Here is a 144,179-nt window from a genome sequence, read left to right on the forward strand (position 1 = left end):
ACAACGGCAGAGGTGTCACTCCCTTTCTCTCACTGGGCCGGCCCATTAATATATGCATATTGAGCGGGGCAGGGGGCATGAGCAAAAGTGGCCTTGCTTGTTCTCAGGTGTTTCACCAGTGTAAACTAATCTGTACATTTGTTTACCCCCCACCCCCTTTTTTAAATAAAAGTTCGCCGAAGCAATGTTTTGCAGAAAGGCAATATGCAAATGTGGGCCCCTTTTTTTTTCTTTTTTAGCGTGCCTGGGCCAATTTTTAATCCCAATTCAACCCTGGGAGAAGCCCCTTTAAAGCCGAAACTGAAAAGCTTTGTTAGAGATAAAGGAGGCCTTCCTCCCCATGTGGCAGACTGACTAAGAATCTGTCCATGAACAAAGCCATTTTCAAGAAGCTGCTCTGGTTGCTTACCCAAAAGTGCCAACCAGCTGAAGGTTGTTACTTCTGTCCCTGCCTCTGCATCTTCAGTTTGTTCAGCTGTTTTAGAAACACCATTATGCCATGACTGCAAAGTATGTATACATGGCCCTCTACTTCAGGGACTCTGTTGCCATATTATATTGGCCCTAAAGGAGCAGGGTTACATTCACCTGGTTTAAGTTCCAGAACAGTGCGGAAGTTGGAGATGGTTTGCAAAATGTCCTCTGTAAATGGTGAGCAATCCTGAGGCCCAGCAGGAGAAAACAGTCTGTTACAAACCCTATTTGCGCTGTTTACCGATTTGTAAAGGGAAGTGCTGTTCTTGTTTTGGATACACACTTTGAGAACTATAATAACATGTGTACCACCTAAAAGAGAGCACCGAGTCAGTTTTATCACCTTTACCCACTGCACCATGGTAATAATGTTGATTTTCCTTCTTAATATTGTTTTCTGCAGTTACGAGTAAACCATTGTGTATTTAAGATTGTCAATATTGTGAGTCTACGGACCATTGTTCTTATATACTACAATACATTTGAGGACATGGTAAGCATTAGTCAACCACAGAACAATGGACAAGTCTCTCCCTGTGAGAGCTATCTAATTGATGATAGGATTCGGAAAATGTTTTGTCAGGCTTTCAGCAGGTCAGTCAGAAGCATGTACTTGGCTTTGTGGAACATTCCTTGCTGAAGTGCTCAAACCCACTGACCTGCACCCAAATGAATCCACTTGTTCACCTACCTTAAGAAAGCCTCTCTGAGCCTGGCCTTTACCCCAGACAAAGAAATGCCGATACTTTAAGGCTTAATCAATTCTTGTTTGGGGTAAGAGAATATCAGTAGGTTGATTGTTGGACTGACACCATGCTTGTTCTGCAGGCTCTTCTCAGTCTACTACAAAAATACACATGTTGTGTTGTTACTATGTGTCTATATTACGTATCTTTAATTGGATTGTTCTTTAAAACCTGTGAATCTAAAGTATCCAGCCACTGGTCGGCGTATTGTCCATGTCATCCATGTGAACCCTCATGTCTTGGCATTGGACATGGATCGGTGGGTCTTATGACAAACACTAGGGAATTGGCTTTTGCTCTATCTTGGAACAGCTTTCATTTGAAAGATTTACTTCAAACTCGTTTACAGACATGGCATGTCACATCTACAAGTACTTGCTTTACCATGGGAGTTTGGCTGCCAGAAACAGAATCAGCCTTGTCAGATAAATGTGGGGTGTTCAAAAAGACAGCAGATGGTTTGTTTGTGGACAATTAAGGCATCCTTCAGGGGCTCCAGGTCTCAAGAGAATACCTGCAAAGAGTGGAAGCCACAATCATAAACGTTAGAAACATCAGGACAAGGGCACAATGTTGACAAAGCATGACTACCTCACACATCCTCATATCATAACTTGGGGAAAATATTTTCCCCTAGCCGCTGTGTGGCTAAAATCCTCCTTCTCTTTCCATTGAGACAGGAAGGTGATGTGGCCTAACAGACATGGTTGTCAACTTTGTGTTTATGTTTGGGTTTTTATAAAGCGCATGGCTGCCTGAGGGCTTCCCCGCGCTGGTGAGTGCTGAACTGGGTTACAGTGCCTACTAATGCATTAAATGAGGGAACAACCAGGTCTTGCGTTTTTTCTAAAGGTGAGTTCATCTTGTAGTGATCTGAGGCTGAGTGGGAGACCGTTCCACAACTCGGGTACCAAGTGTGCAAATGATCTTCCTCTCCATCTTTTGACTCTGGTTGTGCTGAAGAGATGTAGTTGAGAGGATCTTAAGAGTCTGGCTGGAACATATGAAAGTACCAGATTTCTGAGCTTCACTGGACCTTTGTTCTTTATGGCCCTGTGTGCAATACAAAGTGATTTGAACTTGATTCTTGCCTCAATCGGCAACCAGCTGAGCTGTTTAAAGGAGTCTCTTAGTGGACGTTACTTGGAACATTTAGCAAGAGCCTAGCGGCCACATATTGCACTACCTGAAGTCTCTTTATTACATACTTAGGTGGGCCCACATAAAGAGAGTTGCCTTTGGAAATGGCAACCCAGGAACTGCACTACAAAGCCCCCTGCAGCCACCTGCAAAAAGGTAGGTTAAATGTCCATGGCTGATGGCAAAAGTGTGGGTGGCCTGACCTGGGCATTGTGGCCACTTGAAAGAGCCGACGTCGGTCTCTTTTTGTCATGCAACATTAAAATACAGCTCGACCCGGCATTAGCTAAACTCAGTTTGGTGAAATGATAGCCCACAAATGCAATGAGAAGTGTAATACTTCCCTAAAGGTGCAGGGACTTCTGCTTTCCTTTGCCATATATATGCTTCAGGGAATTATTGATTAGGTAGTTGCTACTGCCCTCTAGGCCTTTGAGCCCCACAAAAGAATAGGGCTGGGGAAGACATAATCAATGATGAGCACGACCTCTTGCTCGAAGGCAAATACGTTAGATTGTCCCGATGCAGGAAGCCATTGCCTACATTACAGACCGGATCAGGCTTCGGGAGCAAAAGGAAGTGGAAGTGGGTCATTTCTATTGCCTTTATGTTTCCTGTAAAAGACTCTCTAGCTCTTCAACATATTTTTCTTAAGGAAAGGAAATTGGAAAAAAAGCGTGTGTAACGTTATCAACCCATAGAAATTCTCAAGTGTGGAAACAATAATGCACATTTATCCAAACGCTATTTAGAAAAATTAGATTTTAATTTATTTTCTATATATCAATATCTCTTTGTTTCACAGCAAACAAACAGCAAGGACCCAGGAAAACTTGGTTTTATTAAAGATCATCTACTAGCTCTAGCTCTGTTTTTTTTAGTGGTTTTAAACAGTTTTTACCACTGAACCTGAGATCTTTATTAGTCTGACTGAATTGTAAGCATCCATTCAGATATTCTGACGCATTTTCATGATCTGCTTTGATTCTTACATTTATAACACTAATCTTAATTTTACCTCTACTGTGATTAATTCTTGAAATATCCTGCAAAGTCATGGCTGCTGCATTTTGATTTAATTACAATGCCCTAATGCTCTTTGGAGGTGCAACCAAGAGGTGGGTCACCATAACGTTGTGGTTAGATGCCAGACTATCAGATATAAAAATACATTATCACATAAATATTGTATCCTAAATATTGTTTATAAAAATATTGACCCTATTGGTAAAGATTTTCTATTAACTATGTAAAGACTGCATTTTTGTAGACAGTATTTAGGACAAAATACTTAAATCAGCTGATATTCGGTCAACACTAGTGTGGTACCCCATAGTCTAGTTTGTCTCCAATAATGACCTCGCTTTACTGGCTCCACCCTCACATTTTAACAGGTGCTGGCTGTTCTCAAAAGATGAAGATTATAATTTGTGGATGGACCTCTGCCGTCAATTTACTAGACTTTGACATATTTCAAACACAGTAGACCCGAAACATTTTACCTTGGCATGAGGCATCATTTTAAATCTAAATTGAAAATGCCCCAAATGCTGTGACTTTCAAAGTTATATTTTAATTGTAACATTGTGGCACTCCTACAATATCTTTAATAAAAAGAGACTATTAGATATAGACCTATAATTACTTAGTTTAGAGCCACATAATACATATATTTTTGTGAGTATGGATACTCAAGCTCTTTTTAATTTAGCCGCTACGTACCTTGATTGTAAAGATCAATTGAAAAAGTTCCCCAAAAAGGTACTAGCTGAATATTGCAGTTTTTTTCCAAACTTCTGGGACATGTCTTTGCTAACCATGGTTATCACCTTGTACATTTACAAATCCCTGATAAAATAGATCTTGTTTGCTGGCTCTTTAAGGGTTACCTATGTTTCCACCATCTCTATTTCTATGATCTAGATTGGCATATATGACCTGTACAAATTTAGTAGCCTTTTTTCTGAAGTGTTCTTAAACGATTTGGAACCATATTGTTTTGTATTCATGACTATTGTTTGGATGAAAAGAGGGAGAACATTATTGGAAGGATACCTCAACTTGCCCGAGAATAACTTTTGCAACAGAGAAGAGGCTTTCCGCTGAAGACTTATGTGGAACCTATTTCCTGACTGTAAATGAAGAAATACCTTTATTTTTTTATTTTTAAAGGACACTTATCCACAGAAATGTGTGGCATGCTTTATCATCAAGTCATTGCCTGGTACATCTAGTATTACTGGGTGAGCTCAACTTCACTCTTGGAGAAAGAACTTTGATGTTAGCGCTATGGATTCATGAGGGAATCTTGAGAATAGTTCCAATAACCTACAGGTGGACCTCTTTAAAATGTATAATTCGGGCACCTTTGGCGATTTAAAAATGGCTAAATGTGTAGGGGTGATTAAAGAGGGGGTGAAGGTTTAGGAGGAAGTTATTGATTCCTACATCCACCAACAATATGTTTCAGCCAGTTAAGTTCTGCTCTACGGATCACCTAGCTTTCATAAGGATCATGCCGATCACTTAGCTATGTTCTTGTTGAGATTTTTGAAAAGTATAAGATTTTCACAACTAATCATATGTGAACAACTTGCAGTCTTTACATGAACACACAATCTACATCACCATTGAGATTTGTGTGTTACATCTCAGGAAGCCAGGGAATTACCAAGCAACTGAATCTGTGGAAATGGGTGACATACATCATTTTTGCCTGCATACCTTGTGCCAATATTCTTTTTTGCACCAGTTGTATGTCAACGTGATTTCCTGCACACACTATAAAAATCAGTGCAAAGTTCAATGTGTTCATCAGATTGTGATGAAGATGAGGAATTCACCTGGTTGAATCCCTTAAAGCTCCTTCTACATGTAGTTGCTATCGTGTATATACTCACTCTTGCTTGGTGTTAGCAGAACTTGAATTTCACATCAAGTCATGCCACTAGTTTTGCCTACGTCCCATCTAAATATATAGGTCTAAAAGCAGCAGACTTATATGAACATGATTGTCATAATATGCACCAACATAAATGTTAATGAGAAATGTAACCAAAACGTAATCAATTTACATACTTCGGAATTGGGCCAAATGGGTCCCATAGGCTGATACAGGCAGGCCAGATCCACACGTCACACACTGAAGGGGAGAGAAAAGACAAGCCCACGACTATTGTTGAATCACTCATAGTTTTTAAGTCATTCAGTTTTTAGGTCGAGCCTAGGCAGTGCGCAGGCGCTGTCTGCAAGACATGGTGTATTCAGTAAAAGGACTTTGATCCCGCCTGCTGTTTACTATAGGTTGAATCAAGTGTCCCTCTTCTTTGCTGCCTCCTAAGTGGTTCATGCAAATGATACCTCACTTCCATTGTTATCTGAAAATCAACAGTCAAGTACAGTTTACTTATGCTGTCATTATTTATCTTTTGTGTGGCAAACTCTTTTTTGGTTTCTTGCTTCGTCTCATTTTCTTTTGTACTCTTTCTGCCCCTGTTCGCTTTACTTCCTCTACGCATCCAGACTATGGTACTTTGTTTGCAGGCATTCTGTATTTCTCACACCGTTCATGGAGGCTGGGTTAAGTGTGATTCACTTTTTCCCCATTTTTGTGTTTCTGTGAATTTTTAAATAATATTTTGCCTTGGAAAAAGCATTTATACGCTATGATCTAGCACGCATTCAGCAGTCTCCCCAGGACACAAACAGGGACTGACTTGAGTGCTCCCAATCATCGTGCACTCAGTAGGCATCCACTTCTGTTCTCCCTTGTTGTTTTATATTCCCGCTGACGGAGAGCACCCCTGCTGCCCATCTCTGCGGCCAGATCAGTAGAACGGCACTGGAAATGCCGCAGGGAGCCCTGGAAGGTGGGTATCATGCTCAGGCTACTTGTTTTCCACTTGTTATAAAAAATGTTCCTCCCTCTTTTGAGCACAAACACCCTGGGACCTTCGTGAATAAAAATACACACCACAAGCGGATAGCATAAGTAGGGCCTGTCCGGAGAGGAATGCTCCCTAGAGGGCACCTTCTCTCTCTTTCTCTCTCTCTTAAACCTTGCTCTCTGGCACATTTTCTTTCAGTCACTAATTCTTATCCTCTCGCTCTTTCATGTTCTCTCTTACTTTAACAACATATTTTCTCACTTCCTCTTTCTCTAATTTACCTCTCTCCTCCTCCGCCTTTCCCTGTAATTTGCTTTTAAAATATTGTTTTATTTTTATCGTCTATTCCGGTCATTGCACATTCTTTTTTTTTGTCCGGCGTACAACTTGCTCGCATGATCAGCGCCATTGGTCGCTGCATCTTCCAACTGGGAGTTTGGTTGCTTCTGCAGGTGAGTGAGTGAAGACATGAATGTATGTATGTATGCAAACCTACAGCGGGCAATACCATACTACATGCCAATAGCTCGCATCCCCACTCTCTTAAGAACATCATACCCTACAGGGAACAACTAAGAGCCAAAAGAATATGTGGCTCTACTGAACAATACAAGATAGCAGAAAATGTGATACGCGTCAGACTTAAGAAAAGAGGGTACCAACGACCAGTCTTAGAGTTGGCAAGAAATAAGGCTAGTGAAGTTAGAAGAACAGACCTATCATTCAGACAGGACAAATCCAATACAAAGGATGTGCAGGTAAACAGATTCATTTCAACATACAATCCACACCACAAAGATCTGAGAAAGGCCCTCAACACACATTGGCATCTGATAAGAAGGGATCATATTATAGGAGGAGATGTCACCACTAGGTCCGATATAACATACTGTAGACCACCCACATTGGGCAATAAACTGGTGAAAACATACATATAAACGCAGCAAAAAAGGCTAAAACCTAGCAATGGTTTTAAAAAATGCACCAAGTGCAAGGATTGTCAACAGGGTAAGAGTGTAACCGAGATTAGAACTTACTTTGGAGAACGGTTAATTATCTCAAAACCACTGAATTGTAAATCGGAATTTAGGGTTTACCTGTTGGAATGCCCATGCCCAAAGGGATACATTGGGAGCACCAAGCTAGAAGCTCACAAGCGTATTTTGCAGCATTTACATGCAGTCAAGAATGCGGATACTACGTATCCAGTGGCCAGGCACTATGGAGCAGCATAACAGTGATTCCTCTATGCTAACGTACAGTGTTCTAGATCAGGTGGAGAAATCCATTAGAGGAGGAGACAGGGGAAAAAGCCCTCAGACAATTGAGTGTAGGTACATCCTTAGGATGGGTACCAAAGAGCCAAATGGCATCAATATTGATGAGGTGAATGTATACCTTTCTCTAAACCTGTGTCTGTATTTAACACAATATTTCCCCGCTGTAACCAAAAGTTATGTAAGTTTCCCGTTTATCCTGTCTTTACTACTTCGTACTAAAACTGAACCTGATTTAATTGTTTTAATTGTGTTTACAGTCCTTACGGCAAGACAATAATATATTTGTTCATCTCTTCTTTAGGTTGTTCAACACAAACACCGTGAGAATACAAGAGAGCTAAGATATCTTTCTTTTTCCTTTTATTTTTTGCAATTTTTGCTCTATTTAACATGATATCATTTAAGTCCTTAATTTTTTGCTCTGATGAGTGTAGGCCCAATGGTGCGATATTCACCGAAATGACCTAAATAATTTTGAGATGATGGAGGCTTCTCTCTCTTTTCCATGCACATGGTATATTGATGTGCCCAATATGGCTGTTTAGTGATTATGATTAGGTTTATATTATTTAAGTGACTCAGACTAAGCCAAATGGGGCTCTATTCTTTTGCTAGTTATGCATTTTTTGCACATCTATAAATTCACACAGATGTTGATAACTTTCGAAAGCTGACATATTTTATTATGAACTCTGTTTTTTATTAGCTTGCTTAAAGGCATGTATTTTTGAACTTGTTTGTGCAACAAAACTAGTTTCAACTATTTCTTATAAGATGGCTGACACTTTATTGGAATTGTCGAAACAGATAGCGAAGGCGCTTTCTATGTTTCTTATTTGGAAAACTTTATTTATTGTTTACTGTTGTGACCAAAAAAACGTTGTGAAAAAGGCTGTTACAGCCAAAACGCGTAGACGTTTGTTTGTCTGTCTACACGCCATCTTTTGATTATGAATAAATACTTTTGCCGTTCCAAGGGAGTGCCGTCTTCTCCAGCAGTCTTTTTGGGCGCTGTGAGATATATATATGTCGACTACTTTCTGCAAGAGCACGTCATCAACTTATCTATCTACTTAAGAGACACTAGCGACTTCCTTTTCAAAATCAAAAACATCCCGTGGTCACCAAACTGTGTCCTGATGTCTCTTGACATAACTTCACTCTACACCAGCATACGTCATCCAGATGGACTAAATGCATGCCATGAATTCTTGGCTAAGAGACCTATCCATTGTTACAAACACAATGAACTCATCATGTTTCTCATTTAGTGGTGCCTACAACATAACTTTTTTATGTTCAACAACAAGACATACCAACAACTCAGGGGTGTGGCCATGTGGGCTTGCTTCTCCCCCAGCTACGAATGTCTCTATGTGGGCTGGTGGGAGGAGCGGGTCCTCAGGGTCACACACTCAGAAGCTTGGTCCAATAACATCCTCTGTTGGCTACGCTATATAGACGATATATTTGTTGTCTGGAAGGGTTCCATTGACAGTGCAAAGACATTCATCAATGAGATCAATTGTAATGACTATAATTTGGAGTTCAATGCCACCATAAGCACAGTATCAGTGGAATTTCTGGATGTAAAACTATATGTCTCTGATAACACACTACAGTCCACCCTCCATAGAAAAACCACTGCAGGGAACTCCACCCTACACGCCACCAGCTTCCAACCGAAACACCTGATAGCAAGCATTCCTAATGGGGAAATGCTGCGCTTGCGCAGAAAATGCAGCAATACTAAAGACATAACCAAGTGCCAATTGGAGTCTCACATGAGATTCAGGGCCAGGGGGTACACTGAAAAGACTATCACGGCAGCGGTTACCAAAGCTAACTCATTTCCCAGAGAGGCGCTATTACAGGGCACATGCACTGACATTACTAACAACACGGATACTCAACCAGAGCTGACCCCTGAGAGCTGGGTAACCACGCGCCTAATTATCACTCACAACACCGAGGCACGTGCACTCAAATCCATTTTCAACAAACACTGGGGCATTATAAAGACTGGTTCCACACTAGGACCCATGGTTGCCCCTAGGCCTGACATCATCTATAGGAGAGCCAGTTCCATGCATGATACTGTAGTTAGAAACAGCCCTGAAATAACTAACACCACAAATTGGTTATCGGGTGTCAAAGGGTTTTTCAAGTGCAGCAGCTGCAGGGCCACCCAAATCACGGCGGAGTTCAGGAACAAACCCATAGTGATCTAACAAAAACTCACTTGCAGAATGGAATTCGCAGTTTACATTCTTACCTACACCTACGTATCTTGCAGCACATTAGAGCAATTGTCAACAGTGACCCAGCATATCCTGTTGTCAGGCACTTTAAAGAAACACATCATAAGAACTTGGACCACCTTAAATACTGCATAGTTGATTGCATCCCACCACTCAGAAGTGGGGGAAATAGAGAGAAATTGTTAAGACAACTGGAGTCCAAATAAATAATTGAACTCAACACCAAGGCACCGGCTGGACTGCATCTTAGTGAAGACCTTTACAACTTCCTGTAAAAGGAAGTTACCACAGTTGCATTTACACACTTTCGCCCATTTGACTTCTAAAAGTCGGCTGACTTTAGTTGGTTGTCCAGTTTTTAACCCACTGCATTTCTTATTCTCACGATTAGGAACACTGTTTTAACACACTGCACCAGGCTCGCCAGCTCTGGGAGCAACTTTAGGGTTTAGTACTCGCATGTCACGGCACCTCAACACTTTCCCTGTCCTACTTCACTTATTTCCAATTTTATTCATTGTGACCCCTTTTTTTAGTAGATTAACGTACTCATATTTTATGGGCATTTAATGAACAACACACAGCACACGCAGACTTTGACATGCTACATATGACTCTTATAACACTTAGGCCCACTTGAGTACGTGTACTTGGCATACATAGCAACATGACTTTGAATGCGCTCGTGCAAAATAGTTAACCGCATGGGCACTAACACGTATAGGCTGCAATAGATGCGCTTTATTAAATGTTCCCCAGTCAGTGATGATGGCATACCTGGTTCCTTGTATTTTACCCGTGCCACATGGCATCCACAGTTGTTTTCAGGAACATATACTCGAGTTATCTCACCTAATTATAGAACTAGTTTCTATCACTGATACATCTTGGGAGACTTTCATAACGCCGTTCTCCACACATTGACAATACCTCTATCTTTGTCCACACTTGCTTACCTCTTAACACACTGCACATCTCTGGAGTTACAGAATGCTGGGCCATCTGCACTGTTATATAGAGCACTAGTCTTGTTTCTATGTCTGCCACTGAAGTTTGCTTGACATTTTTGCGCCTAGTCATCGGCTGATGACATGATGCTTTACTGCATGCTGCAAAATTGCCAAATTTTTGCCATGTCACAATAAACATAGAAAAGTCACTAATAGATAGTATAAAAACAATGTCCGTTTTCAAAGCGTGCTATGTGATCAAGACCACAGGCTTGTGGTCAAAATGCGTCATCCTGACATGCTAAAGCAATAAACTGATTTATTGTATCTTCAAATGGAGTCTGTGCCCTTGTTTGGCCCGCTGCGGTCGTTCACTGGGATTCTGGATATATATATATCTATATTCACTGAAAACACCATAGGTTTCAGGGGCGTTATAGTTAGCTGGACTTTTCACTCGTACAAAACCATTGATATTCCCCCATTATAGTTAGTTCAGCTAACTATAACTCGCGCGCCCGCAATGCACTGCTGATGACGTCACATATTACATCACTCATGACATGGTCAGTGACATCACTCATGACATCACTGATGACATCTCAAATGACATCACTGATGACATCAATGATGACATCATCCAGGGAATGTGTGTTTTTCTGAAAATTACATATGTTTTATATATGTATATCTCAAGGTCGATGGAAGAATAAATGGGCATATAAGTGTCTAAATGGATGATTTGTTTTTGAAAAATTGATTGTATAACTGACTGATTAAGTGTATCTTAGTGAATACATGGTTTAGTGAGTAATGTTTAAATATGTAAATATCTGTATCAGTCTCTCACTTTGCGTATAAGTGGCTGCATGGGTTGGTGAGTAGCTACGAGTGTCTATATAGGTTATTAGTTGGTTTTTTGAGTATCAGTATGAGTGTCTGAGTGTCTGTATGGTTCGGTGGGGGGTATTACGTAGTGCATAGGTGCATGAATGAGTGACTCACTGTTTGTATGTGTTGAAGACAGCATGTGTGCAGGACTGTATGGGTGGATGAGTGTGTGCATGGGTGTGTTAGTGAGTGAATGACTGTCTCAATAGTGTCTTTATGAGTAACTACATATGTTTTAAACTAGTATATGTGACTATTGGTGTATATAAGTGAGTATATGTGAGAGTGAGAGATTGAAAGAGTTCCTGTATGAATAAGTATGTGTTTCTATAAGTGATTGTTTAAAAGACTAAGTATGTGTAAGTTTCTGTAAAAGTAAGTGTGGTGGTGTATGTATAACTGTATATGCAAGTAAATGGATGTTTGATTCTTTATTAGCATGAGTGACTATGTGTGTGAGTAACTCTATGGATAAGTGGTGTTGTGTAACAGGATGTATAGGTGTATGAGTACATATGATGAGTGAGTACATGTATGAGTGACTGTATAGGACTGTTGGTGAATGAGTGGATGTGTATGTGGATCTTAGAATTACTGAATAGGTCATTGTAACTGGTATTGGTATGTCCATTGTTTTGAAAATTTTAGTTTCTATTTTTGAATGTGTGTATCAAAGGTTATATTAGGGTGAGAGGAGGTCTGCCACTCTATCACAAGGATGATGTCATCAGTGATGTCATGAGTGATGTCATGAGTGATGTCACTGACCATGTCATGAGTGATGTAATATGTGACGTCATCAGCAGTGCATTGCGGGCGCGCGAGTTATAGTTAGCTGAACTAACTCTAACGGGGGAATTTCAATGGTTTTGTACGAGTGAAAAGTCCAGCTGACTATAACGCCCCTGAAACCTATGGTTTTTTCCGTGAATTTCTAAGGTTTTTTAAATGCTAATTCCTAACTATAACGTGCCTGAAACCTATGGTTTTTTTCAGTGAATTTCAAAGGTTTTTTAAATGCTAATTTCTAACTATGCCTACAGAGATAGGACATGTGAAAAAAGAAGAAAAAACGCACAGAAAGAAAAAAAAATGCAGAAAGAAGCAACAGAAGTCCTCAAATACGAAAAAAAGTGCAGGAAGAAGGATAACGTGCAGAAAGAACAAACAGAAGAGCAGAAAGAAGCCTTGTCGCAAAATCATCCTGTACCCTCAACTTTTTCAGACGGATACTGGTGGTAACTGAGTCTGCCTAACCAGTCCTAGAGCCAGTGCTATGTTAAAAGACACTCAGAATACAGTGAAAACACCTACATACACTAGGGAACACTATGCGTTGGGGTCCCCCTGTGATTAGCATGACCTCCTCTGTAAGCCCCTGGTATATAATATGGCAGGGCATTAAAACTACCTCTTAAAACGCGCCACAGGGCGTGTTTGCACACGTCACGTCCCCTCCCTCCCCCACTATGTAAACACGCCCTGTGGCCGTTTTAAGTTGGGAGATTAAGTCCCCTTGAATCCTGAGGGGCCCTAGGGGCAAAATAGCCCACTAGGTACGTCCAGTAAGCGCCATTGCAGAGAGGTGTAAAAAGGGGCATGGCCTGCACCACCTGTCTGCAACGCAGAGCAGTGGCGCTTACTGGAAGCACCTGATGGACTAGTTGGCCCCCAGGGTCCCTCAGGATTGTAAGGGAATTATTTCCCCAACTAAAAACGCGCCACAGGGCATGTTTGCACACGTCACCTCAGGCCCCGTCCCCTCCATTCACCACTGTGTAAACGCGCCCTGTGGCCGTTCTAAGTTGAGAGATTAAGTCCCCTTGAATCCTAAGGGTCCCTAGGGTCAAACTAGCCCACTAGGTACCTCCAGTAAGCGCCACAGAGCTGCGTTGCATAGAGGTGTAAAAAGGGGCATGGCCTCAGAACACCTGTTTGCAACGCAGCTCCCTGGCGCATACTGGAGATACTTGTTGGGCTAGTTGGCCCTCAGGGACCTTCAGTATTGAAGGGGAATTGATTCCCCAACTTACAACTGGCCAGGGGGCGCGTTTGCCGAGTGCTGCAAGGAGAGGGTGTGGCCTCCGGCGCGATGCCGGTCTTTTATTTATTTATTTTTTTTAAGAAGGAGGGCTGTGTGGCCCCCCTTCTTTTTCTAATTTATTGGCCCTGGGGACCCCATCCCCCAGGGCCTGCACCCCAATTTGTTTTGTTGAAAAAAATTAATTTGGAAGGGGGCCGCGTGCCCCCCTCCCAAGGCCTTAATCGGCCCCGGGGACCCCAACCCCCGGGTAATGGCCTTTAAAAAAAAAAAATGATTTAGGAGGGGGGCTGCGTTGCCCCCCTCCTCAGGCCACTTATGGCCCCGGGGACCCTATTCCCCAGGGCCGGCCTTTGTTTTTTATTATTTTAAAAATATATATATTTATAGAAACACCTAGGACATGCTGGACAAACCGTATGTACCTATCACCATGACGATTTGCGTGATATTCATTAAAAGGGGACTATGCATACAATGAATCCACATGGAATGTATTACAGCGCTAGTGAAGCTCTGACGTGTCTGATGCCCTACCGTGCCTAGTCCCGGCGCCCCCGCTGGTGGGTACTCTCCAAGTGGACACCCTTGTCGTTTATTTATACAAACATGGGTAGCTATTGATGGGCACATTTAATACACACGCACACCAAGCCATTCAAAGGGGATTCGACAAAAATTCGACCAAACTATGCAAGACACCCCCCTCACGGTTAATAAAAGACACATCCACCGCCGGATGTGTAATACTTTTTATTTTACTCTCTGGAAAGAAGACAAACCTAACTTGAGAGTCACAGCGTGCTCCTGGCTGAGCCCAATGCTTTGTTACACCCACCAGTACCTGCCGAGTGCCACACACCTCTGTGTTGTATTCCACCAGCTAGTGCGTATGCTATGACACTCTCTAGCCCATGTGCACTGTAACACCACCCCGTGAATATGTCATGCCACACTTGCCTTCGCACGGGTTATATTGCCCCATCTAACGTGCCTTCCTCGATGCCTATGTTATAACGCACAGCGCTATGCCATACATATTACAATCTGGGATCCATATCTTTGTCACAGTGCATTTGCAACGTTACACTCCGCAGCACATATTTTATATTACAACTTTAGAGACTAGTTAGGTTACACAACACTGCCCTGTGCATATTACACTCCAATAAAACTAAATCCGGCTCACCGTCAGACCCTTGCCCTCCAAAGATTTTTAAACTGGCCTTCCCAGCAATTGAGGAAGAAATACTAGCCCTGATGAACTCCTCGTTGGAATCAGGAAAAGTTCCACCTCGACTAAAAGAAGCCAGAGTTATCCCCCTCCTTAAAAATACTGGGGCCGACGTTTCCAACATGAAAAACTTTAGACCCATATCGCAGTTGCCATTCCTAGCTAAGATACTGGAGCAATATGTTCTCCAAACCCTCTCTGGATTCATGGAGACCCACAGCGTGCTTGAGGATAGGCAAGCCGGTTTCAGGGCCCATCACAGTACAGAACTGGTGATGCTGTCCGTCCTAGATGAAATCAGGACCAAAGCAGATAACAAAAAACCCTGTGTCCTAGTCCTCCTTGACCTGTTGGCAGCGTTCGACACGGTCAATCACTCACAACTCCTGGACAGAATAAGAGACATCGGCATTGGAGGGTCGATCCTCCAATGGATTGAATCATTTTTATCAGACCGTACCCACAAAATTCAGATGGGGGACCTGACGTCAGAGAGGGGGTCTATCCCCTGTGGTGTTCCTCAAGGATCGGCTCTATCCCCCCTTCTGTTTAACATCTACCTTGGTCCCCTGATCAAGAAGCTCGCCTCGATGAACTGCCAAGTTTTTAACTATGCGGACGACACACAAATTATTGTCCAAATAGATAACAGCACGCAAGCACACGATCGGGTAAAAAACATCTTGAGATTCGTGGTCAGGTGGATGACCACTAACTCACTCAAGATCAACCCAGATAAAACGGAGGTGCTTGCTATCACAAATAACAGCAACCCTTGGAACTCTCAATTCTGGCCCAACGAGCTGGGGGCGATCCCCGCCCCAGCAGCTATGGTAAAAAGCCTGGGAATTAAAATCGACGCTAATCTCTCCCTGTCAAACCAGATCACCTCCGTCTTCGGGACCTGCGTGAGCTTACTTAGGCGATTAAGAAGACTCTCTCCCATCCTCTCCTTCTCATCAATGAGAACTGTTGTGTCTGCCCTGATCCTGGCCCGGCTTGATTACGGTAACGCACTGTATATCGGCCTACCAACTTCACTATTGCACAGACTACAGGTGATCATGAACGATGCAGCCAGATTGATCTTTAAACTACCCAGACACAATCGAGCCTCGCCCTTACTTCAACAACTACACTGGCTACCCATCAAGCAGAGGGCCAAATTCAAAGGCCTCTGCATTACACACAAAGCCCTGTTTGGGCAAGCCCCCAAATATATCAAGGAACGCCTGACAACCTACACCCCCTGTCGTACTCTTAGGTCTTCCACGGAGGGCCTTTTAAAATGTCCTCACTTCCATTACTCCACGAAAGGGGGCCGAGCCTTTTCCACTCTCATGCCTCAAATCTGGAACAAACTGCGAAGTGAATTGCGCTCTGAAAGCGGTCTCCTAGCCTTCAGGAGAAAACTAAAAACTCTCTTATTCACGGAAGCCTGGGCCTAAATGCCTACTCGTGATACTCTCGCCCCCTGGTATTTCCGTAGTTCTGCTCGCAGCGCTTAGAGACCTGATGGTATTAAGCGCTTTACAAATTCAAATTAACAATAACAATAACAATAACAAGGCGCATATCGCATAGCACGCGCTAGTGCCTGTGCTATCTCGCGCTCTCCAATGAATCTGTCATTGCACACAATGTATTACATATTATATTTCACGCCCCGGTTCATCTTATATCACACTTTTTGGTGCATAGTTTATACCATATACTATATCTAGTTTTCATTTTCAATCGGGCTCTCAGGACTATGTTCTATATAACACTGCGTCCACCTACCCTTTTCACGGGCATTACATTTTGCGATGGGTGGTGGAGGGTCAGGGGGTGTTTCTGCCAAATGAGCCCGGAGTCACAGTCACAACCGTCCTCTTCTTCCTGAATAAAAGTGAGATTATGCTGCATACTTGTTCATATTTTAAGTAGTTCGCACAAACACACATTTTAAAAACAATAAAGTTCCTAATACCCACCTTCTCTGAACAGTTAGCTTGCTGCCCCATCCACCTCTGCTGTCTGAATCCATGGACTAGCCTCCTCCCTCCTGCCATGCATGGTCTGATGTGCTGCCACTGCCTTCCATTTAGCATGATGTACCAGTCCACTCCTCTTGCCCTCCATTTCCCAATTCTATGGCCCATCATTGACCTCCTGCTTAGCCTCTGAGCTTAGTTTGCTGCCCCTATTCTCCTTCCCTCTGCCCTCCGAAGTCTTTGTGCATGCCCCTGCTCCATCCTTTTTGCCCACCATGTTCCATGGACCTGCCACTCCTATCTACTCTGAGTGTTCTGTTGAGCTGCCACTCCCCTCCCACCTGCCTAGAATTGTCAGATTACTGTTACCTGTCCCTGCCACCTCCCTCCACCCTGCCTGTCCACATGCCATGCCCCTATCCCCTTCCTCCTGTCCTCCATGGTCCATTTTACTGCCACACCCTTCTGCCCTCCCTGGTCTGTTGTGCTGCAACTGCTCCTCCTGCCTGCCCCACGCGGTCTGTTGTGAGGCCCCTTCCCCTGAACTCTCTTGCCTGTGCCCAGTTCCTGACCCTCCCTTCTATCCTCCATGGTCCTTTGTGCATGCCCCTGCACCCTCCTTCTTGCCCATCATAGTCATTGTGCTGCCACTAACCCTCCCGCTTGCCATGCATGGTCTTCTGTGCTGCCATGGCCCCTCCCACCTTCCCTGTGTGGTCAGCTAGCTGCCCCTGACCGCCTCCCACCTTCACTCCATGGTCTGTGTGTATGCCATCATAGTCTCACTGTTGCTCTCCATGGTGTGTCTTCTTTCTAGTGCCCATCCTGCCTGACCTCCATGGTCATCTTGCTGCTCCTGCCCTGCCCCCTTGCCCCAGCCCTCTGTTTCCATGTGCAGACCCCTATTCCCTCCCTCTTGGCTTGTCTGTTCCATTGTAATGCCCCTGATCCGTCCCTCCTGCCCTTTATGGTCTGTTATGCTGCAGCTTTCTCTCCTGTCTGTCCATTATGGTCAGCTAGCTACCATTGCCTCTTTCCCCTCTGTTCTCTGTTGTCCATGTGCATGGTCCTGTCCCCTCCCTATTGCTTTCTATGGATTGTTGTGCTGCACTCCCGTCCCGCATGCCCTGTGTGGTGTATTGTGCTGCTGCAAACCCTGATGCCTGCCCTGTAGGGTCAGTTTGGTGCACCTCTCCATGTCCCTCCTGCCCTCTGTTTTCCGAGTCCATGTCCCTACCCCAATTCCTCCTGCCTTCCATGATCCAATGTACCATACTTGCGAACATTTTGAACTTGGTAAGAGGGAGATTTTTAAAAAAAATGGGGTATTGATTTTCCCCTTTGAGTTACATTGAAAAAGAGGAGATTGTAGACAGGAGACAGATCAAATAAAGGCCATTTGAGCTTAAAAACAGTGGACGTTTCCTGGCTGAAACGGGTCTGTTGGCATGTATGGTTGTACTACCACTGCCTCTTCCTTCTGCCCACAATGGTCTATATATTGCCACAGCCTCTCTTGCCAGTCCTGTATTGTTGGTTTGTTGCCCCTGCCCCCCTTTCCACTGCCCTCCATAGTCTGTTGTGCTGCCACTGCCCTTCCTGCCTGCCCAGTGTGGTCAAATTGTTGCATCTGCACTCTCCTACCTGCCTTCAATTTTCAGAGTCCATGCCCCTGGCCTCTGCCTCTCAACAGTATCCCAATGAACAACTAGATTGCTAATATTCTATATTTATTACAAAAGTGTGGAACGCCTGACGTCATCTTGATGTAATCAAAACTGTAATACCTAGAGCATTTCCTTTAGAAATTACATATATGAGAGGGTTTTATTTGCATCAAAATTATGGTTAGTGCTCTAAAAAACTAAAATGAGGACATATTTTCTGAGTTCTCAAATAGCGACAAAGAACTTTTAAATTATTTGTAATCTTTATGTTTTTTTATCCAGTTGACCACTTGAATAAATGTTGCACCTAGGGGAGAGGATGTGGTGTTACTTGCAGACTTTGCAACTGGGGAACCAGGTTGGAGTTTCTGCTTCAGCTCAACATTTTGTGATTCTGGTCAAATCACTTAATCTCCCCATGGCTACAACCAAAATGAATTTGATCTTGTGTGATGTAACCAATGCTCATGTAAAGCACTCCAATACCTGACTAGTCTGCACTATATAAAGCTGCAAATACACAAAAAATAAGTGTTTTGCACACTTCTGTCATTGGGCTATACTTGGGCTACATCTGGGTGATATTTGGGCTCTTTTGTCTCTGGTGGCCATCTGGGGAGATTTATTTGTTATGAAGTTTCCTAATTTCCTCATTTACTGCAGTCTCCTCAGTGGGAATACTTTCAGTTTTTTATTTTGGTTCCATCAAGAAGGCATTCAGATGTGTCACACATTTGCCATAAATTCTAAATGTTAGCACTCTAGTTGCTCATTAGATCACTGTAGTAAAACTACTGCTCACCAGGGAAGTCTGCTGCTGGTATTCAAAGTGCATGTTTCAGTCTGCATGTCAGAATCTTTTTATGAAATAGAAGAGGATTTGAGAAGTCAAAATGTGCCCTAATTTTTCTTTCTGCAGCACTAATCATATTTTCTATGGCAAAATGAACCCCCTCATTTTGTTCCTTTGTAAATTAAATGTTTTAAGTGTTACCACTTTATTCCAATCAAGATGGCTTCAGGTGTGCCATACTTTTGTCATAAGTAAGACTGTTAGCGCTCTAGTTGTTCGTTAGAACACTCTGGGACATTCTGGCATTGGGCTATACTTGGGCTACATCTGGGTGATATTTGGGCTACATTTGGGCTCTTTTGTCTCTGGTGGCCATTTTGGGAGACTTATTTGTTATGTTTCCTAATTTCCTCATTTACTACAGTCTCCTCAGTAGGAAATACTTTCAGTTTCTTACTTTGATTCCATCAAGAAGGCATTCAGATGTGTCACACATTTGCCATAAATTCAGAATGTTAGCTCTCTAGTTGCTTATTAGATCACTGTAGTAAAGCTACTGCTCACCAGGGAAGTCTGCTGCTGGTATTGAAAGTGCATGTTTCAGTCTGCATGTCAGAAGTTTTTAATGAAATAGAAGAGGACTTGAGAAGTCACTCAAAATGTGACCTCATTTTTCTTTCTGCAGCACTGATCATACTTTCTATGGCAAAATGAACTCCCTCATTTTGTTCCTTTTTAAATGAAATGTTTTAAGAGTTACCACTATATTCCAACCAAGATGGCTTCAGGTGTGCCATACGTTTGTCATAAGTAGGACTGTTAGCGCTCTAGTTGTTCTTTAGAACACTCTGGGAAGCTGCAGTAGAACACAAAGGAATCAATTCTATGTCAGGACCGGAGGCTCCGATTATGCTTCTCATTCTTTGCTTTATTCAAACAGCAGCCAATAAAAGACATATTTTTTTATTCCAAACTACAAATCCCATGAGTCCAATGCATCAGGATACCATAGAGACTATCACAATATAAGGTCTCGTCGAGGCAGACACCTCCTCTTTCTTTGCTGCTCCCTCAGCCAGTTAAGTGCCTCTCCCTTACTGCTTTTCGTATGATTGTAGTGTATGGGTTGACGCGCACTGTGCTTGATAATTGGTGTTATCTTATTAATTATACGCTTATTTGATATTTATCTGCTGGTGTAAGTTTTGTCAAAAGCGCATTTGGTCTTACTTGCTAGACGAGGCGGTATCACTCGTCTTCCGTTTATTCTGTGTCCGCTTCGAGTTTCCTCACTCGCGTGTGGGTTCTTTCTTCAGCGGTGAGTGCTTCGGCCTCTCCGGCAGGGCGCTCTGCGCCCTTAGCCTGTCTACAAGTGGAGCGGGAGTAAATGGGGCCCTGAGGACGGCGCGTCTCTGCTCGCGCGCGTCCTCTTTCCATGATTACGGTCGGCCGTTTCCGCGCATGTGCGGCGGCCATTTTTCGAGTGTTTGTGTATCGGACTGCAACTCGGAGCGTGAAACGCTCGTAATTCAAACGTTTAAGCCCGTATTGTGCCCCAGCTGACGCCCGAAGCGGAAATTGTGCTCAGGGCTGTACAATATTTGCATAGGCTCTGCCGAGAGAGGTAGCAGGCCCTCCCTCCACTATTAAAATCAATTATTGTGGCACTTGTGCCTGGCCTGCTTGGGGTTGTCCCTCTCCCCCTGATTTATTCCTCCCTGCGCACCTTTGTAGTGCTATCAGGTTATTGCTATCCTCATGGCTGATTATGCCTATGAGGAGGAATATTATGAGTCTGAACCTGCGGGTTCATTTGAGCAAGAGCTCGTTGATGCCTTAGATGCTGGAGTTCAGCATTCTGTCAGCTCGGCGCTGGTGAGAGCGATTGCGCCCCTTAAACGGCATCTAAATGACTATGCGCACCAGCAAGGCTGGCTCCCGGCCACGACTAGTCATCCCAAATCGACTGGCAAGAAGACTTCTAATCCTCATTCAGAGGATTTTGCTAGACTGCCTAAGGCCTTAGCGAATGATCACGCTTATTTGGCGCATTCTGCCCAGAATGAGTCTTCTCACGAAGACAAGGGAGATTCCTCGGCGCTCAGTGAGTCCGATCAGGAAGAACGCATTCTCCATACTAAAAAGGCTCGGAAGGAGCATCATGTGGAACCCACGCCACAGCCTAAACACCTGACCTTCGACCCGTCAGATATCATCCACCCCAATTCTTCGGCATGGACCCCCTTGCAGGAAGTAGCGGACTACCTCCAGTCAAACCTTCGTCGGTACAGTTGGGGGGTCGCCTTCAATTTTTCCTGCATGTTTGGCAAACGCTCTCGCAGGATCCCTGGATCCTGAAGACGGTACAGGGTTACAAATTGGAAATGTACAACACCCCTGTCCAACATCCCCCTCCCCATCCCATCCATTTTTCCCAACTCGATCAGAGTTTTATCACAGGCGAAATACACTCTCTTTTACAGAAAGGGGCGATTGTCGAGTCTCAGTGCCATCCCCACGGTTTCCTCAGCAACATGTTCCTGGTCGAGAAAAAAGGGGGCGGGCACAGATTGGTTCTGAACCTCAAAGAGTTCAATGGATGGATCGTTTACCGCCACTTCAAAATGGAGGGCATCCATCTTCTGCGCGATCTGCTGCAGGAAGGCGATTGGATGGTCCGTCTGGACCTGAAAGACGCCTACCTGGCCGTACCCATTTACGCTCCTCATCGCCGTTTTCTTCAGTTTCTGTGGCAAGGCGTCTGTTACGAATACGCTGTTCTTCCTTTCGGACTTTCGTCAGCACCATGGTGCTTCACGAAACTCCTGCGTCCAGTCATGGAGTCACTGCGGTCCCGCGGTGTGAGGCTGATCGTCTATCTGGACGACGTCATTATCATGGCACAATGTCCGCGTCTATTGATGACTCGTCTGGAGTGGTCCATTCTTCTTCTTCAAAACCTGGGTTTCATTGTGAATTTTCAGAAATCAGTTCTGGTACCCACGCAATCTATAGAGTTTCTGGGCTTTCAGGTGGATTCTCGCACCTGCCAGCTTCTCCTTCCCGCATCCAAGATCAAAACGATCAAGAGAGAATTGAGATTGATCATGAACAATCGGATTGTGGTCCGTAGCCCGGTTAGTGGGCTTGTTGGCCTCCTCGATTCAGGCCATTTTTCCGGGACCCCTTCACTACCGAGCTCTCCAACGATTAAAGATTCAGCATCTCCGCAAAGGCCTCAGCTATACCGATCAGATCCCTCTTTCAGAGGAAGCGAGGTGGGAAATGTTGTGGTGGCTCGACCACATGGAATCGTGGAATGGCAGAGCCATTTTCGGGTCCAATCCAGAGGTAGTGATCGAGTCAGACGCCAGCCGTTGGGGCTGGTGAGCCTGCTGCGGTCCGATCTCGATGGGGGGTCGGTGGTTGCCGGAAGAACTCTCTCTTCACATCAATTGTCTGGAGTTGCTAGCGGGATCGTTCGCAATTCGCAGTCTCTCTCCGCAGAAGATGAACTGCTGCATTCTTCTAAGGATGGACAACATATCGGCAGTCCGGTATGTGAACAAACTAGGAGGTACTCGATCTCGCATCCTGGCGGAGATTGCCAAAGATTTTTGGCATTACTGTCTTCAGTTCAATCTGTCAATAGTAGCAGAATACCTTCCGGGCCGGAAGAACGAGGTGGCCGACGGGCATTCCCGGTACCTACAGGATTACAGCGATTGGCGGTTACATCCTCGAGTCTTCCGGATGCTGAACCTCCTTTGGGGTCCGTGTCAGTTGGACCTGTTCGCGTCACGGCTGAACAAGCAACTTCCGGATTTCTACAGCTGGCGCCCGGATCCGGAGGCACTAGCCTCGGATGCGTTTCTTCAAACCTGGCCACCAGTCCTTTGTTATGCCTTCCCGCTTCTTGTCATGATTTCCAGGGTGCTGGCTCAAGCCAGACGCCAGCGGACGGAGATGGTGTTGGTTACACCTTTGTGGAGGGCACAAGCTTGGTTCCCGATAGTTCTGGAAATGTCCTGTGGGACACCAGTTCTCCTACCTCAGAGATGGAACCTGTTTCTGGACCCTCTCAATGCCCCTCATCCGTTAGTGATCTCAGGTCAGTTACTTCTGGTGGCGTGGCGAGTTTCAGGGATAGATGGAAGGTCCCGGGCCTTTCGGCAGACGCTTCCAACTTCATCAAGCCGGCATGGTCAGATAATACCCATAAGCGGTATTCATCAGCATGGAACAGGTGGTGTAGCTGGTGTATTCAACGGGACGTCGATCCCACTACAGCTAATGTCTCCATGGTCATGAATTTCCTTGCTTCATTGGCGTCCTCTGGGTTTGCATACAGGACGGTAAACAATTTTAGATCCGCTATTTCCGCTGGACATGCTCCTTTGGAGGGTAAGCCGGTGGGAGAACATCCTCTAGTGTGTAAACTGCTTAGGGGTATCCGGATGGTCAAACCCCCGTGTCCGAAATACTCTTTTTTGTGGGATGTGACGGTGGTGCTCCGCTTTTTGGAATCTTGGCCACCAAACGAGCACCTGTCACGGAAGCAGCTTTCCGCCAAGCTGGCGATGTTATTATGTTTGGTCTCGTGCAAGAGAGTTTCTGATATCAGAGCTTTAGATCTGGCAGGGCGTAGGTTCTCCCCAGAAGGGGTAACTTTCTCTATCTCCAGACGAACCAAAACCAATTCCACTTCAGTGTCTTATCCGGCTTTTCTGGATAATCCCAAATTATGTGTGGTGCAATGTGTCAAAGCGTACGAGGTGAGTACAGCTAGTTTCCGTTCTGACATGCAGGGTCAACTGTTGATTGCATTGCAAAAGCCTTTTCGCCCTGTGTCGTCAGCTACTTTGGCGCGATGGGTGCGTTGGCTCATGAATGAAGCAGGCATTGATGTGTCTCAGTTTGGTGCGCATTCTGTGCGGGGCGCAATGGCGTCTAAATCTTTTTCCTTAGGTGTGACCCTATCCGACATCATGAGCACGGCGGATTGGTCAAATGAGTCTACCTTTAAATCGTTTTATTATAAACCTATAGTGGATATCACATCAGTGGTGGTGGCTGGGCTTTAAACAAGCATAATCGGAGCCTCCGGTCCTGACATAGAATTAAAAATTTGCGAACATTCGTGACAAGAATTTTCAATTCTATTAAGGACAACGGAGGCGAGGATTATCCCACCTGGAGTGACAGTCTCTGCCCTTGTTGGATGTACTGAGAGAATGTCAGACTTCATTCTCACATGACTGAGAAAGATAATGTGAATTTACAGAAAATATGCTCTCAGTTTAGCTTATAGATCACCTTCCAAACCTCTGTGGGAAAAGCATGAGAAAATAGATTTCTCTCAAACATGATTCATGATATCACAGCAGAAGGCTTTTTCACATGGTAAAATCACCTTAGAACACACCACAATTCCTAAAATGAGTATGGTACCATCAACAAATGATTTATAATGTAACTAAAGTCTTAAAACCTTCTATTAACTGCAATGCTTTTTAATGAGGCGCTATCATGTATATTGGTCCCAAGATGGCTGCCAACAGTTCTTGGATGAAGTGCTGACAGCCAATCAGATCTCACGATGAGATGTGTGGTTAGGCTCCGCTCAGATATATATGGGATTTTACTTTTGATTTTCTCAGGAACTACTGAACGGATTTACACCATTTAAGCAAAAGGCACGAGTCAGAACTGAGGACTACCTCTTTGCCAAATTTGGTGTAATTCCGTTCAGCACTTCGGGCTGTACCTTCGACTAAAGGTCCTATGGGAAAATGCATGGGGAAAACGCGTTTTGGGACCCCCCTTTTTTCTCAGCCCCCGCTTGACGAATCACACCGAGACTTTCAGGGTAGGAGCTCAGCGGAACGCCCCATTAGTTTCGAAAATTTCACGAAGATAAGTCAACGGGCGACAAAGTTATTCAAAATCGAATTTTCAGATTTCCTATGGGAACTCGGTCCTAACTATAACTATCTACTGGCGACCGCCAGTAGATAATATATATATATATATACACATATATATATATTTTCGCAAACCTCGGTAGTATGGGGCTTTGCTGCGCGGCGGTCCGTGGCGGAATCCGGAATCCCTTAATAACGCCATACCATTGAAGCGATAATTCACTGGCAAAGTGAGCCAAACCTTAAAGAACTAACCCTGGAGGGTATGATATCCACCCCAAGATCAGCTCCTCATACAAGAATCCAGAGGAGAGCCATTATCGAGGCAGAAGATCTTACAGCCTCATTCCACCAAAACCTAGAGATGAAAATGCGCCCAAATTATTTGGAAAAGCAGAGGAGGCAATGGATATATGAACAGAGGGCTAATCAAAGAAGGAAATGGAAGACCTCCACCCGATTGCAGCAACAGAGGCACAAAACACATTAGCCAGGGCAGTCAACCAAAATGGAGGTCCAAATAGACCTACAACGAGCGATAGCACAACGCTTTGCGAATCAAAGTGCTAGGATGGAAACCATGGAAGCAAACATCCTCAGCAAACTGGCTGAAAGCAAGTACACTTGCGCATGTGCAGAAATCATCAATAAATGGGCACGGCTCCCCGACATACTAGGGAAGATAGCCACGATATTGAAGGGCAAGTGGAGAATACTGCAAGATGCAGGGAAAACCACCAGCACAACCACACCGAGTTCTACTTCAGTGGACCCAGGCGAAACAGACGAGCCCCACTCAAGCCTGGAGATAAGGTCAGACTTTAAGGGCAACACCCCACAGGAACCCCAGAGCTCCAGCACCCACATGCGGGCCAGAACAGGCGAAGGGAAAGCGGCCACAAAGCCCTGCCAAAGCTCCGAAGAACGGCTTGGCTCAGCTTTGCAAGAAGTAAAGCTATCTTTGAAGTGGATGACAGAGGTGAAAGTGATCAAAGGCCATTGCGTGTTTTTTCACCTATTTTTTTCAATTTTGTGTGGTACCCTAACTGATTATTTTTTCACACCACAAATTAGTTGTCAATTCAATGTTTAGTATTGTCTAAATTACATGTGTACACACTGCATGTAATATATATCATGTATGTGTTGTTATTTGTTGTGGTCTATGGAAATAGATTAATAGCCTATAATGCAAATCAATAAGATTGCACAAATCAAAAAATTTGGATTTTGAATTTCCTTTGACACTAAAAGAATAAATAAATTAGTTTATTTTCAATCCCAATGGGATTCTATAAAATCTTATATAGTCACGTTTAACAAACAGTTTAACCACTTTGTGCATTAGAACTCATTTAAGAAAAGTTCAAAAATAGATTTTAAGTGACTTCTTTTTGCATTTTCGGTTTATAATTGAAGGAGGAATATAATAACAGCTTTTTCTGATTCCTTAAATATTTTTAACTCCCTGTACATGAAAACGCTGGCAAGGCATGTAAAATACTTGGTAACCTACCAGTAAGTAGGGGTACTACTGGGCTGGCCCATTCTGATAGTCATAAAATGGTTTGCACTTTATTTTGCTATTAAAAAGTCTCTGAGTCCTTAAATCAAAATACGAAGCGTACTTCAATAGGGAAATTTTATGTAAGCTGTTTTTTAGATTATTTATTAAAGTTAGTTTCATATATTTCGTTTTAACTGGCATCCTATCTAACGGAAGTGTTGTGCAAGGTTATTATCAAGTGCTGCATCAGATCGGTTACTAACGAGTGAACAATGTAGAGAAGGCTTGGTGATGATTGAGATATGAAGAGTAAAGCATATATATGCAAACTTATTTAAGTACAATTATGGTAGTTGACACTTTGCAAAAATTTATAAAGCTCATCTACTTGTAGTGGGCAGACTTTTTCTGACTACCCAAACCACACCGCCTATGCCCATTTGTTGCTCCAGGATGTTAGTATGCTAAAGATATTGGAGCAGGAATTGGCAAAGAACATGTTGCACCCTGCCATGGAATACCAGTTGCTGTTCGATAGGGCAGCTAGAATATTGCTGGGGCTGGTGGTGATCAGGGCAGGCATACAGCGGTCTTGCTGGAGAACATTTCAGTCGGGCGATTGTGGGGCTTGAAGGAGGGAAGGGGGTGAGGGCTGCTGAGAGGCACTAGTTCCCACTCCCTTCCACATTCCCGTTTTCCTGACCAGCCCTTTATTTAGTTTTTTTAAAGTGAAGGAAAGTTATTTGCATAGCTGTCAGTAGTAAAAAAAACTGTTTTGAGGTGTTGCAGCATTCCACGTCCATGCATATGAATGTTGATAACGCACTTACTGTTATATACTATATATACATACTTACATTTAAGGACTGGGCTTATGGTGGGAGGTTGAAGGTCGAGTTAGGCCTCACTTGAGTGAGTTGAGTTATTTATTTATTTGAATTGCGTAAGGAAGAGCGTGCCCATGATGTGATTTGGAATACATTGATTTCCATGGAAGAGTTCCGAGTAGTCGAAAGAGTTAGAACTTTGAGGGAGCACATTGGAGGGCAAGACATGGCTTCTCGCGGTGAGAGGATGATGTTTAGTTGATCTCATGGAACGAAGGGGGGTGTTCAAAGCCACTACTCGTTGGGAGAGATAGAAGGGAATGACTCTGAATGGCTTCGTAGGCCAGGCTTGGAAGACTCTTGTAATTCACCCTATGTGTGGCTGATGGCTCACTACTTTGTGTGGGTTTCCTGGGGCGGGGGGCAGACCTTGTGTGCTGTATGCCATGCCAGAGTGGTCACCACAGTAAACAAATACTTAATTATTTCATACAGCAGTTCTGTGAATCGTCTGAACTTGTTTAAAAACCTTTGTTAATCTTTAAATTGTTAGTTTGTGGTCAGGTGGCTGACTGTGGTGAAAATTCTACTTGAACAATTATAAATGGTTATACTTGAACAGTTATGATGTGGTTGAAACTGGATACATTTGCATCCTATCAGTTGTTTCTTGTGTATTATTGTACATATGATAAATACAATATGTATAAATGTATCAAATAAAGAATGTATGTAATTAAGAAGGGATTTTGTACATTGCTTCATGAGTAGGTTTATAAGGGTCGGTGCAGTTGGACAGAGATCATAATAATGTATATGGGATCACCTCGAGTCTCTGTACATTGTAAGTTCTTGCCTTGTTTGCTGTTTTTACGTGTATACTGTGATTTTCTTTGTGCTTTTTTAACTGCAAATTTACTAAACTGTGTTCAGTATACAAGTTTGTCAAAGTTTGCTCTTCACAAACATAAACAAGCATTTGCAGTGCAATAGGTCTCGCATTTGCGAGACTTTGAGTTACTGGCATTGTAAATTACAAACCTTTCATCTGTGTTGGTTTTGAAAACAGATAAATAAAAGGCATTGTCATTTACAATGCCAATAGCTTAAAGTTTCGCAAATGCGAGACCTATTGCATTGCAAACGCTTGTATTACTATCATTCATGAAATTTAGAAATATTTATCCTATATGAAATCGCTAGTTAAATATACAATGCAGTTTCTAAAATACTATTCAATAGCCTTCATGGAAGAGTTAAATGTAGCACATGCTGTAAGATGCAATCTCTGACAAGAAGCAGTACAGAACGCTGCAGCTGTTAAATAAATAAACTGTCAGCGAAAATATGACATTCTTTGCTTCCATTTATTTCCACAATCGCTCTTTTTTTTATACCCAAACACTATTTGAAGAGAAGCGGTATGTTGCTCAGCTCTGGTCCCTGTAATGTTCTTGTCCTTTGACAGATCCCTGTGATGTTCTCGTCTTTTGTGAATGGCTCTCTCCTACCAGACCTCGAAAGCCACTTCCTTGCAAGGAGCTTTACGGACTGAGCTTCCAGCAATGACCCGACGCTCAACGTTAACGGAGTCGGAATTCTAACCGTTTGCGCAAGCGTACAATGACACGCATGCGCCCTCGTGGGGGAGCACAAACACATGGGAAGCTCAAAAAGATGCAATAGCGGCTAGCGTGTTACTGGGGCAGTTGTTCCGGCGCAAGTGTTGGTCTCTTCCGGCACAACAAGGTGTCTTCGGATCAAATGATTCTACTTTTCGGTGAGGATTATTTTTTTCTAACCAACTACAAGGCATTTCTAGGGAGTTACACCCTCATAGACCTCTTAGTTACGCCTCTTAGAGTGTGAATTACTTTGAAACCAGCCTGCTAGTTACTCCACATCGTGTGAGCATGTTGTAACAGTAAAACCAGAAGAAACCAGGCAGAAATTAACTGATGTTTTTAGCTATTCTGTTGATAAATGAGAGGTAAAACTCACGTGCAGAGAACATTCCTCTTGGCTGTGGCTCTTTAGCATGCATATTGTAGGCTCTTTGCTTCCGGAGAAGGTTTAACGCTCTTTAATAGGCGAGTTTTCAATGTTATCTTAGAGGGAAGTTGGTTAATGCAGTTTCTTTATTATTGGTAGTTATGGGATATTCTCTAGTTACCAGGTTTGCTGAAAATTCCATACCGCATCTAAAACGTTCGTTGCCAGGCACGTGCTTCCCATTAGTTCATATCAATTTGAATAAACAACCTGTTATAATAAATGTAAAATAAAATCCCAGGAGCGGAGTAATGTATAGGGTGAACTACTAGAAGGGTTGCTATCTTGGTCTGTTTCGTTAGAACTCTGTGTTGTATATCCATGTGTAAAAGAATGTTATGTTCATTGGTTATCGGTTGCCAGAAGATCCACATTCAAGCTGCTTTTTATCACCCACAAAGCAATACATGGAACAGGACCACTTTTCATCAGGAATAAAATCATCAAATACATTCAACATAGGAATCTCCCTGCTTCAGATTGGCACCTCGCCCCAAAATCCCTACTGTACAAGAAAAAAACATAGTTGGTGCTTCCTTTGCTGTTCAAGCAGCCAAACTACGGAACTCATTACCACTAAACATAAGATCCGCGGATAACTATCCTATCTTCAGAAGACTGCTTAAGAGTTGGCTCTTTCCTGCATAACCACTATATTCAAACGTACAGCATATCCCTGTGTATATAAACATGTAATTTAGATGAAATATATGTATATATGTGTATATCTTTGTATAAATATGTATCATACTTATCTTTTAAATATATAGATATGCTTTTGGTCTGCTAAACAACTATACATATCACTTATGGTTAAATAGAGATTATTCTATGCTTAACCTGTATATAGGTCACTGAATAGTTTTCATATAAGTTATTTGATTAGATATATATGGTTATTGTTTATCGCAATATGTAAATATGTAAATTGGGGAGAGGAGTTGGCCTAACGGCTAGGGCGCTTGACCTCGGACCTGGGGGAACTGGGCTCGAGTCTCGGTAACGACGCTAAACATCCTGTGATTCTGGGCAAATCACTTAATCTCCCCGTGCCTAACAAAAAAATGAATGTGTGTCCTCATGTAACGTAACTGGTGCTATGTAAAGCGCTCTGATACCTGATTGTATTCGGGTCAAGTTCGCGCTATATAAAACTCTGCAAAAAAAAACCATATATATATATATATATATAATTATTTTAGCTAAAATTGCTTCACTATTGAAATGTTGAAAAAAATATTTTACAAAATTGACAAAATACATAAATTAGCATAAAGTACAGCAACACTTAAGAGTTAATTTATGAAATATAACTTAAATCTTGATAAATTACCTAACTTATACATGCCTACCCTATATGTACTTATACACCTATATATTTATTACTTTATCCCTACTGTAAAAAAGAACTTTTGAGTCTTTCTGATGCATCACCCTATGCTTCACCCTATACCTCTTTCAATATATCCTCTACCTCCAATCTCTGACTCATCCCACATCTCATTCTACTACTGTGGTCTCCAAAAGAACCCTTTCTGGGCTCTTCCCACCTTGGATCACCCCAAACCTCATTTTACTACTGTGATCTCCCAAACAACCCTTTCTAAGTTCTTCACTCATGTATCCATCCGCAAACCAATTTTTCTACTATGATCACTCTAATTCATTTCTAGAGACTCTTCCCTCCTCCATTTTTCCTTTTCCCATCCCAAACCGCCTTTTACTACTATGATCTCCCAATAAACACTTTCTAGACTCTTCCCTCTTCTATCCATCCATTACCCTTTTCAATCCAACTAACAGAATCACATGTCCACCGCTCAAATTAACTCCTATTTCCCTATACTAATTCACCACTAATCCTTTTTGGGTTCCGAAGTAGTGTGGAACTTGCCAAAAAGTGCTTCAACCCCTCGTCAGTGGTAGTAAGTGCTATATAAATACAGTTATAATTCCAATATGTAATTGGTTGTGAGTGTCCTGCAGTTTACTGAGCATTCACAGCTGAAACGTCCTAGGGAATGGTCGTGCTTCTTCTTGGTGAATAAACTATGCTTTTAGATTTCACACCACTCCGTGTTTCGAGTCCTATGAATTTTTTTTTAGTAAGTTATCACCAGGGACGTTAAGTCGTTGGTTCACCAGGAACTACTGCAACTCACATTATAAGTTATGTTATCATAATAAAGGCTAGAAATGGAAACTGTCAAAGCTGACGATGTGTAGCTAGATGACTACTATTATCAACTGCTAACTAGTAGTAAGCTACACTCTCTTCTGGGCTACCATTCTTGCGAATATTAAGTTCCCACATAGTTTACAAATTGCAACAGACAAATTGATCATGTTGAACTTTGTAAACGTAAGTTGTCTTCCTCCATAAAATTTGGTATACCCTTTTCTTCTTTCGGAGGTCCCTCATGAACCCGCATAGTCTCAAAGTATTGGGATGTGGCTTACCTTATGAAAATGCTGGAACCACCAGTGTTAGCAACATGGCATTTATAAAGCTAAACATTGTACAGTCAGAAGTGTCAACAGTAGGCAATGAGATGGTCTAACCAGCAAGGTGCTGTAGTACAATTCTATAAAAGAGTTTCTCTAGTCTAGAGGCCTATACAGCTGTTAAATTTGTGTCCTTTGTTGTGCTGTGTAATGTTCTTCTTTTCATGGTGTAGACACTATTTAGATGAAGACTGTAATGCCTTATGAACTCAAACTGTAACACTTTGTGACCCTAAAGCTCATTTAAGGAGTTTAATAGATTTCTTATATTTTCTTCACAGTACTGAACAAAGCCCTCCCTGTCTTCGGTCTTCGTTTACTTCCAATTCATGGCGCACATCACAATAAATCAGTATTTACAGCAGGTACTAGTTATCTATTCCAAAGTGGTTTCTAAATATGCTAATGTATCCTTACTGCACACTACATGTCCAAAATCTATTTAACAGCGAATCCACATTGCCTATTTTTGCCTTCATCCACCCTGAATGTTGTCATTTGTTGTATGTATTGCTTTGAGGACTCCAAGGAATGTAGATACAGGCAGATGGTAAAACGTAGTGCAAAGTACGAGATAAATCTAGAGATATGAAGATCAGGAGTGTTTTGGAACATAGCTGTTTGACTATGGTCAGGCTTTAAAAATAATTCTTATACTAATTGGTAGTCAGTGGAGGGTCTGCAAAAAAAACGGGTTAGGGTACCTTTTAATAGACCTGCTATCAGCCATGCAACACCGTTTTCTACCAATAAAGAATGCAGTACTGTTTTTGTTGAGATGAAACGAAAGTGGTGCTATACAGATTGAGTGTGTTGACAACTGAAATATGTAGTTGAGGGTTGATCAGGGGTTAGATTCTGGTTTGAAATTTTAGCTGACAAAAATGTGCTCCCTACTTAGACATTTAACTAGAGTTTTTGGCCAATCTCGATGTCCAAGTTTTGTACCGATTTAGAAAGGTGCATTGTCTTCTAATTAAAGTTCCAATGTTATTATATCAAGCAGTCTGAACCCCAAATGTCAATTACACCTCCGTTTTGCTAGGGTTTCATTTTGAAGGTTGTTTGACAACCCTCACCTGATAAAGGCCAGATATGCATTTTTTTGTGGCTTGGTTTAAATCCACTTAGTAGGTTAAGTATTTCTGCTACAGTAAGGTATTGGGTAGGTCTAAAGGGGTTATTACCGTATATTTGTGCGATTAGACTGCAGATAATCCACAGTACTGGATCCATAAAGTGTCGGAGGATAACATTTTAAAATTATTTAGCTCTGGTTGGATGAGAAAGCGTTTTCTCCCGTAGATTCATGAATAGGTTCTGTGAGCCGTGAAGTCTTTGCATGAAGTCCCACACCTGCCAGTGATTAGGACTTGCAAATGTCAAAATTGAATCTTCAAATCTTGTGATATGTAAAACAGACTTGCTTAAATTGGGTACAAAGGTGCAACCTGTTTCTGAAACATATGCAGTTTCTATAGGCTGACTACTTGAAGGACACTCTCTACTACATCGTGAGCTGAAAGTGAGTGTTTTTAAAAGTATAAAGAGAAGTGGTTTGCTAAATTTATAGAGGCTAATTTGAAAGAGCAGCTTTCTCCAACACACAAATTTCACTTAGTGGAACTTAATGGTTTAGAAAAAGAATGATGAAAAAAGTCATGATTGTAAAAGAGGAGGAGCACGATACTGTGGGGCGGGTGCAATCAATTGTGCAAACATTTTTTAACCTGCAGCAAGTAACATGCACAACTTGCCAATGGTGCTTAGGCAAGGAGAGCACTGGCACAATTTCTTGGACTCTTCCAATTTGCTAAAGTATCTGGCAGAAATGCACAGCATTGCATATTGTATGTAACAACAAGATATGAAAACAGAAATAAGGAGTGTACTCTGCATTGTCCTGTATGAAAAATTCTACAAAAAATGATGATCAAGAAAAGGATATGGTGATGTACTACATGAGGTGCACAGCCGTTGTCTGGGGTACTCAATTAAAAAAAAAAAAAATGTAATTCTCCAACTACTTTTATACCTATCAAGAAGTAATTTTGTGTTTTTTCTGTCACCTGTGTTTAGTTTTTGTATTCTCTCAGGTTTTGAGTTTTTTTTTTTGTTTTGTTTTTACTTTTTGTTATGTTGTGGATGAAAACAAAAAAACACCAAAATACCCAATAAAGGTTGTTTCCATAATCGCCTCTTCTTCTTAAGTGTATAAGTTCTTCTATCATATTTTCTTTCAAAAAGGCCTAACACCCTGACATGCCTAACAATATGTTGTGCAAGTCTCTGTACAGCAGATTGTGGTGCTGTAGAAGCTGGGCACATAGCCCACTATGCACAGCCTTTTGAAAGTCCCAAGTCAAATTGGAAAATTTGGTGCAGATTGGTCTACGGGATTTAAAAGTTATTAGTAATCCAAATCAAAAAGTGCCATTTTTGTATAACACTCATTCTGGCCTTCAATGCAGATACGTAAATGCTCCTTCTATAATATAGAGTTTGAATTTTTTGACTGTATGATGGATACTTTCAGTGGTAACCAGGAAGCATGTAGGAAAAATGCAAGTTCCCTTTCCTTTTGTGGGAGTACATTTAGAGTGTAGGGACATTCTCACTGAAATATGTTGTGTGGCTAAAAATGAAAGAAACATCTCTGATTTTGCAAAGAGGGCATACTTTACAGGTGACCACTGGGCTTTATGATAGAGGTCGAAAGAGGTGGATGGAAAAGGAAAAGAAGTCTGAATGGAGGTCAGGGAAAGAATGAAGCTCATCTCTTCTATTGCAGAACAGAATGAAGGAGAATGTGACTGGGAACTCATCAAGCCTCAAAGGAGAAGGCACATGTTGTCTTTTTATGCTTTCTCTCTCTCTTAACTAGAGGATCATGACAGAGTAACTTTCCTCCTCTATTCTCAGAACACAGCTAGCAGCTGCCTTTTGACTGTATCCCTGCCTTTAGCCCTGTACATCAGTCAGCTTCCTTTTGTGTAGGCTCATGCAATACAAATACTTCATACATATGTACATTTCTCCTGAAGCAGATGCTTATGAAAAGTTTGTATTGGACTGATTGACACATACATGGATGATCACAAATCATTGGTCTACAAAATCTCTGCGACGTGTTCAAATCTGATGTTTCCTGTTTGAAGGAATAAATATACATCAATTGTGGTTTGAGGAGATTACATTGATTTGAATAAAATCAAATTATTTATAATCTAGCGCTAGACCCAAGATTAGAACCCTAGTTTCCAAAGTCAGTAGCTTAACCACTAGACCTCATTTCAGGTAGACACTACCCCCCCCCCATAATAGGTTGGGCAGTTTACTTTTTAAACTCTGTCCTGTGTGTTTGGTTGACAGTCAAAATCACTTGTTGCAGGGTTTATGCAGAATAGCTAGCTATGGAGTGCACACGCGCAGAGCCTCAAACACTTTTGAATTTATGTCATCACTACTCGGGCAAGGGCCTAGCTTTCTTGTATAGTCCTCCACTGTATTTAAGTGCTGTATTATTAATGAAACTACTTCATTGAAAAATATTTTTCTCTCAAGGTACTTGAAGCAATTGAAAGCAAAGATGGACTGTTTTGTGCAGAACTTGTGTCCTTTAAACATCCTCATGTTGCCAATCCGAGGCTTCAGGTAAAAATCTTATTTTGGGAATACTGCATGAATCTATGTTCATCAGGCAAAGATGTGGCAAAAATGCATCTTTAACTGTGCTCTTTAGAATGAAGAAGCTGATGATCTATGTTTAATATTCAAAATGTTCACATGATATGAGACATTCCAGTGCTGTTTTTATTATGCATAAATGTGTTCCCACTTTTACTTGCTGTATTAAAAAGTGAGGAGACAAGTCTCAGAGTTATACAACAAACAACCAGGAAGGTTCAGTTTGAGGTTTTTGGAGTTGCAATAAATCATTTGAGTGAACTTCGGTAAGCTTCCCTATTAACCACTTATTATTGAATTATTTTCAAAGTGACCAGGCAGCCAGGAACTGAAAACCTAGATCAATAAGGCTGAAGAAGTGCTATGTCACATATTCATAGCCTTACATGGTCAGTTTGCTGTCCCTGCCCCTCCTACCTGCCTTCTGTTTTCCGTGTACTGGCACTTTCCCCACTTGCATGCCCTCTAAGGTCACCTTGCTAAACTGCCCTCCCGGTACACTTGTTGCCCCTCTCGACTACCATTTGCTGTTCATGTGCTTCAACCCCCCCCCCCCCCCCCACCACCACCACCATCACCCTCCCAGCTGCCCGTGGTTATCTTGCTACCACTGCCCCGCCAGTCTGCCCTCTGTTGTCCATTAGTGACACAATTTTGTGAATTTCCTGGAAACATGAAAATGTCTGCATAAATCAGGCAAGTGAAACCGTTCTATGAAATGGTGAACCACCTTACATGCCTCAACTGAGAGTGAGTAACTGGCTGTTGCTGATAACCTAAGCAACCTCCTTCCTACTGTCTGCAAATTTAGATTACATTTTCGCAAAACTCCGCTCTCTATTTTTTTTTATTCGTCGACTGTTGAATTGACCTTTTTGTCATAGCATCTTTGGTCAGTGGTGAGGAACGATTGATTACTGTTTCTTATGGTCATGTCTCTTTGCAGTGAATTGTGCTAATTCTTTTGGCTAATATAACCTTGAGGCTTGGAGGTCTTGCTGTCATACCACGCCTGTTTCTCTACTGTTACCTCATTGATCATTGCATTGCTTGTCTGATGTAGAAAGCATTGTTGTACATCTGCTCTCTCCTTTCCCCCATGCCCTCCCATTCTGTTTGTCCTGACATTGAGTACATTTTCAAATATACCTGTAAGTGCTCGGTTGCAGCAGGAAGACCGATGTTGTACATCGTTTGCCCCGTTCTTCACAGTGTATTCTCTGCTCAAATTAAAAAATAACATGCATCATACCATGTTTTTTTAAAACATTGTAAATTGTACATTCATCAGTACATTGTACCTCCTAATACAGACACCCCCCCCCCCATCCCGTCTTGCTCCATAATTCCTGGTGTCTAATGAAGCACAAGGTGATAATGTCCCACTGCTCAGCTGACAAAAAGATGGGTGTCACTGGAAAGATGAGAGTCACTGATTTCCGGCGACACCCCTCTTGATCACCATTTAAGTAAAGAATGGAGAGTGGAACTCATTTCAGCCTGCTCCTTGGGAAACCAGCAAGTAATTTCCAGAGTGTCCGTTCTGCAGCTGATATGACTGGGTCTGTGTGACAGTGTGTCACACACAACTTGACCGGTGTGGAAAAGACTTCTGCTCCATTCAAAGAGGTTCTGTAACTGAGTGGATAGGCATGAGCAGCACCGGAGCTGCAAAAAGCAGCCATTTTGTAGGTGATGGGTGTACTGACATTACCTCACCGTCAACATGGCCCTATGAGTTGTGATGTAGGTGGGGAGGTCATGTCAATTGAATTTATATTCTCTAAATGAGAGAAACCGGGAGCTTTTTAAGCAGGTCCTGCACACATACTCCCAACCGAGGACTAGGTATAATCGATCGGTGTGCAGTTCCTAAGTGTAAGTGGTAGTGTTCAGGTCCTATTTTAATACCACATTGCACTCACTACACTACTTATTCCACATACCCACACGCACCAAATGGCTTCACCAAAAAATGTCTGCCAAAGACACCCTTCGCGGGTGCCTGTCGGGCATTGCAGCGCCTACCCGACGAGGAGCAGGCCCATATGATGAAGCATGACATCCTTCGGGGTGTTTGAGGGCACTTTTCTTACAGAACTGAACACTCCCACTTGAACTTAGGAACTGCACACCGATCGATTATACCTAATTGAATTTATATAACACTTACTATCATACACCAGGCATTGAAGCGCTTTACGTTGAGTAGCACGCTACTCCAGAACCCAAGGTTGGCTGTTAAATCAGGGGTTATTGCGATTAGTCCTGTGCACTCAAGAAAAAATGTCATGCATTTACTCCAGTTTTTGATTGATTATATTAATACCGGTGTGATCATTAGTGGATCTCTGTTCAGGTGAATGGTTGGTGAGATAGATAGGCCAGTGGAAAGTAGGTAATGTCAGGTCACAGGGATAAGGTTTTAACCTCTTCGCTGCGGCGCAAATTCCGCCGCAGTGCTGACATTCCATTCCTGGGCGTGGTCATGACGTCTCCCGGCCGTCGTCCGCACACGCCCATCGTGACTCATGACGTCCGGGAGACGTCATGAGCATGGAAGAGGTTAAAGCGGAGAGGTTGTGAGTTAAAGCGGCCATCCAGTGGAGAGAATCAAAACTGTTTTCTACCATTTCGTGCATCTCTAACAGTTGCCGACAGTAGGCATTCCAGAATGTTCCTTTGATGTCTACTTGCTTTTTGAGATCTAGTGTGACATCTTTCACCAGATAGACCCTTTACAGAAGGCCTCTCAGCATTATTGAGCCCTAGAGTGAGTGTGTTGAACCTTGTTTTCTAAAACCTCACAATCCAGCCGTCATCATCAGAATTATTATACTTTACAGCAAGGATGATTTTCGGCTGCTGAGCCAGTGGTATGCCTTTTAAAGCCTGATCTTTGGATTCACATGTATCATCGCACATCTGTAGATTTGTCCTTGAAAATTTTTGTTTGTTTCTGTTGTATTTCTAATTATACTTGTGTGTAAAAGCCTGTAATACCGATGTAATCCTCTCTCTACTTTCTGCCACCATTTTCCCTTTAAGTAACTTTACTATCAAATAATGAATCATATTTTCATTTCATAAGATCATTGGTATTCGGGTACATCATTACACATAACTTTAGCATCTTGATATTCAGGTTTATACCTTTCCACATAAGAACACTTGCTAAGATAGCTTCTCTCTGATTAAACATTGTTTTTACCCAAGCCACTGCTTCTACAACCTATTGCACTATATTTTAGATTCTCACAGTGACATTCCGACCTTACAGCCAAATCCTGGGTATATAATCTACATGATTGTTTCTGCGGCACATTGTCATGAACATTGGATCGCCTGGTGGGTACTGAGTTCAAAATTAGAATCTAAAGTGGTGTATTATTGACTCCTCAGCCATCCAAACAAAGTATTTATTTTCGTTTTTTATTCAAATCCGCTCCAAAATTGTATTTTCTGATAAATTGTGTCCATAGCTTATATAGTTGTATGTACAGTAACCGCACCAGTAAGATAATCTTGTCACCAGTTTTAATTGAAGACTCCTTAAAATACTGTTAGCAGTTCTTTGAACAGATGTGTATACAGTCAAAGACTTTATAGACGAGAGATAAATCCGACACATGTTTTGTCTAAGCGTGAAGGGCTTTGGCTCCACTGATATTTTGGGAGCCAGGAGAATATATTTTGATTGGGCAGAAGCTGTGTGCTTCCATTAAAAAAGTGCTTACTATCCACGCGGCTGTGATTGTTTTGTTTTTTAACCAGCTGCCTGAGCTTGAATTTTCAGAAGCACTCACAATATATTGTTATGCTATTAAAGTGTCTTTGGTAACTGGATAATTTGCAGTATTTTTCTCTGGAAGCAGCACAAATGGGAGGAGGGCCCCCATTAATCTACATACATTTTTAGGTCTGGTTTGACAGTGCTAGTCCCTTGGACCGTATGTGATTAACAATAAAGAGGCATCGGAATCCTACTGAAAGCGGTGTTTAGGTGCTGGTCATATGTTCCCCTGGAGTACAGGATTCGATTGGGTCCACTTAGTGTGCTTCTACTAAAAAAGACTGCATGTATTGCACTTTTTGGCTTGTTGTAAAGTTTATACTCTATGCAGAAGTACTGAGTTGGTTATGGTGGCAAGCTAGTGATCATAGCTACTGGCCTAATATGTTTTTTTATGAAACGTTATGATAAAGGCACTAGGCATGACGTATTTATTGTAAAATGCATATGTATAAGTTGATAAATATTAATGTGTGAATTTTTATTACTGAATGTTAAAGCCTACATATAGGTATATTGCTCCATGTAATTTCGCAGATTACCATTATAGGCGGGGGTTTAACATTGACCACCCACTCTGACAAATCCTCGGAGGTTTCACTGTGACTATTCTTATTAGGACTGTTCAGAGGGGTTGTATTTTGTTTGGCCAACTGTATTTTTCTACGAAGTGATAATTTTATAACTATGCATGATGGTCGATAGTATAGTTTGTGTGTGCTCTTGAATAGACTGGTGTTGGGTAAAGTGTAAAGCCAATGTAAAAGGGTAAAGGCTTCGATGATGGGTCTTCCCATTTCATTGTGAAAAGCATACTAGATTTCATAGGTTTGATGTGTTTATTATGTAATGCTATAGCAAAGCCAGACCTACTTATTGTGAAAAACATGTATTAAAGAAAATAGACTTTTAAGGAATGATTGTTATTACGCTGTGCTAAAGCCTCTATCAGGTAGTTTATTACAAGGAATTTCAAAGAAAACTTTAGTAGGCATGGGTTGTGGTGCTGATCTGCCAAACAAACTGTGGGGTACATGTTACGCGCTACAATAATCCTTATTAGGCTGTCTTAGGAGACATAGTATTTTGCTTTGCCACCCGTAATTTTGTACGATTTGTACTTTTATGGCTGTATGCCTTGTGAAAAACTTGTGCTCAGTACAATGGGCTTTAATGGTTATGGTGACAAGCCAATGATAAAGGCTATATGTCTGATTGTTAATTATGAAAAGTTATGCTAAAGGTAAGAGGCCTGATTATATTGATTTTGAAAAGCATATGTTCAAGTCAATAGGCATTCCAGGGTCTATTGTTATTACACTGAACTAAAGCCTACTTACAGATTTTTTTGGTTACATGGGATCTAATAGAAATACCTTGATAGGCAATGGTTTTAATGTTGGTTACCCTCTCTGGGAAACCACAAGCATAGAAGATTTGCACAGTGACAATCTTTGTTAAGCGCCGTTAGGAGAGATACTATTTTGCTTTGCCAACTGTAATTTTCTCTACAATTGCAATTTTGCGATAGTGTGCTGATTGTTGCCTTGTGGGAAAGCTTGTGCTGACTACAGTAGGTCTGAGTTGGTTGTGGTAACAAGCCAGTGATTATAGCTTTAGGCTTGATTGATGTGCAGGGAAATGGTATGCCCTATGCTATAGGTTTGGCCTGTTTATTGTGAAAAGTTATTACAAAGACTGTAGCTCTGGCTTATTTAATGTGAAAAGTATTTGGTAAAGCCATTAGGCCTCTAACAGTGAAAGTTGTTGCATTATGATACAGGCCATAGGGAGGTACTTGGTTGCATGTAATTTCAAATATTACCATGGTAGGCAAGGGTTATGGTGGGAGTAACTTGAGTAACTTAAGTTTATTGACAGATTGAAAATACACATTTCATCATCAAAGCATAAAACAAGCAGCAAATCTACATCTTTTAAAATCAAGAACAATTAAATAAATAAAACCCAATAGTTCATCACTACATGAGTAAAACACTAAAACGTTTTTAAAAGACCTAGATAAGTGGACCCAGTGCACATAAAAGCTTCAAAGTCAAGCTAATTGATTGTTCCTAATAAGCCAATCCGCATACAGGGATTTAGATACAGCTACCACAATTGCAGTCAAAGAATTGCTTTTGCAGATCCTAAAGGCATATATTCGATTAGTTAGGTCCAAAGCTGACATACGAGCTCAATCAACCTGGCTCTGGGTTTGGCCTATTTGGGCCAAAAAAAACAACAGATGTTCCTTTCTTTCGTCAGGAAGCATACATATTTGACACAGAGTGAATCGGGCTTTACAGAGTCCCATGATCAAGTGTATGCAGCAATTTGTGAGAGTCCCATACCTAAACTGTAAAAAACAATGAACGATCATCACAGGTCGGATGTGATTTAGAAAGTCCTCTGCCCTAGGTGACAGATTTGTGCACATAAAAATGTATTGTAAGGCTCCCTGTTCAGTTGGACAATTCATGTTGAGGAGCATTTCACTCCCAATATCTAGATTAGACCACCGTACCAGCAGCGGCTGGGATAGATGATGGGTCTTCCCAGAAGTTGGCTAGGCCTAGCTCTTCTTGGAACTTTATAGTTTAATGAGATCAATAAGTCTCACTCTATAGAGACTTAGCTCTTCACTGGCACAAATACATACTCAGTAAAGTAGCGGCCTTAGGGCAACCAGCTCAGAGACTGGGTTAAGATCATGGTCCAGTGCTAAAGGTACCAAGGGTGTCCCCCCTTCCTAGACAGTAAAGGCTCTTATAAAGTTGTTTTTATTAGTACAAAGAATTTTTGTATGGCAATAGCTCCATAATTCAGCAACATATAATACCTCACCCCTTGCTTGGGTCTTGTTGATCTCCATTGCAGGAAGAACCCAGGAACCACTAGGTCTTTTTAGCTAACCTGAGAATTGTCCCTGCTGGATGATTTAACAGATATGAGCTTTTGAGGATCCGTAGGGCTCAAGAGGCAGAGATCGACAGACGTATCCCCAAATAATCAAAGTCTCTGACCCTTTCTAGTACTTCCCTTCCCAGATTTACAGTGCCCTTTCATCCTTTTCTTACTGTAATAAGTTATCTACTTTGTTTTCGAAGCAATAATTTCAAGATCATGCTCAGAACAAAACAGATTGAATTTGTCTATTAGATTTTGGAGACCCAGCCTAGTTTTAGCCAATAAAAGGGTATCATCTGCAAAAAAAAAAAAAGTCAGAACTTTGTCTTGCAAGAGTATGGGAATCATTAGCACAACTAGTCAAAAACTTGACAAAATTGTTGATTTTTAAAAAAAAAAAAAAAAAAGAGGAAAAGAGTAGGAGCCAAAACACAGCCATGTGGCACACCCTTGTCTACAGAAATTGGCTGGGATAGCTCTACTTTCTCGCAACATTCTCCTCGTGGAGGCGCATAATATTCATCAAATTACAGGGACTTCCCATCTCAGATAGGACCTCTCCTAATTTCTTCCTAGGTACCCCCCACCCCCCCCTTCCCCCCACCAAAATCGACCTGTCTTCAGCTTAGCCGTCATGAAGCGAAAGACCCGGTCAATCGAACTGGGACCGCAATACAGATGGTGACCGGGAGGGTGCTACGGGCGTTTGTGCCTGCTTTGCTCGCCCTTGGGGCACTTTGGTATTATAGAAGGGGGCGCAGGCACTTGTGCGTCCCCTTCTATATTACCGATAGGGCTGCTGCACAAAGCACCAGCGCTAGCAACAGAGGGTGTTCCCTCATTTGCATAGGGGTGTGCCCTATGCAAATGAAGGAATTCCTTTGACTCCGCGCCCGCGCCATATTACAGACACGGTTGCAGAGTCTAAGAAGCCCTCAGGAGGCGCACTGACAGTGCGCCATTTAAAAGGTGGCGCTCTGTCAGTGCGCCTCCTGACAGCAGTCCTCCGCAGTGGGTAAAGGGGGTCCCATGAATCTCTAAACCCCTTTGAAATTGCAGGTGGGTGCCACCTGCACTATGAAAACACGGAGCGGCTGCTCCGTTTTTTCACATGAAGGCACTGCCCTAGGGCAGCGCAAGTTCGCAGCTGCCCTGGGGGCAGCGCATACACCGTAATGGAGCGCATTAACATTGTTTGTGCCCGGCGCACCTTTTGAAAGGTGCACCGGGCGCAAACAGTGATCATGTGTAATATAGCCTCTGGTCCTGAATCTAAATCCTGACTGGAGATCAGACAGGATATGATTTTTGTTGATCCAATCCAAAAGTCTCTCCAGGACTTGTTTGCAGAAAACCTTTTGCAGGTTATCCAAAAGGCTAATTGGACGGTAGTTAATTGGGGTGCTTGGGCTTCCCTTCGTGAAGACGGGGACCATCTCTGCCCCTTTCCAAGTAGTGAGCATCACTGTTATGCTACAGTGGCGTTTGTGACAGTATTAATGTAGGGGATCCATATATTAGGGTCAGATTAAAAAGGGTCTGCTGGGATCTGATCTAGTCAAGGTGCCTTCCCTTGTAGTGTAGTTCCTATATTCCTGATAGGCTCTGCGCATTGGAATAATATACACTATAATTTTGACATAGGACGGAGGTCAGTATGTCTCTATCGAGTACATTAAACTTAATTACTTGTGTGTGCCAGCTAACTCAGAGGTCACTAGAAACTTCTCGAATATACAAGAAGGGATTAATTTCTGACAACCGCATAAACATGACAACTTTGTTTCCCTTAGAGTCGGAACAATCTCAGAACCGTGGAAACAATAGATAACAGTTTCACTCAGTCAATCGTGCATGCTTCATTTCTACAGAGTTGCACAGAAATAGAGAGACGGGCATTTCAATAAAAAGGGGTTTATTGAACAGTCTTATTTCTCATGCAAGAGATATGAACTGCTACAATCGTAAGACAGGATGCGAAGTACAATACGACAGAGTTAGTTGTAAGATAAAATAATACTGCAATAGCATGGTTTGTAGCTATGACATATATTCATAAAATACATACATAAATAACATAGGCTAAAATGTGAATACTCATCTGATGCTTCTAAATAGTTCTACCCTAGTGTAGTACAAGAAGTAGGTGCTGTTTTCTAAAGTATAGCTAGCTATAGTTTTAGTTTTGCCAAGAGTTGCCAAAAGTTTCTCTAAGTTCTAGTCTGCTCCATACCTTAGAATGTGTGAGGTTGGAATCTCTTTCCGGGATTTGATATCTAACACCCCGCAAGGGGAGTCAGAAACACTGGAACTGGATTATGTGCGAGGAGGATGACAGCGTCTGGTCAGTGCATCAGGCGGGAACTCGATCTCCTTCCGAACTTGCTGTGGCGAACTGCAAGTAGGCAGTCGAACTGGACCGTACCGGAACCATGGTTTGCCAGGGCAAGTGCAGGTATATTTATACCTTGAAAGTGTTTAGGAATGCCCTGTATTGACGTAAAAAAACAGGCATCGGAACGTCATGAATGAACCCCTAAGGAATAGATGTTCATGCATAATAAATGAGTTCTTGGAGAAATCAATATCCAAACAAGGGAAATTCCTAAAGGCTTAAGAGTCTGGTTTTCTAAGAACTCGTTGTGACGTGGATTGACGGATGTAGGAGACCATGATTGTATTTGGTTAGCATGGACAATGCCTAAATAAGGGCTGGATCTTCTATGCCTAAATAAGGGCAATATGAATTGTACCTATATACGGAATCTAAATCTACACACAACACCCACTCCAGTTTCGTATGAACGACATTACTAAATTCCAAACATACTAAACATATCAAAAAGAGAGTATCGCATGATTAGCTAAAACATATCTAAAAACATATGTCCTAAAAATGCATTACAAAACCATTGCTATGCATAAGGTGCTGTACATATTAAAAGCAATATTTCATTCTAAGCATATGTGTGTATTGGAAATGCTAAATAGAATGAACCAGAAATATATACACATGATGAAATAGCTCGTTGACACAGAAGAATAGGGGCAAAACCATTTCATTATCAGGTTAACACAAATCAATTGTTGATGTGACAAGGTGGCAAAATGTCCCTCGAAGATTTTCAAAGAATTCTGTTCTCTATGAATAGTTCTACTATAAGCAGATTACTGTGCCAAAAAATGAAAAAATAAAAATTTGGAAAAAAAAATTAATCATTGGACAAAAGTTCCACAGTTAGTCCCTTGTCTGAAAAGAATGAAGGCCAAATTCAGAGTCTCATCGGAACACTGTGTGCCTGAATCAAAAGTCACTGTGTGGGCCTGGAGAAAACATGAAATCTTCTAATCCTGTAGACAAAAAGTTGTCTACCGTTGTAGATGAAAGTTGGAATACCTTGTTTAGAAGATTAACTGCACATAGATGAGAACTATGGCCTTCAGCATTGGTTGCATCAGCAATGTTCGAATCAAATGTTACCTGCGTGCCTGATGTTTCTTCTCGTAACTCAGCAGTAGCAATTTGCGCCTGTGAGATCTCAATGAATGCCGTCATCAGGATTGGTAGCCGCTGGGGACAACACAGAGCATGGGCTGTTACCGGGTCCAGCAGAGTATCGATATCCGTAGGCATGACAGATGGGAGTGTTAGACAGATGTCTAGCACACATTCTTCACCGCAGAGCAGGCAACGTAGAACAGGTAAGATGCAATCTTGCCAGATTGGTCTAAATGACAGAAACCATGTGGTGTTTAATTCTCGTAGACGAGGTAAACCCAAAATTTGGACGATGCGCTCACGACACTATATCTCCAATAGAGCTCTCTCTATGGTGCCTGGAGTGACGCTGGTGATTTGGCTTGCCATATCGTAGCAGTAGGAGCAAAAATAGGATCCCTGCAACGAGTGCTAAAAGGAGCGGCAGTCCGCCAAACACAGAGTGCATGAAGTTTGGAAATATGCTGAGGACTGCTTGAAAAGGTGCTAACAGTCCTGCACATACGTTCTTAAATACATGTATAATACCGCTCGTATCAGACATAGTTAAGATACGACCTAACATTTCTGAGAAATGTACAGGGCAGTTTGTATACAAAAGGGTATGTATCTCGGCAGAAGTCCTTGCGACTTGTAGATCATAGGTTTCTCTGGCCGAGGTTAGTGGCACTGTTTTCTGTAAAAGAATGGCTTTAATTCTGCTTAGAGTATCAATTCGTAAAGAAGAGATGTTCAGTGAAGGCCATAAAGGGGACTCCCTGACTGTGTCTATTTGTGGAAACAAGACTTGCATACAGCAAGTGACCCTGGATGTAACCGTAACTAGATATGGAATACCTGGCAACATCCCACAGCAGTTGTGATCATTCAACATAATGTAACTCCCATTAGAAAGTTGGCCAAAAATTGGTTTAATCACTGCAGCCGGTGAACCTTGCAGGTGACAGGATAAGTTTGTAGTGGAACCATCACAGGCCCCGTGTAAGTTAATACCCTGACAAAGGAGAGAACTGCTTAGTGCGTGTTCACAGTTTTCACTGCTAAGAGACACTTCACGTTCCCCACTCCAACATCTATATGTGTAAGGTAATTCCCAGGATGTCTTGATGTATTCTTTACCCAACCTTTCATATTTGCCTACTGTTATATATTTTAGGCAATACTGAAAATGGAAAGTTGTAACAGGCAGAGTAATTTTACCATGTATGATCCACTCAGTAGCTGGTTTTTCTGCCACTGTGAATGGTAATTTTTCCAGTTTCTCACTGCTCAGCATAGTGTAGTCTTCTCCCCTTTGTGCCAATCTGATATGTTTATCAGTGAGATTGAATTCTGAAAACAGTGACGTAGTGTTGATTAAACGCCAAGGCACATAGCCTGCACGCAAGTTTTGTAGCGTCCAGCCCAATAGCATGATAGAACGTAGCTGAGACTGACCATGTTGCAACATGACCAAGTCCTGTTCCATGATGTCTATGACAGAAGACACAATGCTGTCTAATGAATATATTCTGGACGACAGTCGTTAACCCATTGTCTACTACAGAGAGAGTTTTCTCTAAATGAATACAATCCATTTCTCGTATTCGTTCTGCAGTCTCTGCTCAGGTAACCTTCCATGCTTCATTATAAGCAGCGTAGATACTGGCATATATGAAACGTTTTTGACGCATTATTGTTGGTCCTAGCAAGAATTCCCTAAGGTCTGCTCCTTCTTGAAGTAAAGTTAAGTGTTATTTTACATCCTTCAGTGTAGCTTTCTGTAGCCAATCAAGGCAAAGTTTCCCTACACTGTATGTTGTTACTACCCCTGGATGCTGTCTTTGAACATAGCGTGGGTCTGGCCTATTGATAGTGAAACCCTGTGTTTTGTTCAGGAATCGATCTTGATAGTTATTCGTGTTTGTGGGCCAGAGCAACCATTTTTTCCTTTCTGGATCTGATCTGTTGTGATGCAAAATATTACGTATGGCGACCTCCCCCCATGTAGTGCTATTACTTGCAGGTATAGGTATGGTCGGTGTGTTCATGTCTTTGATCTTGGCTAATCCAAGGCTAGACGTTTGTTGGACAGTGTCATTCAAAAACATAATTTGATCAGGGATGATACAGGCTCTAAACAAAGCTTCTACCCCCTGTACTTGCCAATCTTTTGTACCCCAGACAGATTTTGTCTCAATGTTGTCTTTCCAAAAGTCAAAACCCTGTCTAGACAGTTGGGCAATAAAGGCTGCAGAATAAATCTGTTTCATATTGGTTAACATAGATTTTAAGTTCCTGTCTTGTTCACATTTTTAAAGGAAAACGTTTCTGGATTAGACAAATTGAAGCCTGAAAAATATGGAAACTTCATTGCAAAAGTTTTTGAACTACCCTTTGGAGGTGTAGGACAATGTTCCCATTGGTTATACATAAATACATTTCTAGGTGTTCCTGATTTATGCAAGAAATGATGACCATAGTGGTTATAACAATACATTTGTTCATAGTCTGATGAACCTTCTAAATATTCATGATTTGCGAATACTGTAGACATCTCTAGATCAGACATCATGTTATTAACAGTCTCGAAGTCCCAATCATCATAAAAGGGACTAGAGGTAATAAAGTCACTTAATGAAATCTTAAATAAGTTTGAAATCTTCAAAAGCTCTGACAGACCAAAAATGTCATATTCAGTTCTGTCCCAAACTATATCATCTGGTATAGGAACGGCTGTGATGTTCACTGCTGACAAGTCTCTTGCTTCACGATGGGATGATTTGTGTGGCTGAAGAAGTAAGTTCACTCTTTTTCTTGCTGTGTCCATTTGAATATATCTTCCATTTATCAGCATACCCAGAGTTATTACCAGAGCTAACCATAGTAGAAAGAAGAATATTCCCAAAACAATCCATGGTGAAACCAGATAAGTCTTTTTCAAGAGATGAAAAAAATCTGTTGCTTGTTCTTCGAAAGTTCTTTGTGCTGGCGTTGTTTCAGGTTTGCTGGGATCCTCAGAAAACGTATCAAAGTTCATGAAATAGCCAGAGGCAGTTCTGTCACTGGTTGGAATTGTATCAGGATTTGTTGAATTCGCTGGAACCATTTGATCACTTGTTACTTCGTTGTAGACTGGTGTATCAGGACGAACTGTTATTTCGATTTCAAGAGGGACAAGTTCCATAGCTTTGTTACTTAGTCCTTTATTTCTCACTGTAGAAGGTGATGAGTCTCTTAGTTTGAACTTCTTGGATTGTAGCCAGAGGAGTGCATCTGCTACATTGGCGGAGTCCACTTGGCCTACTGCTTAGTATCGGCCGCATAGTGTGGTTTGATCAGGTCGATGGACACAAATCTTTTCTCCTTTTTACCAGCAAGGGGCGGCAAAAGTACTGTTCTTGATCTGTGGATTGCTAGGACAAGTACTGGTTGTCTGTAAGAAGGCCCAGATTCCTTCTTGTCCGATCTTTTCTCTGACTAGATCACCAAGCTTTGGAATCCAGACAGGCCTTGCTGGGACGGCCGTTTTTTCCCCAGTGATGGTTGGCTTCAGGAGCACGTTGCTTTGTTTCATTCTTAGTTCATTTAAGTCCTGCAAAACAGCCAAACGATCTTTGATATCAAATTTCTTATTTTCCATCACTGTGCCTTGCATATCGAGGTCCGGTACCAACATTCTAGTTCCAAATAGAACTTCATATGGAGTGACACCCCCTAGAGAACTTCTTGGCAAGTTGTTAAGTGCGCGCTGGACCACATAAAGGTGTTTGACCCACCCATCACCCGAACCTAATACCTTAGCTGTTATAGACTGCTTTATGTCCCTGTTTTTTCTTTCCACAACAGAATTTCCCTCCGGATGGAATGGAGAAGAATACTGTAATGCTACGCCCAAACTGGCCATGGCTTCTTTGTAAGTTCAAGAGCTAAACGCAGGACCCTGGTCAGAATGTAGTGTGCCAATTGCGTATGTGCCGATAAAGACTCGCAAATCTTTTATAACAGTTCGAGCGTCAGCCGAGCGCTGAGGCCACAGCCATAGGAACCTGGATTTAGTGCTCATGGGATTGCATTTGTCCGAGAGGATGCCTGCACGTAGATAGTCTAATACTCTCTAATAATGGTGCCTGAACTGGGCTGGCTATGTTGTAGTCAGGTATCTGGTGGCGTTCTGTACTGCGATCTCTTTGCAGTCTATGCAGTTATTGATGAAGATATGAATCAGTGTATTCATTCCTGGCCACCAGTACATCTCTTTTAGTTCTAAAATTGTTTTAGAGATCCTCCGATGTGTCAGACCCTCTCCCAGATGTGCTTCGTAAATCAAAGCCGCTCTTCATTCCATGTTTGGTATCACCCTATCCCCCACTCCAGGGATTCGACCAAACTGAACATTGTTCGCATCAATTATATATGAGTGGACATTTCTTAGGTAACGCTGCACCGCCGCTTTTGCTTGAAGCATTGACAGCCAGCATTATTTCACTGTCTATTTTCGTTTTTGAACGAGTGATTGCAGCTACGGAAGCCGTTTGCACACCCTTCGTGGCTTCATCAGCCACTGAATTCCCTTCAATGTGAACGCCATCATGTTGATGACTCAGCGTGTGTATCACGTGAGTGTTTTGTAGTCCGTTTCGCAACTGAACTACTTGTTCCCAAAGCGTTTTATGCTTGATTGTGCCACCTTTTGCATCTTTGAAACCATTTTGAAGCCAATTCTGTAAATATTCATTGTAAGATTGAACACAGTAAAAAGAATCGCACACTATGAGTGTGGGGAATTCACGATCCGTGTTTTCAAGTGCCATCTTGAATGCTTGTAGTTCAGCTCGCTGAGCTGTACAATCTCCTAGAGATTGCGTTTTTGTGACCATTGGTCTGAATTTGTCATCGCGCATACAACCTTTAACGATCGCGCATGCTGCACTGTAAGCTTGTTTACTCACCGTAGCGGGTTGTGCAGATCCGTCAGTATAAATTATAAATTCGTACTGATCAAGCGGGAGAATTTCAGTAGGTAGAGGACATTCGTGTTCGTATTGCAGGAATGCTTGTGTTTTTAAGTAAGGATCAAAAACATATTCAACATCAGTTGCTGCAAGAGAATTAACCCATTGTATCCATCTTGGATGTAAAGCCTTTGCATTCGGAATGCTAGCTTTAGTAACTGCCTCTAAGGCTGGTACAGGGGGGAGGACCATAATGCGCTTCCCCTGTGCTAGGGCTCTTTCATTTGCTACAGCGGTTTGAACTGCTGTCAGAATCTTTTCTGTAGAAGTGAATTTCATTTTTGCATGTGTATACAAGTGTGATTTGTATGCAATTGGTACTTTTTCACCTTCGTTAAAAGTTAAGTAGGTGAATCCGAATTGACCTGGAACGATTCAGATCACTAAGTTGCGTACGTTTACGCGTGTTTGTAAGTGTTTTGTTGCTAACATGTCTGTTTGAAGTGAACGCAGAATTTCTGTGTCTTCTTGTGTCCAAGTTGTGGCTTTGAAATCAGGTTTGATTAATTCGTAGAGAGGTTTAACCCTCTCTGTGTAGTTTAGAATGTATGTTCTTCCAAAATTCAGGAAACCTAGAATCGAATAGTTTTTCAGCGTTTTTGGAGGTTGGAGCAGCGCACACTTTTCTAAAAAGTTGGCTGCCGGGCTTTTGCCTTCACTTGAAAGTTCATATCCTAGGAAAAGGACGTTGAGATGGGCAATTCTGGACTTTTTAAAGTTGAATTTGTAACCCTCAGAGGCGAAGCCCAATATAATGGTGTTCACCCTGTTCAAGTGTCTGTCCAGGTCATCGTCTGTCAGATATATATCATCGACATATGACAATGCGTCGTCATCATAAATTTGTAGTAACTCTGTTACTCTTGCTGAGAATAACCCCGAGCTGTTTTTGAACCCCTGTGGGAGTCGACAAAATTGACTATGTGTCCCCATTAATGAGAAAGCGGTCAAATTTCTACTTTCAGGTACAATATTTTGGCAAAATAAACCATTTGAAATGTCTAATGTGGTTTTGTACTTTTTACGCACAATGTTATTCATTAATGCTGTACTGTGTGCATTTTGCACTGCAAATGTTTTACAACAAGAGTTTAGGTGTCTGTAATCCAAAACTAGACGATATTGTATTGTCTGGTTTGGAGACAGGAAACAAAGGATTGTTCATTGATGAGGTGCATGTTTCAATCACCCCCTGGTATTCAAGTTGATCTAAGATCTCCCTGACTTGTTGTTTAGCTTCTTGCTTAACCGGGTACTGCCTTTGTGCAGTTGGTTAATTTTTTTTTTTTTTTTAAACTGGATTTTGTGGTGAGGTAAGTCCTCATCCCATCCTACATGATTCTATATAATGCTGGGGCCTGGGCCACTGTCCATTTCCTGGCATAAGTATTTTTTAAGTGTACTGGAACATCGTTGGAGAAGGCTGGCATAATGATGTCTTTGCCATGTGGGCACTCCCTGAGAAATTCTGGTGGCCAGTCTTGTTCTGCTTGAAGTATATCATAACTCTTTGAAAGTCGCTCCCAAAAGAATGCTTTCACTTTTCTTGGTATGTCTCCCTCCATCCGGAGTGTTATTTCATATAACCTATGCGGTGAACTAACCCTGGTGTCTGCAGTTTTAACTTGAATGTCTTCATTCAGGTCCACTGTCTCCAGAAGCCCCTTCGGGTTCTGACGAGCTACTGTAACTTCTGCTGCACTGTCCAACATTGTCTGAGCCCAATCTTCGTTCTTGAGCTGTGTTCTCAGAATCCTTCAGACCTGCTGCCTTCTTCTTAGAGAATTGAGGTTTTGGTTTGTTTTTCTGAACGTGTTGATCCTTTTTTGGCTTTACGCGTTCTTTGTTCTCTGACCGTCCTCTTCTTTTGGATGTCTGTGATGATATCTGAAAGGTACGAGAGGAACGTGTATCAGTATCTTGATACCTGTCAGGTTCTTTCAAATTATCCCTATTCCTGAGGTTATACCTCCTTTCAGAGGGCTACTTTTGAGGAGACCTACCTCAGGATTGAGAATCCTTCTCTTTTGAATGTTTTTTGTTATTTTCCCACTTCTTTTTAGAAGAGGTAGGATTGTTTTTAGGAAAGACCGTATCAGGACTTTCAGACAGTTTTGGTTTGACTGGTTTCCCTCCCAAACTGTCTCGTCCTAATTCTTCATAGGATTTTTCTATTATTCTGGCTAGTTCTTGTGGTGGTTCTGTTAAATCAAATCCGCTTAATTTCTGGCGGATTGTCACTGATGCTGCTTCTCCTTTAATATTAGATAATATTACTGTTGAGACCTGGTCGAAATTTTTCAGTAACTTCATACCTAAATTCAGAGCAGGCTCTGCCCCGTATTCGTTTTGAATTTGTTTCAGGACATCAGGTATTACCGCCATAGATGGAACACCATGTGTTTTTGTGTAGATTGCAGCAAAGACTGTGCCCCAAGTGGTGCAGTCTTCCAGATGTGGTGTGATCCCCATTGGTAAACAGATTGTTGGAATTCTGTGTTTCTCATAAGGGCTAGTATTAGGAAATACTGCTTCGATTTGAGTAATTTTTTGAGATATCCAGAATTGAATTTGTTCACGTATTGTGGGCGTTTTACCCATGACTGCGTGCAAAGTCTGTGGAGTGATTTTTAGCGCATTCCCCTGGTGAGAGATTTGTCCTGGAATGGCTATTGTTGGCTGGACTGTGAAAGTCCGCATGATATATTGAACTAATTGTCTGTAGATTTTGATCAACTCCTTGAGTTGAGCAAGTAATTCTACGTCTGACATTTCTTCAATGTTAGGATGAGGTGTGTGTAGCCAGCTAAAATCGGCCATGTTGCTCCTGGTCTACCTAGTGGACCAAGCCTGGTAATGTGATTGTAATGTTTTAGGGCGCCTTTAAACCAGAGATCATGCTCCTGGTATGTGAGTGGAATTTCAATATCCTCGAAAGGGATATATTCCTCAGGTGGTTCATCTTCTTTGTAGAAGTGAAACGTTTTAGTTGCTGGATTTGATTCTGGGAATACTATCCATGAATAGAATACCTCTGTCTGGTGAGATTCATGTGCGTTTATCACAAAAACTGCCCTACCACCTCTTGGTGTTAGGCCATGTTTTCTACGTTTTAGAGTGATGGCTCTCCTTAAATTTGGAGCGATGATTTTCGCATTTTCATCGAAACCTGTAAAATCAAAAGCTGTTGCGACTTCGTCGGGTACAGCTCCACCAGTATCGGTGTTTGTGCCGATTTCGGTCATTGTTTAATGAAAGTTTCAGAGCAAGTTTCAAGGGAACAAAGATAAGGTGCACAATATTTTGGAACACTATATCCTTCAACGTTGAATAAACCAAACAGCTAATACATATGATTTTGTCCTACTCAGCTATGGCGGATATTATCCCTACCCACTCCAGACGTCTTATAGAGTATTATGAGTAGGGGTCTCTGAGAAAAGCACTACTGAGTTACTTCAGTATCTAGAGTTAAGTTTGTGCCTTACTAAACCGTTGGGTACCATGTAGTGTAGTTCCTATATCCCTGATAGGCTCTGCGCATTGGAATAATATACACTATAGTTTTGACATAGGACTGAGGTCAGTATGTCTCTACCGAGTACATTAAACTTAATTACTTGTGTGTGCCAGCTCACTCACAGGTCACTAGAAACTTCTCGAATATACAAGAAGGGATTAGTTTCTGAAAACCGCATAAACATGAAAACTTTGTTTTCCTTAGAGTCGGAACAATCTCAGAACCGTGGAAACAATAGATAACAGTTTCACTCAGTCAATCGTGCATCCTTCGTTTCTACAGAGTTGCACAGAAATAGAGAGACGGGCGTTTCAATAAAAAGGGGTTTATTGAACAGTCTTATTTCTCATGCAAGAGATATGAACTGCTACAATCGTATGACAGGATGCGAAGTACAATACGTACAGAGTTTGCAGTATGATAAAATAATACTGCAATAGCATGGTTTGTAGCTCTGACATATATTCATAAAATAAATACATAAATAACACAGGCTAAAATGTGAATACTCATCTGATGCTTCTAAATAGTTCTACCCCAGTGTACCTAACCTAAGTGTAGTACAAGGTAAGAAGTAGGTGCTGTTTTCTAAAGTATAGCTAGCTATAGTTTTGCCAAGAGTTGCCAAAAGTTTCTCTAAGTTCTAGTCTGCTCCATACCATAGAATATGTGAATCTCTTTCCAGGACTCGATATCTAACACCCCGCAAGGGGAGTCAGAAACACTGGAGCTGGATTCTCTGCGAGGAGGATGACCGCGTCTGGTCAGTGGATCAGGCTGGAACTCGATCTCCTTCCGACCTTGCTGTGGCGAACCGCAAGTAGGCAGTCGAACTGGACCGTACCGGAACCGTGGTTTGCCAGGGCAAGTGCAGGTATATTTATACCTTGAAGGTGTTTAGGGATGCCTGTATTGACGTAAAAGTCTGGCATCGGAGTGTCATGAATTAACCCCTAAGGAATAGATGTTCATGCATAATAAATGAGTTCTTGGAGAAATCAATATCCAAGCAAGGGAAATTCCAAAAGGCTTAAGAGTCTGGTTTTCCAAGAACTCGTTGTGACGTGGATTGACGGATGTAGGAAACCATGCCTGTATTTGGTTAGCATGGAAAATGCCTAAATAAGGGCTGGATCTCCTATGCCTAAATAAGGGCAATATGAATTGTACCTATATATGGTCATAAATCGGGGAAACCTATATACGGAATCTAAATCTACACACAACACCCTCACTTCAGTGATGCTACCACGTAAGCAGTCTCGGCTAAGTAAAAGGTAAGGGAGTGGAGAGCTGCCTCTTTACTGGGGGATGAAACATTTGTTTCATGTGGGCAGGAGTAAAGATTCTCAAAACGGGCAACCTACTAACAGGGCAAAATAGACGTCTCAGCTGGCTTCCCTAAAAACCCACCACTTACACTTACTAATTGCCAAAATTTCTTTAGGTCATTATTAGAGAAGGTGTTTAAAAGGTCATACCATTGATTATACTCGCTTGCCTTATTTCGAGCCGTTATTGTGCCCTACAAGCCCTTATCTCCTGGCCAGCTTCTTTCATTTTTGCTTGAAGGAGATTTCTCTTAGCTTCTCTACAACGCTTTGTAAACCACCCGTTAGTGGGATCCCTTACAGAGACCCTTGTGAACTCTTTGAGAAAAAAATCTTTAAGCCCGTCAACAGTGCTCAGCAACAATCATTTAGTTCCCCCAGTTGTCTGATATAAACTCCATGTGCGAAACAACTGAGTACATATCTGAAAGAATCATGGGAGAGGAACGCATCGCCTCCCACCTCCTATTCCTTTGATTGTTTGTGACCTCTAATTGTTGATCCTGCGGCTGAAAGAGGGTAAAATGTGGAGACAAACTCCTTAATAGTTAATACTAGAGGATTATGGTCGATCTCGTCCCTCTCAGACACGGTCATATCTTCAGTCAGTCTCCATAGTTTAACATCTTGGATGATATCCATAAAGCTTACATATAGCATCAGAAGGAGAGCAACCATTGCATGCTCACAGGTCTTGGGCTAGGGTAAGGTGCACCACTTGGAGAGCAGCCCTTGTAAGGTTTCTCTTCACTAGAGAAGTTAGTTCAGGCATTCCCCGCACTGAGTCCTCCTCATATCACAAGTCCTGAGTTATACCTTTGGGTTCATATGTGCGATTAAAGTCACCTGCCACGATGACGTAACAGGACTCTGAGTGTCAGACACAGATCTCATAACAGGTGGAGCAAAAATTATTCTTGCCAATTGCCAAAACTCCAATTATATATGTTGATTTACAAAAGAGAACTGGCCTTAGAGAAGGATATTTGGTCATCCTGGTGGAGGGATACAAAAACTCTTGAAACCGCTTCTGTGTACATTCACAGTCACCCATGTTTCCTGGAAGAGACAGATCGCATGGTTGTCAATGAATAGTCCTCATGCAAGTTTGTCTAGCTTGTGCTTCATCCCAGCAATGTTCCAACTAACAACAGCTGTGGAATTGGGCACTAGACTAACAGAGGAGGTACAATTTCTGGGTAGCAACAGTTGCTGCTGTACAATAATCATAGGTTGGGCGTTGTCCTCAAAAGATGGCTGGGCTAAAACAGCTTGTAGTTGTGCACTATCCGCTATGGATTCTAGAGCATAATCAGGAAGTGCCGATGCTCGAGGTCTAGAAAGATGGGTGAGAGGGTTAGACTGAGCTGGCCTTACACGTTACAGTACTAGAATAGAAGCTCCATGGACAGAAAGGGACAAGGTAGCTATAAAACAATGTTCTGCATGCAGTCAGTCCTTCTCATTAAGGGTCGAAGGGGCAGGGTTATGGTTAACTCTATTGCTGCATTTGATCAATGATCGAGATGAATGAGTCCGGGGCTCAGACCCTGGCTGCAGATGGCGGTAAAAAAAACAATTGTAGAAGAGATATGTCAGAACAGGGTTTACTAAGGGAATAGCGATTGACCAGTAAAATCCGCGTAATGGCAGGAGACCTGAAAATAAAAATCGCACAATTGCCCAAATAACTTTTTGCCAAGAGTCCAACCCATCCCACCCTTCAAACCATCAAGATGTCATGCATGTATGAGTATGGGAAGTGGGCGCTAGTATGTAACTATTGGGGGACCTTATTTCTGAGTTGGGCAAATCGTTTCCACAGGGCCATGAGGAACAAGTGAGAGCAGGTTTGGAGGCTACCCTTTTAAGACCAAGTTTAGTTCACATAGTTTTGCTTCAATTGCACTCAGCTGCTCATAGAATGGCTTTAGTTTAACTTCCATACTATCGAGGACTTTTACACACAAAGCTCCCATTACATCTTTGAGGCTGACTTCGTCACAGCCAACACAATCCCTGCTAGAGCTATTTGGTGTTGAGGGTGAATGCTTGGATTTGGCACACACTTAAATCATCTTTCTTTTCGTTGCCTGGCCATTGGCTGTGGAACTTGTCATTTTCAGTTGTGGCTCCAAAAGCAATAGAAATAATAGCACTGGGAAAATGAATGGAGGGGCTTGTTCCCAGAGTAATATCTGTGGCTGTGCTTCCCTTTTCAGTGTCTGTTAGAATGGAAGGGGCATGGTGCACAGGAGAGGAAGAAGTAGGAATACAATCGCACTGTGATTATTCTTGTTAGGCCCTATTGATAGGGGCTGTCTATTGTTCTGCCAACTGTAAATGTGTATATATTTGTAATTGTATAAATGTATGCCTAATGATTGCCAGCTTCTGCGAACTTCTGTAAGCCTAAGTGCTATATAGTGTCAAGCTACCGGCAAAGTGTAGAGACCTTATCAGTTCAGAGGGAAAAATTCCTTTTTATAGTTCCTCTTTTATTTCTTTTCTTCTCCTTTTTTTATTTGAATGTTACCTAAGAGGATACTACAGCTCGCGGGCAGTGCTAACAGGTTGATTGCCGCTCATTCCCTCTGCAGATTGCTGGACTCTATGTGGCCACTTCCTCTAAACCAGGAGATCATTATGGAATGCTGTTGTGCATAGTGTAACATTATTTTACAATTCCAAGATGGCCAACACATTGATTGGTTCTAAATATGGTGGTTATACTTAAACTTTGAAACAATGATAGACAATTTACAATACCTTTCCAGGATGAACACCCACTGCTATGTTTTATTTTGTTATTGCAAACATATGCCCACTTTGTTTAAAAGGCAACATGTTTTCCTTTTTCTACTTCTATTCTTTTGATTTATCGTGCACATTTTGTTGAGTTTGTGTGTGTTTTATTGCGATTGTTTTTGAGAGTGAATGGAAATATGAGTCTGTGGATTGATGAATCAATGTATGAGTGCAAAAATAAGTGACAGTGTGCGTGTATGCTCACCTATTGAGTGTCTACATCCATCAGTAACACAAAAGCCACTTTCATTCATAGGCCAGACTTATTGGATTGACAATGCTTGTCTGCTTTGGGCTGTATGCAAGTGAGTTCTCACGCTCACTTCTGCTTTGTATTCTAGCTTTCAAATCCAGAGTATAAATGTCAGCAACTTTTGGAAGTCCCTTTTGACGAAATATTTGCAGCTCACCTAAGGTAAGGAAACAAATCAAGTTCAGCAACATTCTGGATTATGATGCATTTTGAGGCATTATTGACTAACTTTAAAACTGAGTTTTTTTTTATTTTGAGCTTTAAAAAAGAACCATTGTTTTTGTGTGGATCACTGACTGATGATACATATTTCTCTCTGCCTCAAATTAGATTTAATTATTTTTTGTCATCACTTTCACATTCCAGTCTTTATGAATTCTAGACCTAAACCCTAAAACTGGTGGTCATCTGCCTGCCCAGGGCAAGAGCTGCTGTGTAACCTGAAAACTATGGTCTTAAGCACCAATGATCACCTTTGGCTAAGAGAAAAACAGATAGTGGGCCTGATGCCATTTTCTTTAAAGGCTGGGGAGAGTGTCTTCTTTTCCACACAAATTGCGGATTTTCTATGGCCTCTGTCTGTCTTGCTTGGATTGCCAGATTTATTGTTTGGTACTTCTAACTTATTTACCACAGACACAATTTGTGACATATTCTAGACTGAAGCTGCTGAAGCCTCCGTGGTAATGTATTGCTTTGAAGTCAGAAAAGCCTCTGCCAAATTAATGAAGATGGTTGATTGGGCACTAGCTGCATCCTTTAGCAATAGTGGTCTTTTCTTTATAGAATGCACCTTATCAACTTCTGTTATCATGATACAAAAATTTAAAACACCAGCTTCAATTGGATAAAAGCAATTGCCTCTAAATAAACCGGTATCCGACCTGTGTATATAGAAAGTTTAATACAGTAAAAAATTAGTAGACCCAAAAGCCATTATCACTACAGGACAAAAACGTATTTGTGCAGAGCTAGTGACAATTTGTACTAACTGAAATCATTGCACAGACAGCAAAACAGAGATGGGACAAGTATGGCCCAAAGCATGGACTGCTATGCTCTGCAATAGTGTTTTTTTCACTCCACATTACCACCTGCACAGAGGATACTCTCGCAGATGCAAAGTCATGTATCCACTGGGACATATTCCTGAGGCTGTAGGGGCCGACTGTGTGTGCATGTGTCTGACTGTTAAGATGCCCCATGTCAATGCCTTTAAACACACATCCAAAACTCAACTGTCTCTAGCTGCTCGAGAACCTTACTCAGTGCTACGCTGAAAAGCGTGAAAGCCTTAGTGAACACTACTGAGTTTTGTTCATGTGCTGGCCTCTAGAGAAGCACAAAGACCTCTTAACTCTCTTAAGAAGGGACTGAGAAAATTCAGCTTGGTGATGAATTATTTTGAGAATGCCATCTTATTCAGTAAATAGATGTTACCTTTGGCTTTTGAGAAAATTGGAGTAGAATGAGAAGGAGACTAACAACCATATTCGGATATGCTTTAGATAAATTGTTTAAAACCCCTTTCCACTTATCCAGTTAAGAATCCTCTTACAATTCCTGTCTTGACTCCGAAAGGAAAATTGCTATCGGCAGGCACTCTGCAGTTTATATTTCCATGTGCTGCAAGGTCAGTTAGTAGTTGTAAATATTTTAACCTGCTCCTTTGAAAAACCAGAGCATCACAGAGAAGAGCAGAAATGTAGCTTCCTTTGGTCTCCCACTTTGAGCCTTTGTAGACATAACCTTGTTTGTTTGTTTAACTATAAAATCATGACATCATTTTGCTATACCCTTATGTTTTGCTTGCACAGAAGAACCTTCATTAGGTTATTTAGTTATGTTATCAAAGTTTGTAACTGAATTATGAGTGTTTAAGGGAATTTTTGTCACTTTCTGTTCCGGTATCGACCTCTGTTCTGTTTCCTGTCATTGAGGAGTCAAAGCAATGTATGAATGATTGTTTCATCAAAGTCTGAAGATCTTCTATTGTCTCTTCAGATCTAGAGGTGGTGAGTGACCAAAGGGGTCATATGTAGTTGATAACCTACAAGAACTGTAAGATATGGGGGTCTATAGTTGGCAGTGGTATGCACCCTGTCCAAGTAAGGACCCTTCCTTCCAGTAAGCATAGGGGAGTTACACACCCAAGATAACCCCTGCTCACCCTCTTTGGTAGCTTGGCACGAACAGTCAGGCCTATCTCAAAGACAACGTGTAAAGCATTTGCTCATAGAGTATCCAGTAACACAGTGAAAACACTACAAATGGATACCAGACCAGTTTAGAAAAATACCAATTTTTATCTAAACCAAACAAGACCAAAATGACAAAAATCCAACATACAGAAGTAGAAATATCACTTTTTAAAGGTTTAAGCAATTCTGTCCAAACAACTCTATGGATGCTGAAACCAAGTCCTGGGCACACGTTTAAAGCAGTGGTTCAAAGTGTCAATGCACAAATTACAGTACTTAATATGAAAGAAGTAACAAAGGTTGACACCAGTAGATTCTTGTAGTTGGTAATATTTATACAAGTCTTGTAGTATTTGAGAATAAGAGCACCAGTCGACACGTTTTTCGTCACCTGGGTGTTAACCCGTGACTCTTCGGGGCTGCCTGTAGAGTAGCAAGGGTAGATCCTTGGCCCCATCATTTGTGAATCCAAGGAAAGAACAACGGGCGGGTGCGTCTGTGTTCAAAGGGTCCTGAACGAAGCAGGAGGTAGGTCCTGGGATCCGTCTTGCTCTCCGAATGCGGAGAGCAAGATGGATCCCAGGACCAACCTCCTGAATTCACAAATGATGGGGCCAAGGAGCTACCCTTCCTCCCCTACTCACTACCCTCGTGGCTACTCCACCTTCATTTATTAATCACCGACCTCGGCCGGGTTGGTATTCTAACCGGTCCAGTCACGGGTTACCACCCAGGTGACGAAACGCGTGTCGGCTGGTGCTCGTGTTCTAAAATACTACAAGACTTGTATAAATATTGCCAACTACAAGAATCTACTGGTGTCGGCCTTTGTTAATTCTTTCATATTAAGTACTGTAATTTGTGCATTGACACTTTGAACCACTGCTTTGAACGTGTGCCCAGGACTTGGTTTCAATTTTCTGTGTTGGTTCACACCCACATGTTCACAGGGGTTATCTGGGTTTCCCCTTGACCTGGTAGCACCGTAACCGCTTATTTTCCTCATACTCCACCGTTAACCAGCTTGAGCGCCATTCTTCCTGCACATTCAAAACCCTTCGCAGACCCAATAACTCTATGGATGCGTTGATTTTAGCACAAAGTACCTTTGATGCGTAAAAATCCAAGTCGAATAACCGCCACAAAGGAGAGAGGCATTAGAAAACTCAAGCGATGCATTGATTCTTGAGTCCTAAGGGAATTTAGGCATCTGTTCTCCTGCACCCAGGAGAAGTATTACATTGATTCCTTTCAGCAAGGAGAAGCATTGTTTCGAATTCTGAAAGTGGTTCCTTTCTGCGATGCGCTGGAAACTTAGCACCCAGGCACGAAGCGTGGAATATCCGGACGTACTGAGGTCGATCCAGCGATACAGTTGATGCGTCGATTGTTTCAGCCATAGGCAGGTGATGCGTTGATTCCTTCAGCCGCACGGCAGGGCCTGAGTCGGAGTCGGAGCGGGGGTCTCGGGCATCAGAGATGGTGCTCTGGACTTAGGCTGCAGCGGTTCTTCCAGCAGTGAACAAGCCCTGCGTTGTTTCTTCGGCCGCTGTGCGGTGATGCGTTGGTTTTTCAACCGCACAGCGAACTTGTGGCGGGAAAACCGGTGCTAAAGTGCGATGCGTGGATTATCTGCTCTTGAAACAGCAAAACCAATTCCAAAGGCCCAGAACAGGAGTTTGCATCATTTGGCGGGTCAGAACTTCCAGCAGATGAAGTCTTTGACTTCCAACAGGAAGCAGGCACACACAAGTCCTTGGAGAACTTTGGAAAGCAGGATTCAAGAAAGCACAGTCCACTTTTTTCACTGCTTACAGACAGAAGCTGCAACTGCAGGCCGACCCAGCAAAGCAACACAACAAAGGGGCAGTACTCCTCCTGACAGCTTTTGAGCTCTTCTTCTTGGCAGAGTCCTCTGTCCGGAGTGTACTAAAAATGTGGGGTTCCAGGTCCAATACTTATACCCCTTTTGGCCTTTGAAGTATTCATACTTCAGGGTATAGTCTTTGTAGTGCTCAGATCCTGCCTTTCCCTGTCCTAGCTCCAGACACATTATAGGGGTTGGAGACAGCATTGTGTGAGGACAGGGATAGTCCTATTCAGGTGTCCGTGACAACTCCTCCCACCACTATCTCAGAAAGGCCCATCAGCCTGGTGATGGGCAATCAGGATATGCAGGGCACACCTCTGCTCCTTTTGTGTGACAGTCTAGAGTGAGTGAACAAACAGTGAACTGTTAGTCTAAACTAAACATGGATTCCAAAGGCAGGCAGAGGCACAGGATGATAAAGCAAGAAAATGCCCCCATCCTAAAAGTGGCATTTTTAAACACACAATTTAAAAACCACCTTCACAGAAAGCTCAATTTTTAAATCCAGAGTTCAGAGAACCCAAACTCCAAAGCTCTATCTCTACCTAATTGAAAAAAATTACACTTGTGAGGTTACAAGGCAGTTCAAGTGATAACCTATGGGAGAGACAGTCCTTGCAGTAGTGAAAAAACGAAATTGGCAGTATTTCCCTATCAGGAAATGTAAATCATACCAGTACATGTCCTACCTTTCACATACACTACACCCTGTCACTGGGCTGCCTTGGGCATACCTTGGGCCTACCTTGGGGTGCCTTTCATGTAGAGAAAGGGATGGTTTGATCCTGGCAGGTGGGTGCACTTGCCAGGTCGACATGGCAGTTTAAAACTGTACTTGCAGACATTGCAGTGGCAGCAGGCCTGAGCCAGGTTTGCAGGGCTGCTCATGTGGGTGGCATAGTCGATCTGCAGGCCCACTAGTAGCATTTGATTTACAGGCCCTGGGCGCACACATGCTTTTTACAAGGTTCTTACCGATAAATCAAACATGCTAATCATGGATTACCAAACATAATCACAATTTACTCAGGGAGCATTTGCACTTAAGCACTGATCAGCAGTGGTAAAGTGCCCAGTGTTCAAAAACTAGCAAACAGGAAGTCCAGTATACAGCCAAAAATACAGGAGGCAGAAGTACAAAAGGAGAGGGGAAATCACGCCATGGATGCCAGGTCTAACAAACACTTTTATTAACAGCGTCTTACTGCAGACAAAGGGTTGTCAGTTTCCTCAGAAAAATCTTGCTTCCTCGTGTATGTTGTGTGACCGATCTACAATCCCATTCTTGCTGTTTCTATTGCTACAATTGTGTCTCCCAAGGCCTCAAAGAATAAAGTTCACAAGTACATGTCCATCTTTCATAAGGAATCCTAACCCATAATTGTCCAAATAGTTGCGTCACTAATTCACAAGTACCCATAAAATATTCTGCTGTGCCAAGAAACTGGTAGGTGATGCACTTCCCTATGCACCCACTAAAGGCATCATTAGTAATGGCACTCCAGAGTATGGATTGACACTCACAAGTTGCAGTGGTCAAAAAGTTAAAGGAAACCATCTCTGGTCTCCAAAGTTAAAGCTGTGCTTCTCACCTGTTTAGAGCCAGCCACGAATTTTCAGGCTTTGAAATATCATGAGCGTTTTCACTGGCACTGCAGTGCTCCCAACATCCCACCCTTTTAGTGTCCATCATGTACTGAATCTTTTTTTCGTTTAGTCAATCTTTTAATGACATTAAAGAAATAGCCTTGCCCTGCATCGGAGGTTATGGCAGTCAGTGTCTATTCCACTAGAGCAAAAGTAGCAACTGTGGCTTGCTAGTGTCCTGATCTACAACTCCTGCAAATCTACCTTGATTATTCGGCACCTAGTTTGTAAGCTTTATAATCTGGATTCTAGAGTATGTGCTCGGTCGCCATTCTGCTTTTTTGTAAATATGTACTTTAAGTGCTCTATTTTTGCTTACGTGTTTGTCCCGTGTTAGTACTTGCTTATTATATTTTTCATAATTTGCTTGGCTCCTCCTTTTTCATATAATCAAAGCCATCCCATGGGTTTGCTGGGGCACAGATTGTTTCCTTTAATTAAGCGACAGAAAAAGAAAGCACTTAAGGCATAGCAATGGAGTAAGTGTATGTGTGAGATGTATAGATTCACAGATACCACTGGTGCAAGTAAAGTTTCCAGTCTCAGTTTGAGGATCCTATCAGTCGGTAGTATGAAGCATCCTATTTAGTTGAATTATGATACTGAGGGGATTATTTCTCCCTTTTTATTGCACACTACCTTTTGAAAAATACTTTAAACTTTGGTCATTCATAAGTCATGACTGAAATACTTGAAGACTTTAGTGAAGTGTTAGGATTTAAGGCATATTCTGGAGGCTCGGATCAGATGCACATCTGGGATAGGGAAGATTTATTTTTAGGTCTGTAGAAATGGAGTGATATATTCTCACCCAAAGGCATTTCCTTGAAGAAACATAAGCTATGAATTTAGGGAAACATTGAGCTTATTCTTGCTACTCTTTTGATCCACTTTGGAAAAACTTCCATCCTTCTTACCAGAGATAATTTAGTTAGTGACTCAACATCTGAAGGGGTAAAGAGGTTTCCAGCCCCCCAATTTCTTTTTCTCATCTTTTCCATCAAGCATGCAAGTTGCACTGGCTTTATCATTGGTGTTGTGAACTATCTCAGTTGTCTTAAAAGTCCCATATTCATCCTAAATGATCATTACCAACTGTATACCTGGTTTGATGCATATTGGTGTGTAACTTATACAGTGTTTATATTGAAGTGTTTTTCGAGATCATGCTGATGTTTAATTTTTAGACCTGTAATGTACGGCTGCAATTCACAGTATGACAATATGATTTGTTTTATCCAGAAATGTTATTATTGTATTGATATCTCCACCACTTTCTTTTTCAGGTGTACATATGCTGTTGCAAACCATGATTTTATAGAGGCATACAAATTCCAGACAGTAGTAGTCCAATATCCTTTTCTTCAGTGTTTGTCGTGAAACAAAATACTATATTTTATTTGTTTTGGTATTTTTCTTTTTATTTACAAAGTTGAACACCATTCGTATCAGAAGGTGCTTAATTGCATTTCAAGTTTGACTTCAGCTGGACAAACCTCAAATAGTAAAATCTCTACCGTGGTGATTTCGGGCATTGTATTGCAAAGATTTAGAACTGCATTTATTTCAGTTTTTGTTATTAAACTGATTGAATGTGAGATTGTCTTGCTTTAGAAATTCAGTAGGAGGATTCCAATCTTCAACTCGCCCTAAACAAAGCAGTGTAGTGGAAGGTATGCAATGAGTATGCTTAGATCTCATACTCCTGTTTAGCAATTTGCCATTCCATTCCATGAGATTGAAGACTGACTGCTTTGGAAAATTGTGATATTGGTTGAATAACTGTCTACTAAAGACCTCTTTTTGGTTAGTTGGCCAATAGTCTCTCCAGAGGCTAACACTCCTGAGGCAACTTGGGGGCAGGAGGAATAGAACATGGCCAATAAGTGTGTGGTTTTCTATCTTATTTATTCTTAGGCCACACAGTGATTGTCCCGGTTTCTGTTACTGCCTCTCTGATGCCAAGCATTTTCCTTTCGCACAGCATAACAGACAGGGTTGTGCTCCAAGGTGAAAGCTCTGCCTTTGAGCAAGAAGTCTGCTCACCTCTAGCCACTGAAAACATTTGTTGGGTAGGCCTTTTGAGGCACTATGTACATGCTCTGTTTCCTGATCCATCTTTCATTCAGTCACTGCATGGTACCGCCACAAAAATAAATCGAACACTGGTGGAATTCAGCACCTCGGTATGCTTTTATTGATCTAATCGTCTTGTAGACCAGTGAATTTTAATGTGCTGCACTTCTGTGTAAGTAAATGCAGTGCTGTTTAAATACTTTTCTTTATTCTGGGTGTGTGTGGGAATTTATCTAATAGTTGACTAATACTTTTTCTATAGGAAACTTATTTTAATTCATAGACAAACAGAATGATTGATGATTAGATGGTCCTCCACCGTGATCCTTAACTAATGACTGTACAAAACACTTGGTTTAGGACTCTTCCATTATAATGGATAGGTAAAGTAGTTAGATGTGATGCTCTTGGTAAAAGGCCCAATGCTGGTGCATGAAACCACACTCCAGATGCCTGAAACTTTTGGACTATTTAAAATATTGTTAACAATTACTTTTTTGTCACAATTACTGCATAAGAATGACAACTGAAGTGGCCTGCATCGCACAAGACTCATTAAAAAACACATCTCTAACTGCTTGTGCAAATGACTGGTCTGGACATTGACTACCTAGTATGTTGAACTGAAGACCTTCAAACAGCCTTTAAGACCTACAGTTTTGCTTCTGTCTAAATGTTTTTTTAATTGTTGTCTATTCAGACACTGCAGTGTGTAGACACTGTCTTGGATATAACCATTACTCCTGAGAAGGAGCCCACAGTGGCCTTCTACATACACATACATGTTTGTCTAGAATCACTGTAAAAACAAGTTGACGGTGTCCTTATGCTAACGTAATGAGTATCCTTGTATAGCATGAAAGTCTATCTTCACATAGTCAATAGACATCTTAAATGTATCCAATAATATAGTTTTGCTTCAGTCAACCAAATTCTTAATTGTAGTGTATTCAGAAACTGCAATCTACCGTCATTGTGAAAAAGATTTTAGACTGCAAGTTCTCTCCAGTCTCAATTCCAGGCAGTGAATGCCTGTCATACTCTGTCAACTCTCCCATACATATACATTCTCAGGACTGCTGGTCTACCACCCACCAGGATCAGCTGAAGAGTTTGCACATAACATCCCAGATGTACTGGCAGCCCACAGTCTCCAGGCAACGAAATGTACACAACTGGGCAACTTAAATATCCATGTTGAGGACTTGGCAAGTACTCAGGCTGCTAGTTTTGTGCAGGCCCTGTCAAAGCTCCATTTATCTCAGATGGTTAGCTCCCTAACGCATAACAAGGGTCATAGCTTGGACCCAATTTTCACAAACATACTTAACATGGTTGTAGAACCCCCCCCTCTGCCAGTTGGATGGACTGACCACTACTTTGTTTTTTTCCATATCGAAAGTAGGGGCACCTACACCCAAAATTACGATCTCCAATACATCTCTACAATGGTGCAAACTGGATACTGCCAGTTGGAAGCGAGCCTTGTGTGAGTCGATTCCGAGCCTAACAGAGGAAAAAGAGGTCTCTACAGCCTATGTGGGATTTAAAAATTGGATCACTAATGCCCTTGACAAAATTATCCCACTAAAAACTAGCAAGAAAATGCAATGGTGGTGATAAAATCCATTGGTTCTCTCAGGAACTAAGACAACTAAAAAAAAGAATGTGAAAGAAAGTGGAGAGCCAATTATGATGACACGTGTAAACAGGTTTACAAAGTGTCCTTAAAAAAATATCTGCATGCCATCAGAAGAGCCCGAGTGAATGACCTGGCAGAGAGGATTAAGCAATTCTCAATTTCTTCAAAATAAATCTATAATATTGTAAACATCCTTCTAAAACCTGCTTTACCAAAAGTTGGTTCTCTTCCATCTATAGAGCGATGTGAATTACTTGCAAATCACTTTCTTTGGAAAAGCGAGGATCATCTGTGATGATCTACTGGGCTCGACAGACCAAAATTACAGGATTCATGGTTGGCCCACAACTAATAACATCAAAGCTGAACTCTCTGCGTTTCCTCAATTGGTGCAAAATAGGAAGTCATTTGTGTGGCAAGGTCAGTCAAGCCAGTCTCACCACTTGGCCCTTCCCCCACAAATATCCTATTGAAAGGGGGAGAAGTGATGTTCTCTCCCTTGACAGATATATATAATCGGTCCTTAAACAGTCCCAAGTAGAAAAGGTGACTGGCTGGTGCTTTGGCCTTCTAAGAGCCCTAAGAAAGACACTCAAGTGGTTCCCGATAGAACCACATAGAATTGTGATTCAAGGACTGATTCTTTCTTGCCTCGACTATGACAACTCTCTTTACCTGGGCAACCCAGTTTTGGTTGTCCAAAAACTTGAAATTATTCAGAACACTGCAGCACGAATACACTTAGGTATCCTGAAAATCCAGTTAGCACGGTCAGTGCTTAAAACTTTCCACTTGGTGCCCGTAAGATGCAGAATACAATTCAAGATACTCTATACGACATATGGAGCAAAACACAAAGTGAGCCCACATGTTCTTCATCACCTCCCACCGGAACAATAGAGCTCTCAGGTCTAACATTCTTGACCAATCGAGGTTCCCAGAATCAAGAGAGGCAAAAGTGGAGGTCACGTCTTCACATACCTTGCACCTGAACTCTGGAATTCCCTGCTAATTAGCCTGGGACTGGAGGACAACTTTGTGTATTTCTAAAAGAAACTGAAAACGTACGTATTCCTTTAACCATTCTTATTCCCTTACTCGAACTATGACTGTTAGCGTAGGGAAGCCCGATGTTGGGTAGCCATGTGCTTTACAAATCGTGTGAATAGACTAGGAACTTAGCCTTTACTCCTGAGAGAGAACCCACAGTGGCCTATTATATAAGGATACACACATGCCTAGAATCACAGTAGTAAAAAGAGCCTACTTTGTCCTAGCTTCACTTGATGAATGTTATTGTACAGTATGAAAGTCAAACTTCATGCAGTTAGTAGGCATGTTAAATATTTGCAATAATATTGAAGCTTGTTAGCAAAACATGTCACTATTGATACGCAACCTGAAATGTTGGCTTTAAATGCAATCATTTTTAATGAATAATGATTTGTGGTTATACAGATTGTCAGGCTGTAGTGATGTAATGTTTCATGAAATATTTTCCTTAGCAAAATACATCTTTCCTCAAAGCATTTCAAGCGCACAAAGAGGAGAATTGGTAAGTCAACATTTCTTCATGAAGATGAGGTTAGCCTCTTTATTCTATTTGCATAACATTTTTCAAATATTGTTTTGTTTCTGTTTAAGTCACCCACTTATTCTATCATCTGTTATAAGTAAAAGTCGTGGATATTCTAAATTAGCATGGAGCTAACACCATTTGAATATAAAACTCATACGGCCAAATCGCCAAAACCTTAGAAGTACAGCATACAAGAAAATGACCATAGGGTTAGAGTAATTCTACCTTCATTTGATGTAAAGACCCTTAAACTGGATTGGAAATAAAGGCTAATGAGGTGATTAAACATTGAAGTGTCCATATACACTGTCTATAGTATATGCAACCTCTTCTCTTGCAACAGCATTTAGCCACCATTGCCAGAGCAATACATCGAGCATAACTGTGTTACTGTATTGCAACAGAGACTCAAACACAGGAGTCCCAGGCTCTGTCCTTTACTGGGCTACCTTTTTCCTCTAACAGAGCAGTCATGACTCCTCCATTGCCTTCATGACTGTAGCGTTGCCCCATACCCCTATAAATTATAACTTCTACCCTGTAGGGTATTGATTCTATGAGTACAGTCCCCAACACACTAAAGGCTTAGGCATCAATAAGCACAGATGCAAATAACATCAAATACTCTCACTAGTCAGATATGCAACTCATTACAGTGTCTTTAACTGCTTTGGCAAAAGCCCCAAGCATTCATGGCAGACTAGTCTGCATGTGCTTCTCTCTTGTCACATGTGTAGGCTAAGTCCTACATTTGCTTGCCCGTTATTGTTACAGTTTTAGCACTGCGGTGAGCACTGTTTATGCCCCGCCCCTATGATGACAATACCTTTCCTCTATGAGTGGCTGTGGCGACCGCTTTGAGACAAGGTTCGTGTGATTAAATCAGTGACGCTGGTCTGTGCATTGGCACTTGTCTTAGGCAGCAGTGATCTTCTTGGTTAGTTATACACAGGTGCTCAGCTTGCGCAGTTGCGGCCTCCAGGAGACCAGAACAGTCATATTCTGAGGCCCCAGAAACATGCAAGAGAATCAAAGCATCTGAAAAACAAAGAATGCCTGCCCGTTTTTGTGTTGCAATCTAACCTTTAAGCCTTATAACCCCTCCTCTTTGAGAGCAGGGTTTTTTTTGTAATATAAAAGTATGTAGAAAACAGTTTTCACCAACCTCTGCTCAAAATCTATGAGCCAGAGACTTTGATCTAGAGCAAGTGTGGCACTCCCTTATCACCATAGAGCAGAACTATAGAAGGTTGAAGTGCGGCAGTGGACCCTGTGCAGTAATTGTAGGACCATTTCTGGCAGTCGCCCAAGAATCTAAAACTTAAATTTTGAGTGACCAATGCCCATCAAGCTGAAGCTAAGGACTAGCATATAGCCTAATGAAGACCTCTCCAGAGCCATAGATGATTGTACCCAGTATGAACAACTCATGCGCATAATAAGCACCTAAGCAAATAATAGAACACCCAGTGTGTGGCATAGAAATGAAGTTAACACAAATATTATTATTGTTATAAGCCATTGTAATTAGAAAAACATCTGTGTGCTGTATCCTCTCCCAGTCTAAACCATAGAAATAAAACAAAAACTAGTTTTCCAAAATGAATGAGCCCATGTTGCAGATATCTAAGGGAAACATTAAGAGTTTCCAGTTTTGAACCAGTCATGCATAATAAGCTGGAAGTTGAGGACTTCCGTCATGGATTCTACAAACATGTTAAGGAAGAATACAGAGGCACCTTTATCGGGTTTGTCAGTACTCAACTATGTTCAAGTAAACATTTATAAACCTGCATGGACTCTTACGCAGTCAGAATAAATGTATGTTTTTTTTTTACTTCACAGGGCTTTGCCAATTTTGTATGCTGTCACACTGGACCTTCGAATATTTGCAAATAGTGTAAGTAAGTGACAGTGTAATGCTTTACTTGTGTTTTTAAACAGAATTTGGTGGGGATGCCAAATCCCAAGGAAACCACTGTGTAAAACTCCAAAAATCTTTTCCCTCCCTTTACCCAAGAGTAACTATTTTAAGACAAGCTTCATTTTTTCCATCAGTGGAACAAGAAGTACCGTGAAATTCAAGCTATTTCTGTTTCTTGGAATCACACATGCTTCCACCAGCCTAAATTTACATATTTCATTTCGATTTTCACCAAAGTCAGGAAATATTTTTATAAACATTCTGTTGTAGTGCTACCTAGAGTCATTGCTCCCCAGTCAAAAGATGAAGTCTGTGTTTTTAGTAGACAATACATAGAGAGGACTTTATCTTTAAAATGTTGACTCTGGTGGACCTGCTCCGGGCATACCAACTACCTCTGCCTTCAACTTCCCATTAGATTGCCTTTTTCAACTATTTGTTGGATCAATCGGGTGCTGATTCCTTGCATCCTAAAAAAGAGCATTCACCGAGCACTATCCTCCACAAGGAAATTAACTCATTAAATTGCATTGCTGTGGCTTCACAAATGTGTTTCTTCAAATATTTACCATTTACAAAAACCAAGCTAAATTTATTTGCTCTCACGTGAGAATATGTGCAGTGTTCCCTATAAACTTTTGGGGTTAGTAAATGCTGCAGCGAATTTGTGACAACATTTATGACTCCTATAGTAGTTGGGCCTTTTTGCCTAATTTTCATAACTTTGAGCAGGCATGACTTTTTCATTAATAACAATTTTTAGTACCCATTACGGGGAATATGTATGTATATATGGTGTGTGTGTGTGTATATAAATATATATTTGTGAGTAGTATCCAAAACTTTAGAGCTGTAGACTTGGTGAAAGGTCTATAATCCTGCTGATACTGAAAGTTTTGCAGACCTAAAAAGATTAACACGAGCTGTGCTGTTGTTGACAGAGTCCTTATGTTGTGTTACTATCATTTCTGTTGCACACCTTATCCGTTTGTATTGTACCCCAGTCTTACCGAAGTCAAGGTGGTGCTCTGTAGTGCCATGCACTTTCCTGCAGAGCATATTAAAATGAATTTTATTTGCTTCAAATTCAGTGAGTGGTCAAATTCCCAACCATGCCCAAAATTCGAATAGTTCATTGTTCAGCTGAAGAAGTTTAACCAGACATCCTTATTCCTTTGGCTGCTAATGCCAGAGGTCATGTTTATTGGGGCCAGCATCAACCTTTTATTCTGTTAGATACTAAACTCTATTATGACAGCCACCATCCTTGGCACAATATAAAAAGTTTGCTCCTGGTGACTATCAATGATCTAAACTAAGAATAAGAATTTCACTTTCTCTCTTGAATGCTTGATATGTAGTAGGTTATTCCTTTCTGATAGATCAACGTCTTTTTGGATCCTGTACCTTCTTGTGCTACTTGGTGAAACACTGTCACCAGTTGATCGGATGATTATAACTGACGTGCAAAAACGAGTGGCAGTGAGGCGATCCATCACTGGAGACGGTAGGTAGTGTATAGGCACATGTCAAGAATTGAGGCAAAAATTGCACGTACCCCTCTGTCAAAATATATTCTATGAAAACACACCCGACTGATGGTGGTGCTTTACCCAATAATGACAGTAGAAATAAGGTCTGCTAGAAATTAGGCAGATGAATGTGATATTTGTGTGCAGCTCTAGTATAGTGGATGAGTTAATAAAGACATCTCCTTCTGGGACGCATCCTGGTGGCCTTTGGAGCTGGGTACACTACCAAAGCCAGTGCAAAAGCAAAAAACCTGGGTGTTATTTTTGACATCAAATTATGTTTATCTGCCCAATAAACACTGTAACCTCCGCAAGTTTTCATATGCTGAGGGTTCTCAAGAAAAATCTTCTGTTCATCCCGTTTGAGCTTCCGAAAATGGTGACGATGGCCCTCATCTTCTCAAAGTTAGACTACTGCAATGCCCTTTACTTGGGTGCCACTAAATACGTGATAAAGAAACTTCAGTCCCTACAAAATGATGCAGCAAGAACTCTATTGAAGGTCCCCAATTTTAAACCCATTTCTCACTTAATGCATGACCATCACTGGTTGCCGGTGGAGAAGAGGATCTCTTTTAAGGCACTGTGTATAATACACAAGGCTCTTTATAGAGCCAGTCCGTCCTTCTTTCAGGATCAGTTCTCTTGGTACACTCCCAGCAGACACCTCAGATCAAGCTCCGCACGAATGGTCGTGGTCCCAAGAATCAGCAAAGCAAAATGGGGTGGAAGAATGATTCAGTTCTGTGATGGTAAGTTATGGAATTCCCTACCCGTTGCACTATGCTCCCAACCGATCTTGCAGCAATTTAGGAGACAGCTGAAGACCTGGCTATTTTTACAATAGGTAACTGACCTATGCTAAAGGTGATGGCCATCCTTGTTTAGATCCTGGTTTTGATCTCCTCAGTGCTAAGACACCTTCGGGTATTGAGCGCTATATAAAACCGTCTCATTCATTCACTCATTAATTCAATATCATTGCTGCTGCACTTTAATGTGCACACCCACCTAGCATTTGATGTTGCACCTTTGATCAGGCTCACCTTGTCTGATGGTCCTATGTTGTTGCCATGCGTGACCACAAATACAGATGTCCCATGCATTCCAAAGCTTTAAAGACTATTTTGGATGTATGTGTTGTCAGCATACATTTGGAAGTTCACCTGGTATAGTAGAAAGAGCTGAACAAAGATATATACATGCATAAATATTGAAAGGAAGGCAGGAAAGGGAAGATCCTGGAAGACATGCTCCAGAGTCCTTGCAGAACTTATACATTATTGAAAGTAGAGAAGTCTCCTGATCAGTCCAAGCAAGGATGGAGTGCATGTAAAAAGTTTTGGGGGAAAGAATTTAGGAGCAAATGATCAGGTTTAACCAGAGGGAATGATGAAAATCCTTAGAGTAGTCTTTTGATTTTTATTGCTGAATTGGGAAAGCTAGCTGTAAAGGAGGTTTTATGTGGTAAGGAATATTCAGCAATTAAAGTTACAAATTTAAGTGATTATCCACTAGCCGACTAAACTTCCACTAGTTCACTCTTAGCGTGTGTTTCCATACAGGGAGAAGAACATGCTGGTTAGACAATGATTTACACGTAAAATATTTTGTTGCACGATAAGAAATTTAGACTCCAGTGTAAAAAATGCAATGCTTGTTCAAACTTCCTTTAGCTGTCCTTGGCTGTTGTATGCTGAGCAGCCTGTGCTTTCGGCTGTTTTTGTGTCCTTCTGTTTCTGAACATTTAGCACATGTTTGAATATTGTTTTGTGTCATAAGGGCTTGAATTAGGTCGAAGTGGGTAATAAATTCAAAGTTGTTCCGAACAGGGGTCCCCCAACTATGATTTGCCTGGTGCCTTGTGGAATGCCTTCAGATTGCATTGAGATATCAATAACCATGTCCAAACTGATGGTTCCCTCATAAAGAAGATGTTTTACAACTTCTAGGCTCTACTATTACCGGTATATGGCAACATAATGCATTATTAATTTCCAGCAGAGTTCTCTTTGATCAGGTGCTTTTAGGTGTGGTGTTGGCCAAGATAATAGATTCTAATAAAGTTATATGTATAATATTGTTGTTGTAGTCACTTTATTCGATATGTATAATATACTAAAAGCGAGTTTGTCAGCCCATTTCATCCATTGGCATGTTACTATGTAATTCACACACATTCCAGCGTACAGCATTGGCAGATTTTGGCTAACTTCACTCTGAGTAACAGCGTTCTTCCCCTTCACAAGGAGAACATTTCTACACAAAATAATTCTCTTAAGTGAAAGGTAAAGAAATGCCAACGTGGGCTTTGAGACCAACAAAATAGTTTTGCTTTTAGCCAATGGTGTTTCTTTTTCTTTTGAGAATGACGAGGGTCCGGCAGCTTCCCCAACAGTAAAGGTTTGCAACATGACAAAACAAAACCATCATTGACAAAGCCAAAAGACTGGTGCCCAATGCCAGACCTCTTGACTTTGCCAATGCTTATTGCAAGATGTGGTGTGCACTTCTTAGAATATTACAGTTAGTTGTGCTAGAAGTAAATAATCAGGACTTGATAATTGGTTGTCAAGTCTAAATGTTGTCTTATTTCTCACTAGGCTGATCAGCAGTTAGTAAAGAAAGGAAAAGGCAAACTTGGGGATATGTTGGAAAAGGCGGCTGAAATCCTAATGAGTTGCTTTAGAGTCTGTGCCAGTGACACGTGAGTAATTTCTATTTTTCCTGTATTTTATTGTTTGCATAACCACAGTTTCTTTATAATCATTGTGAGACTCTTTTTAGGGGAAAACCCGTACACTTTCTTCTATGCAGTAGAACTGAAACTGATACTGTGCCTGTCTGAGAAATAAATACACTATTTAAAAATGTTCACATATTCAACAAGCATTTACAATGCAATGGTCTCTGCATTGTTAAAGTTAGAGCTATTGGCATTGCTCATGACATTATTTTTGTTTATGTTTTTGTTTTTAAAACATTTAAACAAACGGCATTGTTATTTACAATGTCAATAGCTTAATCACTCTCAAATGCGAGACCTATTGCATTTGCACCCACACACAGAGCCACACACACAAAGCCACCCACACACACAGAGCCACCCACACAGAGTCATCTATATACATACACACACAACAAAAACAAAGGTTAAGGAGCGAGAAAATAAATCAATTTTAAGAGAAAACAAACTTATTAAAACTATACAAAGTCATTCATTTTCGAATTTTTAAAACCGATGTAAACAAGAAGTCAAACGATTCTTAGCCCCTCATAGTAACTAAAGGCATTTTGGAATTCAATGAATATCAATATTTAGTTGTTATAGACTCAATGGGGTATAAGTTAGGAGGCAAGGTTTACCATAGCGTAAACAATAATGCACAGCAGAGTTTACCCTTTTCTTACTTTTATCTGCGATTTTCAGGGAGTTTTTTTCCCCCAAATCAAGCACCTTTGCAAATAACTTTAGAGGAGTGAGCAGAAAATCAAATACAGTTTTATAACCAGTGTAATTACATTTTGTAATGAAATTCAGGAGGAGCAGGAGTTATCATATGTACGGTTAAGGTATTTTAAACAAGGACATTTCAAGAAGGGTTTATAGTAGTTGACTTGGTAAGCACCCGCGCTAAAAGTAATCTGCGTGGCCCGAGAAGCAGATATATTCTTGAAGCATTGGATCTAAAAGTGAAGTGTTTCCTTTGCTTCCAACTGGTCAGAGCCCACCGGTGATAGCCTGAATATTTGAAACATGGTTAGGATGGTGAATACTGAGGCATACTGTCCGCACACGCCGACCTGCAGGACTCCAGCGGTTCAGAGGGGTTCATGCTCGCCAGACAGGTGTCAGCCCTACGACTCCACCGTGGTGGGGCTGAACCCAGAGAAGAGCCTCACGGGGAGGTTTTATTTCAGACTGGAATTATTTGTACTATTTCATTGAGGTACCTGGCATGTCTTTATTTGGATTATGGGTGTGTCACGCGAAGGAAAAGTTTTTCCTGGTCCTTGAAAGACACTTGGGGGTGGGGGGCCTCTGTACCTGGGGTGCAGGGAAGGAACAAGGAAGGGTTGAAGGTGAGGGCCTGCATCACTTATCAGAAGTGGGGGTGCTCTCTAATTCTACCCCCTCTCCCCTGTTGGGGGGTAGTGGGGGTGTACCCACAGTGAGAGACCACTCTCGTCTCTCTTCTCCAGGAAGGCCCTCTGCGGTGGTCCGCTGGCTGGAGGCGCTCTCTTAACGGAGGTGACGGTAATGTGTGACCTCTCAGGGGTGGGAGCCGGAGTGTACATTACCCCTGGGGGGGGAACTCTCCAGGAAGTCGCGGAATGACAGCGAGATCAGGTGTTGTCAGGTGTAGGCTCTTCAGTGGACCCTGACGGGGAGGGGGGGGAGGTGTGAAGAGTGTAAGGAGTTGGCTCCAGGGCTCTCAGGCTGGAGGTCCTGTCATCCCCCGGCCTGCCAGGCTCCCCTCTCCCCACGGCACTGAGGAGGGTCCCGCCGCTGCCACCCTGGGTACCGCACCTTGTCACTCCGTCCACCAGTGGGTCGTGGGGGTGCACTTCACCTCACCCGGTGCTGCCGATGCACCGGGGGCGTTGGAACACCAGGTCGCCGTCCCGCGCGTACTGGCCCTCTCTGAGGGAGGCCTTCTGCGTTAACTGACGTTAACTGACTACCGGCAGTTGTCAAGAGTTTGGACAAACAAACGCCTCACCAGGGTTGGACCGTAACTCGGAAGAGCTGTGCAGTGCGGGAAGGAGGTGTGAAATCCACTCGTGCAGGCAAGGGCTGGCCTTTCGCACAAGCGGGGGGGGGGATCACGCACATGGCGCCCGATCTGCAAAGCCTCCAGGGAAGCATGGCGGCCATTTGTAAACGATGGGGACTACAATGCAGGGTGATATGCAGCGGCAGACCTATTTTGTGTTATTACTGAACTCTAAATTTTAATCATCCTCTTCTAAACCCTACAAGCTTCAGTGGCTACAGAAAAATCTTTCGGTACTGTTATAAAAGTATACTTTACAGGGTTTAAAAAATAGTACTGGGACACCAGATTTGAGTCTCGGCGTCGGCTCACCATCATGTGATTCTGGGCCAAATCTCTTAATCCTGACGCGGAGATGGGAGGACGAGCACCAGCTGGGCCGTGTACGGGGTACCATGGTGGACGGGGATGATGCCATGAACACCACCATCTTTCTCCGAGGTCAAGCAGAAATGCCTCGGAGAAACGCAGCGTCATTTTCGGATTCTGGGGCGTGTTTTTCTTTCTCTCCTCTTCCCATTGGCTGGAATGTTTACATTCCAGAGGAGAGAAAGAAACTAAAAAACACGCCCCCGAATCCGAAAAAGATGGGGCTTAAATGGACAGACGACCCTCTCCTCCAATGGCTGGCCTCCGTTTAGGAAGCCAGCCAATGGATAAGAGGGCGGGTTCAAGCCCCACTACTGAAAAACGTTAAATCTCGCCAAGCTAGACCGCGCAAGCGCAGCCTTCGCTAGCCGAGACCTAAAAAGGTGCAACTGCAAAATGTATAAAATGTTCATGGAATTGCTCCCATTGCAAGTTTGCTGAGAAACCACTTTGGCTCAGTCTTGTTCTGGGAAAATAACTAAAATATGTATTAAAAGCAGGATACTAGGGCAAGCAGAAATAAACATTTAGTGGTTTATTAAAAACTCAGATAATAAGAATAGTTTAAAAATAAGAAAACATGTTGAAGTGCGAGTTCAACAGGGAATAGATGTACTAGAGATCATGTAGTCTTCTGTGCTTTGCAAGGCTTCCTAAAAAAAAAAAAAACGGAGACAGAAAAGCTCATTGTAAAATGATAACAATAATGGATGTTTATGAATCTATTATCAAATGTAAAGTACCAAGTAGCAAACCCAGGGTTGGCCCCAAAATAAGATTACTGATACCTAGATCTTGAAAGCTGAAGATTTTAAAAATTAAATATTTATTTCTATATTTACATTGTTGGTGAAGTCAACATTTGCCTTCGATCATTTTCAGGATTTGGGGATGAAATTATTCAGTTATTGTCTCACCAACGCAAGTTTTGCTGCATATGTTTTTTGAAGTAGTGTCAGTTATTTTGGATATGTTTCAAACTTCTACTTGACCCAGACATTACTTTGAACTGTCACATTTGCCTTACTTTTTCTAATTTGCGTTTCTTCTCTATCACTAATCATAAGACCTCCAAATGCTCTTCTAATCTGATATATTTCATGCATAAGAAAAAAATCCTTTGTCTGGCTGAGTTAGACTTTCAGAGAGTCGCCTGTCATGCTGGGGGCGGGTTAAGAAAGCATTGATGTATTTTACCATTTACTTATCCAGCCACATCACCTGGTAGTGTGTCTCCAATATATTTTCTTTCAAATGCTCAATCAGTTGTGCCTTCATATTTTCTTGTTTTTCCTAATGTTGAGCTCGTTATTTTTTTGGTATGAGCAGTAGTGTTTTATTTTTTCCTTATCGATTTGGTCTGAGAAATATCTTGGAAAGAGCCTATCTTTGTACTTATAATCAGTGAATGTTGCTTTTTTACTTGCCATCTGCTAGCCAATTTAGCAAGGTGGCTACGGGAGAAAGGATGGAAAATGAGAGACTGCTAAGTGGAAGGTTAGATTGTTCCTTAATTACAATACAACGTGGTCATTCTAATAATTGTTGTTCCATTAAAACAACTCAAAGGTGACCACCTGCAAGATCATTCATATCTGCATATTTCCTGTTGGCTCTGCCTGTGACCAAGTTGTGAACTTCCATTCTGTGTCACACTATTCTATTTATATGGCCAAAAACAGACTGTGCTACCAGTTTCCATTGTGACCATAGCTTTTCCTCCAGCTGTTTTAATTAGTACTGGAGATATGTGTACCAGCTGTTGTGTCTCAGTCTTGATATCAAAGTTTTTCTGATGGATACGTATAATCCTAGATTCCCGACCTTTTGAATAATCCACGGGTGTCATACTGGATCTGAAAAGTTTCAGAGCAGGTCTCCTGTGTGCTGGTATGATCATGTGGATCTGCCCCAATGTCGCTCCACTTTAGAAATGACAAGTGGAGCTACGTATAAGTGCCTCCCCTCTGCACGCTGATAGCAGTTCCTTTCTTTCCGTGCCTTCAGACGTGTATCAGGAGCCTTTCCCTTGTCCTTGACCATACATTTTGTCAACAAATTATCCCATGAGCAAGGAAAATGTCTCACCCTAAAACCACAGGGACTGTCACAAATTGTGATGGACCTGCACGAAGTCTGTTTATGATGCCTCTGCAGCCATGATTCCAATGCATGTGGTAACTGCTCCCAGATGAACCTGAAAGCTGTACGAGAACACAAAGACAAACTCTATCTCCCCAAACATAAGAATTCCAAACAATGGTTCTGTTCCACAGTTGTCCCAGCAGCTTGTCCTTGTTTGGGTAATTCAAAGAAGAAACATTAGAAATCAAAACTCAAAACCTCTCTCCCCCACTATCAAACTCCAGAGAGGTTGTGAGGGCATCAACGGGCCTCTTTGTTGCACTCCTGATTTCCATCTGAGCCATTTCCATCTTTGGTCCCGACTCTGACTTTCCATGTCCATCGGCGACAAGCCAGCAAGTAGATGCCTTTAGAGAGGCTATGCTGCAGCACTTTATGGGTTCTCTGGTGCACCTTCAGGTGCCAAGAAACACAGGGGCCTCCAGTCGGACTTCCGCCGGTGGGTCTGCCCTCTGCACTGTCTTTACCCCTTGGATCCACTCTGGCTGTAACACTGACTTTGGTGCCTGCTTCGGCTCTGGCGCCATCTCCTGCGCCAGTCCCACTTGCATCGACGCTAGATGAACATGTACAGCCTACAGTGCTATCTAACTCCGAACTAGTTCCGCCACAACCTCGACCGAAGTTGTACCAGGCGCCGACCGGCTCGCAACATCTTGCAATCCTGCTGATTCTGATTCTTTGCCCTTACCGCATGCTAGGACTCAGACTCTCTACATCACTTTATTGCGCAGACTGAAACCGACAACTATGATGACTGGGATGATTATGTTCCCCCAATATGATGAGGACAACTGGTATAAAAAGTTTCTGGATGCCATTGATCCCTGCACCTCGGCCGAGGTTCCTTCTACAGAGTAAAGCATCTCTATCACTGGCAGCTTAAGTATTAGACCTTCAATTGCCACCCATGGAACTTAAAGCCAATGTATTGACCAAAGCCTTGCAACCTTGTCAGGCCCCCATTGAACTACTGTTACCATACAACAAAGCACTTACTGATACCTTTTTGGATACTTGGGCCAAGCCCTGTTCAGAGTCGCCCATTAATTCACCGGTTGCCCATCACCATTGCCCTGCGCCTGGTTACCCTACCATCCTAACTCAACATCCCACTCCGGAGAGTCTGTTGGTTCAAACATCTGTCATCGGGGACAAACCGAATGCTTTTCCTACCACTCATCCCAATTGCGAGTCCAAACAAATAGAGATTTTTAGCAAAATAATTTTCTCCTCCTCGAGTCTTGCTGTAAGATTGGGTAATTCCAGCTGTCTCCTTGGTCGTTATCCCCATTCCATTCCCTTTTGTTAGGGATGTGATCTTACTGGCTGTTCCAGATGACCTTCGACTGTCTCTCACACAGATGATTCAGGATGACCACAATGCAGCAAATTTAGTAGTACGCCCAGGACTGGACACGAGTGATTGCTTATGGCGTGCAGTAGGCACCATTGTGGCTCTTCACCTCACTTCTGGATGAGGTACACTGGGTTTTCCAGGGACATCCAGACTTCTTTACTGGACATGCCTATTAACAGAACTCACCTTTTTCGATGCATAGCTGACTCGTGCTTGGAGCACTCTAAAGAGAGCCGAGCTAAGGCACCTTCCTTGGGCCTGTCTGCTTCTGCAAGGCAATCCCACCAGCAGTTTCGCCCTTTTCATGACTAAGACAGAGTATTTCCTGTCCTTTAACACCTCCTCCAGCACACCAGGCTTTTAAGCATTTTCATGGCAGAGGTTGCAGCTCCCAGAGACCACGAGGACAGCAGAGACTGCCTGTGGCTCAGTCCCCCACCCTTCCTGTGACCGCTACCATGAAACCACATTAGTGTGTCTTTGCCGGCACACAGCCACCATGTCGGAGGCAGTATCCGATATTTCTTCCAGGGGTGGCAAGCCATTATGATGGACAAGTGGGTCCTTCAAAATATCCTCCCGGGCTGTGCTCTTACCTTCTTTTCTACCCCACCTCACCTTCCACTTCCTTCAGGGTGGCTGGCAAAGGACCATCTGTCTGTCTTCAGGAAGGAAGTCCAGGCCCTTTTGGGCAAAAAAGGCCACATGGAAGGATATACGGCCTCAGAAGTAGGAACTGTGTGCTACTTCTGCTACTTCTTTGTGCCGATGAAGGCCAGAGGCCTTCATCTTGTTTTGGATCTTTACCCTCTCAACCCCTTCATGCAGAAGTATAAATTCAAGATGCCCACGGTAGCCCAGGTCCTGTCTTCCCAGGAGACAAGGTGGTTGTGTTGGCCCTGCAGGATGCTTAGTTGCACATCACCATCCTGCAGGCCCACAGGTATTGCCTGTGGTTCTTGTTGGGCCAGGTGCATTTTCAGGTTGCACTTTTCCCCTTATGCCTCACCAGTGTCTCTAGGCTGTTCACGAAAGTGATTGTGGTGGTTAGAGCACATCTACAGAGGCTGTGGTACCATTCCTTCCCTACCTCAACTGCTGACTGTTGAAGGAATGCTCAACTCGGGTTGTTGTTGACCACCACCAGACACAGGCGAACCCCCTAGCTTTGTTGGGGTTTACTAGCAATTAACAGAAGTCATACCTTAATCATTTGCATACACTCATTTCATCTGAGCCATTCTGGATATGGTAGGATTCCTTGCCTTTTCTCGTAACAGAAAGCACACTCCATTCTAGGTAAGATTCCGATGTTTCAGCCTCTGTCCCGGATCTCCGTGCGGATGACTTTGAGGGTGCTAGGATTGTTGGCATCCTACCGGTGTGGCAGGCCATATGGCACAAGCGGGCCTAGCAGTGGGACCTAAATTCTAGTGGGCATAATATCAGGGAAATCTTTCAGATTGCATCCTGATTACAGAGGAGATTGCAAAAGATCCGCAGTGGTGGCTACTAACCACATTTAGGTCTACAGTAAACCCCTCTCCTTGCCCCCCCATTCAGAGCTGACAGTGGTCATGGTGCATCACTGCTGGGATCGGGAGGCTCTCTCGGAGAGGTGAAGATCAGAGGGCACTGGTCACCGGCAGAAACTTGACAACTCATCAACTTGTTGGAGTTGAGGGTGAGTCATGAGGCACTGAAGGCTTTCCTGCCCATCATCAAAGGAAGGCTGGTGCAGGTTCTCACGGGCAGCACCACCACCATGTGGTAATGCAACAAGTAATGCGTAATGAGGTCCTGGATGGACCCTGTGCCGAAAGGCCTTGCACCTCTGGAAGTGGCTAGACTGCCAAGGGATTACTCTAATGGTGAATGACCTGTTGGGATATTTTAACCCCTTCGACGCGCATGACGGAACGGTTCCGTCATGCACGTCGGTTGCGCTGTGCGCATGACGGAACCGTTCCGTCATGGCCCCGCCCGCGCACGGAACCTTCAGCGTGGCGCGGAAATCCGCGCCGCGCTGAAGGGGTTAATGCCAGGGCAGGCGAACCCAGCCCCAGGCGCCTCGTGGATTACAAAGGCCTTGCATCCAGAGGTGTCGCAGGCAATTTTCCAGCGATGGAGTCACAAAGACCACCCTCTAAAGAATGGTGACTGCAACACATCTTCCCAGGGTGTTTTTGCATTTGAAATCACCAAGCTCGAATGCCTTGGTGCCCCCAGTTTCATCATACACAAAAAACAACTAATCCAAAACACTCCTGCCATACTGCTCCTCCTTCAGCTCCCCAGAGAATGCATGACACTAGTCCTGCAAGCACTCCAGTGTTCAAGGCACTGTGCATTGACCACTGAACCTCCCAAAGAAAATAGACCTCTATACCTACAAATTAGATTAAAGCAATGCAAACAAAATAGTACTCTGTACTCCGGGCGAGAAAAAAATGAATCTTCCTACTGTTAACATAACCCTTAGCGGTCATAGAGGTGCTTGTAGTTCAAATAGGCTGCACATTAATTCTCTTAAACTACTTTGCCCTCATTCCCTCACATAAGACAAAACCACTACAGGTCAAGTCTATTGTCTATTTCCCAGTACTGAACCAGTCCACAGCAACAAACCATCATCATTGGAACAGGCATGTAATAACTGAAGAGATCTACCACTAATGGCTGGCCTCTTTGGGACTGCAACTTATTCCACCACTGCAAGTCCCAATTAAGTACATTTTATGATTGCTTCTTGACATCTCACAATGGCATCTATATAGGGGATGAATATAACTAAGTCCATCCCAGCTAATCTCTTGACCATCTCCCCTTCAACGTCTGCCTTCACAGGGCCATAAACTTGAACAACATTTTCAGAATGAAGAACTCTGTGCGGCAAGAAGCGTAGTGGACTGTAATCATAAGATTAATGGATCTGCAGAGTCAATCAAATATGTCAGCTTACCGAAACTCAATAACTGCACTCCTACCTCTCACACTTTGATGCTTCAGACTGCTACGTGCTGCGTCCTTGTTAAAATGAAGATTGTCTCATAGACAGGTCACGTAGAACAAGTTGTAGGTTTATTGGTTAAGTCACAAAGTCCATGTAATGCTCATATAAAGCCCCACCAGGAGCAGCCTCCCTGCTGCTCAGCCCATCTCTTCCAACTGCCATCTCCTCCAATCCCACACACTCAACATTCCAAGTGACATCATTCATGGCTGAGCAGCAAGGGACAGAACAGAAATAAGGAAGATGCACCAACCAACAACAATAGGTTATAGCAGTCCTGTAACACCATAATCTCACCTCTGTGGTCATCACGCACGACATAGAAACACTTCCTACACTGGATCAAAACAAAGACAACACCCTTCCAGCCACATACTTTTTAAGGTGTAGCATGGTAGTCATTTAGGCATGTGCTTTAGTGCTCCATATAGGAGTAGTTAGCACCATATCAATGTTCACATGCTGAAGCAGGAGCATAGAGCACTGAAAGCTGGCACAGCTAACAGCCACACAAGGTGCTCTGGTCAGTGAGCACCAAGAGGAAGAATACATGTCCTCTCAGTCCAACTTCCTTGCTCGAGCAGCTGCTCCCGCCCAACAGTTGTCATGGAACTCCTGTAGGATCTGCCCCGCATCACAGAAGATGGCAGCTGTCACCAGTCTAGAAGGTTACTGGTCGTCAAGCACAGCCTAGCACGAAATATAGACTCATCTTTGTAAATTGGACCTCCTCATCGGGACCCTGGCATAGATGTCATTATGCCCCACCTGCATGTTCACCAGCAGACCCTCTCACCCCCTATGCCTCCCATTCTGTCGCTTTGTGGGTTTAAGGCTCCTAAGATTCATAACCATCTTCACCCAGCAGGTCAGCACAGGTAAGTATTCCAGAGTGTGAGCTATAAGAAGCCAGATAAGTGCAATGAGGTGGAGGATTATGCTGTGCATTGTGCATGGCCAGTGGAGCTCCTAGGTTGCTGCTATGTTTAGCCTGGTTTGTGGCACCCCTACTAATATAGGTTATGGGTGTCGGCTCAGAAGTATGTCCTTATTCTCTCTCCAGCATACACATCAACCATTTAGAATAGGTTGAACTAAATCTGCTACACCTACATCCACACATAATTGCCTCCTATGTGAAAAGCCTTCTTAAGATTAAAATTAAACAATCGTGCAACGCATCAGGACGAAACAAACAGCACAATCTTTTGGCACACACACACTTACTGTACTTCATAGGTTCATGACTGGATATAGATGGCTGCTATTTAATATGAACCAACGCTAAACGGCACCAAACAATATTTATTGACAATCTTTTCTCCAGCAGGACCATAGAAATAGTGCAATGGTTCTGTACAAATGCTCCTCACATAAAGTGGCATTGTTCATTATGTACTGATCATATGGTAGTATGCAATTTGAGATATGATAGTGGGCTATATTATTGGATGTTCTTAGGACTCTGGAAGAACTGCTGTGCATGATCCACAGATTAATGTGTCTTGGCATTCTAACCTTTCTTGCCAACAAAATCAAATTTGCTGACAGTATACTGACCACCTGGATTAGCACAACCTTTTTTAGTTACAAGCCATCAAATGGGTGAAGGTCCGAATTTGAAATTTCCTAGCTTCCGTAATGGAACGTTTCAATTCTATTAAGGACACGGAGGCGAGGATTCTGCTTTCAATTCCTTCACTTTTATTCACAGCAGCCATTTTCAACATTCTAAACAAAAGTACAAATCCCATGAATCAATGGAAAACAGGAAACCAACCATCCATCCAATCAGCATGTAAGGACCCCTTCATAGCCCCTTGAAGACTCTCCTTCCCCCTCTTTCTTCATGTGACATCTGCCAAAATCCCTCCAGCCTAGTCTTCTTTAGTCGACTCAGCCCATGTGGAACAAAGGAAATTGTTGAGTTCAAATCCTCCCTATCAACTTAACAAAACTACTGAACAAACTATCTAAGATAGTGTTCATAACATCCACATGATTATAACTTAAAACCCTAATTTGTAACACTTTCTGAACATGAGTTGCTTACTCTAAAATTTACAACGTGTTCCCTCCATATACAGGGTTCTCAATACTGAGTGGGACAAGTGATCTTTGCCCTGTGGGCGGGATAATCCTTGCCTCCGTCTCCTTATTAGAATTGAAACTTTCCATTACAGAAGCTAGGAATTTTTCATTCTATATCAGGCCAGAGGCGAGGATTATGCTTGTTCAAAGCTTGTCAACCACCAGAGCCACCACGATGTCAAGTGGCTTAAAATAAAATCGTTTGAACATAGTCTGATGACCAATCAGCTACATTTAGGTTGTCCTCAAAGCGTGCCTCCAAGGTGAACGCTTTGGATGCCATCGCTCCCCTGGTGAAGTGTGCACCAAACACCTTTGTATTATTGCCAGATTACTGCATTGCCCATGGAACCCATCTCGCTATGATAGGGGGAGGAAACTCCCTTGTGAGACTTTCTGATGGCCTTCAGGAGTTGGCGTTCTCCTGCAGGACAACGTTCCTCTGTCATGGCTTTGAAGACCTTTATACATCGAACCACACATAGTTTGGGAGAACACTAGTATGAGACAACCCTGGAGTTAGTCTTCGTTCGTCTAGAGATTTGGAAGGTAACCCCATCAGTGGTAAAGATTCTGCCTGTGATGTCAAGAGCTCTGACATCCGATATGCGTATGAGTATATTGGTTCAGGGGGTAGCGATAGTCGAATGCCTTTGAAAAATGTTCAAACTAGCGGATGTTCACCTACCAAATATCCTTCAATCAAGGAATGCCCTGCTGAAAGAGCTGTCAGATGGTGTTGACAGATCTGTATGCCAGACCCTCAGAAGGGGGTGAGGCCAGGAAATTCAGGATATGGACACTTCCTGTCCTCTCATGCGATCCAGGTGGCTCTAGTGACACCAACCCATCCATCTGGACCAGGCTGAACGATATTGTTTAATGGTACAGGCCACCCATGCCTTTGAGAGTAAGTCTGCAGCCTGGCTCATAAGTCCCAGGACTTTCCATCGACCCCGGTAATCCTCCATGCCATAAGCCGTAGAAAACCTTCCAAAGCCAGCTGGTGAAGATTGCCTGAAGGATCTTTGAGGAACCCCGGAAAAAAGAGTAGATGGTTTGAAAAATCCTAAGAAATTTCCAGTAGGGGGTCACCACCACTACGTCTGTTTGTTGTCTCCGGACCTGGCCCGATAGTCTCATAATCTTGGAGAACGGGGGTAAAGGGGAGCCTTTTGCCAAATCCTATAGAGCATAGAGATCTGACCTCCAGCTGAAATATCTGTCCAGTTGGTGATCCAGTGGGAAAACAAACAGAGCCACTGTGAAGGGACCCATCTGGATTGTAGTACTTGAAACATAGATTGGTCCATACTCCAAAGGCTGAGATCTTGGAGGTATTGTGACTGACAGTCTGCTTTTGGGTTGGCTGAACCTGGGAGGTGTTTTGCCATGACCGAGATTTGATTCTTGAGGCAGTATTTCCAGAAACTTTGGGCTAGGTCTGAAAAGGGCTTGGATTTGGTATCCCCTATATGGTTGATGTAACGAACCGCCACTACATTATCCATTTTGAGGAGAACGCAACATTGAGCCTTCTCCTTGGTCTAGCATTTCACTGCGAAGGACCCACCAGTAACTCCAGGCAGTTGGTGTGGCGAGCTTGTTATTGATCGGACCATTTTCCACGGGTGGAGAATTTCCAACACCTCACCTGAGACGGGCATAGAACCTAATATTACTCCATGATGAAGCCCTGGATTGGAGCAGGTTGATTGTTGGCCATAGATGATCTCAGGGTGTCTGGACGTTGGTCCATGAGGACAAGGTCGTCCCGGTATATTATAAGGCATATACCCTGTGCTCAGAGGTGTTCCCCACGGACTTCAGGACCTTGGTAAAGTACCAAGGAGCGGCGGTAAGCCCAAAGTGAAGCTCCGTGATCTTGAACGTCTGTTGGCTCCAGAAAAACTGCAGTAAACTCTGGTGTGGTGGGTAAATCAGCGCTGTTAGGTATGCATCTTTGCAATCCAGACGCACCAGCCAATCGTTTGGACAGAGAAGATCCTGTAAAAGATGGATGCCCTCCATCTTGAAGTGGCGGAAGACCAGCCACTCGTTGAATTCCCTGAGGGTTATGGCTGGTCATTGATCACCGTCCTGTTTCTCTACCAGGAATAGGTTGCTGCTGAACTCCCTCAGGTGAGGAGTCAAAGGGGCGATAGCTCCCTTGGAAAGGAGGTTGGTCACCTCTGCATCTATCAGTGCAGCAGCCTACTGGTAGAACCTCATAGGAAGGAGTTGAACCGGAGACCCATAGAATTCTATGCGAAATCCCTGAATTGTTTGAAGGACCCATGCATCAGACGTCACCATCCTCCGGATGTGGGCAAAATCTGCCCCATAATCTTACATGGGGAAAAGGGAGAACACTCGCTGTGCGAGGAGCCTTGCGAGTTTCCTCCTCTGGGACTGCCTCTGGAGCTTTGGTGGCAAAGGGCATCCTCTAGAGAGGTAGAAGCCCCAAATCTGGTCTGATCCTGCCACTGTCCTTGTTTTGGAGGTTTGACCTCTGGAAGGACCTTGGTGTTGTAAACGGCCGGCTGAATACTCCCTACCACAGCCAGCCCCGGTAAAAACACGTGAGTTGATGATCTTGGTGATTGATGACTGGGCTTTGTCCAGTGAGTTAAATGTGGCTACAAATTTACTCCATTCCCTTTTGAAGGGATCACCAAAAAGTCCTCCTTCAGCCCCATGTCCAGCCTCCAAGGTGGCCAAATCCCCCCCAATTTGGGGTTGATCTGAATCAGGAGTGGCCTGTGTCTCTCCGCGGAGAGGGTGCAATTAGCGTTACCCAGGAATATGATGGCCTGGTGGGCCCATCCCGATAAGGTGTCCGGGGAGATGAGTGAATCTGAGGCTTTGGCATCCTCTGCCATGTCCAGATTTTAGTCAGAGGGCCAGCTAGGTAAAGCAGTTTGTTGGTCAGTCCCATTTTTGGGATCCTTGAATATTTGACTAGGAAGGTAGCAATTTGAGGGTTGATTTCGGGGTAAGGGCCTCTTTGCCCTCCAGGGATGGACGGGGGCATTCCGCCCTCGGGCTGTTGCATACCTCTTTATCCAGGGGCTTGGGGGCCTCCCTGCCACGTATGTGGCCACCTCCTCTGCTGGTGCCCAGTTCGATAAGTGTGGATGCAGCAGATCATCTAGGTTCAACATCTCTGACCCCTGAGAGTGGGTATCATTGCTGTCAGAGGGCGACATGGGGTCTGAAGACTGGTGCCAGGGCATGTCTTGTTCGATATCTCCGTCGGAGTCGATGGGAGAGCCTTCACCATCTAGTGGTTCTGGAGAGGTGGGGGAGCTCGCCCCGGGTTCAAGACCTTCTTGTCAGGTACCCGTGCCAAGGGAAGGGAGGACAGTTCCAACCCAAGGGGGTGGCCTGGTCTAGAAATGCACGTTTGAGTCTGTCGGAGGTATCATGGTCGGCTCCGGGATCGCGGGCACGCTTCCCTCTGGGCTAAGGGTGTGCTGCGTCTGACAGCCGTGGTGGTAGAGGGGTCGAGGGCCTATGTGGTTCTTCCAGCTGGTTGAGGGGTTTAAGACCTCTTTCTACCATTTTAAGGAGTTTCTGCTCCAAGGGCACCACTGATTGGGAGACTGCTTTATGGATAGAGGCATCAGTCACCTCACACAAATTGTCATTGATGGGGAGGTATGACACACATTCCTCCTCCATAGGAGTCCTGCGTCTCCATAGGGGTGATTGTCACTGGGGAGTTTCCAGGTAAGTATAGCCCATGGGCTGAGTAAGGGCAGAGCCTGGGGTACACAACATGCCCTTTGTAAATTGATAGAGCAACTGTGGACTTGTGGTACTGGGAGTGCCTGGGTCCTTGTCCCCAACAGAAAGAGACACTCTAGGAGCACTTACGCCAGTTTCCCCGCTGTCATCAGGATGCTGGGCATCTCCAATACAGGCCCTTTGCTGGGGCGTCAAAGTATATCCAAGCAGGACTTGCCGAATTTGGATACCAACCCAGGTGTCTGTGCGTAAGACTCCAGGCGAGTGGGGTAAACAATTGTGACACAGCTGGTCGCACTGCTCTGAAGGATGGGAAACCACCTGGGGCAAGCGCACCAGGCGTGCATCATCGATGCACCTCAGTGTGAGGATGCGCTAAGAATCGTGCAGACACCCTCTAGCGGTTGGAAGACCGCACTACGCCAAAGTACCTAATAGGAATGCAGAGGGCCTAATAAGCCTTAGGGGCTGCATAAGGAGTTCTGAGGCATTCCCGCGGCCGTGCAGCGCATGTAAATAAGAATGCAGAATACAATGGCAAAATCTGGAAAAAAGCGCAATCTGAAGGCCGCAGGCACTAATCTGCAGGCTGCTGGAGCAGCAAAGACCGAGGTGAAAGGAGAGTCAACAAGGGACTATGAAGGGTCTGTTACATGCTGATTGGATGGACAGATGGTTTCCTGTTTCCCATTGATTCATGGGATCGTAGTTTTCTTTATAATGTATAAAATGGCTGCTGTGAATAAAGTGAAAGCATGATCCTCGCCTCAGGTCCTGATATAGGATAATTTTTTTGACTTGCTGTACATAAAGGTAACATGCTCGCATAGACCTCTAAATATTATTGTTTGTGCCAAATAAATGCTGAAAATATTGGCAACAGTTGCCCTCTAACACCATGGAACCTCTTTTGCGCTCACCCTCTCACCAATGGGGAAATGGCAAAACTTAACGTTTCTGACTGTTCCTGTAATATAAGGCACTATGGTAAAGTGTACTAAAAGGTACTGTATTTAGTTGTGTTTATGACCCTTGCATCAGATACCCTCTAACAGTGTGGAACCTCCCTTGCGCTCACTCTCTCTCACTCATGGGGAAATGACAAATGTAAGTTTCTGACTGTTTCCATAATATAAGGCACATTGGTAAAGTGTACACAAAGATTCTGTATTTAGTAGTAGTTATGACCCTTGAGTATTGAATAAAGTATTCTCTACTATACATTATAAGGATATTACAAGTTGCCAAGAAGTTCCTTCAGTAAGCTCAGAATTCTGAAGGAGGTGACTTGAAATATCCATTTAATGTACTTCAGAGAGTATTTCATTGATCATCAACCAGTAGCCTTTCCAAAAAAGCTTAAATCATTGATCTCTTATGGTCCACTTTCGAAATACTTGGAATTGCGAGCTGAGAGGGGCACATGAGGCAAATAATCCACTGCTGAATGGCGGAGAGAGCTACTGTTGGAACTCGCCTTGAGAGGTCTGGTCCTGGGGCACCACATCTCCAGAGAATTTCATCTACGTGGGTAAATGTGTAGTTCCTGAAGAGTACTGGATAGTGGGTAAAACGAAATGTGGTTAGAGACTACTGATATATGCTGCAAATGGATTGACACCATTAAAATTGGGATGCTTTACTGTTAGAAGTTATGCAGCTGTGCAGTATCACCACATAATTGTAAATTACAAAATCACTGTATGCGCCTAAGAAACTGTACTGTTTGTTCTGAATGTTATTATCAAAATATCAATGAAAAATTAATCCTTGATCTCTTGCGTTTTTCGTATAGAATAGTTGTTGTTGATGTAGACAAGTAGAGTAAAAGCCGAACGCTATGGCCCAATATTTAGCACATTAATATGCAGCTACTACTTTGCTGCAAAAAACAGAGCAGTTTAATGTGAGTCACTTCGAAAAGCACTGATTAATGTGGGTTTTCTCAATTGTTTTTAGTACTGTATGCTGTTTATTTTATAAAAAATGTGAAATATGTATAAATTTTGACAGTCTTATTTTTTTCTTCTTACAGTCGAGCTGGCATTGACGACTCCAAAAAGTGGGGAATGTTGTTTCTGGTGAATCAGCTGTTCAAGATTTACTTTAAGGTGTGACCCTGTCCTGAGTGACTGTTTCTTCTTTTTCACACATTTATTGTACTTTTTGACTTCTTAAACACCGCGCTTAAACGCCAACATTCCTCTTCTTGCAGATCAATAAGCTTCACTTGTGCAAACCTTTAATTAGAGCTATTGATAGCTCAAATTTGAAAGATGATTACACTATGGCACAGAGATTGACATTCAAGTATTATGTTGGACGGAAGGCTATGTTTGACAGCGATTTCAAACAAGGTATGTGAACTAGGCAAACACTCTGTAAACCTTTTGGTTTCAAATACGTGATAGGGTGCTGTTCTCTTGAGAATAGGTGGCACAGTCCATATTCCAAATTCAAAAGGGCACAGCCTCTAGCACACACACTTTTATGTTTATGCAAAACTAAAATTGCCTCTGAGTTATTAGCAATCTCGGAGTGAGTTGAAAAATAGAACTATCAACAGCTTCTTGCCGTCTTCTTGCATGATATTTAGGAGTTGCCTTGAATTGTTTTGCTTCAGCCCCATTATGTGTTGCAATACAGCAACTTTATGTATCACAGTGGTCATAGGGGCTTCTTAGGGTCTTTTGCACACTTACTAGCTCATAAGTTCGCTTTTTGTCTGTAAACTAATCCAGCCACTTAGGTGAGGTTGCTCAGCTTAATCATTGTAGCTTTGTTTTTGGGCACACAATGTCGGAAAATCATTTAAAAACCCTTGAACATAGTGTACTTTTTTAATGCTGTCATGGATTGCTCAGTGTCGTTCATGGTTTTATGTGTTAGGCATACATTTTACTGATATACCAGTAGTCTTCAACATGTTTCTTTTTACATCAAGCCTAATATACAGAGAATATCTGTTTGTGGCATGCCAATTGCTTACCATTGGTTGGCTTTCCATGCCACTCCATTTGCATGTATTATCAAGGATGTTGTGCTGAGTGCAAAAAAAGTATTGCGAAAGCCTATAGATCGCAAAAGGCATTACCAATTGGCTTTGCCTATGCTTGTTTTTTCATTTGTGTCTATTTAATTTCATGGCAAGTACATCAACCAGTCATTTTATTTCTTGGATTCTTTTGTGGGTTTGAAGTCCAAAATGTGGCCTTCAGTTTTTTACACAGAACTCTTTTGAAATACTGAAGGCAATGTATGAATCTTTGTTAAAAACTGGGCAGAGGGCAAGAGGAAGGAATACAGTCATTCTTCAGAAACTACATTTAACTTTCTCACCAGTTATAATACAGCATCTAATATCAATGGTTGTGCAGTTGGTAAGAAACCCGGTTTTCACAAAATTGACAAAAAAACATTTGAGGCATGAGCAGTCTGTGTGTTTTTTTTAGTGTCTGTGCACTGCTGTAGCTACGCTGTAACACAAAACCCACATGTTCCCAATTACAAGATTTATTCACGAAATGCATTGTCTTGGGTACAGTATAAATAAATTCAAGCTAATTTATTAGTTCAGAGCCCAACATGTGAAATAATTGAACAGCTTCGAGTCTTTGTACCCAAATTGCATATATTCCAGGGATTGAAGCAAAACAAAGACAAATCAAATTTTCATTGTAAACAGCTAATGTGTATTTGTTCTGCAAATTTGCTATCCATTTAATTGGTCCAAGTCGTTAATTATTGTCCTGGCAGGCAATCCGCCTGCGATACCGCAGAGTTGTCCAATAACGATTGCTTCGGAGGGCTTCCGATATCTCGGGATTTATGTGACCCTGGATTCGAGATTGCGCTTTACTCGTAATTTGGACCTGCCCCTGCAGCGCCTCAAAACAGATGTGGCACGTTGGAGATCCCTCCCTCTTTCCATGCTGGGACGGGCTGTCCTCTTCAAGATGATGGCCCTCCCGCGTTTCTTGTATGCTCTCCAGAACACCCTGGATCCGGTTCCAATCTCCTACTTTAAGGAAATTGAAAGTCTCCAGAGAAGTCTCCTCTGGGACGGTAGACCCCGGATCGCATACACAAAGCGGACCCTGCATTGGTACGATGGGGAATTGGTCTCCCCGACCTTAAAAAATACTATTGGGCATCTCAGCTGGCGGCGATCAATCACGGGATATACTGCAGCCCGGATGATCCCGGGTACGCTATGGATAGGTGGTTGCTTCCGGGGGGCAACTATACTAGGGCTCTCTACGCCAAGCCCGGCAGGTTCCCATTGACTGGCCCCACAGCACACGCAGTCCAGGTGTGGCACATAGTCAATAAACATCTGGGATGGGACGGTAAGCTCACTCTGGCCACGCCGTTATTGAACTCTGAGAAGTTAGGGAGCCTCTGGAAATCCAAGGGCTTTGATAAGTGGGATCTTATTGGGATCACACGAATCAAAGATGTGTGGGGGAAGGACACGGTTTTGCCGTTTGCATCCCTGAAAAAACAGTATAGCATGATGGACACTGAATATTATCGGTATCTCCAGATTCGCCACGCGTTACTGGCGCAGGTCCCTAGGGATGATACACTGCCAGAGGCTTACCCGCTGGAGACCAGGGTGCTGGACGGGCACATTACAGAGAAGACTATCTCCCTTATTTACAGGAAGTTAATCAACAATATGGAGGACCCCCTGCAGCTTCTTAAGAGCAAGTGGAACAGTGAAGGCCTGGAATTGGACGATGAAGACTGGCAAGAAGCGGTCTCCTCCCCGAGGGTGGTAGCAGCCCAAGCCAGGCTTAGATTAGTGCAGCTAAAAATATTGCATAGGACTTATGTAACGGGCCCCGGGCTGGTGTGCCTGGGGTGGGCGGAGAGCGGAGAGTGTAGACGGGGGTGTGGGGACACTGGAACCTTCATGCACATACTGTGGATAGAGGCGTATTGGAGGGACATGCATCGTACCATGCGGGGCAGTATTAGGGGTTGATATGCAGCCAGAGGCGCGACGGTGCTTGCTGAGTGTCTGGGAACTGACTGACCTCAACGCATGCACTAAGCAGTGGGCTACACTGGCGTTCATGATTGCAAAGAGAAACATCGCGCAGTTGTGGGGTGCAGTCCAGCCGCCCCTTTTGGAGAGGTGGAAGGAGGATTTAGATTGGTGCATGTTTAGGGAAAAGTCAGTGTGCCAGGGGATGCCCCGGGAAGTGGAGTAGGGTGTGCGGAGCCTGGAACCATTATAGAGGGGATGCGTGTTCCCCACCTAGCCAGCAAGCGGAAGACGAGGCTTGTGGAACCCCCTAGCCGCAAAGAAACATTGCTTGTACAATATATTGGAATGAGAAATTGTTGCGGATAGAAAATGAAGTCGCCTGCTAAGATGTAATTGATGTATCTCAGTCGAACTGATTTAATAAAAAGAATTTACAAAAAAAAAATTTGCTATCCATTTTTACTTGTGCATGAACTTAGCTGCCAAGTGTGCCCAGTAATGTGGCACCTTTAAACCAGTTTTAATTTTTTACACAGCAAAACTATACTTTCTTTTCACATTCTATTAAAGGGCTTAAAATTCAGCTGGCAAGATGAAAATATTTTGGATAACACCCAGGATTTACTTAAACCGTTACAGATGTATTCCATTTAACATCAGTTCTAATATAATATAGTGCTCCTCCACTGACCACATTAGTGCACTTCACATCTGAACAGTTTCAAAGCATTTATGTGAATAGAACATAATGCTCACATCATATGCAATAAACTGGAAGCAAGGGATTAAAATCAGCGTTGGTGATGGAGTAGACAGGAGGCACTCTTATGTCAGATAATACCAAAAAGAGCTTTCAAATGAGTTCTGAAGAACATCGGCATTGATTCGGTTCTTAAATCAGCACACGTAGACTTCCGTAGAGCAGTTGCCGCTCTGGACAACGATTGATTTTGGACTCGACCTGGGCACTTCTGAACAGAGTTTCTGCTAACGAGTCCTCTTTCTTGACCCCAGATAGTGAGAAGATTTGGTAGGTATGTGGACTTATTTAGTTGCATAGGCTTTATTAACTCAGTGACCCTATTTACTCGTTTCAATGGACCACCACCATAAGCTACTACTTTTTAGAGTGAGAATAAGAAACAAAAGATCACAGAAGACATTTCAGGAAAGATTTTCCAGTGGCACCAGAACGAGAAGTGGAAATTATCCACACAGTACACCCCTACTTTTAAGTCAGTTTTTCAAATTGAGTCCACTAGCAAAGACAAAGGAGCTAAGCAAACCTCTTGAAAAGTAGGGTGGTCTCTGGGACATCACCAACAGACATTCTACAGCTACTGATTGAAAGCTATTCTGACTTTATCCGTTTCCTTCATGTTCAGCGGATCCAATGTAGGGTTGGGGGGTAAAGATGGAGGGAGATGGAGAATGGCAGCTTTTGTTTCCAGCTATGAGAAAAATCACTGCAAATGAGTGGTTTCTAGATCCCATTTCCTTAACTCCTCCTAATAGTTCTGGAATAGCCTTAATCTTTAGTAGGAAGATCTTTCATTAAAATCTGTGCCAACACCTAAAACAACTCCTAAAAATCTCCTCCTCGGATGTAGATAGTAGGCTTGTTTAGTTGAGAAATGCAGGCCAACTGTTCTACAAAAGATATATAAGGTGTTTTCTTTCACATACTCATGAGCAAATCAGTTGCCTACGATCCAGGCGTGGTAGAAAGCTAGTGCTCCAAGTACTGAGTTCATGTCTTCAGCTTAAAGTCCACTTCCTGAGCAGGCATTCAGTACTGAGGCGACTCGGATCCAAGAATTGTTCAAGAGTCTTCCTTGCTCAACAACCCCTAGTGACCTGACTTTTGTATGCAGGTAATGTGGTTTTATATGGATCTGGACCTGACCAACTAAAGTCCATCCTTTTCTCAGTTGCTACCTGCAGTTGAAACCAAAGCTTTGCTGGTACACTCTTGTGACCTCACTAATCCCTACCAAGGTCTTTGATGTCAAAAGAAAATACCAAAGCTCATACAGAAGTCCAAAAACTTGAAATGCATTGAAATTAAAGAATTGTCTTTTGCAAAGTTGAAGTTGTATTTCATGTGACTTATTCTTTCCACAGTTATTTACACTCCTTGATCAGGACCTAATATCCAGTAAGGACAGGCAGCCCACACATGTTTCATCATAAAGACTTTTTCAAGGCTCCAAAGCTTCCCAATAATGTGCTAAAAGTATGGGGTGAAAGTAAATAGTGGTTACTCTGTTCCTGCAATATATTTGGGGTGGTCCCCCTACCATCTCAGGCTTATCAAGGTCCTTTGCTGCTCTGTTTACTTCACTGCATACTTTTAAAGGTATTATTGGGAAACGTCTAAGCCTTGAAAAAGTTTTTATGACGCAACACTTGTCGACTGCTTGTCTGTACTGGATATTCCATCCTGATCAAGGAATGTGAATAACTTTGGAAAAAATAAATCACATGCAATACAACTTCAACTTTGCAAAAGAAAATTCTTTCCTTTGAATGCATTTCATGCTTTTAGGCTTCCATGTGTGCTTCAGTATTTTCTTTTGATATTTTCATGCCAACCAGGGCTTCCCTGCTTTTGGCTATCGCACTCCAGGTAGCAGGGTGGGTATACCAGGAGAGCACTGATTCAGAATCTTGTTTGCTGTTCATATTGACCTTCCTAAATATTTTGTGCGACTTGAGATGTGTGAAGACTTTGGCATAGCCATCATCATTTTCTGCAAGTTCTTTGATGGTTTTGTCTAAAATTCTTTTTCTCCCCTATTATTTCAACCCTGGATAAAACCACCTACTATTTAGCTACCTTAGTAATAACATATGTAAGAGTTTAATCAACTCTCTCAAGTACCTGTTATAATTATAGCATCAAAAACATGACGACTACCTCAGTCCAATCCAAGGCGACCATTACCACCTCCCATGAGACAGCCTCACCCCAGACCTTCTGAAGGACTTGCAGCTCTTTGTTATTAAAGTATGTTCAGTAACATCTCACTGGCCCATTGACCTAAAATTGTGGGGATGACATGCCAGTTAACTCCACTCTAAAGCCTTCTCTCCCTATCATAAACAGAACAGCTTATAACTGCCTTTAAATGTACAGGGTCCAGGTCAGTCCACTGACTGCTAAACTCTTAAAGGACTTTTTTGCCCATTATGACTGCAAACTTGAAAACATACATTAACCTATTTTCATTTTTGCGGGCCTGAATACACCCTAGGCTAACCAATGTAATTTAAACAAGTGTTTTCTGATCAGTAGATTGCTGTTCTGTGTTAAGCTGCTGTAAAGGGCTTGCACAACTCAGTTGTATGAATACATAATGATAACCAATATCCTCTGTACGAAATATGCTTCATTTTGAACTGGGCACAATAAAGAGTCATTGTTGGTCGCTGTTATCAAAGATTTGAAGTGCATTTCTGATGAAGATATCATTGTGTTAGTCCTTTCACCACTGTTAAATGTTTCCCCCTCGTTTACCATGACATTCATCAGCAGCATCTCATTGAGCTATGCATGCAATGAACATAGTTGCTTTGAATTCAGTTCTTACTGTTAGTATACAGGATTTCCCATAACTATTTAATTTCATAAACCTAATGTGTAGAATCTCTAGCATCTCTGTGCTTTCCGAGTTGTTTCAGATTTAATTCAGTTTTATCACTACCTGATTTGGAGCTTGGGTCCGTTCCTCTTCAATTATGTAGGCAACTTGCAAATTGTCATTAGGCTAAATCCAAACTTACATATTGATAGTCACGTTTGGCTTCTGTTTAATAGCCATTCATGACTGGATTAACAAAACTGTATAAATTAAAACCTGCTAAACTGAAATCTTGTTTTTCACGATACAAATGTAATGTCACCAGAGATCCCTCTGCTTTCTTGTTCTCCATGTTCTTGATGTTCTTTTCTTCCATCAGATACAGATGGGTTGAAGGCACTTAATCAGTTTATGCAGCTTCTTCCTGGATGACAAGCTGCTCTTCTTACAGATAGAAGCCCCCAACTTTTTAAATTCATGAAAGGCGTGAATACCTTGGCTATTTATGCTGTAGTATTCTCTGTACTTTTCCTAATCTGCTTCTCTGCTACGGGAAAAATATTCTTTAGTGTACATTGAAAAAGGGTAGGGCGGCTGCCTCCCTCACATAGTTTTCTTTGCCTTCATGTCTGTACTAGAGCTGGGGCAGCATGAGTGACAGATTCTGAGGTAACCGATGCTTCGCACAATGGCATAATGACTGAATTTCGCCTACTACTTGGTTGGAAAATACTAATGTAGTATTATTGATATATTTATCATGGAACGATTAAGACACAGAAGAGCATTTAAAACTCTGATCAATAGATACTTTATTAACGTGCTTACTGTTCAAGTCTTATGCTAGCTTTCCACTTATTGTCTTAGGTATCCATCATGTCTTCATTAGCTTTATTCTTCGTGCTTCCCACTACATGTTGTGCATCTGCTGCCTTCAAGTACAAAAATAGCAAGCAAAATCTTGTTAATAATTACATTTTTGTTTCAAATGTTGGTATACTTCTCTTCTTACTTTACTTTAAAGGAATCTAGTGTTAGGTTTGTAAAATTGCAACTTGTTTCTCTTCCACGCCTATTTTCTGTTTTAATTGCAACACATATCGTGATCCTGACCCCTGAAATTCACATTGACATGGACCCCACCTTCGAAGCCCTGAAATTAGAGTGTATTTTAATAAAGTTTTGACCACTGATATGTTCGCAAAAAAAAGCAACAAGCAAAACAGTAAACCCACTGTTTGAATTTGACCATTGGAGTCCAGCAGGACGAGGCACACCCCACTAACTGTAATTCTTCATTCACAGACTGTGGAGAGAAAACTTAATACAAATGAGTTCTTGAAAAGTGTGATTTAAAGGAGTTTTCTCAAATCGGAGGCATATTGACTTAGCTGTAGGTAGGGGATGTAGACCTTCTACACCTGCAGACAACACATCCTCAGAGAGTGGCTGTGGTGTTCAATTAGGCAAAATGTTTTAGAAGCATCAAATGCAGAGAAGGTGAACTATGGATCCTATCTGAGATACAGTTGTTGTGCCAACTTTTTCTATCATGTTGGAAGATTTTATACAATGTGGTTTAACCAGAGCAAACATTTTGTAGTTTCTTTAAATGGTACTATGATCACAGATTGTGTAAGCCTGTTTTACTTACGTTGTTTTGCTAAAATTGTTTTTGTTACCACATAGCTGAAGAATATTTGACGTTTGCTTTTGAGCACTGCCACCGCTCAAGTCAAAAGAACAAAAGGATGATTCTCATTTACTTGCTTCCAGTGAAAATGTTGTTGGTGAGTTAAGACATTGATAGCGTGCCTTGTTAAAAACCATTATTCTACTCCTTTTTTTTGGCATTTTGCATAATACAGAATGTGATAGTTAGGAGTTCTTAATGTCCATGTATAGTAATTTATATTTTCCTTTTTAACACTTTTATGGTTAAGAATGTTTTTTTATTAATGGGCTTTTGCTTATTTTTCTTCATTTGGTTTAATCAGTTGCTTTTACTGATTTTTCATAATAGTCTGAAAATAATTTTATAGAAGTGGAGCAATTTGTGTCAGCCTTACTCAGTAAGAGAACAGTGGCAAATTTGAAACTGTGAAAGGTAGTCTTCTACTGTGTGGAAGCAGCCACGAATGGACCCCAGGATCCTTATAGGAACAATCATGGTATATTTCAACACGTTTTCCAGTACTTTGGCAAAGCAAGATTGGTTATAACTACATGAAAAATTATATTTTGGGTAGAAATTGTTAAATGTTAATGATCCTTCTCCTGTATATGTTCCATGAAACCAACATTGCAGCCATAAGCGGCAAAGAAAGCATTGATCACAAATAGTATTTCCCATTGTAAAATGTACCTGATTACAGTAATTGTGTTTTACTCATAAAGGGGATCCTCATTGTAAGGTGCCAGAATGCTGTACATAGAACAGCAATATGGCCTAAAGAATCCTGTAAAATGGTATTCACCAAAAACAATACAGTCGTAAGGCAAAATGACTGGACTAACCAGAACACATTATAGTAGCACATCAAGGATGATGGAATGTGGTTTTACTGAATGCCAGAGTGGCTCATGAACTTCAAGATTTTAGTGACAATGTGAAGGCCTCCTAGAGCTTTTACTTTGAAAACGTTTAAAGTTATTTTGATCACATGGAAGTTAATATGCAAGTCTTGTATTAAAAAATGACTTGGGGACCTAAGAGCTCAATGGCAATGGAGGAAGATTTATGTCCTCAAAAGCACACATTATACAAATTCAACTCAACATGGAAAGAATTTTAATATTTGTATGATTAAGCCACTGCTTATACGTTCTTTGTTTTGTTCATGAGTGGTCTTCTGGGTGACCCCGCTTCTACCTTGTGTTTGAGGTGTGTTTGTCCTTTAATAGTACATTGTCTTGTCTGTTTTCTTGAGTTATATATATGTGTGGGGAGACCCATGTTTGAGGCAAAAGGGAGAAACCACAAGCAGGTGCAGGTCCTTGTGGTTATTTGCTTAACTTTAAATAGAGCTGTCTTCAAAAGCTAAATGTAAATATGCAAATTATCTCTTAAGTGTAAAGTATTAGTGCTTAACTCGTTTGACCTGTATCCAACAAGGTTTGAGTAAAATCTTGATTTTTCTCTTTCTTGGTAAATTATTAAAAAGAAAGCCAGACAGGAGCAAAATCTTTCTTTACCAATCTGACTCAATATTCCTTCTAATGTTTGAACCAGTTCCCCAAACCTGTCTACATACCAGTATATGTTTTCTATTTGATATTCTCAAAAACTATCAACTGGATAATACCAAGCCAAGCAAAGGGTCCAAGAAATGGACTTAGCTCTATCTTTATTGTCAAGTTTGGTGGAGAGTTGAGATTGTTGTTTTATTGTTATTATTTTATACACCTCATTATTATGCCTGTTATAGGGTATTGGTTTTTAAGTTCTTCTCATCTTGGTTTACTTTCTCATCTACTTGTAGTATTTTATTCACCGTACGGCGCTTTGATGTAGAGAGGAAGAGAAACTCATCAAATAAAGTATATAGTAAATAATTATGTCCAACAGCGCTTTGGTAAAGAGTCCAGTAGGATTTTGAATGGAAGACGGTCCTTTTGGTATCTCCTTCCCCCTTCTCTACCTGATGACAGAGCTCCCTAGCCAACTATCCTCCACGGACCAATCCACACAAAACATTTTAGGAGCAGTATTCATTGCACATATGTGCTTTTTGTTCCACTGTGTGAAGGATTGTCATACAGTGTCAAAGCAGCAAAGCTATCAGCTGTAAAAATATGCTTTTCGTATAATAGGCTAACTTCATTATAAATAAAAGGGGAGAGAGAGAGAGAGAGAGAGAGATAGAGAGAGAGAGAATGAGAATGAATTAGCTTGTTACTAAGTAAGTAAATAGAATTGTGCATATAAGGATATAAACTAAGAGAGAGCATACTTGCGACTGGATTAATACTTAACTCATTGACTGTCCTATTGACTTGGGCGTATGCCATGCCTGCATGCCTTAAATGTCATAGAAGTGTTCCAGATATGTTTGCACTAAAACAGACTTAAATCCCAGTGTACTAGTACCTCCTCAGTAAAATAGCGTACCACAAATACATGTACAATTTTGGTAAGTTCAAACACTGCATGAAGAAACAGTGGCTTATTGGACCTAGAACTGCTACTGTATTTATCACGGATGCATGTCATGTTGAGGCAGAAAGTAATCCCAAGATACAGAATAGAAGGGCTTTTTTTTGTAAATCTTTTTGTTAACATACATCGGCATCTTAGATTCAATACAGAGGAAGTAGCAAAATCTTACATCATGGATACAATAAGTGAGAACAATAATAGTAGTACATCATAAGGAAAAACAACGGGGAGGGGGTAATCATCATAGTTGACATTACAAGGTGGTTGGCATATATCCCCACGGTAGGAGTTCCACAAGCCCCATATGCAAATCAGTTTTTTAGGGCAGCCCCTAGCCACATACACGGCCTTTTTCCTGTGCATGCACCAGTCAAGGTCTTTTTCCCAGTCCTCCACTATGGGTAGGTGGGATGCGCCCCATAACTGAGCAATATTCCTTTTGGCGAGCATTAGACCCAGAGTGACCCATTGCGTCAGAGAAACATTCAAGTCGGTCGGATCCCAAACATTCAGGAGGCACCTGCGGGCTTCAGGGTGGAGGTGTGTGGTTAGTACTGCATTGAGGGTGTCATGTATTTTCTGCCTTTAGGGACGAATAAGGTAAAATTCCCAAACAATGTGCATAAGTGTTCCCACTTGGCCGCATCCCCTTGTACAAAACTCCCCCCCCCCGGCCCCCCCCTCCACCCCCCGTCGGCTCTTCCCATCTGCACCAGCCGGGGTCCTGTCATGTATATCTATGAAGGATTTTGAGTTGTACCAGTCTAAGTTGCGCTGGAATAGCAACGACTCTTGGAGAAGAGATTGCCTCCTGCCATTCTTCGTCATCCATCTCGATACCATCCCCCATCCATCTTTCCCGCATAGAAGGGCTTTTTAATGTCAAGTTTTGGAATGTTTTGCAGGGGTTTTTAGGGAGCCTTAAAATAAAGGTTGTCTATCTTAGTTGGTCAGTTTTGTTGTTGTACAAGCCATGCTCTGTTAAGTCCTCGATGTATAGCTAGTATTAATCCAGTGCTATAAAGAAGCCCCGTCTGAATCTCTGATAAAGCAATAAATAGGGCATTAAACCAGGTATCTGAGTGGCCCTCCACTTCTGTCCTTCGCCAGCTAAAGAAAAAAATACTTTACCCCCCTGCCTGTCTCACATCGGAGCTGCAAAGCTACATAACCGAAAGTACCCTTCGTGACATGGAGACAAAATAACACAGTGGATACTGTTGTTTACCATTGTGTCCTAGAGTTTAAGATAGCATTTCATTGCACTAGAACAAGCACTTTATTACGTCTTACTTTTAAACTTACCATTGCCAAGTGTTTAGGTCTTATGGGCTAGACAAAAGGCGCTAAGTCAACTGTTTATTACATAGTTGGAATCCTGTCTTCCTGGACAAAACCGAAAACTGTTTCCCATATTTTATGTTGCACTCTTAATTAATCTGGCCATGCCTCTTTTGGAAGTTCCTTAAATATGCTCCTTTGACCACACCCATGTTATTTTTTTCTAGAGGTGTTTTTTTTTTTTTTTAGCACTCATTCCACTGGAGTCCCATTCATCCCTTTTCTTCTCACCTAAAGCTCTGAAGCTCTTTGTCACAAACTGGGTCTAAACTGCATCCAGCGGAGGTTGGGAGGCACAGCGGTAGTGTGGCACTAAAAGGGGTTACATATGACAGTACCTGGACCTTACTGGAGAGGGGAAAAAGATGACAACATTAAGTGAGTTAATCTTCAGCCTGATACAGCAGGCGAGTAAACTATAAGTAATTGAGAGAGTGCAGTTGTATCAAGTTAAACAATAAAGACGTTTAAATTAGAGAAATGTTGGTTTCTGGGAGAATGGCGTTGCCAACGTAACTAGAGTATATCTGTGTGTGTACTCACTTTCATGGTAGTAAAGCACTGTACATATGCAAAACGACTGCAACTACTGCTTCCTGAGGCTGATATAAAAAAAACGTACTTGCTCACGTTCAGAGAATAATTTGTGAGCTGAACTTTAACATCATGGAAAGAGAGGTTAAATACTCACAAATAATAGTTTCAATACACACTTTGTGCAAACCTAAGTAGGCAGCCCCTCTCATATCAGGGTAAGGTAGATTTTAATATTTGTGTCCGTTTTTTTCATTTATGCATGTTTAGTACATGAAATTGGCTGAGGACTAATAATGGGAAGTAGTGTCTAGTGGTCAACATTCACAAACTTTACTCTAATTTTGTATTGTCTAATTGTACCTTTTATAGTTGAGTGTAACAAAGGCAAGTATTAAAAGTAGATTATCAAGGAAAGTGATTGCAGAAATGAATTGACCAAATGATAAAGCATGAATGTCTACTTTTGTTTACCATTCCAGGGTCACATGCCAGCCATTCAGCTCTTGAAAAAGTATGACCTCATGCAGTTTTCGGAAGTAACCAAAGCTGTGAGGTAGTGTGGAATTAACTTCCATGCACGCATGTGTGAAATGAATACTATTGATTTGTGCCCCAAATCCTCTGACTACCTCTTCTGTGTTTAAACCCCAAACAGTGAAGGCAACTTGCTGTTATTGAATGATGCTCTAACAAAACACGAAACCTTTTTCATTCGCTGTGGTATTTTCCTTATCCTCGAGAAGCTGAAAATAATCACTTACAGGAACCTTTTCAAGAAAGTGTAAGTCCTTACATTTATATCCGAGGACAAAATCTGTAGTTCTTTTGTAACCGAAAAGCTAATATTTCCTAGTTTCTCTTTATTTCTCATTTTCTTTGCTTAGGTATGTGCACCCAGATATGCTTGCTCTTTCGTGTTTTGGTGCCTGAATCCTCACTTGATCTTGCATGTATTTACCCATCAGGTCACATGAACTGTGACCAGCGGCAACATTTATTTTCAAGCCCAAATCAGTGGCTATGATTTTTGCAAAGTCTGACTCTTGAGAGTCTGTAAATCTTGGAGCCGTATTTCTGCATACAGTTGGCAGTGCTGTCAAGTTTCCTGATTTCATAAATGGCTAAAAATAAAATACAATTGAAAAAGCATTGCTGGGTCATGTCATCCATAGTGCTATGGGTAAAGGAAGCAGAGGAGGAGGGTAATCTAATTGGATGTTCCTATTAGAAAAGTAATTTACATGAATATTATGGTCAATAGTATATTCTTAGTTTACATTCTTGGCATTCTGATTTCAAATGTTGAGACTGCATTTGCGAACTACATGATGATAATCAATGTCAGCTCTCCTTGGAGGCTGTCTGTATATACACTACGATTTATTTTGTTTTTGTGATGTAATTTGGGAAAATAGTATGGGTGAGTGCAAGGGAAACCTGGGGAGGAGGAAATAAGGGACTCAAATAAACATGGAAGGATACCGTCAGGCAAATGATTAACATATTTAACTTTGTAAGTGATGTGAGTTTGATCAATGTGCTTTGTTAAATTCAGTGTTGTTTATCTCTTTTGCCTGAAGTAAAGTATTGTTAAAACGAAAAAGCATTGCTGCTTCTGAAGTATAAATGACATTCGGCGGGGGTGGGGGTTGGTGTCAACCTTGTCTCACCATAGTAAATTTAATAACTCAACATCGCTGGTGATTTGGTAGCCAAGAAGACAAGGTAGAATTAAACTGAAGAAATGCATAAATGTAAAAGTTACACGGTGGCCGGTGCTTTTAGTAACAGGATTTAAACAACACTTAATCCACACTTTGAATAAAAAATATTTGTTTATACAACCTAAATCACTATTTTAGTAGAGTTCTTAATCAAGACAGTTTTCTTGTGGATCCTTGATATGTAATTTGACAGAATCGAGAATGACCATGATACTAATTAAGAATTGGTCAGGTACTGTGTGTATTTCTCTAGACATGTAAAAGCTGGCTACAGTAGCAAAAAGGAAACCAGTGTTTTTGCTCTTATGTCACCATTGCAGCACCTCTTTAGCTCGGAAGTACAGTAATGCAAGCTGTTTGTGAGCCCATGAAGTGATAGCAACGGGATCCATAGACCCCTGTCGACTATATCTATCTATAAATGCATTGTAAAAAGTAATTGTGTTATGACTAGTCCATGCACTGCGTTGTAAGTAGCCTGCCCGGTGTTTCTACTAAAGCTGTGAACATTCCATAGCCTGTACATTCACTCCAACATATCTGCTCTTTCCTGTTCCCTCAACTCAAGCCTGCATTTTGCTGGTGGTCAAATGGTAATCAGTCAATGATCATCTCTTGCTTCAAACAATCGTTGCTAACTCATCAACCCAAAAATGGCTAATTGGTGATTTTAGCAATATGCACATACACAGCTCTTTTGCACCAAGCACTGTATCGTCAGTACATATTATTTTCAATAAGTCTTTATCGAAACCTGGAGTGTAGGAAAAATAAACATTCATCTAAATACAGCAGAAATATTTGTTTTTGAGACTCAATTTTAAATCCACAGATATTTCTATCCCGTAGCCACAATGACTAATTAGCTAGAGCAACAGTATGTCAAGCAGGGCAGCATTGACAGATGTCCATATCTGTTAACCATGGAGTGAGTTGAATTTTTTTTCTGAAAGCTTGACATTTAGTTGTGACACAGCAGTATGTGTGATGCAATGTGTTTAGCTCCAAACCTAACCCCCAATCTGGTGCCTCATAGATAATCCTAATGACTATCGGAGGTCTTACCATATTTCTAGCAATACATGTTCCCATTAATGTGCATCTTGGACTACTGTAAAATGCCCTTACTATTTGAAATTAAGAATATGATTCAACCTTACCTTGATCCTGTTTGATTTTCTCACTAGGAATCCAATCACAAGAATAATGACAAATATATTAAGGAGAATTATGATTCAACCTCGGCTATGTTCATGTAGTTAAAAGCAAGCCTGGTTGTTTTTGCCTTTTTCCCCCTTCCTCACTTTGTATTAGCACATTTACGTAGCTTCCAACAAACTCCAAATTAGCTACAACTGTCTTAAACTTTTGTTATATGTGACCTCGCTGCTGCAAGAAAAATTGTATGAAGCCAGGCGGTATGTGGAAGAAGTTTATGAAGAACCTTCTGGGCATGACCACCAATGTACCGCCGTAATGACGGACACTTTGTTGGATGCCATGTCAGAATCTAAGTATGTTTTTGCTGCGTGTGATTTTAAACTCCATCTGGATCTGCCAATCTTTTCTCGTGTCACATATATTATTGACAGCGTAAATAAGTGAAAGAACACGCACTACATTCTTCAAAGCTTCCCTAAATAGTCAATTTATAGTGTGCTAAAAAAGGTCTCCCTCTCTGATCAAACGGTGTATTCTTAAATCATAATGTAGCGTCCCCTGTTGGGGTCCGTCCCCTCTAGCAGTGCACTGCCAGACATTCAGGAGCGCATTTACAACACACTAAAGTGATATCGCCTGGCGAAGGGCTTCTGCCCGAAATGCATCGAGATGGAGGAATGTAGCTAACAGTTTGGTCTGATATATATGATTGTTGAAGCAATGTGATTTTGAGAAATTTAAATAGAAGATGGTGGATAACAAATAAACATCGCCTAACAATAACTTAGAGTACTCATTGTCTGAATTTATGTTGAATGATACGATAGTTGAACAACCCCGGGACGACGGGGCTACGTAGTGCTAGAGGGGACGGGGGATGCTACATTGTGACATATATTATTGACCACATGGGGGTCCTCAGGCCGAAGCAATATGTTTAGGAGGCCATTCGCAATAAGTAGAAAATTCAAGTGTTCAGCTTTGTGATGGATATGATGATTTGGTCTCTTCCTCAATATCGTGAAGAGATTATAGTACACAATTTACTCATTAACTTGCCAGACTCTTAGTTTTTTGTTTAAAAAAAAAATCACATTAGGTTCTGTTATACACTGCAATTACCATTATGTGTGGTATTGTATCCATCTCTGATAGGTTGGCTTAATTTGAAACCGCTTGCAGCAAAAGGAGGTAACAGGTTAGCACCCAATGTAAGGGGGAAGTGCCCGTCCCACATTGCTTCTTAGTGCACTTCAGTTTTGAACATATTGAAACAACACTGCTTGGAAGCCAAATTGAAAACAACTACATGGAGATGAAAAAATTTCCGGCGAAGAATACCCATTGCTCTATTAAAATATTACCCAAGTTAAAAAACATATTGGCGTAAGATCATTGCATCCGTGATTATACTTGCCTATTATTCTGTATTCCAAATCACTTAGCCATATGTTGTCCTCTGGCTCCCCTCTAATTTGTAATTCCCATCCTAGTTCAACCCAAGGTATATTTTATACAGTCCTGAACTACTTTCAACCCTAGGTTTCTAAGATAAAGGATTGCATTGTGGGAAGGGGCAAACCTCATGGTGCCACAATGCATTGTCCCCCTCTTCTGAAACATCATCAAAAACTTGTCCAGTTGATTCACCTCTCCCAGTACCACCATTTTATTTTCTGACACTGGCTGTTGACTGAGTGACACCCTCTAGAAGAGAATTAAGCCTTCAGACTGCTTTATTGATGCAGCGCTGTGGTTAGTTCACTTTTCAAATCCGGATATATATTATGTAATGATTCAGACCATCCTCAGTGCATGCCTATCACACTGGTGATTCATTGGTCACAACATCATTTAAACAGGCAATCTCTATGCCACTGTTAGAAATAGGCCTTTTTGTATCCTAATTATCCTTCCACAGCAGGGCTGCCCATTACCAGGTAGATCCATAGAGGGGATAATAAAGCAGCACCAGTCATATTTGGACATACGTAGCATACTTGACATGTTTTAGTGCAAGAATGTGTTTAACCTCTTATTCATATATAACTTCTTTCTTTTTTCTTTGCAGATACTTGATACTAAAAACTCACCAGTTATCTCTTGATGCCTTCTTGATTGCCTTGAAATTCATGCAGGTCGAGGATGTGGATATTGATGAGGTCCAGTGCATCATAGCCAATCTTATATACATGGTACTGGTTTATTTAATTTGTTTCCATCTATTTTGGAGGGTGGAGGGTTAAATCAATTGATTGGATATTTTGAGAAAAATCCTCGTAGGTGATGAATGCCCTCGTAATATGGTTTGCCAACAATAATTATGAGATCCATGCTCCTGGGCAAAAAAGAAGAAAATGAAAACATTAGCTATTAGAAAAGGGGCATACAAGGCAAAAAATATTTTCAAGGAGTAAGTAAACATTGTCTGAAGGAGGAGAACTCGTCCCAGGAAGCAGATCAGCTGCCCTCTTGATTCTCTGCTCCACAACTGGTTAGTAAAGTCACTTGTTTGGTGCTGTTCTTCAGAGTAACTTAAATAAGTACACTTCAGTTGAAGCTCCAGATTAAACTGTGTGTCTGAGGCAAGTGTCCAAATGTCAGTGTTCAGATGATTGCTGCCGTTTGTGTTTGACAGCTTTTGGACGTTACCCATAAAAGCAGTTTTACGTTCAACAGTGCTTTGACTCTACAGTCCTAATGGCCTTAATATGATGTTGATTTTACAAAGCTATTTCAGATAGCTTAGGTTTGATTAGCCAGGGGTGCATGTATTGTAGCCTGAGTTCATGGGGATAGTGCTAAATATAGTTATTGGAGCATTTCATTTCTTCCCTGGATGCATTTTGATTATTCAAGAGGTTCTCGATAGTGTCTCTGGCTTTGGCGGAAAGCCAGTATAGTAGATTTAGACTTGGAATATGGAGGCTGAGACTCCTGGACTTTTGTATTCCCTTTACTAGTTTTCCTTGTGCAACCTGGAGCTTGAAGACACTCCATTTTGACAAGCCAATGTACAGTAAGTTGGCGCCGTTGTGTCAGGAGATGATCGTAATTTCTGTGATTCCTCCTCTTGTGTTGTAGCCCTCTAGAGGGACGAGAGGTTGAATATGCTAAATTAGAAACTTAGATAAGTTGAAGTGCATGGGTCATATCTGGCAACTGAGTTATTGTTGAATCTAAAAGTGAGCGAGCGAGTATGGAAGGAAGTATAATGGTGATTAATTTGTTGCTAAAGAACAGAAGTACTATTTTGAGCATTTAAGTTTTAGGCAGTCTACTGTTATCCAACATTTGATAACAAACAGGCAGGTTTTAGTGCTTGGTGGTGTTTTTTGCTATTTATACGTAACAGATAGATGTGTACTCAGAAGGGTAGTGCACAGGAGGTGAAGCAGCAGATGGTGTCTAGAAGGGTGCAGTGGAAGATGTTGAAGATATTGCACCTGGTTTCAGTGGCAATCTCCTGGAAAAGGCAAAGATTCACAGGCTATGAGCTCCATGTTGACGGTTTTGCCTTCCACCTTTTTAGTGGCATCTGTGACAGTCTAATCTACAGTGACCCCCTAGCTGTCCAGACCGAAGCATTGCTCATCCACGGCCATTAAGTTCATCGCCTAACTGCCTCATTGATGAATTGCTATTCCCCATTGGAAATCTCTGTCTGTGACTACTTTGTTGTCAATTCTTCTTTTGAAACCCCTCCTTTGACAACCACTCTGTCAATAATACTTCCATCAATAGAGATAACATTGATGAGGACTATGTTGGCAAATGCTTCATTTCCAGCTGCAGGTTCTTTTCGCTGCAGACTAATCACAGCAAAACTGCCTTTCCTGCTAAAGATATCTTCCGTTCATATCACACTGTTACCTACACCACAGATCTTGGAGAAACCCTCCTTCCTTGTGCCAGGAGGATGAAGAATTCGGCAATGAGAAGGATAGTGTTGGTGGAGCTGAGAAACCTGATACCAGTGGATTCAGATGATAATTAACTGCCATGATGACCCACAGTCATTTGGTCCTCCTAAACTGGACATTCATTTCATGCCAGAGGATTCTGATAATGATGGCAACCAATTCCAGCGCCTAAGCCTATTCGTGATAAACTGTTTTTCAGCTATCTTCATTGGCTCATGTGTCAGCTGATTTTCTGGACACTTTGAGCACATGATGTTGGATCTTTATACCCAGCTGCCACAGCCTCCGTATTTATTACATGCCATGGTCCCACATGTGCTACCAGGTCTGTATCCTTTCCACATCTCCCGCAACCGGAGCCCTAAATACATCCAGCAGCTCAGCCAGAGCTTTCACTTCGCAGGGTGATGACCGTGATAACATTGGTGACGATCAGAGAGATGCGTGACAAATGGAAACTTCCCCATAATATGACTGTGGCTACTGGAGTCCCAAGGCTGGAACCTACACCTAGAGGCTCCCTCACTGTACAACATTCACATATTCATGGCCTAATTGAAAGGGCTTGCAAATGTTTAATTTGCAGGTTTCTACTACAGAAAATACTTTGTTTCAGTACATCTTCAAGGTTATATCCAGGTGATCTGTTAGGCCAGTAGCTATTTCGAACAACGTCATTGGCATACCTTGAAAATAAATGCAATGCACCAAACGTGCTTCCAAAACCATGTAAAAACTGAATTAGTGATTTTCTCTGCCTCCGTATGGCGGTCAACAATCCCATCCTCACCCTAAATTAGCCTCATGGACTGCAAATGTCAGCGCCAAAGAAGACCTGATGGGTAAACAAATTACCACCTTTGCCACCACCTTCTCCAAAATTGCCAACACCAGCTCAATTCTGCTCAAGTGTGACAGACCACTATGGTACAATATTTTTCCCTTCTTGAATAATCTCCCAGAGGACTGAAAAGATCGAGCGAAAGACATCCTCCGAGAGGGGGAACTTTTGTCCTAAGTGTTCATCCATGCCTTTTTTGACACCTCCAACAATGGTTTCAGCCAGATTACCACTGGAGCATTACTGCAGAGGTAGGGTTGGCTGAGAAGCACCTGCTGTCGCCTGGACGTCCAATCCAAGGTTCTCAGAATGCTTTTCGATGGGCAGCACCTGATTGGTAAACGTGGATGATTCCCTTCAAATGATCGAGGTGAACACCAGGAGGATGTGCTGTCTTGGCACCCTCCAATGGTGGCATTGCTATCAGTCCTATGGGCAAAGCAGTTACAAATGCTCTTGAAAAACTGCGGGTCAAGCACGAAAAGCATTGAATTGTAAAGTTGGATTAATTCATTTGAGTAATATATCAGAGTATTGCTAGCTAATAAAAAGTGAATGATGAGCAAAATTTCATAACGGATTCATAGTGACGATTATAATCCCATTGGGAGGCTAGTCATTGGGCATTGTTAGCAGATTGCTACCAACAACTGTTAAACACTCTCAAAACCTTCTGTCATATTCCCTTTAATGCACCCAAGTCACTTAACTAGGTGGGTGAGGTGACTATGAATGAGAATAATTAGAATGGGGAAGCAATGTAAAAAGATTGAGTTTTCACCCAAAAAAATCTTTGCCAAGTCACTGTTTGTTTATTTTCCACTGTTTTTCCCTGTTTGATTACGATCATCCTATTTACTGCCCTAAGACACAAGCAAGTCTTGTTACAGTAAATAGCAACATTGACAGTACTTTGAAGAGGAATTAATGCATTTCTTAAAATGCACTCTAGTCTTCTTTGCAGATTATCACATCTCCTTTAAATTGTGTTTTCAGCCCAGAATTTTTACTATCATAAAAGTAACACTTGGCTGGACGCTAGCAACTGCATAGATTTCTTTAGCACTTGTGATCAAAGCAAACTGGAGGGCAATGGAGCTCTGTACAGTGGGCATGGCCTCTACAATATAATTGCTGAAGGTTTACAAGCAAGGTATCTTATACGTAAGATTTAGATCTGATAGACTTCTAGCCACAGATTCCTTACCTTTTAATTTCCCCAGGCATCAGACTGGATCGGGAACTCTTTTTGTGAGCAGTACCCCTGCACGCTGGTAGTTGACATTGGTGGGTTTTCGCGTGCAGTCGTCGGCATTGTCCGTGCCAGAAGTGACATCTGTGTCACCTATATAGGCGGCACCTCGGCATGCTGACAGTTCTTTTTTTTTTTTCACGCCAGTCATCGCTGATCCAAGAGAAGAACTACCCATCTGTCAGTTTTTCACAGGATTTTTGTGACATTTTGTCAACCGCTTTGAGGTTTTGTCCTTCTGGTGTGTCTAGGATGTCAACGAGGAAACCGGTTTTAGACCCTGTGGCACCTGTCATCATGCCATGTTGGTGACTGACCCGCACCTCGTGTGTCTGTGGTGTCTGAAACGTGACTATTACTCCAAGTTATGCTCCGACTGTCGTGCCATGTCGCCGAAGGCTTTAAGGGAGCAGTCCCTGAAGCTGCTAGCAACCAGTCATGCAACTCCTTGGAAGTCACGGTCCCACTCAAGAGGAAGGTTCCGGGTCCTTCCAGGAGTCCAAAGTCCTCGCCATCCCACTCGAAATCGGCGGGACATTAATGTAAAAGGGGCAAAAAACCACATGAAGTAGAAGCGTGTTTCAACTTTTCCTCATCCGATGACTGACACAACGAAGGAACATCAGCGTTTAAAGCCTTGTTCCTCGGACACTGCGCGTGCCGCCGACCACGCGCCGTCCAATGTTCCCGGGAGCCAGAGCGACCCCTGCTGAAATTAGAGTTCTTTGAGGCGATGCCTCTCATTTTTGAGCGGCCCTACCCCTCTGGTGCGTCTTTGTGCCCCGCAAGGTCAGAGGGGTCACATCTGGTTCCACAGCTCCAGCCCCGATTTGCCTCCAGAGATCCAGTTATGGATTGGTACTGATGCCGGTCGTGCCACTACAACCTCCGCCTACCCAATACCGCTTGCGCCAGACCCATTGTGACCCCCAATCACACAAAGCCATAGCCTCACTGACCAACAGCGATTCCAGTGCTGACAGGAGCCTGTGTCCTATGTCAGAGCCTGATCCCTATTCCGAAGGGCCAGACCTCAGGGAGGAATGGAAGGGGTCGCTGGACCCTGTAGAATACCAGTATGATCAGGATGTGGACTGGTGTGAGGACCTGGGTGATGCCAGTGGTATGGATACCTCTCCGGATACCGGCAAGCTTTCTTCCGCTACCGTGGCTTCGGAGGAGGGAGCTATGTACACAGTGGTGGTGCAGAGGGCGGCTGAGGTCCTCAAACTTCAGTTTCCCTCAGTGGCAGTCAAGACCAACATCTTGACGGAGGTGCTGCAACTGGGAGTCTCCTCCTCTGAACCCCTACTCCTGTTAAACAAAACCCTCATGTACGTCCTTCTAAGGACCAGGTCCAAGACCAGCAAAGAGGCTCCTGTGAATAGGACCACTGCCCACCACCACCGCTCTGCTCCAGCTGACCCAAATTTCCTCTCCCAACCCCCTACCCCAGAGAGCTTGGTGGTCCAAGCCTCCCATTTCCCATGATATGTTTCCTGCCGTTAACCAGGACAGGGATTCTAAGAGGCTGGACAGCTTGGGATAGAAAATGTTCTTTTCTGCCAGCCTTGCATTGCGGTCAGAGAACACTACATGCTTATTGGGCCGCTATTTCCATATGCTGTGGGAAACGGTTGCACAAGTGCTGCCACAGTCCTGGAGGAGGCCCGGGCCATTCTTTCCCAAGCAGTTACAGAGGGGAAAGATGCAGTGAATTTCACTGTACGCTGTGGTCTTGGACACAACCGACTCGCTTGGCAAAGTGGTTTTGTCAATGGTAGTCCTCAGACACCACTCCTGGCTGAAAACATCTGGCTCTTCAGGGGATGTCCAGGCTTCCCTCATGGATATGCCCTTTGATGGCACCTGTCTTTTCTGAGATAAGGCAGACTCAATGCTGAAGGGCTTTAAGGACAAGCGGGCTGTGGCAAAGTTCCTGGGCCTCTCAGCTGCCACACATTCCCAGTCTGCTTTTGCTCCTTTCATGGCCACGTAAGAGGCTTTCAACTGCGCCAGTCCTATCTCAGCCAACCAAGCCGTTCAAGCTTTCCAGCCTCTGCATGGAAGAGGGTGCAGTTTATAACGGCCTTGTGGGTCGGGTGCTAGCGGTCTGTTCCAGCCACTACCCTCCCAGTAGCTGCAGCCTCTAAACGTTCCTAATCTTGCCCTTTTAGACCATGGGCATCCAGTTGGTGGCAGGATCTGCCATCACCTCCACCACTGGCAGTCCACACCATCAGACAGGAGGGTTCTGCAAATCGTCTGTAGGGGCTACTCCCTCCCCTTCAAGAGTACCCCTCCCTTCATGCCTCGATCTTCTGACCGGCTGCCAGAGGATCATTTGACCTTGCTTTGTGAGGAAGTCATGGCTTTCTTGGTCAAGGGAGCCATAGAGAGGGTTCCAGTTCCAGAAGTAGGCTATGGTTGCTATTCCCGCTGCTTTCTGGTCCCCAAGAAGGACAAGGGTCTTTTATCCTATCCTAGATCACTGAACCCTCAACTGCTTCCTCAAGAAGATGGTCATATTGGCTCAGGTCTTGTCTGCCCTGGACCCAAGAGACTGGATGGTAACTTTGACTTGCAGGACGCCTATTTTAACATCCCCACCTGCCTGCCCATCGACACTACCTGTGGTTTACAGTAAGCCACAAGCATTTTCAGTTCACTGTGCTCCCTTTTGGCGTTACCAGTGCCCCTCTGGTGTTCACCATGGTGATGGTGGTGGTCTCAGCTCAGTTGCATAGGTTGCGGGTGGCAGGCCTCCCCTATCTCAACGACTGGCTGTTGAAGGTGTGTTCACCCCTGGCTGTCATCTCCCACCTCCAGGCTATGGTGAACCTCCTGTATTTGCAGGGGTTCACCATCAACTTGCTGAAGTCACACCTTACTCCCTCTCAGGCACTCCCTTTCACCAAAGCTGTTCTGGACACAATGCAGTTTTGAGCTTATCCTCCCGAGTGGGAGTGCAGGATATCCAGGCTATGATACCGATGTTTCATCGTCTATCCTGGGTTTCAGTGAGACTGACTTGGAGGCTGCTGGGCCTTATGGCCCCCCCTGCATGCTGCTGGTGAAGCATGCCAAATGGCATATGCGGACTCTGTAGTAGGACCTGAAGTTCCTGTGGGTGCAGCACCAGGGGAATCTCTCCAGCATGGTCCAGATCAGGGAGGAAACTGCAAAGGACCTGCAGTGGTGGCTAACAAACTGCAATTGGGTCAGAGACAGACCCCTCTCCCTTCTCCACCCAGATCTCACAGTAGTGACGGATGCGTCATTCCTGGGATGGGGCGGCTATCTTGGAGAGGTGGATATCAGAGGACCCCGTCAGAATCCAGACTCCACATCAACATGCTGGAGCTCCGTGTGATCCAACTGGCATTGAAAACCTTTCTACCCGCCATCACGGGAAGGCTACTGCAGGTGTTCACAGACAACACCACTGCCATCGTACTGCTGCAAACAGGGCGATGTGAGTTCCTGACCCTTTGTCAAGAGGCCCTGCTTCTCTGGACATGGCTGAAACAGCAGGGACTATCCATGGTGGTTCAACCCCTGGCAGGTTCTCTGAACGCCAGAGTGGGCGAACTCCGTCTTCGAGGCCTAGTCGATCATGAATGGCGTCTCCACCAGGAGGTGGCACAAGGTCTCTTTCAGCAGTGGGGAGAGCCTCGGTTAGATCTGTTCGCCTCTGCCAAGAACGTGCAATGTCTGCAGTTTTGGGCGTTGGAGTTTCCAAGGCGGCTCTCACTCAGAGACGCTTTTCGTCTTGAGTGGATCTCAGGCCTCCTGTATGTCTTTCCACCCATACCAATCCTGCCCAGAGTTCTCAAGATCAGGATCGACCTGGCCCAAGTCATCCTTTTTGCTCCAGACTGGGCATGGAGTATCTGGTATACCGTGTTTCTGATCATGAGCATTGATCCTCCGATCAGGGTGCTCTTGGGGAGGATCTTCTTTTGCAGCAGCAGGAAAGGGGCCTCCACCCAAACATGTCAACTCTACGCCGTCTTGCATGGAATTGAGTGGTGGCAGTTGATAGCTTTCGACCTTCCTCCCGAAGTCTGGCAGCCAGGCGTCTCACCAAGATGGTATACGCCTACTGTTGGAAGCGATTTGTATCCTATTTTACAGAAAAGTCCATTGACCCACTGTCTGCCTCCTTTCTGATATTTTATTATTCATTCTTATCTTTGCCCAGCAGGCATCTACGTTGGGCACTCTGAAGGGTTTTCTTTCTACTCTGGCAGCCTTCTTGCAGCTGCCTGACCAACCCTCTTTATTTGCGTACCCTATTGTAAATAGAATTTTATAGGACCTTGTGTATATATGTTCCCTCTTCTTTTATTATGCCTCAGTGGGACCTTAATTTGTTTCTCACATTCTTGATGTGTGCTCCTTTTCAGCCTCTTCCCAGTTGTCCCTCAGGCTGCTCACTATCAAAACAGCCATTCTTATGGCAGTTACATCAGCCCGAGGTTCAGTGAGCTGCAGGGTTTATCTTCCAAGCTTCCACTCTTCTCCGTTTATCCGGACAAACTGGTGCCTCTTTCCTGCCAAAAGTGGTGACAACATTTCATGATGGCCAATCTGTCACCTTGCCCACCTTCTACGCTCCTCCACATTCCTCTAAGAAAGAGGAACTTCACCACCGTCTGGACCCCAAAAAAGCTTTGTCGTTCTACTTTGACAGCACATGAGAGTTCCGGGGTGGACCACTAACTCTTTGGGGAATAATGGTGTGAAGAAAGGTCGGGCAGTGCAGAACCAGACCATCTTTCGATGGGTTGTTCTCTGCATCAAGATCTGCTACGCACTGACAAAGAAGCAGCCTCCTGAAAGCGTAAGGGCTCATTTCACCCCAGCTAAAGCTGCGACCACTGCTTTAGAAGGTGGAGTCCCAGTCCTGGACATCTGCTAGGCAGCAACATGGGCATCCCTGCACTTGTTACTAAGCATTACTGCCTGCACAGTCAGTTCCGCAGGGATGGGCATTTCACCCATTCAGTCCTGTAGGACATCCTAGTTTAAATTTGTCTGTAGACCCTCTAAAGGGGATGATATTGATTGGGTATCTATTCAAAGGTAAGTAACTTGCAGCTAGAAGTCTCTATCAGATGAACAAGCAACTTAACTTCGATAACGACTTATCTGGTAGAAACAATATCTAGATTCCTTATCGACCCAACCATTCTCCCCATTTTGCGGACACATTTCTAGGGTCAGGGGTGATCCCTTTCAGGACCCCAGTTTGGACACACCGGTGTAAGTACACTTCTGGGTTGTAAAGTTGTGAAAAGTAACTAAAGTCAGTGCACCGAGGTGGTGCCTACATAGGTGACACAGACCTCACTTCTGGCACTGATAACGCCAGGCGGAGCCGACAGACGCTACCAACCGGCATGCAGGGGTAGTGCTCCCAAAAATCCTATGCATCCAGTTTGATGCCTGGGGAAATTCAAAGGTAAGGAAACTGTGCCTAGATATAGTCTCTACCAGATAAGTTATTACTGAAGATGTTCGTAATATGGAGGAGTATTAGCTTATCCACGAATTGAGGAGCAAAAATTATTCTTTGACAATAGTGTGTATTTAAAACAAATGAAAATATAATTTCAATATTGAGAACAGATACAACTCTTTCCCAATATATTTCTGTTCTCCCACTCCACAATGTTACTTGAGCAGAGTGAAATGTTTCAGATTAAAAAACACAAAAAAGTTAGCTTTTATTAACCGTCTTTATATTTTTCAGGGTCATATGAAAGGATACATATCTCATCAGCATCAAAAGCTTGTTGTCAGCAAGCAAAATCCGTTTCCTCCACTGTCTTCTGTGTGCTGATTCCTGTCATGCATTAGAGGCCATTTAGTACCCAAAAAGAACTCGGTGAAGATTGAAAATACCATTTCAACATGATTATGAAGCTGACGCCAGGTGCTTCACAGAAAGATGAATTCTCCTATTTGTATTTTCTGTGAGAGTCCGAGAAATGTTGCGACTGGTATTTCAGATGAGAATAATGACACTCCCATCAGTGCACTGGCACTTCGGCGTGTAGGTTAAAGGATTTAAGCTTTGCTACAGACGAAATGAAAGCATTCCAGTTATATTCGAACCCTGCACTAAACTTGATAAATGTGCCTGTTGGAAAATCTTCCACGACTACTTTTACAAAGAAGTGACTGTGCCGAGTAGCTGTGCATTTCTGCTGGTGTTGTGCACACAACTTGTCAGTTTGGAATCTCTCCCTCAGCACATAAGTAACTATGGTTATTTGTCTGTTCATTACATGCGTGTATGTTCCGTAATCGTTTCTTAAATAAAACAAACCTTTTTATAAATGAAAGTGCAATGGTTTGATGCCTGAACCAATGGGCGAACTTTCTCTCGTTTCAATTTCAGCCTTTTACTATCCATCCTTTGCGTTGGATTGTAGAATCTGCCATTTTGGTGTCGTTTACAGCAAGTGTTTTTGGTGCTTGAGTGAAAAAGTTTTGATTTGTTGCATGTGAAGTCGGTTTCTGAAGTCCATCGGACCTACTCCATCTTTTCTTTCCTTGGTATGTGTCAGAGATCAAAGCAGTGCCATTCTAACATTTTTAAAACATTGTTTTAACTTCTGTTTGGGTTTTTTAATTTTACATAGAAACGAGATTACATCTAAGTGTTTTTTGATTTAGTTTTTTTTACACGATTACATGTTAATTCAACTGAGAGTTTGCCCCATCTACTTCACTTGTTTCTTTGTGTGTTTTATGCATGCCTTGTGACTGCAGACCTTCCTCTTTCAAAAAGCACTACAGGCGGCTAACATGTTTTGGTTGCTCTTTATTTTATTTACCACAAAATAAATAGCAGGACTGGGTAAACCCGTTCTGCCGCTCTTTTGTAACACATTGTCCATTGTTGAACCCATCCAGTATGTGAGTGTTGTTGTATTTGTTATATTTATATGTGTTAAAAGAGAACATGCCCTTTTCTTTTAAGGTTCAGCTATTGAAAAGGTGTAACAAAAGGTTGATAAAACAAGTGAAAAAACCTACATAGGATATAACGCCAGAAGGAAGATGAAATGGACTCCTGAGAAGTGGCTGAGATAACAGATAGTGTAGTTGGTACATGTGAGAAGTTGGCCTGGTATATGATGTTCACTAGTTAAAGTGACCACCTTGTACCATGCCAAGCAACCCTTATGGTGTGGTTGTAAGTCAACCTTTTCGGACTAGCTGCCCTAGTGGTAGCGTAGGCTAAGCAGTCTTTGAGGCTAAACTCGTGAAGCGTGTTAAGCAGGCTGTTTTACCAAATGTAACCCCCTTTTATACCAATGAAAGGACACCACACAGATATATATTGAAAATATATATGTATTTATTTCTCAAAGTAACCCCTAGACTCTTTATGAGCACAGGAGCACAAATCGTTAAACAAGAATACGTTAGAATACACAGAAGTTGCACTTTATATGGATAGGCCCTGGTGGCCGCTCAAACCATATACTAAAATAGTGGTATAAGTACCACGAACAGAAAAGGGAAAAGGCCTAGGGCCTCTAGAATCGCTGGGCCTACAAGGAGCTAACTTTAGTTAGTGACCAGGAGGTCCACGGGTTGCGTGTGCAGAGCAAATAGTCACACGCGAGCTCCCATAGGTTTTCAATGGGTGCGTAAAAGTTACAAAGTTACTGCAAAAAGGATCTTCCGGAGGGACTATGAACTCAAGATTCGAAACACAGACACTAGAGATGATTCTCTACACTTGGGCACCGGAGTGCCAGCTTTACCTCACCCACAGGAAGCGGGTGCATAGGTCTCGAAGTGCGTCGGGTTTCTTCTATCTGTTCAATGGAGCCTGAAGATAAAGATGCTGCAGGCGATCGGTCCGGAAGAGATGCGGTGGATCCCAGAGTGGATCGGAGTTGTAGAAGACCTGTAAGCAGAGGGGACAGTGTTCACAGTCACTAGCCAGTGACCAGCGTGGCACCAGGTGGGTACCAGACGATGTCGGGTGCAAACAGGAAGAAAGGTGTAGCTTGTCTCTGCAGCCACGTGGTCCCTGAAGGTCGACGACGTCCAGGAGTCGGTTCCCGAGCTGTCCCACGCAGGCTCTCGCTGTCGGCGGTGTCGGCGACTTGATCGAAGCAAACAAGCCTTGGCAAAAGCAATTGTTGTGGAAAACGAAATAAGCTGATGGTTCTGACCAGCAAGGTCAGAGGGACTGCTCCTTTGGAGGGGAGCAAGGGCCAGTCTGGAGCAACCAGACCAGCGGTGTAGTTCTTGAAGTTCGTCGCCAAGATGGCCACTAGCCAGCGGGCCAGCAACCGGTTAGGCGCGTCGAGTAGCAAAATGCAGAAGGGCCCCACGCAGATCGTGGAGATGCTGGAGGGCTCACCTTTGGTGCAGATGCGGCTCGAGGGTTGGGCTTCTCAGATCCCAAAGCACAACTTGGAGGGAGCCTCGGTTGTTGCGCTTGCAGCTTGTCGTGGTCTTTTCAAGATGGCTGGCTCCACGTGTCTCGGTGCCTCCACGGGTCTCCTCTTTTCAGGGACTGTGGATCGGGCGGTGAGAGGTCTGGAGGTCCAGGTCTTGTCAGTCTCTGGGCTCGGACTCCGGCGGGAGGCGGCGGCAAAGCAGACGTTGATTCGCTGGATGGTGCTTGCGTTAGCAAGGTGGTCACTCCCTGACCACAGGGGAGATTGGCTTCAGTCCTCTGTGCGGCAGAGCGTCGAAGTTCCCGTCTTCTTCTTGTAGTTAAGTTGATTCCAGGATGTCTGAAGTCTTAGGACACAGCTCCTACCTTTAAGCGGATTCTAGGGGCCGGACTACCTGCTAGGTCCCTCCCTAAGGGTGGGACCAGGAAGGGGGGTGGTTACACCCCCAATCCTTTGTCCAGCTCGCCCCAGGCCCGGGACTGGTGTGCCCCAGGACCGGATTGAACTGGCATATGCACCGAGGCTCCTTGTGAGCCTCAGGCATGTCTGGTTTCTTTCAAGCCCTACCTGACCAATACACAAAATCCTGTCTGGGGTGGTGCACGCACCTCCCCTGGCATGAAACCCTTTGTCCACACCTCCCAAGCTGGAAGGACTCCCAGCAGCAGGAGGGCAGACTTGTGTCTGTGGTGGCAGCATCCATTTTGTGGAGCTGAGGCTATGTCTGATTTTACCCGGGTTTCAGGTACTGTACATGTCGTGTCCCTCTAGAAGGGTGGAATGCTAACCCCGTCGCCAGAATTGGCGAGGGGTTAGTATTCCAATTCGTATGACGCCTTACTCGACATGTTTTGATAAAGCCAAACCAAAGTTAGCATTTAACCGCGAGGTTCATAATGCACTTAAGAGTATATGGTATGACGATATCTGGAAACAGTAGAAGGAAGTGGTTCCGACCACTGCAGACAGGCTCAGCTCATGCCAGAGCACCATCTCACATGGAACCAAGCACTCTGCCTTCAGGATTGTTAAGGCCTGCCATAGGAGTGACTTATAGGTTAACATGTGTCCCATTTAAGGTTAGGTATAGGTATACTACACCTAAGTAAGAGGTGGTTACACCAACTTACCCCAGCTGAGTGATCAGCCTGTTGTGTCAAATTTGTTAGGCCAAGCCTGGGGTGGCATAATACATGCTTCAGCCCCTGGCAGGCCTTAGATACACCAATGCCCTGGGTACCTAGTGTACACTGGTACAGGGGCTCACAGGGTGATCCACTTCCAATTGGTTATGCACCTAGGGCGCATAGTGTGAATTTAGTAGAGAGAACAGCAGGCTGGGGGTCTGATTGGCAGGCCCACAGCCTCAATATGTCAAAAACCAGTGAAGCAAAAAGCAAAAATTTGGGGTGACCATAGGATAGCAGACCCTACTCTCCTACAGTACATAACTGGGGTTCTGATTCCTTAATTCGTCTGTTTCCTTCTCCCTGTCGTCCTTCTGCTCCATCACTTTGTGATACTTTACCACCCTTGCTTGTGCTGCACGCACTCACTGTGCAACAAGTTATTGCAATGCTTACAGCCAGGAAAAAAGGATGCCCGGCGGTGCCCTTACCTTGGTCACACAGGCACCTGCCGCACTCCTGCCAGGGAAGAACAGTGGCAAGTATAGATATTCTGCTTCCTCCTCAACTGCTCTGGCCATGCCCTTCACCCAGGTGCCAAACAAATGTATGACTCAGAGCCTTACAGCAGTGTAAGGCAATCACGCCTGTTCCAGGTCTCTGAATTGAGGAGATACCCTTGCACTGCAAAAAGAAGGATGCCAGTTTCCTGCAGCAAGGTGACTGATCTCTGCATATAACGAAGGGGATGAGGGTTTCGAAGGAGTGAAGGTACAGGTATAGACCCTGACTCCTTCCAGTACATTCCTGGACTAATAGCCTAAGAATAAACAAGCATTGGCAAAGAGAGTAGGTCTCCCCATTTTTCGGCATTGCAGGCCTACTGGCTTTGGCATTGTTTTTTTGGAAACTTATTGCTGATGCTGAACAGCGTAAGCCCCCAAAAAATAATTCAATGAAGCATACACGTGCATATTGATGCAGTGTCTATTTTGTTTCCATTTACTGTTCCAAGATGGCATATTTCAATCTTGGAGCAGTAAATAAAAAAACAAGCATTTGCAATGCAATACGTCTCGCGTTTGAGAAAGTTTCAGCTATTGGCATTGTAAATGACAATGCCTTTTATTTGAGTGTTGCTTTTTTAGAACGGATAAATTAAAGGCATTGTTATTTACAATGGCAATAGCTTAAACTCTCGCAAATGTGAGACCTATTAAGACTGGGATGATTTTGCTACACAACCGAGTGTTTCAAGGCATTTAACTTGTGTCCCTGCTGTAGCGCTGAGCAGTGGAAATGCGATCGTGCGTGCGCTACATTTTCATGTGTATTAGTGGCAAAGAAAGTGTGCGCCTATGTTAATGTGAAAGTGGGTGCCCATGTTGTTAATCTTAAAGTGGGCGCCGTGCTTAAACCTAAAACGTGGCGACCGGGGGCGGGATGGAGATGAGGGGCTACGAGGGCCATTAGGGAGTTTGTGTTAATTTCGGGCAGGTCTTAACAGCCGTTTCAGGAAAGTCTTGTCAGCAGTAAGACAAAATAATTTAAGAAAATGGTGCTCATGGACTAAATAAACATACCGCGTGACCACGCAAGTAAAATGTCCCGTCCTCGTGGGAGGTTACAGATGAGGACAAGGCGTTTGTAAGGAGTGAATAACAAACGTATTAAGGAATCTTAAGCAACCATTCAGAAAGGACAGTAACGAGCCAAATAAAAAGATGGGCCGAGAGTGGGAGGAGCTTGAAGTCCATACCAGAGCACAGCATACCTCGCAGCGCATGCGCTGCCCAGGCTCGACCTAAAAAGCAAAAAACGTTTCACTTGCCACAGTATCTATGGATTCTGGCAAGACTTGCGAAGATGAAGAGCCAGAGTGGCAGTAGGTGTCCCAAGTGTCGAAATAAAGACGCAGATGATCTACATCTGTTTGTAAGCTGTCCGGTTGTGCAAGAAGGTTGGCAAATGGTTGGTTAAGGCAGCCTCTGAAATCTTAAGACAGAAAATAGAGGCCTTACTCTGATTATATTTGGGACATCAAGTAAAGAGGAAAACGGATAAGCCTATAAATATGATTTAAATCAATTGTATGAATTATGTAGAGTAATATTAACTAGCTGGAGTTCAAAATTAACACCTACATAGTTAGGGGGATATTCCAGCTAAACAACTGACTGCAGGCTTCAGCTCACTATTATTTTTAAATTGTTTTTCAATTACTTGTGAAGTGATATTTTCGACAAATTGGCAACATGGCCTGGGGGCCATGTGAAAGATATGAAATCCACTGGGGAGTAAAGGTTCAAATACAGGCTAACAAGCCTCAACCTTTCATCCTTCAGAGGTGGAGAAAACAAATATCATCAACTTCGGAGCGCTGCATCCAATTTTAAATGCAGGGCTATGGGAACGCAGCACATATCAAAATATTGTTATTGCTTTTGATAAACACTTCAGCTAAATCAGTAAATGTACGATATCACCTTTGGTAATCATTTGTTTACAAGATGGCTTCCAAAACTGTAAGGGGCACACAATACAGGAGCCTCGGTGGTATAAGAAGCAGAGGAATCGATATTTACCAACAATGAATCCGTTCACACATGCCGTTCTTTCGTCTGATCGGTTTAGATGTCTTAACGCTGGAAAAAATATATTTAAAGACATGGGGGAACAAAGGCTTGCATACATTTGATACAGGGGTATTTTACTTCTGGGCTAGTTTTGCCCCCAGCCTTTTCAGCCTTAAAACATCCTCAAAGGGTATATCTGAATCAATGTCCATAAGGAGTGACATACAGAAAGAGCTCGTCTTTTTTTTTGTCTACATGTTATTTACTCATGTAAGGCAGTGGGTACTTTGCTGCCATTTATGCACACGTGCCGTGGTGGTTAAAAATGGCCACTCCTAAACACGCACACCCATTTTGAGCAATAAATAAAACAATATTAACATTTTCAGTTGACCGGTAGCAGACGGTGCACATTGTGGGAATGTACGGTCTGTTTATTTTAGTAATTGTCACTGCAGGTTCTCCTCTGAGCATCTATAGACAGCAGCCTATCCAACATTGCTACCTTTTTTCTCAGGGCTGTCAGTTTTCCATTGTTTTTCCTGTAGAAATGAATTTCACTGTAGTGTTAGAAAGTACCATCATGAACTGAAGAGTGTGCCGAAATGGCCACGGTAGCGGGGTCGCTTATGTGAGAAAGTTAATTTTGTGACCTGTATGCATGAATCATCAGTAGTCGCTATATTGGAAGCCACAAATGTTTGTGAGTTGACCTTCTAAAGTCTTTAATTTTGTGTTCTGAAGTGATGTGGTGGCGCTACGTGAAACAATGAAGGAAGCTGTAGGAGCGTACACAGCACATACTGTGGAACACTGGAACCAATCCGTTTCAACAATTATTTTTTTCTCGTTCTACAAATTTTTAATTCCACAAAAACGTGATCTTAAATACTGCCCTGCGGGCCAGCTTACATCTTTAACCAGAAGGAAGTTACTTTGGTGGGGAGTTGCTGTGCTAGAAGGCAAAAAAGGTGCACCCGCAAATTAGGCTGGCTGCCTTGTGGATAAATAAATGGATCCCCCCAGGAAGGTGACACGGTTATATTCCCCCGTAGCCCTCAACACACGCACACCATAAAGGCCCGCATGACATCTCGCTGCTGCTGCAGTTGCCACTTTTTGGTCCTCACGCTAACAACCATGATATATAAGAATACCCTGTGGTAAACAGTTGGCATGTTCAGCAGGAATGAAATTCCAACGTGTGACGCATGAAACCATTCAGCGCTTTCATGGCCGACAGCTTGAAACAACCAGCTGAAGCAGCGAATGTCATGCATGCACGTAGCGAAACTCATTAAAGAAAAGAGTGCTAACCGACTTAAAACACATACCGTGTAACAACCGAAGTAAAGGGGCCAGTCGCCATGGGAGGTAACAATTGAAGACAAGGCGGTACTAAGGAGGGACTAACAAGCCTACTAAGGAATCTGAAGCCAATATTTACGAAGGATAGTGACACAAACCAATGATAAATGTGGACGGGGCTTCTCCTCCATACTCCAGGACAAGTCTCGCAGAGCAGCGCATGTGCGCTGACTTAGGCTTGTCCTAAAAATAGAAAGTGTGCCGAAGTGCCACATTTGTTTGTTTGTTTAGTTTAATATTATGCAGGAGTAAGGCGGCAAGCAATGGAGAAGCGGGTGGTGGGAGGAGCACAAGATAACAATAAAGGAGCTTATGGTTTAAAAAAATAACATTTAAAAAAAAAAGACAGACTGAGAGGGGGGTAGGGAGTTAATGTACTAAGGTGGGGAACGGTAGAGTAACATGGAAAGACGGGCCAAGGGTTTGACGGAAGAAGCAGCACAGAAGAGGGATAGGAATAAAACGTGTACTAACATGGAGTGCTAAATGAAAAAAGTAGTTTTGCAGAGTGGTTCCATTTCTGGATTCACATGCTGTGCATCATTCCGGCATCTAGTGGTTGGGTCAGGAATATTCTTTGTTTTCTTTTTTTTTTTTTCCTGTTTGGGCATCATCGACCACCATTTGGTGCTAGGTCCACCCCTGGCTTGACGTCAGACAGCACCCCCGAGTTCGTTGTGCGTAGTAGCCATCTTTAGTTTCTGTTTTCCACCGTTGGGTCTGGAAGAGGGTACGCTGCGAAGAATAGCTGAAAACCCCAGAAAAAATTCGAGATTTGAAGAAAAAGTAACATCGGACATCTACTATGCGACCGGAGAACAAAACTGGTCTCCGGAGACGACATGTTCGATACTTAATACCTCCACTACGCGACTATGCATACTTCAACAAATGGCGAGGTACTGGCCATGGAAAATACCCCCTTCAAATTCTGCCTAAAGTGCCACCACAAATTCGCCCAACGCGATCCACACGACGTGTGCAACCTCTGTCGAACCAAAGATCACAAAGACAAGGATTGCGATGCCTGCGCGGTGTTCCTGTTGAAGACTTTCAGGGCACGCCGAAAGCAAAGAGGGCCAGTACGTGACAATGTCACAAGGAAAGAAGAAACCTTCCTTGATGGACTTAGGTCCCTCCAGGGACGATGAGGACCAAGGGGTCCCAGCAGAGTCTTCCCACAAAGGATCGGACGTCGAAATACTCGAGGGAGACCACAACAAAAATCGCACCCAGAAAAATATGGCGAAAGATTGAGAAAAAGATAGACAAGGGAAGACACTTGCACCCTTCGGAACCGAAGGGCCACAATAAAAAGGCACAGCCGAAGGCAGCCCCATGCCAAAAGACAAGGCGATCGAAGGTCAGCCGCGATCTAAAGAACCCCACGGAACCTTGCCGAAGGACTGAGACGAGGGAAGATCACATAAGACGTGGAAGTCGAGCCCGAGCCCACGAAGGGAGCTACGCCACCCTTTAACATGGAGTCCATCACTCCAAAGAACAGGAAATCTCCGGTCACCGACGCCAAGAGAGCTCTCGAGGTTGAAAGGAAGAAAAAACACCTTGAGGCAGAAATGGCGGCACTCCTCCAAAAGAAGTAGGAGTTCGACGAAATGCTGAAGGGATTCCTTATTCCTATGGTTCCCACCGCTGACACAGAAAAGGAAGAAGAAATCCTCGAATCGCCTCAAACCCCCAACCATGCGCCGAGGATGTCGAAGAGTACATCGACGCCCCAGAGGGCGAAGATGCCTCAGACTTTCGAGGATCAATAGAATGACCTCGACACAAAGCCCAGAAGAGGAGATATGCTGCTATCCCTCGAAGGCTTCACCTCCAGATAACATCGCCTTCTATAACAGGCTTGTGAAACGAGCAGCTGACGCATTCGGGGTCGCCCTCGAAGAGGAGAAGGATGAAACATGCTTCCTCTTAGAGACATTAGCCCCTGCCAATAAGGGCACACAGTACCCTACAATGCTAACAAGCATCCTGGACCAAGGCAAGGAAGCCTTCAAGAAGCCAGCCTCAGCCAAAGCTGTGATACCAAAGGTTGAGCGGAAGTATAAGCCCTCCTCCGACGGCCCTAAGTATATACAGGGGAATACTGTACCAGACTCTATTATTATTCCCACAGCAAGGAAGAGGGGCAACTCCTTTTCCAACACTGGCCCACCTCCAGAAAAGGAAAGCAAAAAAATGGACATGGTAGGCAGGAAAATAGAGAAGGAGGCAGCGACTCAATGGCGAATGAATCGTAAACTCAAACGCCCTGTTAAACAGATATGGTCACCAGCAATGGGATGACCTCGAGGATCTCATCAACAAGGTCCCAGAAGAGGACAGGAAAAGGGCAAAATCAATTGTCCAGGAAGGCAAAAATATTGCAAATACATGCTAAAGTCGGCACTCGACAAATCAGACACGGGCAGTAGACAAATGTGCACAGGTACCACACTAAGGAGACCTGCTCGGCTATGAATATCCGGCTTTAAGCAAGAGATGCTGACCTTTATTATTAACAGACAATTCACAGGGCATGCCCTGTTCAGAAAAGAAGTCGACAAGTCACTCCAACAAATAAAGAAAGACAACCAAACCACAAGGGCTATGGGAGCACTGCAACTAAGAGAAGCTTTCAAAAGAGGAGGTTTTTGCGGAAGGAAACCCCCAGGAAGAGGATCCTTCGCGCAAGGACAACAGATGCCTCATCCACAACAAGGCCAAGGGCACGGACAACAGTCAAGCCGACAGACAGGTTACCAAAACTGGTAACAACATCCAAAGAAGTCCTTTCGAGGAAGGGGAAGAGGCAGAGGCCAGCCCTCCAGAAGAAGAGGAGCTGGATCAAATTGACTCCAGCACAAAGAAAAAAAACACACACAACACCAGTGGTGGGCAGGATAGCACAATACCTGCAACAGTGGTAAAATATCACTACAGACAATTTGATATTAAATTTGATAAAATACGGCTATTGCATAGAGCTGACAAAGACACCTCCAGCAAACCCTCCGAAAATAAAAAAAAGTACCTCAAATCAGAAATCACACAATTGAGATCAGAAATTAAAAAGCTTCTTCAAAATCGAGTGATAGAAAATGTACTAAAGGAAGGCCATTTCAAGGGAAACTACTCACCAAACTTCCTAGTTCCCAAACAAGACCTTACACTGAGGCCTATCCTAGACCTAAGGTTCATAAACAAGTTCATTTTAACGTAACATTTCAAAATGACTACACTTCAAGTATTTGCACATCCCCATGAACAAAGGCCACAGAAAGTATCTCAGATTCTTACATGAAGGAGCACACTATCAGTCCAAGGAAGTTCCTTTCAGAATAAAATCATCCCCACATGTCTTCACCAATTGCCTAGCCGCAGTAGCAGCACACCTTCGAAAGGAGGGAATACACGTTTACCTTTATCTAGATGACTAGCTTATATAAAAGCAAATACAAAACAAAAATGTCACAGCCATGTTCAAACAGTAATCCTCACGCTCCAAAAACTAGGATACTCGATAAATCAGATAAATCATCCACAAAGCCAGAACAAGAAAAAACCTTCTTTGATGCAAGACTCAACTCAAAACTTGCACGACCTCGCAATCCCAGTTCTATCGCTATCTTCAATTTAGGCACTCCCTGTCTCCCAGTTTGGAAGGCGTAGAGTCCTTGCCGGAATTCATCCCATTGGAGGCAAAGGTTTTTATGGGGGGCCTAAAAGACCATAACATTTCCCAGATTCATCAGTCCCTGGTTACTCATTGCTCTTCCACGCTTCAGAAACTCAGGGGGGACTGGGAGGGAGATGTGGGTCCACTGGGGGAGGAAGACTGGACCGAGGCCCTGGCTGCTCCACGGGGGGCAGCCATAGCCATGCGACTTCACCTCATCCAGTTCAAATACTTACACAGGGTTTATTTTACACAAGAGCGCCTGTGGAAGGCGGGGCTGATATCCTCTCCTATGTGTCTTCGATGCAGTTGAGAGGAGGGCACATTTATCCACACGGTCTGGCATTGTTCTTCCCTAGATCGCTTCTGGAGGGAGGTATTTACCTGCCTTTTTGAGGTCCTGGGATGGGAACTCCCCCGTACACCACGACTGGCCCTGCTTCATGTTATGGAAGGAATAGGAGGCATTTTTTACAAGCGACATCTGATGCAATTGGGCTTTACTCTAGCGAAAAGGGACATTGCCAGGGCATGAAAGGCGCCAAGGGCCCCTTCGGTGGCCGCATGAAAGAATGGCCTGGACTTTTGTATGGGGTTGGAACAACCTATTTTTGTGGCTAGGGGGTGCCCGCGCAAACACTACAAGATATGGAAACGATGGGCGGATTATCGGGGCCTGTTATTAGACCCACCATCAGCAACAGGGGCTCACCCATTAGGCTGACATATATACATGTTTGGAGGGCGGAGGTGCTGTGTGGGGGGTGGGCCCGGTGGGATAAACCTTCCTACTATATTCATAAGCTTTGATCAGGAGTATGAGGACTCTGCGATCGGGGGGGGGGGGAGTTGGGGCAAATCTTTATATTGTTATTCATGTTTTATTATTTCTATGTGGAAAATGTCAGTCATGATTTTTGTATGGTCTGATTGTGCAGTTGTCTCTGGCGTGCAGAGCCCTGCAATATATGTGTAACTTGACTAATAAAATTAGTTTAAAATAAAAATAAAAAAATGTGCACGAGCTTATCCATCACAAAACTGGATACACGCCATCAGGCAAGAAACTTCACTGTACCAGAGGGGTTAATCTCATATGGTGAGAAGAGTAATGAAACTCATGGTCATGATGGCATCATGCATCCCACTCATTCCTCATGCCCGCCTCGATATGCAACCCTTCCAGGAATGGCTTGACAACAATTGGTCACTGGCCACAGGGAGTTGGGAGGATCTAGTGTTTGTTAATCAGAAACTGTGAAGCAGAAATACAATGATGGGCATCCAGGAACATAACACTAGGCAGATCTTTCAAAAGCCCAACTCTCTCCATGACAATAACAGATGCATCCCACAACAGGTGGGGAGTGCTCCTCAGCCAACTGAAAATATGAGGTCAGTGGAACGACATCAGTTACCTGGAGATGAAAACAGTTCTTCTAGCACTGAAGTCGTTCCGGAAACACATTTGCAGGGACTGTCTTGATTCAAACAGACAACACCACCACAATGTTCAACCTCAACAAACGGGGAGGTACAAAGTCATTCCCACTCAGCAAGCTAGCACAACAGATCTGGAGATTTCACAAAGAATCAATCTATAAACCATACTCCTACCAGTAATATACAACACAAGGGCAGATCAACTGAGCAAGCAGAACAGCTGCTCCCACGAGTGGGAATTGCAGCAGAAGATAATACAATACAGCTTTAAACTCTGGGGGATCCCAGAAATAGACCTATTTGCGACAATACAGAACAAGAAATGACAGATCTTTGCCTCCAGATTTCATCACCACCTGTCAAAAGGTAATGCCCTGTCGCTAGATTGGTCAGGGACATTTGCATACACTTTTCCACCAATACCCCTTATCCACATAGAGTTCTAGAAAAAGCAAGACAACCAGGAGCAAACCTAAGTCTCATTGTTCCACAATGGGACAGACAAACATGGTACTCAAGACTGCTAGAACTGTCCGAGGGACAAATAATCAGACTCAAAGCAGACAAGAACCTACTAACTATGCAACAGGGCCAAATCGTCCACGACACTACGCCTAGTAGCCTGGCACCTGAATACATAAAGTTTGGTCACCTAAACTTGCCTCAGCAAACAATGGAAATTCTAAGAGAGGCAAGAAAACAAACCACAAGGTAACGCTATGCCGCAAAATGGAAGCGGTTCACCGCTTGGTGCACAACAAACAACCTGATGGACCTAATCTCCTCAAAAGAAACAGTGGTCATATATGTAACACACCTCCTAGACAGTCGCATCAACTACTCAAGCCTAAAGGTACACCTCACAGCTATTGTAGTCTACTCCAGAGGAAAATCATGCAAGAGCTTCTTCAGGAGACCTGTCATAAAAAGATTTCTAGAGAGATCTAAAATAATTGCACCCCCAAGGACATCTCTAGCCTCCATGAGGAGTTTAAATAGAGTCCTCATGCAACTTATGACAGAACCATTTGAGCCCATGCACAAAGCAGATCTCAAACTCATCACTTTAAAAACAGCATTCCTTATAGCCATTGCATCTTTACGAAGAGTAAGTGAACTACAAGCATTAACCATAGAAGAATCCTCAATTCTTACCAAAAGTTGTGTCCAAGTATCACTTGAATCAAAGCATTCGCCTACCAGTCTTCTTCAAAGACCGGCAAACAGAAGGGGAAAAGAGTCTCCATACCCTGGATGTAAGGAGGGCTCTACAGTACTATCTACAAAAACAGAACTAGCTCGCAAGAGCAAACAGCTGTTTGTTGCATACTCGCATACCAGACAGGAACGGCTGTCACAAAGGCAACAGTTGCACGATGGATAGTCTAAACCATCCAACTATGCTATGCCACCGCATAAAAACCCTAAGCGTATGGCCAAAAGCTCACTCAACTAGAAAGAAAGGAGCAACCCTAGCATTCATGGCCAGTGTGCCAATAGACACTGTATGTGCTGCAGCAACATGGGCATCTACACACACTTTCACCAAGCATTACTGTGTGGACATACAAAAGAAAATGGAAGCGCAAGTAGGACAAAAGGTACTTCAACACTTGTTTGCAAAGTCTTCCTCTTACCACAGTCTCCCCAAGAGCGGAGAAACCGCTACATAATCTGATACAAAGCATGTGAATCCAGAAAAGGATTCACGCTGCAAAACGAAATGGTTACTTACCAGTAGGAGTAGTTTTGCAGCTTGAAGAGTTTTCTGGATTCACATGCGGCACACCCAGCCTCCCCTACAAGGAATACAAGCAGGTGGGGAACTATAATTAACAATTCAGTAAAGTACCATCTGAAAGACTATAAGACTGAAACACAGTGGCCTAACGAAAGTTGATGGGGCCCCCCTGCAAGGTACATGGAGGGCCCCCCTCCAGACCCAATCAGGAGATCTCCGGCCAGAGCCTTGTGCTGAGAGGGGCCCCTGGAGCTTGGGGCCACCCGCATCGCGATGGCCTGTGTTATGCCACTGATGAAACACAGAAAAAATAATCCGAAGATGGCTACGACACATAACAACCTCTGGGGCGCTGTCTGATGTCACACAGGGTATGGACCTAGCACCAAATGGTGGTCGACGATGCCCAAAACAAGGGGGGGAAAACTATTCCAGAGCCGACCACTAGATGGCGGAATAATGCACAGCATGTGAATCCAGAAAACTCTTCATGCTGCAAAGCTACTCCTACTGGTAAGTAATCATCTTGCTCCCTGATTATAATCAGTGAAAGGATACAAGTCATCCAATCAAAAGGATAGTAAATAGGATATTCTACATGAGATGGGGAAACCAGAAGAGGAAGGAAAGCTGGAGGAAGATCCTTCTCCCACCTCGCTGCAAAGACCTGGTACTCCTTGCCTCTCAGGCAATCACTGTCACTGCCTCAAATCAGGAAGGACCTCAAGACCTGGCTCTTCGACTGAAATGCAGAACCTTCTCCCCCTTCCCCTCCGCCAGCACCTTGAGACCCTCACGGGGTATTAGCTGTGCTATACAAGAACCCTGATTGATTTGATTGGCATGGACTTGCCGAAGGCCAGTGGACTTGATACTTCACCTAGTATGGGGCTAAATTTACGCCTTGGGCCCCCAAGGGAAGAGAGTACTCCCTTTGCTTTGGTATTTTGACATGAAGCCAAGACAGACGTCCTTACAGACGTTTTGCAACCTGGGCCAGCTTCATCTGAGCCCTTACTTCCTTTCAATGAAGTCCTTGTTGACACATTAATGAGCACTTGGTCAAAGCACGTCTTTTGCCCACCGGTGAAAAGGCAGGTAGCCAGAGGCCACAGACTAGCGCCTGGTGAATCCCGATTTCCTTACACAGCATTCTACTACAGAAAGTCCGGTTGCTTAGTTTCCACCAGAAAAATGTTCCACTATTCCTTTCCTATGACCTCCCAAACAGGGAGTCAAGGAGGATTGCGGCATTTGGTAAAATATTGTTCTCTTCTGTTAGCCTAGCATAAGGTCAGTTAACTCTTCCTATTGGGCTGATATATGCACGCCCTCTGGGACATGGCCAGCAAGATTTTGCTGGTGGTCCTGGAAGAACCTAGGCCCTCCTTGGCTCAAGCCATCCAAGATTGTTGAGATGTGCCGAGTGCATAATTGTGTTGGTCTTGATACCAGTGATTATCTAGGATGAGCAGTTGGCACCACTGTGATGTGCAGTCTCCATGCATGTATGCAATCCACAGGCTTCTCAGGAGATGTACAGACCTCTCTTAATGATATGCCTTTCGATGACTGCCTTAAAATGTTTTAAGGAGATTAGGGCCATGGCACAATCCCTTTGTCTTTCAAACCCTGCCAAACCGTTTGCTTACCAGCTTAGGACATTTTGAGATTACTCCAGGTGCTTGGCGTACAGACAACATGAGCCTACCCGGCCCCCACTGTAGTCACTGTAGTCAGCAATTAGAGATCTTCACACTAGCACTGTTAATACTGACAAATGTTTGTGCTCTGCGCCCAAGGGTGTGGAAAGTCAAGCAAGAAATTGACGATGTATAGGGGTGGCACTTATATGTGGTCCTCTGCGTTACTTCCGGGCTGGAACTAAGCCAACCAGGAGCCACCTAGTGGTGCAAGAGAGTACTGCTATGAAAAGGTTACAGTTACAGACTGGTGCCTGGGGAATATTCTAAAGGTAAGGAATCTGCAATTTGACAGAATATTCACCGGAAAGAGCATTACTGAAGTCCCCTTTGATTTAGTGGAAATTGTCAAAACTCTTTTTCTGAATCCTTTGTTCACTCACTCCTTCATACAGTAAGTGCCAGGAGCAATTCAGTTCACTAGGTTGCACCATTCATTTATGTATTTATTTATTCAATGGGCCAACGATAAATGATGATGATTGTAAGGTCTTCCGTGCCCTATGCTTTCCCCTTTCAATAGTTATTTCCAGCCTAGGAACACAAGTTAAAACATTGGGTGGCTGAGTTGATGACCATCTCACATTTTTACAGTAGATGGCACATAGGCATAAAGAATGCAGCTTCATCTACCTTTCGTGAGAAACAATACTCTTATCAACACTCTTCTTTCCTCCTTCCATGTGAAAACCTTTGATTAAGCACTCATTCTTTTGGAATTTAATTATGCATCTATTGAGATGCCAGCATGCGCTGTTCTGTAAGATCACGCTATATGAGGAAAGGTACCCCCTGAGAATACTTTGTAGGTCAAGGAGCTAGGGGGAAAAAACAGAATACACTCCCACATGACCTGTATTGCCTCCTTATAAGCTAACTAGAGCTCTATGGGCTGTCCGTCATAGAAATTATTAGGTCATGAACATGAACACAATCATTTGTATAATATTCTTTTTTTTAGACTAGTTCATATTAATACAAAAAGAAGAAATAATCTAATTATACAAGGTTGAAACATGTTTGTGAGACCACAGGTTATTCATAAATGCAAATATGCTGTTATTCTTTATTGTAATACATCAAATATTTTTGCCTATCATGCTAAGACAGATTTAGAAACTATACAAATGCAGTAGGACAATTAACAGTAATAACATTTGATGTGCCCCCTATATAATCAACCACACAGCCATTCTAACCTCATACGCAGCAGCACGCTCACACACACACATCTCGCACTTAAATTACCCAACCACGCAAACATGCACCGCTGAAAATAACGGAGAGCAAGCTTCTAACAGCTGGTGTTGTCAGTAGGGGGGTTCAAAGCAACCAGGTCAACGCAGGTTTCCGTCGGAATGACAATTACCATCCACCTTCGTCAGGACCACCCAGTTGTCTAATTTTAGGTGAGTGGTGGATGGTATTGTCAAAAGCCCCTTGATTATTACTTTCGGTTCCACCAGAGGGGTCTGGTCTGAACGCCAAGGTGAGGTCTGAATCCAATATATATATATATATATATAGCCAAAAGTAATGGTTCAGTTTGTGGCTTCCTTCTTTCAGTTAATCCAAAAAGTTGCAGGAATGTCCAAAAGTACGAAGCTGATGAGAAGCAGTGATATGCTCACAGCTATCATATCTGGGGTGTCATGTGCTATGACTGCACCCTTATATGCTAAAGATGGGCTGGTATATTTGATGAAAGATAATTCTTTGTGAAGATTTCTCACTTTATGCATATTATCCAGGTGTCAGAATGAATCCATAAAAATTCCCTGCAGTATCTCTCCTGGCAGCCATGCGGTGTCATGAGGCTTCACCTGCAGCGTCGTCCTTCCATGATGTCACAACACTGGTACAAACAAGCTGTCAGCTGGTGCACTGGCATCCGTTCCTCTTTTTCGAGGTTTCTTTGACAAAAGTCGAGAGCTTTAATGACTAGAACAAGTTTCTGGGTTAAAGCAGTGCACTACATACCGTGAAAGGATGTAATTGTCGGATCCACATGACATTGTCGTGGGATGATCTGGATCTGACACAGATCCATCACCATGCGACTCTTGATTCTCAATTTATCCAAAGGCCATCAGAGAATAGAAGGCCTAATTGTTTTTGGCAATGGCCCAAGGGACAAGCAGCAGTCACCAAGGAGGTCTTCCCAGAAAAAACATCAATGGAAGGAGAGGTATTCTACACCCTTAAGAAAACAGTCGCACTCTTCAGTCAGAGACTCAACACTGTTCCCCAATGCCAGTCTCCTCCTCCTCATCATAACTGGTTCCAATATTTAATAAATGAAACTGGAATTCCTGATTCCATGTGCCAACACTGCACATATCGAGGCCTTCCATCATGCTACGTTGGATATATTCAGAACGGGCCACAATTCTCTGGGCCACTCCTCAAACGCTAGTCCATTGCACCGGATTTGGCAGTTCCAGGGGCGCTAAGTGACCTGATTTTTTGACACCACAAGCTCCAGCCTCAGCATTACCTTCAATACCATCACAGGTGCTGCCTTTGGATCTGAGATTGACGCTGCTTCCCCCTTAGAAGTCTGCATATATTATTTAACTGATGAGAGACTAGGTTTGTGCATACTTGATGGCTAACATTTTACTTGAAATCTTGCAGCCATCCTATGCAGTCTCAGAACTGTTGTTGCAGTTCAATGAGGCACTCTTGGAATTGGTGTTGGCTGCCTGCGAAAACACATACTAAAGTCCAGCAGGCCACAGACTGCTTTTATTTTTGTGGTGTCCCTTTACATGGAGTATGCTAGTTGAACCGGCTTCCTATAAACCTGACCCCTAATGCCTTTCCTACAGCCCTCTATGGGGATCCAGAGGATTGGCTGTTTTGGGCAAAGTGCAAAAATGACTGCCATCAGCCTTCCGGACTAGATGTAAAAGCTGATTTTGGATCTAGTCAACAATAGGCTAGACACTTCCAATGCCTTTCCTACAGCCCTGCAGGAGGATCTAAGAAGATTGACTTTTTTGGCGAAAATGCAAAAATTACCATAATCAGCCTTCCTGACTAGATGAAAAGGCTGTATATGATACAGACTATTACTTTTAGATTCCTTACCTTAGAATTTCCCCCAGGTATCAGTCTGGAGCTGGAGATTTTTCAGCAGCACTACTCCTGTGCGTTGGTAGGTGATGTCGGTCGGCTCCGCGTTTCTTTTTTTGCACCAGCCTAAGTGCAGATTCAGAGAGAGCTACCCCTAAGTCATTTTTTGGCTACCCTTTTTCGACTTTTTATTGACTTCTTTTTCGAGTCTTAGAATCCTGGTGCATTGAGGATGTCCCAGCGTAGCAACAGCTTCAAGCCCTGCGGCTCCTGCCACCGGATGATGCTCATGACATATCAGCACCTTGTGTGCCTCTGGTGTCTCGAGAGCGACCACAACCCAAAGTCCTTCTCAGAGTGCTGGCCATGAACCCAAAGACTTTGTGGTAACGGTCCTGAAAGCTGTTGAAGGCCTGGCGCTCCCCGTCACTCCCATTCTCATTCGAGGGGAAGGTCTCGAGGACACGGAGCCCACACTCCTCGTCGCAATCCAGGTTGTCATGGGGGTTAGGTAAGTCAGGCAAACACAAGAAGAAGTCAAAGAAGCACAGGCGTTCTTCGGCTTCTCCCCGTCTGTCAGCTGACGCGACGTGGAACTCTCAACATTGTTGCTTGAAAGCTCCGTCTCCGTCTGCTGAGACGAATCCATGCCTCCCTGCTTTTCCGGGAGCCGTAGCCTCTCCTGCCCAAATCTAAATAATCAATGAGGCCATGTACCTCATTTTTGGGCAGCCCGGCTCCGCTGTCAGTTGGGGGTCCTAGGCTTTCAATACCGGCGGCTACGAGATGACACAGGAGGGCCCCCATGGATCGGTTATCAGATTGCCACCGGTCGATCTCACTCGACCTTCCCCAGTGTCGGTGACGACGCTCCTGATGCCAACCGTGCCCCCGGTTGGTGCCAGACTCATCCTTGTCCCCGAAGTGGACACAGAGCCAGATTGACGCCGATTCTGACTCCGGAAGGGACATTTGTCTCTGTGTTCATCCCTGGCATTCAGTTTTGGCCAGAAGGGGGTGAAGAGGTATGGGAGGGGCAGTTGGACCCTTTAATTGACCAGCTTGAAGAACCAGACTGGCGGATGGACCTAGGTGAAGCCAGTGGTCTGGACACTTCCTCTGACAATGGCTTGCTTTCTCCCCCAACCTTGGCTACGGAGCAGGGGGCTTTCTACACTGTGGTGGTAAGGAGGGCAGCCGAGGTCCTCGGCCTCCAGGTCCCTACGGTGGCAGTCAGGACTAACCTCCTGATAGAGGTGCTTCAGCCTACGGCTTCCTCCTCCGAACCCCTTTTGCCATTCAGTGAAGCCCTCGCTGATGATCTTCTGGGCACCTGGTCCCAGCCCAGCACAGGGGCTCCTGCAGATAAGACAATCGCCCAGTACCACTGGCCTGCTCCGGGTGACCCAGCGTTCCTGACGCAACATTCCTTCCCTGAGAGCTTGGTTGTCCAAGCTTCATCTGCGAAAGGGGCATTCCCTTTTGCTCCCCCAGATAGGGTATCTAAGAAGCTGGACCATCTTGGGAAGAGGATGTATTCTTCTTCCAGCTTGGCATTGTGGTTGGTGAATACCTCTTGCCTCATGGGCCTATAATCCCATACTTCCTGGGATACGGTTGCACAGGTGCTGCATCAGTGCCCGGAGGACGCCCGGGCCATTCAATTTCTCTCCCAAGCAGTTGCGGATGGGAGAGACGCAGTCAAATTCACCATCTGTTGTGGACTGGATACCACTGACTCACTGGGCAAAGCGATTACCACGTCGGTAGCTCTCAGATGCTACGCCTGATTGAGGACTTCTGGCTTCTCAGGGGATGTTCAATCTTCTTTGTTGGACATGCACTTGCCTTTTTAGCGACAAGGCAGACTCTGTGCATGAGCGCTTCAAGGATTCTTAAGCTACAGCCAGATCCTTGAGCCTCACGGCTACCTCCCATCCACCTCAGTCTGACTTTCACCCCTTTCGCGGCTACGGAAAGGGCACCCAGCCACGTCCTGTCCAGCCCAGCCAACGAGTCATGCAAGCTGTCCAGCCTCTGCATGGCCGCGGACGTGGGACTCTACATCCTCGTGGGTCAGGCAGCCATACCACCCTTTTCCCCTTGCCACAGCCTCCAAACCTTCCTAGTCTGATGTTTCAGGCCCATCAATGGCTAGTTGGAAACAGGATTCGCCATCCCCTCCTCCGCTGGCAATCCATCAGGTCAGACAAGTGGGTTCTGCAAATCGTCCGAAGAGGCAACTCCCTCCCCTTCAAGACTACCCATCCTGCCATGCCATCCTTCTATGACTGAAGGTCAGATGGTCATTTGGCACTTCTCTGCAAGGAAGTTACATCTCTCTTGGCCAAGGGGGCCATAGAGAGCGTTCCAGTGCCAGAAGTAAGACGTGGTTGTTATTCCTGCTACTCTCTGGTGCCCAAGAATGACAAGGGCCTGCGTCCTGTCCTAGATCTCTGGACCCTCAACTACTTCCTCCAGAGGAGAAGTTCGAAATGCTCTCTTTGGTCCAGGCCCTTTCTGCCCACGGCCCAGGAGACTGGATGGTAGCGTTGGACTTGCAGGACACTCATTTCCATATCACCGTCCTGCCTGCCCACAGACGTTACTTACGGTTCACAGTGGGCCATGAGCACTTTTCAGTTTACTGTGCTCCCCCCGCAATTCTTAACAGTGCCCCTCAGGTGTTCACAAAGGTAATGGCTGTGGCGCATCTTATCTGACCAAATCAGGGGTACCAGTCTTCCCCTATTTTGACGACTGGCTGTTGAAGGCGGCCCCATCCCAGGCTTTCGTCTCTCACCTCCAGACTACGGCAGACCTCTTGCACTTGGTTCACTATCAACATGCTGAAGTCACACCTGACTCCTTCTCAGACACTCCCTTTCATTGGGGTGGTTTTAGACATAGTGCAGTTTCGGGATTTTCAAGTCTGGGATATTCAGTCTATGTGTCACGATCACACGACACTGGCCCGCAAACTACATCACCCAGAAGACCCTGGGGCGAGCAGGAAGGACTCGCGTCACGCAAATGCGTATAAAAGGCCGCCTCCCCCACTAGGAGGCGCTTGACAATCTTTCTGAGCACCGTTACGAGAAGCTACGTGGATCTTTTCCAGAGAACGCCGCCGGAGCGGAACTACTCGTCTTCAAAGAACTTTGACACCAGAATCCCGTCTCGGTATCCCGTTTCTTCCCGAGTCCACCACCGAGACGGAGCCGACCAGAGCGTCCGCAAGAACCCTCCAGCCTTCGAAGGACTTCTAGGAAAACCGCGCAGAGATGCGGAAGGAAGGGAGGAGACTACTCTGAGGACAACGCTCCCGCTGTGACGTAACAGCGATAGAGCGCTGATTGGGAAGCATTAACGCCTTTTTTTCCCTGGGCGCCCCCCCGAAAGATAGCGGGTGGGCGCATTTGAACCCCGCAGTGAAAGTGCGGGCAAGCGCAGTGAAACAGCGCTAGACCTCCCCTTACGAGTACAAGCTCTCGCTGTGACCTAACAGCGGTGGAGTGCGTGGGGGAAACGCAATCCCGCAAGAACAGTGGTGACGCTAAAAATGAGGTGAGAGACAAGACGCAGGATTGTTGGGGGCCATAAGAGCCCTCCCTTGTCCTCTCTCCTCTCCTTGTTTTCTTACGGACAAATAGGCTACAGCCTTCCTTTATTCTTTCCCTATTCTTGCACGGTGAGCGGAGGCAGAGGCGTACAAGGGACCCGCCTGTGCTGAGAATCATGCCTGCTAACCAATGGATGATCCAGAAGCCTTCATGCTGAGATATTAAAGTCTTGCACCTCCGTGAGTACCGGGGTATGGGGTTAGGGCATAAAGAGTATCATTAGCGGGCCTTTCTCTGGTTATAGCCTTCTGTTTTCTTGTCCTTAGGGCCCTCCATGGGAGACATTATAGACCCAGTCTGTACCTGACGTTACCCTAGAAGATCTCCTGTGCCTCCACACCTTTCTGTTTCCTTTCCCCCCTTTTTTCCCCCGCCTGCTCCCGTACATTGCGCAGGCCTTCTGTCCGCAGTGAGCGTTAACGGAAGAGGGAAGAAAGGGGATAGGCAACGTTCTCAGTGTTCCTGCTGGCCGGCTCAGGTTAGTGGTTTGGGTATATGCTGCTGACACTCTGACCCATACGTGACACTATGATACCGATGTTTCGGCCTCTAACCCAGATTTCGGCGAGAATGACTCTGAGGTTGCTGGGCCTCATGGCATCCTGCATCCTGCTGGTTGATCATGCCAGATGGCATATGTGGGCTCTGCAGTGGGACCTGAAGTTCCAGTGGGTGCAGCATCAGGGTAATATTTCCGACGTCCCGATCTCAGAGGGAACTGCCAACAACTGCAGTGGTGGCTTACGAACCAAGATTGGGTCAGAGGCAGATCCCTTGCCCTTCCCCAATGAGATCTAATGATGGTGACAGATTAGTCACAATTGCGATGAGGCAGGCAACTGGGAGAGGAGGAGATCAGAGGCGTCTGGTCTCCGGCGGAGTCCGGTCTCGATAACAACCTCGTGGAGCTCAGGGCGATCAGACTGGCACTGAAAGCATTACGTCTCTCTCTCAAAGG

General features: G+C 43.3%; 1 protein-coding gene across 1 annotated transcript; it reads left to right on the plus strand.

The window, feature by feature from the left end:
• Positions 1 to 29,242: 29,242 nt before the first annotated feature.
• On the plus strand, positions 29,243 to 120,798 carry PCID2 (PCI domain containing 2). Its single transcript, XM_085622294.1, has 15 exons — positions 29,243 to 29,378; positions 32,437 to 32,520; positions 35,720 to 35,809; positions 59,039 to 59,112; positions 65,955 to 66,020; positions 69,900 to 69,941; positions 71,811 to 71,865; positions 76,025 to 76,128; positions 92,963 to 93,038; positions 93,143 to 93,284; positions 101,197 to 101,297; positions 106,024 to 106,097; positions 106,200 to 106,325; positions 110,501 to 110,624; positions 120,204 to 120,798. The coding sequence occupies exons 2-15, from the start codon at positions 32,485 to 32,487 to the stop codon at positions 120,291 to 120,293; spliced, it is 1,200 nt and encodes a 399-aa protein (XP_085478420.1). The 5' UTR covers positions 29,243 to 29,378; positions 32,437 to 32,484; the 3' UTR covers positions 120,294 to 120,798.
• Positions 120,799 to 144,179: the final 23,381 nt, after the last annotated feature.

This window comes from Triturus cristatus, chromosome 8 (assembly GCF_964204655.1).
Source record: "Triturus cristatus chromosome 8, aTriCri1.1, whole genome shotgun sequence".
Classification (NCBI taxonomy): domain Eukaryota; kingdom Metazoa; phylum Chordata; class Amphibia; order Caudata; family Salamandridae; genus Triturus; species Triturus cristatus.

Excerpts from the sequence above, each read along its gene's own strand:
- PCID2 (XM_085622294.1), top strand. The coding sequence starts at position 32,485 with ATGGCGCACATCACAATAAATCAGTATTTACAGCAG. Across the intron at positions 59,113-65,954 it reads ATATTTGCAGCTCACCTAAG|GTGTACATATGCTGTTGCAA; the intron begins GTAAGGAAACAA and ends TTTCTTTTTCAG. Across the intron at positions 71,866-76,024 it reads TTCGAATATTTGCAAATAGT|GCTGATCAGCAGTTAGTAAA; the intron begins GTAAGTAAGTGA and ends ATTTCTCACTAG.